The 144,179-nt window shown below is 48.0% G+C and overlaps 6 protein-coding genes and 1 non-coding gene across 7 annotated transcripts in view; 2 read left to right on the top strand and 5 right to left on the bottom strand.

Annotated features, from left to right (window-relative positions):
- The window catches only part of LOC135816575 (uncharacterized), a 20,829-nt gene extending 2,640 nt beyond the window's left edge, over positions 1 to 18,189 (top strand). The window contains exons 2-7 of the mRNA XM_065329767.1: positions 2,587 to 2,640; positions 3,780 to 3,890; positions 7,704 to 7,925; positions 11,544 to 11,813; positions 14,510 to 14,554; positions 17,588 to 18,189. Of these exons, the coding sequence (XP_065185839.1) occupies positions 3,815 to 3,890; positions 7,704 to 7,925; positions 11,544 to 11,813; positions 14,510 to 14,554; positions 17,588 to 17,952 (978 nt within the window). The 5' untranslated portion in view covers positions 2,587 to 2,640; positions 3,780 to 3,814 and the 3' untranslated portion in view covers positions 17,953 to 18,189. The remainder of the gene's footprint in view (positions 1 to 2,586; positions 2,641 to 3,779; positions 3,891 to 7,703; positions 7,926 to 11,543; positions 11,814 to 14,509; positions 14,555 to 17,587) is intronic.
- Positions 18,190 to 20,554: 2,365 nt separating this feature from the next.
- On the bottom strand, positions 20,555 to 22,894 carry LOC135817196 (digestive cysteine proteinase 1-like). Its single transcript, XM_065330325.1, has one exon. The coding sequence runs from the start codon at positions 22,768 to 22,770 to the stop codon at positions 21,106 to 21,108; it is 1,665 nt and encodes a 554-aa protein (XP_065186397.1). The 5' UTR covers positions 22,771 to 22,894; the 3' UTR covers positions 20,555 to 21,105.
- Positions 22,895 to 31,383: 8,489 nt separating this feature from the next.
- LOC135816531 (uncharacterized) lies at positions 31,384 to 51,732 on the top strand. Its single transcript, XM_065329727.1, has 20 exons — positions 31,384 to 31,694; positions 33,088 to 33,171; positions 33,953 to 34,003; positions 34,275 to 34,321; positions 34,942 to 35,014; positions 35,460 to 35,541; positions 36,658 to 36,717; positions 37,235 to 37,354; positions 37,488 to 37,552; positions 38,663 to 38,737; positions 39,412 to 39,437; positions 39,832 to 39,929; positions 40,725 to 40,832; positions 41,604 to 41,650; positions 42,093 to 42,578; positions 44,211 to 44,270; positions 44,916 to 45,018; positions 45,736 to 45,828; positions 47,027 to 47,833; positions 48,641 to 51,732. Exons 1-20 carry the CDS (start codon positions 31,554 to 31,556, stop codon positions 51,730 to 51,732), a joined length of 5,718 nt encoding a protein of 1,905 aa, XP_065185799.1. The 5' UTR covers positions 31,384 to 31,553.
- Positions 51,733 to 52,251: 519 nt separating this feature from the next.
- Positions 52,252 to 77,967, bottom strand: LOC135817195 (splicing factor 3B subunit 3-like). Its single transcript, XM_065330324.1, has 28 exons — positions 77,592 to 77,967; positions 76,213 to 76,289; positions 75,700 to 75,793; positions 73,733 to 73,905; positions 72,563 to 72,610; positions 71,529 to 71,622; positions 70,738 to 71,092; positions 68,425 to 68,590; positions 67,902 to 68,070; positions 66,843 to 66,994; positions 66,256 to 66,360; positions 64,799 to 65,005; positions 63,790 to 63,933; positions 63,386 to 63,450; positions 62,800 to 62,857; positions 62,157 to 62,311; positions 61,613 to 61,787; positions 61,220 to 61,375; positions 60,311 to 60,360; positions 59,901 to 60,057; positions 59,534 to 59,659; positions 58,672 to 58,811; positions 56,228 to 56,300; positions 55,420 to 55,518; positions 54,996 to 55,098; positions 53,978 to 54,123; positions 53,514 to 53,609; positions 52,252 to 52,833 (listed from the first exon to the last, which is right to left on the bottom strand). The coding sequence occupies exons 1-28, from the start codon at positions 77,818 to 77,820 to the stop codon at positions 52,789 to 52,791; spliced, it is 3,657 nt and encodes a 1,218-aa protein (XP_065186396.1). The 5' UTR covers positions 77,821 to 77,967; the 3' UTR covers positions 52,252 to 52,788.
- Positions 77,968 to 78,718: 751 nt separating this feature from the next.
- On the bottom strand, positions 78,719 to 85,027 carry LOC135817193 (uncharacterized). Its single transcript, XM_065330323.1, has 5 exons — positions 84,495 to 85,027; positions 83,785 to 83,840; positions 81,620 to 81,798; positions 80,630 to 80,704; positions 78,719 to 79,452 (listed from the first exon to the last, which is right to left on the bottom strand). Exons 1-5 carry the CDS (start codon positions 84,533 to 84,535, stop codon positions 79,159 to 79,161), a joined length of 645 nt encoding a protein of 214 aa, XP_065186395.1. The 5' UTR covers positions 84,536 to 85,027; the 3' UTR covers positions 78,719 to 79,158.
- An 858-nt stretch (positions 85,028 to 85,885) lies between these two features.
- LOC135817192 (receptor-type tyrosine-protein phosphatase mu-like) lies at positions 85,886 to 139,103 on the bottom strand. Its single transcript, XM_065330322.1, has 25 exons — positions 138,579 to 139,103; positions 130,108 to 130,152; positions 129,374 to 129,403; positions 128,624 to 128,815; positions 127,370 to 127,663; positions 125,569 to 125,967; positions 124,577 to 124,867; positions 123,850 to 124,007; positions 123,173 to 123,250; positions 122,050 to 122,116; positions 109,149 to 109,295; positions 104,405 to 104,523; positions 103,251 to 103,339; positions 102,285 to 102,406; positions 101,287 to 101,416; positions 100,409 to 100,702; positions 96,329 to 96,410; positions 95,159 to 95,249; positions 94,307 to 94,383; positions 93,464 to 93,598; positions 92,916 to 93,074; positions 92,560 to 92,720; positions 89,405 to 89,546; positions 89,101 to 89,176; positions 85,886 to 87,055 (listed from the first exon to the last, which is right to left on the bottom strand). Exons 1-25 carry the CDS (start codon positions 138,673 to 138,675, stop codon positions 86,997 to 86,999), a joined length of 3,534 nt encoding a protein of 1,177 aa, XP_065186394.1. The 5' UTR covers positions 138,676 to 139,103; the 3' UTR covers positions 85,886 to 86,996.
- On the bottom strand, positions 106,597 to 106,679 carry Trnal-uaa (transfer RNA leucine (anticodon UAA)). Its single transcript has one exon. It is a non-coding gene; the product is annotated as a tRNA-Leu (tRNA).
- Positions 139,104 to 144,179: the final 5,076 nt, after the last annotated feature.

Here is a 144,179-nt window from a genome sequence, read left to right as displayed (position 1 = left end):
GGCAGCTTGACACCAGAGGCCGTAGCAGCTAGGGCGACGGTGAACCCTTTTTCTCCGCACGGGTCGTCTTTATCCTCACCGTACGAGCGCCGCGAGCATTATTTGTTTTTGCCCTTGGCATGTCAAACCTGACCATGGTTTGGTCCATGTTGATGATTGACTGTGGTCCCATTCCATCTTGGGTCCGTGCTGACTTAATCTTGCTACAGTGGCAGAAAACACGAGAAAAGAAAATAACCGTTTAATACTGAAGAATTGTTTTGAAAATTTAACATCGCACCACAAACACGTGTGTGTGTGTGCGAGAGAGAGAGAGAGAGAGAGAGAGAGAGAGAGAGAGAGAGAGAGAGAGAGAGAGAGAGAGAGAGAGAGAGAGAGACAAAACCCGCATCACAGTCATAGTCAGTACAGTGGCACATTCTGGATATAGGGAACTAGTATTAAAGGCTACACTAGCCGCTACGCAGCCACACTGTATGTAGAGAAGCCTGAACTGCTGAAGTGATGATGATGGTCATGCACTAAAAATGATGTACTGTACACTATGGTAGACTAGCGCTATAGGATAGTATAGCGGCTGTAGTTTATTGTTAGATAATGATTGACAGCATGAAACAAGGTGGAGGACACTGTGTTCGGAAACAGTGACATTACTACAACCTTCCGCGGTTGGCAGAGCCCCGGTCCCTGCGGACCATTTGAACCATATGGGTGTTGAACCCGGTTCTGACTCTCATTACCCCCACCTTGTTTCATGCTGTCAATCTACCAATATGCGTGAACTATAACAAGGTTTATCTAATACTAGTTTTGAACTGGTATTGGGTTATATAATAGCGGCTGTAGTTCTACCGGCATGTCGTGCAAAAAATAATTACCTAACATACACGATAGCATAGTGAGGTGTCATGTAGGCTAGTGTAGCAAACATGCACAGTGATGCACAGACTCAGTCACGGTATTGTTTTACTCGCAAACACCTAACTACAGCAACAAATTACACCTCACCTGCGGAAGTCCAGGATCTGTTCAGCGTAGTCATCGGGTATGAACTGCGAGCTGTAGGTACCGGAGCGTGTTGTTACACCGTTTCTCTTTTTCCAGCGCCAAATCCAACTGTTACCGGGAGAAAAAGTCATCCCACGCCCACCAGGGAGTTCCTGCGCATGTTCCTTCAGGTCGAGGTTGGAAACAGCATGCCCTGAAGATGCAATGTAGTTGATAGTGTAATTTTAGTTTGAAAGCAACGTAAATCTTTGTATCCAGATAGGCTGCGTACCTTCACTCCTCATCTTGTTGAGGTACTCCAGCAGACCAACTTCTACTTGTGGTGCAGCCAATTTTCTGCCACGGTGAAGTCTCGTTCTCTTCTTCAGTCCAACATTTTCCTGCTTCAGGACAGGGTACTTCTCAATCCACTCTCGGATCCTTTTTCTATCGACGCTGAAGTGCCGCGCCGTCTTTGAAACATTTTCGCTGTGTAGGCGAGGCGGTGCCATTCTACAGCACTGCATTTGAACTCCACGTCGAACTTGTGGCGTCTTGGCATGGCGAAAAAAACAATCGCTTCCAAGAACGACTGCGAAAGGATTGAATGCAGTTGGTCCCTTCTTGGCGAGGTTAGCGCATTTTTGTCCGCGGGAATTTGATGTTGAGTTATAGCGAAAGTTCTTTTGCTTTAGTCTTTGCCATAGGCAGTTCGTAGGCTTTTCATGTCTACTCGTACGAAATCGAACTTTCTGTACACCATTCTTGTCCTCAGGACGACATACCTGCGAAAATAGTACAATCGAGCTGGGGTGGGCGTTTGCAGCGAAGTGGGCGTTTGCTCCGGACTTCACGGTACCACCGAAATCGCTACTTCTATGTTTTGTTCCTCAATCTGCGGACAGCATGCTGTTTCTTCCACTTGCTATGTGGACTCATCAGCTCAGCACCGAGAAAATGAGGCCGAACCTGATAGCATAATGCAAACAGCAAAGGCACTACCCCCACATGAGAGTGCTCAACTACGATAATATAATAATATTATGCAAGAGCAGGAGCGAAATACCAGGCCAAGTTTTTTTTAAATAGAAGGAATCACATGGAAACGAGTTATGAAGCAACAATCCCCGACTGTAACAAGATAATAAGCAGTCAGAAAGTGCGATAACAGGGCACAAAACTGACATGTTACTGAGACATTCAACGACCTGAGACCAAGCTCCCATACACGCTGCGCTCACCTTCCCATCATTGGTCTTACCATAACCTTGAACCTTCCAAGCTGGAAGGCTGTTGGTTTGCGCACTGGAGGTGTGTGGGAGCTAGGTCTCAGGTCATTGAATGTCTCAGTAACATGTCTAGTGCTGCGCCCTGTTATCGCACTTTCTGACTGCTTGTTATCTTGTTACAGTCGTGGATAGTTGCTTCATACCTCGTTTCCATGTGATCTCTTCTATTTTAATTATATTTATTAGTTCAGTATCCGAGTTACGTTTTTTTAATCAATAATGTTCGTTAGTAATAGTGGTCTTACAGCGGTATGGAATAGGCTGTGATACCGGTAGCGCTCTTCACATTTTTTTCCTTTGACCTCTACAGAATATCATCGTCTATGCGATCTTGGACTGCGACATGATTGGCACCATTGCAGGGGTAAGTAGCGGTACATACAGCACAGCCAAATAATCCTTATCCATAAGGTCGGTTTATTATCTCTTCTTGCAATTTCATTTATATCTGTAGCAAAGTTGAAATGGATTTGTTGATGGTGGTGCAAGGGGGGGGGGGGGGGCTCTAAATTTTCCGGTATGTTTCCTTAGGTATACATGTACATTGATCACAATGATATACCCGGGCCAGGGCCAACAGGGTGGCTTTTACTGCCCCCTCTTTGCATAGTGCATGTACCTGAAGATGCAACTTCTCCAGGCCTAAGCGAGTGCATGCCATGCTTCGATTACATGTAGCAAAAATAATAATCGTAAAATGTTCAAAATAATAATGATAATATTATTATCATGTCGTGGTACAACTTACAAGTCACACATGTTTGACACTAGGATATCTAGCCACCGACAAGCATGTGAGTGTCAAAAACAAACAATGCACACGGCAGTACATTGTCAGTACGCAAAAACACTGCAAAATACGGGAAATCAGAAGTCGGAGTACGCAAAACACACCCAGTTGGTTGGCAGCACTGAACTGGACCACCTCATCATTGCACCTGGGAGCTTGGCCTACAAGACCTGTAGCTTATCAGTAGAGAGGCTGTGCTATACGTGAAATGTAGAGAACATGATCACGTAGAGAGCAGGTGTCTGGGTTAGAGTCCACGGCTTGGCGTGTTTGGGGTCCAGATCTCTACGTTGTGGCACACACAGCGAAAATGTATGCGGATCTGCTGGGTATCATTCGAATGCAGGCAGAAAACTACACTCAGTTTTGTAGCCGCTGGTGAGGCTATAACGACTTTACTGCATGGGATCGGAATGTCGCCTCACCTTTTCCTTTATTCGAGTGCATCCGTTCGTCGAGATCTACCTCCCGTTGATCTCTCGTTGCCGTCGTTGCAAGGTGGTGAGGGTGAGAGGGGGGGGGGGGCATTATCCTGGGTGTTGTCGTCATATACTGCAGTGGCCTTGGTCGAGCTGAAATCTTTGGTGCTCATCCCCTCCATGGTTGACTCAACAAGATCCTCCAGTCCTCCTGCATGTCCTCTCCAATCAAGGCCATGTCCACTTGGAACCCACTTTCTTCTTCCTCTGTTTCTTTTGCTTCATTTTGCGTAGATGTCAATGAGTGTCAAGCGCATCCTAACATCTGTATGCCGAGTGTGACACAACATCCGTTTCCATTAGTATGTCAAAACCTTTATGCAAAATACGCGTGTCATCTACCTCGTAAGTAAGGTGCTGGTAGATCACACGATCGTTTTTTTCTTTTTTTTAAATTTCGGCCAGTCGGCTACTATCATTTCGTCTTGGGGGTTAGACATGGGGAAGTAGCCATGTAAACATTGGGGGTTAGACATGGGGAAGTAGCCATGTAAACATTGGGGGTTAGACATGGGGAAGTAGCCATGTAAACATTGGGGGTTAGACATGGGCAAGTAGCCATGTAAACATTGCATTCACTTGCTGATCACAGTCTGAGTTCATGGCGGTTACCGGTATTATTATTATTATTCTTTATTCTCACGATGGCGACTCGCGCCAATAAGAGATGAGGTGACTGTAATGACAAGGGGAGAGGAATAAATGAGAGATGAGAGAACTGTATTGACTAAGGGAGCATCTCATAAGTTCGCATTTATTTTGCAAACGTAACGCATTTCGAATAGACTTTACCCCCCTACCTCCCCCCTCTATTCGAAAGTCTTATCGCACATTTTCTGTGTTTATCTACTGTACACGTCCATGCCCCATGCTATGGTATGCTTATGTACATGATTGTACATGAACATGTACATGGATATGGATATGAATGTTTTGCTAGAGCGGTCGTGAATGGCATACAGTAGTACCGCATTTACTGAGTACAAGTACAATCAATGACATGTACATGCACATAAACATAGTTCCTCCACAACAACAGTACTGCTGTAAACGCTGGCCAGGTACACGGTTTGATCAGGCTGGTGTGACATTTGACACCTCTGAGTAGCCTGCATGCATGCAGTGCAAGGGTTAGCTGATCTGCAAACACAGGTAGATCTCCACCAAAACACACTCATTTGCTGCAGGGATCTAGCACGGTAGTAGATTGTACAGTTCCAGAAAATGTGCGAACAGTCATTTTTCTATTCGAAAAGGGCGCTACCCCCCTACCCCCGTTTCGAAATGCGTTACGTTTAGAAACAAAATGCGAACTTATGAGATGCTCCCTAAGGGAGAAGGACGTTAGAACCTACCGGTAGTGGTTGCATATTGAGAGCAGCTGCAGATAGAATTTACCAGAAGATTAAAATCCCAACTAAGTACTTGGGGAATTGCACGTAAGGTGGTGGGCAATTGATTGTAATGGTCGAGGGCAATGTTGAATGGGGAGCCTTTGTGTCGGTCAGTCCGGATTGTTGGCAGGTGATAGGCGCGAGGGTGCCTGAGGGGGTAGGCTGCGATTACAACAGGGGTAAAACAAGGTTGTTGATGTGTGAGGGTGCATGCTTGTGGTGAATTTTGTGAGCAAGAATTACATGCTTGAGAATGCGGTGGCTGTAAAGAGTGGGGAGGTTGAGTCTGTGCAGGAGAGCAGAATGATGAATTGGGGTGAAAAGGGGGATGCGCAAGCAAAGGCGGGCAGCACGGCGTTGGAATCGTTCGAGCCTGTCTGATCGGGTAACACTGAGGGGAGGGGGGGGGGGGGGGGTAGCGCAATGCAAGCATACTCTAGGATTGGGTCGATGTAGGTGGTGTGAGGGTGCATAGGGTCTAAGAGTGGATGGACGAACGCAGCCAGCAAAGCAGATGTAGGGCTTTGCTGCCTCTGGCAAGCATGGTCTCGAAGTGGCAGTTCCACCTCAGGTCAGCCTGCACAACAATGCCGATATGCCGCTGACTGCGAACTACCTTCAGTGTTTGATTGTGCAGGATAATGGAGGGTTGGAAGGGTGGTTGGCGATTGGAATGGTGAAAGGTCATCACAACGGTTTTATCAGTGTTCACTAACAGCTGCCATGTGGTTAGCCGATTCCCAGCAGCAGTTAGTGAGAGCTGATGTTGGTTGAGCGCAGATTGGTATGACTTGTGGGAGGCGACAAGGGCAGTATTGTCTGCAAATGGTCTTCTTGCCGTGGAGTGATTTTCACAGGATACTGGCAGGTCAATGGTATAGGTGAGAAAGAGTAGAGGCCCCAGTACTGAGCCTTGGGGAACTCCAACAGGGAGAGCCAGCCACTCAGGTGTAGCGGCTTCCACTTGCACTCCCTGCCACCGACCAGTGAGGTATGCAAGGAACCAAGAGAGGGCAGCACCAGTGACACCACAGTGTTCCAGCTGTGCCATTAGCCCAGCATGCCAAACGCGGTCGAATGCCTTGCTGAGGTAGAAAATCAAGTGACGGCTGACTCTCCATTGTCCCTCTTGGCAGAGGTCTCGTCGATGATTCTGGAGAGCTGCAAAACTGTGCCATCACCTCGCCGAAAGCTTGACTGCCGATGAGGAAGATAGGGCTCCAAGTGGTCGTACAGACGCATGTGCACTATCCGTTCGTACACTTTCAAAATCACGCTGAGGGGGCTGATGGGTCAGTAGTTGTTAGGTAAATGAGGATTTCCCTTCTTATAGAGAGGCGATATTGTTGCATCTTTCCATGCTTGTGGGAGGACACCATGCTGAAAGGAGGCATTGAACAGGGCACAGAGAGATGGTCCAGCTAGTTCTACTGCTGCTTCTTTCAGGACACGGGTCTTTATGCCATCATAACCAGGGCTTTTGTTGGTGTGCAGTTGGCGAAGAAGGCGTTCCACCTTAGCAGGTGTGGTGGAGATGTGGGACAGGTTTAGGCCTTTAGGGGTATCAAAGGGCTCTTTGTGGATATCAGGGGTTTGACTAGGGACATCGACAACATATTGCTGGCTTTGGCGGATGAAGAATTCATTGAGGATGGATGCCTTGAGCCGCTTTGCATCTGTGATGGATTGGTCTTCAGCAGTTAGGTACGGTATGGGCTTTGAGGGCGAGTTTTTTAAAATGGACTTAACAAGGGTGTACACTGTATACGTTAGTCCTGCTATGGTTGGGACCAACAGCAGCATCTTGCAGGAAGTCGGATTTTTGCGCGACGAAGCAGATTGGTAACCTTGTTACGCTGCGCAGAATACACGGTCCAGTTGATGTTGGTGCGGGACTTGAGGTATCGTCTGTACAGGGTATGTGGTGGCTGTTGTTAAACAAAGCTGGTGATTAAATATCGCATCACGTTGATGAGAGGCCATTGAAATAATGGAGAGAATTATCCAAAGGGGAACCTAGGCAGCGGTCGGTTGTTGCAGTTGGCAACTTGATGCCATGTGCGAGTGTGCCGAATGCTATAGCCTGTATTGACACGATTTGGGGTTGCGAGCATTAGAATATGAGGCGGGGCGTAATTGTGGTGGATGGAGTGAGCAAGCTTCTTGTTGTTGTTGTTGTTGTTGTTGTTGTTTGAAATCTTTTATTCTCACGATGGCCTGTGGCCAATAAGAGAAAGTTGTTGTTGTTGTTGTTGTTGTTGTTGTTGTTGTTGTTGTTGTTGTTGTTGTTGTTGTTGTTGTTGTTGTTGTTGTTGTTGTTGTTGTTGTTTGAAATCGTTTATTCCCACGATGGCCTGTGGCCAATAAGAGAAGTTGTTGTTGTTGTTGTTGTTGTTGTTGTTGTTGTTGTTGTTGTTGTTGTTTCAAATCTTTATTCTCACGACAGCCAGTGGCCAATAAGAGATGGTGTTGTTGTTGTTGCTGTTTCAAATCTTTATTCTCACGATAGCCAGTGGCCAATAAGAGATGGTGTTGTTGTTGTTGTTGTTGTTGTTGTTGTTGTTGTTGTTGTTGTTGTTGTTGTTGTTGTTGTTGTTGTTGTTGTTGTTGTTGTTGTTGTTGTTGTTGTTGTCAAATCTTGTCATATAATTTATGGAATGAGAATGCCTGAGAATGCGGAGGGCAGTGCACTGACGAGACTGTACTTGAGAAGGGTCTGAGTACACCTGTAGTTTGCATACCTGTGTTGTCTCTGTGATTTCAGATGTTTCGGTACCCGATGATTACGACCGTACTGGTGTGATCCTGATACCTTTTGATCCCATTGGAATATACAAATTCAAGTGCCAGTTTGGGTACTATGCCTACTGCCGCAAAGGCGAAGAATCCTGCAAGACTACGAACGGTGCAGCAGCCCCGTTTCGATCAGTGGGTAACGGGTACACACGTTTTGAATTCTACAACTTGCCACAATGCAGGAAGCTCGGTAAGGTCTATACTTTATAGCTTGTTATAGCCTGGTGGATCCCCTCATGAGTGGTGCTGATTGCCGTCGCTTATCATGCTGTGCGTTGAGGTGTATGAAGCCCACGGCATTCCCATGTTGGACAATAATAATAATAATCTTAAGGATCTCCCAGAGGGGATGGCATGTCAAGGAGATCTGCTGATGCAAATCATGCAATAGAAATAAACAGTGGGGGTAACTATAACAGACAGGCAAGTGTCCATAACGAGTAGGTCTCTCCAACTTCGCTCAAGCATTGCAGGGAGGTTTCCTTTTTTTAAAGCGAGAATCTGGATACAGGTCGTCCCTCGTTAATACATAATCTCTGGGACTTGACAAATGTTATGTATTAACGCGGTTTATGTACTAAACGAAAGTGTACATAACTTGCTTGTATACCAGAATTTTGCACTTTTTTCAACTTTTCTGAGTGTTTCTTGCTGCCATGACTAGGGAGCGAGATATTCTTGATTCCCTCGATATAACATAAAAATTATGTTAAAACGGTCACAGTCAGCGAAGATTCTACAGTTTACATGATACATGCCCAGCCGCGCCTGTACAGTCACTCGAAAAAAACAGAGCTTTGTCGGTTTGTGATGTGCGCTCTGATTTCTGAGATAATTGCGTCCACAAGTAGAAACTAGAACACGACGTGCCTCCACTCGAAGGCCAAAAGACCAACAAACTATGTACTGTTGAGGTAGGTGGCATGCGGGTACGGAGAAATGTTATGTACTAACGGGGTTTATGTACTAACGAATTATGTACTAACCGACAAAATTTGTATGGAAGTGACCACGTTTCGTCCGGGACTTGAGATTTTTTATGTACTAACGGGGTTTATGTACTAACCGGACTCGTATTAACGGGGGACAACCTGTACCTTGCAATTGGCATACCCCCCCCCCCCCTCCCAGAAATGACAAAAGTCTTATCTGATTATGGGTTTGCAAATGATGCTGTCTTCTGGGATTCTGGTGTAGCTAAACGTTGTTGCTCCGAAAAGTCTTCTACAGTGTGGTTACAAGTATTGAGTCTATTGACCTCAAGACATTTTCAAATATTTCAAATCTGGTTTGAGCTTTTTGAGAAATGTCTTCAGGATATTGCTCAGGAAGTTTCCCCATTTTTTCTCATATCGATTTCCAAGTGATTGGACAACAAACGGCCAATGTCGGTTTTTTGGTTGCGCATTGCGGCTTGTGATACAAAAGGTGAAAGTGCCCACGGATATCTTGTCATTGCCTTGGTGATACAGTGATTTGGCACTGGACGTACCTACGGCGTGAGGGTTTTCCTGTGATTCATGTTGACCTGAACTAAAACTTTGCTGCGTATTGGGAATGGTTTTCTCTCACAGAAAGGATGCGCAGTTGCACACTCTGCTTTATATGCTCTAGCTTGTCAGGTTATCCGGGCCGCACTTGCAAACATTTACCCATTTGATACCTACTATTGCAAGGCCAGGGTGTCCAGAATGAGAAAATCAATTCACAGTTGGCACTACTTATTATGTATAATCAAGAGTACATAAACCAGAGTGTGCAACTCGGGATGGTTCCTGTGGGAGCGTAATTCGTGCAGTACGTCATTTCTGACGGCATGGTAAGCCACAGGTACGGTGAAAAGTTGCGTAACCAGTCGCGGTGGTGCAGGACACTGAGTTTGTCCTGATTTCGGTTTTTTGATACGGATAGCCTGGTGACTTTACTCGTCGGTGGATGTACACAGTCACACAAAACACCGAAATCCTGAAACTGGACGTCTAAAATCAAGAAAACTTGGCTGATTTCCGGGCTATGAAACATGAAAATTTGAGCTGTGCGCAAGTCGCGGCTTGGCTGACCTCATCAGGGTGACATAGTGCACGAACTGCGCTGTTTCAGATCTGATATGCACAGTTGCACACTCTGGTTTATGTACTCTTGGTATAATTATGCATAACAAACTCCCATAATTATGACAGCTACACCATAGCTCATGATAGCTCAGTGGTTAGAGCATCGCTGGCCTCAAGCGAAGGTCCCTGGTTTGAGTCCTGGTGGTGGCGGTCAATTTTCTCTTCAGACTTTTCCCTTTCAGTGCATCTTTCCCTCAAACCAATGAATATCCCATAATTGTAGCGATTATTTCGTGACAACCATAGTGAACCATGCATTGTGCATGTTCGAGGCTGCTTGAACACATACAACATTGACCCGTTGTAATGAACAGCTTCCGTTTATAAAAAAACACAGTCGACTCCTGATATAACGAACACCGTTGTGCAGGAAGATTAGTCATTTTTATGCGAAATTCGTTATAACAGAAATTCGTTATAACAGAAATGCGTTATAACAGAAATGCGTTATAACAGAAATGCGTTCGCACCATTCAAGCAGTGAGAAATCACTGGCGTGTTGCCCACGAATGTACAAGTGCGCTTGGTTTACATTTTGCCTTTCAAGATATGATTCGTTATAAACGAAAATGGTTCGCTACAAAGGGTCAATTTCGCATGGGTTCAAACAGGCACTCATGGACAGCGGTTTGCTATATCACAAAATTCGCTTCATGCGAGTACATAAGTAAGTGGAGTTGACTGCATATCTTGAAGGGCCACATGTAAACCAAGTGCACTCACAGTACAGCCATATGGCCACATACCAGGCATGCACACATGCCAGGCATGCATGGCGTGTCACCTGTACATGTACATGTATAGGCGTACAAAGAACGATTAATTTTGGCAAAGTGTCGACAGTGCTCCGATGAATGCGTTATTCCATCATATATTTGGGCACTTTGCAACTTTGGAGGGGCCATGGCCGTTTGAAGCTGCCCAAACATGACGTTCCTTCAGAGAAAGACGGGTCTACATTTCGAGATAGTGGTGGCGACTTTGACGACGTTGATTTCATAGGACAGTTGGTGGCTACCCACACCGGTCCACCTATTGGCAATAAAATCAAATGGCCTCCAGCATTCACCTGTTGCAGAAAGCCTGTGACAAATTTATCGTGTCGCCAATACCTAAATAATAGAAAAGCTGACAGGATCGCTTTCTAAATGTATGGCAGCAGGGCGTAAAACCATTGGAAGAAACCTGGAACATTTCTAGTATGCAGTTGTGAGTTCATAGGAATATCTGGGCCTCACACAAGTTATGGGTATGTAAAACGTGGCCATTGCATCGGACGAGACAACAACGTGATGACTGCAGTACTGTCGGCTAGAATTTCACCAATTTTTAAGAGCGGAACTGTAATGTACGCTATAATGTACACTCAGAAGTATAACCCTGTATAAATGTACATTTATGACTGTATCATCGAATAACGTCGGAACAAACCTGCTGTGTTCGCTAAAAATATGACCGGCTAGGTTAGAATTCTGACCTCCTGTTCTTCGGCGCCCGGCAGTACTGTAGCGCATGGCTGATAGGAATGAATTGGCACATCATGGCCAGTGAGAACACGGCCATGTATGCATGTGCATGGCACGCAGTGTTCCAAGCATGAGGCCGGCGGGACAAGCGTGAGTTCCCACGCAGAGAACAACTAACAACTCCAGGTGCGTGTACTTTGTTTTGGTTTTGTTTTTTTTTCATTTCAGAATCCGTGACTTGCGCAGGAGTTGACTTCTACTACAGTGCCACAAAGCACACGTCTGCTGATGCTCATCGTAACTGCAAAAGCGCTGGCTTGCAGCTTGCGAACCAAGCACTCTCGAAAGTACGATTTAATCACAAAACAATGGAGTGCCTAAAAGCAGCTCCTTCAACATGGATTAGTGACAACTACGTGACGCAGCTCAGCAACAAAGCTTCGCCGTTCTCACGACAAGCAAACACGTATCCATTTGTTTGTATCCCTTTGGACTTTGGTAAGTAGATGCTTGCTTCCCAGGAGAACACGATTCCTTCTTAGACTTTGCCTTTAAGGTAGCTCGAACCACTTTGGCCATGAAAAAACTTTTACAGAAGAAGTGCTGTTTTGTTTAGGAATGGGTTTGCTCCCACACTAGAGCTCGCGCTAAATCATCGCCGAAGTCGCAACCTCTCTTTCGTACTGAAGTGCTGTTTTCTCTGTTCTAAGTTGTTCTCTAGCATGCATAGACTGCGGAAATGATATTCCTATGGGGGATACTTATGCATTTTGTTGTACTTATGGCCACTTGAAAGTACGAAAAACGCAATTTTCGTAACTTCGAGGCCCCATAAGTACAACAAAATACATAAGTATGCCCCATAGGAATATCAATTCGCAGTCCATGCATGCTAGAGAACAATTTGGAACAGAGAAAATAGCACTTCTTCTGTCATCAGGATGCAATATATGCTCATTGCATCCTGATGATGGCAATTTGCCGAAACGTTGAAAATGATTCTGTGAAATGAAATGAGTTGTGAATTTGTAGTGCCCAGGGAATGAGCATGTGTGCTCACCAATTCACTTCGAGTTATAAAGCTGCAGGATGCCTCACCACTACTTCGAAAGTGGTTTGAGCTACCTTAACTACAGGAATCTGTACACATCAACAGGGCCGCCAGAACCGCTCAGGCTGGTCCGGCCATGGCCGGACCCCTTTCCCAGCTGGATGGTCCATGTGATTCGCGCAAAACTGGTGTAAAAATATTCAGAGGTACATGACTGTATACTGTCGTCATTGTTATGTGCTTCGAAGTACATTGTAGCTCAGAAGTCCGTGACGAAGATTGAAGATTGTTCTGCAGCACGACCTCCTGAGCTTACCTGCGCCTTCCACCAGGGTAGCACCAGTCACTCCTATCAAAAATGCATGCACTAGTCAACATTGGAAACGAGCGAAAACATCGCACAACACAGAAAAGACTCGATCCAAAGAGATAAGATCGAGGAAGCCGAAAAATAGAATCATTCGTTCGATAATGAGGCAGTCGATCGGAGAAGTCGGCACGAGATCATAGTTACTAAAATAATAGGTTTAAAAAACGTTCTTTTTTTACCTATTCCTTACAGTGTTCAACTTCTTGAATGCTACCATCACCAGTACTGTGCGACTTATGGATATAAAAAAGTTGTGTTTGTGTTCTTTGACTGTGATTTTGTGTATTTTCTGGAGCCTCGTGAGATGCCCAAAATCGCTCTATTTCACGTAAATTTTCAAAATTTTTCTTCCACGGGAGGTCCCCCGGACGCCCCTCAAAGGTTGGCCGCACCGCTCCAAAACTCCTTCCCGGTCCGGCCCTGAATCAACTGCCAATGCAACGACTTCCTATTTGCCTACTATCCTTGACATAGTGCAGAAATTTGAAATATCTGAACACTCAAATTTGAAATTCCAGTTTCAGAACTGCAAACAAAAGGACGAGCTGAGTCGACATATGTAACGGCTTTATTGCACTTGGAAGAACAAACAAATCATGCAAGTTAACTAAGGCTGTGATGGACAATCAATAACCATTTTGTTCAGACAGCGCTTCAAAAACAAGCGACTGTTTGCGATATTACGGCAGTAGACACGTTTTCTTACACGACGGAATTCAGCCAAACTCAGTTGTGATGTTCGGCGTTGATCGGTGCAAGGCAAGAAGCATAGTGGGTGACAGGTTTGTCAGACCAAAAAAGGTACCCACGTGTTTTGTACCATTCTAAGGACAACGACAGAAAAATGTGAAGAAGAGGTTGGTGCGACATCGGCGATACTTGGGGAATTGTGTGTTGCTCCCTGCACAATCTTCCTCAGCCAACTCAAGCTCAACTGATGAGGGGTGAATTCCCCGAAACACTTGTGTATTGAGCAGGGAGTGGTGCTTTCTTGCAGGTTTGCCGAGTGGACGGTTCGATGGACTTCTCGTGTGCTCTGGATGGCAGTCGTGAGTCAGTCAAGTGAGAATTCATGTCAGCAGGAAAACCGCGAGCTCCCATGTAGGGAGCAACACACAATTTAACAGAAAAAGAGATAGATACCGATGTCAGATTGTCTAACACAGTCTTGGTCTAGCCCAAGCTAAAGCAAATATGCACATGTAAGGAGAAATCTCAGCTTGCTAAGAATCCTAGAATTCTACTCGTCCTGTGAGCTATTCGATACATTATCGAGGAAAGCATTGTTTTGGAAATGTTTTTAAAAATTCACAAAGTTGCCAGTGTGCACTTCCTGCCAAACACCGTCACCTGTTCAAACTTGAAACGGAGCAGTTTTGTAAGCTTCTGCCCCCCCACACACACACACACATACCCTCACTGCAGTAGGAAAGTTTGAACCGATCCGAATCTTCTGTCGCTTCCCGTTTTGTACGGTATTCAGCTGGGCTCTTGCTCATGGAGCTTGCATTTGACGCGTCTTAAAAAGGCCATGTCAGCTGGCTTGCATGTGAAGATTCTTAGCACCACTCCATATTCAAGTCTTTCAAGTTGTTGAGTCTTTCTTCAGATTCTTGGCATTAAGTTGGCGTTTTGATCAATTTTTTTGTACTGAGATATTGTGTCATATGTAAGCACATTTGCTTTGCCCGTACAAGAGGCCTTTCACTCCATATTCAAGCAGATTAGATCACTTTTTCTGACTCTACAATCATTTCTCCCTATCATGTACAGAACGCAAAGTCAATCGGGGGGACCTTGTTCTCGGACACTATGCGGGTGAGTGAGTATTTTGTACCTTTTAGCGGCACGCAACACTTCAATGAAACAACACGGTCTGCCTAAAAAGTAAAAACCCGTTCCGTTCAAAACCTGCCACCTCCATGCATTGCATGCAAGCCCCAGCCCAGGCAGCTGTCTGTTCATCTCAAGTTTTTGCCCAGGGGTAGTTGCATTTATCGCATTCCGTGTTGCTGTTGTCATGCATGTACTTTGAATCAGATCTTGCAGAGTGTGCAGTGGTTGTGAATACTGGACTGGAGTAAAGTGACCTGGCAGACAGAGGGAGCAAGTATAGGTGCATGCTGGGATCACATCACAGCCTATGCATGTAAGCAAGAGTACATAACCCCCTCACAGAGTGTGCAACTCCCACATACCCTACTGTCCCGACAGAATTTCAAGTTGACGTCATTTTCATGATGCAATGCTCCTTGCACCAGTGATTTACGACATTTGTACGGGGTGTCAACACAACACACGTTTTTCTTTGCACTAATTTGTACCGGATCAAATGGGGCTTTGTCTATCACAGGTTCAGGATACGTCTGATAATCCGTGTACAGTGCGCATTGCATCATAAAAAAGACGTCAGCTTGAAATTCTGTCAGGACGGCACCCATAGTTGAGTAAGAGTTGCACACTCTGGGGGGTTGTACTCTTCATGTACATGTAAGTCAGGGCTGATACATGTGAAGCAAGAGGCATACTCTGGATAGTGGTGCATGGCAGGCACCAATCACCTGGTCACTGTTTAATATATTGGACGTGGTGTAGCTCTGATGGTGCAGTAGTATGTACTATGTGCACTGTACTGTGTAATACAGCATGTCAATCAGTCAATGGACAGTCCTTTGTGGACTTGTCAGCACAGCACAGAGCGGAAAATGAGACTGAACCTGCTAGCAATCGGAAACGTACCGTATTTCCCCGAATTTAAGTCGCACCTTTTTACACTAAAATGCAAGGGTAAAAAGAGGGTGCGACTTACAATCGAGCGTGACTTACTACTGAAGTCAATACATCAAATCAATATTGCTCAAACCTGAAAATGGGGGTGCAACTTATAATCAAGTGCGACTTATAATCGGTGAGATACGGTACACTTTCCAAAGGCAGATTTGAACCAGCCTGTCCCAATCAGGTAGTCATACCCAAGCCAGTTTGGGTACGACTACCTGGCCCCAATGTACATGTACCTTGCCAGAGTGCTCAAGCTGACAACTCAATGAGCTCTGCGTAACGCAAACAGCAAGCAGGGGCGGATCCAGGGGGGGGGGGGGGGTGCGAAAGGTGCTCGCGGCACCCCTCAGATTTTCAAAACAAAAAAAAGAGAAAAGGAAAAAAACTGTGGTGGGGTTATTTCTTCTTCTTTCCTGTATCATGGTGACAGGCCCTCATAGAACAATCTACTTATCTTCATGTGCCTGGCTGGGAGTAGACCTTGGCAAATACAGTACTAGCAAGAGTACAATCATGTACATACTTACCAGGTTATGTACTCTTGCTACTAATAATGCCAAAAACTGGCAGATTCTTTTTCAGGACACCAAAAATACTTGAGCAGCTGCATCTGCCGCTAGGGTTTACCAGATTTTAACGGCCGTCGTGAGTTCCCTTTGGGAATGGACACGATAATAATAACTTTGACTAAGAAAGGAAAAGGACAACATGTTACGAGTTATGACAAACTATCCACCAACGTAACCAGATCTTATACAGTCAGCGAGTGCGACAAAATGGCACAAAACTGACAAGGAGTACTGAGACATTCGGCAACCTGACACCTAGCTCCAACACTTCTCCAAGGCGCAAACCAACAACCTTCCAACTTGGAAGGCTCAGGTTCGGAAAGGTCCAAGAGGGGAAGGAAAGCGCAACGAAGAAGAGCACGAGCTACGCATCACGGCAACAAAGAATGCCGAAAGTTACTGGATGATGACGAAACTAGTAAGACTATTGGACAGACCGACCCTACTACAACTCGATGACGCAAAGCAACAGACCACCCAACTTGGGAGGCTCAAGTTCATGTAATAAACATAGAAGGGGAAGCTAAGCGAAAACGAATTGTGACAAACCGAAACGCCAACATCCTACTGAACTCCACTATCATGTATGATGGACTAGTTATGTACAATAACAAGTAGTTCCACACGACGTACGTTTCGCCGTATAGGTCTGGTTACGTTGGTGGACAGTTTGTCATAACTCGTAACATTTTGTCCTTTTCCTTTCTTCATCATAACTATATTGGCTCACCATCCGAGTTCAAATAATAATCATTTACTCTTTTTTTTAAATACTTGACTTGAACATACCAGATCACCATACATACCAGACAAAATGCCGTTTTTCTGCCCGCACTATCCGGTATTGCTAGTCAGGGGCGTTGGAACCTGTAATTCAATGAAAGGGGGGCTATTTGGGCCCAATTTTCCTAAGAACATTCCCGGGAGGACCCCAACCCCTGCCTTTTTCATAGCCACACCAATGACGATGTGCAATACCTTCCGACACCCCGGCCAGTAATACTACTTTGTGTTCATACGAATATCATTTCTGCCGTGGGGTCAATGCATGCTAGAGAACAACTTACAACGGAGAAAACAGCACTTCTCCTGTTAAAGGTGTTCATGGCCAAAGCAGTTCGAGCTACATGTACCTAAAGAAACTTGTCATGGCATTTTCTGCACCCCTCGGGCTATAGCCCTGACAAGGGTACTACCCCACACGAGAGTGCTCAACTAACCGGTACAAGAGCAGAAGCGAAATATAATATTTTATCCATTCAATGATGAATTACACGGTAGTATTTAAATATTCGACGACGAGACAATAATAAGTTAGGGCAATAAAGAGGACGAGCTGAAGTGGCATTTGGATTACTTTATTAAACAATGTAAGCGATGGAGACGATGCGAAAACAATCTAAAAGGTAAGGAAAAATACATGTAAGAAGAAAAAAGCGATGGTAAAAGACGATTTGAACAAGTACGGTAGTAGTAAATCCGATGTGTTGTTTTTGTGCAGATTATGAATGTCACGGAAGCCAGAAGCTCTACTACGTGGCTAATGATCAAGGGGAGACCGGTCGTAATTTGACTCGAGCTCAAGACGCCTGCCAGGAGAGAGCAGCTCACTTGCCAGGTCCGTCCTCCAGGAGCTGCATGTTTGAGATGATAAAATGGCTGTACTCAGGACACCTATGCCTGAAGGAAACCAATTTTGTGAAGATTTTCGAGTGTGTAAGAGCTCTGCGGGTATCATTGCAAGGCGGAGTCGCCTGGATTGGATCATCTCGCGGTAGTGGCCCGCCCGGAACTTCGCGCACCACTCATGGCCATTCATACCCGGTGGGCAGTATGCTTCCCGTGACCATCTGTACCACGCTGTGAGTGGAAGCCACGATTGTTTGCGTGGAATTCCACCGATCCTCTGCGTGTGCTGCTTGAGGTGATTGACGGCCACAGGTCTAAGATTCGTCAAATGATCAATGTTGTGCTTGCATGAGATGCCTTTGCCCATTATTAATTTATTATACATGCATGTAGAATATTTATTTTATTGTTGTTGGTTGCTGATGTTGTACTTGCAGTATTACCTGATCAGCTGACACTGAACAGGCAAGGACAGTAATAGGGACCTTTCGCACCCCGCGTACGGATACGAAACGAATGCTGATTCGTCACCTGGGTTCGAGGATTCGTCAGAGTCCCTGCGGAGAACTCGTTTTCACGAATGGAAGCCTCTTCATTCGTGGCACGCTCCGAATCCGTCAGGTACACATTTATTTGGATAGGTACACATGTTTTGCAAGGTACACATTTTTCCCTTGATTCCATGATCCATGCACGAGTGCGTGTAAAAACCCGTACGCCAAGCTACCGGCGCCCGCGGCCGTATTCGTAGTTGCCATGCACATTTGCATGACGACTTGCGAAACCTGAAATCTGTTTTCAACGAAACGATTACGAGCTGAATCAAACTTTCGTTTCGCATTCGTTTCGTGGCAAATGCGAAAGGTCCCTATTACCTGATCAGCTGACACTGAACAGGCATTCAGGGAGAGAGAGAGAGAGAGAGAGAGAGAGAGAGAGAGAGAGAGAGAGAGAGAGAGAGAGAGAGAGAGAGAGAGAGAGAGAGAGAGAGAGAGAGAGAGAGAGAGAGAGAGAGAGAGAGAGAGAGAGAGAGAGAGAGAGAGAGAGAGAGAGAGAGAGAGAGAGAGAGAGAGAGAGAGAGAGAGGGAGGGAGGGAGAGAGAGAGAGAGGTATTCATGTGTCCTCTAGCTACACGACTAGACTGGGGGGGGGGGGGGGGTACAGTATTCATCACAGTATTCATCACTGCCACTGACTGGTGGCTGCTTCCAAGTCTCACCTAGCTCGATTTGGTCAACATGACTGTGGCCCAGGCGAGCCAGGGAGTAGTACAATACGTGTTGTACTATTCCCTGAGGAGAACTAAGGCCACGAACGTCACCGGCCCAGACACACTGCACCAGTACAGAGCCTCCGTCCCGCTCGTCAGCCGTTACTATGCCTAGACCGCACCAGTTCGGCACTGCAGACCAGTGCAGTGCAGACTAGTGCACTGCAGACTAGTGCACTGCAGAGTAGTGCAGTGCAGACTAGTGCACTGCAGACTAGTGCAGTGCATAGGCTGATCCTTTCTAGCTCACCGCAGAGCGCGGTGTAAAAAAAATAATAATAATTGATACCAACCCGCGTCTTTTCCATCCTTTTTTTTTTTACTATGTATTGTCTTCGGCTTCTTCCTCTTCATAAGTAGCTGTTGACCGAGACTCCTTTGATTTTGGCTACTAGTATGGTCTATACAAACAAATTCAAACCACTCTGAGTCTCTCTCTCTCTCTCCCTCTCCCTCCCTCCCTCCCTCCCTCCCTCCCTCCCTCCCTCTCTCTCTCTCTCTCTCTCTCTCTCTCTCTCTCTCTCTCTCTCTCTCCCTCCCTCCCTCCCTCCATCTGCCGTTCCGAGCCCTGCAGGTAGAACACCGAACCAATGCATGTCAAACGTCATCACCATCTGACGGAGCCAACTCTTCACCAATTAGCGCCCAATCTGGCAATTTCCTGATCCACTCGTTCACATCAGTTTGTCTAATTGACGCACGAATAGTCTGCTTCCACCTCTGCTATCCCACCAGCGACCGAGTCCCAGGGACACCTACACTAGTACAGCAATTCAGGACCAGAGTCTGCTTCTCACTCCGGGTTCGTGCTTTTTCCGCCGACTTGACACTTGACACTTGACTCATAACTGCCTGCATGCAGAGCACACGATAAGTCCACCATCGACTTGGCAAACAGTCGTAAAAAAAACAAAAAACAAAAACGAGGGGTGCTTTCTCCGATCCGATGTGAGGAGCAAACACCTTCCTAATCACGGTGAAATCATCGCCGAAATCGTTACCACTCTCTCGTACTGTTCTGCCCAGCGAGGGCTTGCCACTACAAAAGAAGCTGGTTTGTATTGGAGGTGACAGCGTTGCGAATGACGTCGACGGTGGGTTCTTGATATGACGTCTCTTCCCACCACCATCAATAATGAGCGACTCTCTGTCTCTGATCTGGTGTTCACGAGGTGTTTGTCGCCCTGGAAACGATGGGTGACTGGGCCGCGCAGGAACGTCAATATTTGTTTCTTCACATCACAATCATGAGAACGTGCAGAACTGTAGAACGTCAGTACCGTTGCCCGTTGGTCAGTGTCGTGTAATCTATTATGTTATCGCATGAGCTGATTGTAATGTAACATAAACTGCAGTGGTGTTAGTGGACATTATAGCATAAAGTGTAGCTCCTTGGTCCTCTTTCAAGGTCTTCTTATAAAATAATTAATCCTTGGCTCTCCACCCGGCCGAGTCTAACATCACAATAACAGAATTTTTCATGCAGCGCATGCGCAGATTGTGAATAGGAACTGACTCATATGATAGAGCGGTTGCCCCCCTCCCCCTTTCTTTCATAATGCAGTTGCGTGATGTTCACAACTTTCTTAGCGAACTCCACAGTTTGGGGTAGAAGAAAACTGGAGTGCATCTATACCGAAGCCAGTAGGTGCTACCGAAACCGTTAGATCCATTACCGATGCACCTAAGTTAGTGCCCAACTTAGTGGCATGGCAGACAGTGGCAATCACTGCATTTGAAATGTTTGTTTTGAAAACAAATCACCACATCATGTGTAGCTATGGTGAAGTGAAACTTCATGACAAAACCTAATTTACGCACAGTGGGTCACAAGAATAATGAATAAATACGAAGTCGGCCACAGCATCCCATACACAAAGTAACGTTACAATGCACACTAATACACTATACTACCTTTTGTTGACGATATCGAGATCACAAAAACCTACGACTTGTATATTATAACCCAATGTGGATGTACATGATTGTATTGCATGCTGATCACTACTCAGTAGTCAACCGGCGCTAAGTAAAATAAACCACACCATGCCATATTCCAGCCAAGGTCACAGGGAGCTGGATAGGCTTGTCAGTGCAGGTGCGTCACCAGTGGCTAAACTCTACAGCCTAACGAACTGTGCATCAGTGGCCACTCCGCAGTTATTGTTCTTACGGCTCATCAGAGCGTAGCCGTTGTTGCCCCAGTGCGTCGACCAGGAGTTCTTCACCAACCAATAGTCATCGCCGTTGAGTGTCCCGAACCCTACGGCCAGCACGGCATGGTCAAGACCAGATTTTTTATTGTGGCATTTCGGCTCATAGTAAACACCACTAGCATAGTAGGAAAATGACTCGTGGCCAGCATCAATGTTCACTGCCACCGGTTGTTCCATCAAGGCCAGCAGCAAGTCCGTTTCGTTATGCGGCCTGACGCGGACGTACGCACTGATCGTCGTGCCAATGGTGGCGTTGGCATAGTTACACTTGCCATCCTGCATCAGGTATGGGCCGTAGCTTTCTGACGTGGCGATTCCACCGTGGTTCATGATCCATTGATACGCAGGTACCTCGAGGCCACCTTCGCATCCCAGGTTCTTCACGCCCCACGTGCAGTCGATCAAGCTCTGCTCACTCAGCATGGTGCGGCGGCCATGCTTTATGAAGTAGGCTCCCTCGATGACGCCCGTCACGCCAAACGCCCAGCACGAGCCGCATATTCCTTGATCCTTGACGGACGTCACTGCGCCGTAGATGCGCCAATCGCGGCTCTCTGGTATGGTTTGCGCCGGATTAGCCGCTTCAAACCACAGCGTATCAGCTGGGTACGAGGTTCCGGTACTTGGGAGTAGGCCCCGCAGTCTTCTTTTCTCGGCCGGAAACAAATCAGCCAGGTGATTCAACTCGGAGCGATAGCCAAGGTTGCGTCGATTGGACGACTCGACAAAATGGTGGCTGGCGCGGTATACGCAGCTGCGTTCAAAGTGCTCCCTGGCGTTTGCGTATGCCTTGCTGTGCTTGGCTTTGAAGCTCCTGAACGCGACGTCTATGCTGTCCTCAGGCAGCGGGGCTGCAGTGAGTCGATCAAACGCAGTGCACCGGTGTTGCATCGCAGACCCTGGAGCGGCGGGAAACGCCACGCATTCTTCAATAGGTGGGACAAACGTGTCAGCAGGGAACCCCAGTGTCACTGCATAGAACTTGTCATATGTGAAGATGTACTCGTCGAAGTGTGACGAAAACACCAGGTCCGCTCCCAGGAAGTGAAATCGCACTGGCACGGAAGCGCCGTCATCCCGGACCATCATTGTGAATGTGTAATAATCGATCTTGTCGCCATGCTGCACTTTATACCCGTATACCTCACACACCTCGGCGCTTCCAAAACTGCACTGCTTTGTTTCGGTAAACTCGAACCGCTCCGGGTTGTTGGGCAACAGCGAGTGGTGATGCAGCGGCGCGGATGACGATCCGTTCAAATGGAAGCAGGTCCGCTTGTTCAGGAATTGTTCCGTCGTTTCGTAGACGACTTTCAGCTTCGTGCCGTGCGCGCCCTCGTTTCCGAGGCGGAACACCGATGCCAGGCCGTGGTACGTGTCGATCCTGCTTCTATCATTGTCGCCATCAACGTAAGCCGTGTAGGGCTCAACGATCTCGGCATACGGCAGACTGATGGTCCCTTGCGCCATGTACCTGCTGGGGAATGCCGGAATTTTCTTGTCGGCCCTTGCCGACGCAAACACTGCCCCGCTCAGGCAACAAAGCCATAGTGACGACGCGGCCCACATCGTGGCCACTACCAGCCAGGTGATCTGCTGCAGCCAGTGCAGGTAACAAACTAAACTAAAACTTACGTCGACCGCCAATAAAGGCAATAGCGCGCGGGGGAGACGACAGTCACCTGCCAGTGGAAAAATCAACCCAAGTCAGAGATTAGATGTAATGGGTTTCCTGCCATCACCCTTGGCTTGGAAATGGTCACGGTCATGTAGTCTACACAGTCATCTACACTGACTGTAGATCTACTAGTGCTACACTGCCTAGCCCTACTCGGTACTCCTGACCTGGGCTACAGACTTACAGTCCTGAATCAGGATGTTGCATGAACAGCTGGTATCTTGGTCTCCTTGACAATGACAACGACCATGCATGATGTCTTGATGACCTGGTGAAGTGGAGAGAAATGCGCCGGATCAACTAACTAATATAATTACTTACAACTATTAACTAAAGTAAGTAGTAAAGTTAGTTGAAGCAGCTACTAGCACAGTAGCAGTGCATGCGATGCAAGACATCTTCAAGGCAACCAATCCATGAATCGTTCACTGTTTAATGTTATGTAGACTAGGAGTGCTATTGGGGGATGCCAGTAACACATTCAACAGCAGAAACCGACAGGCAGCTCTGCATAACGTTCAGCGCCTCTGTCCAGCATTATCCACCCGTGATTCTTCGGAACTCCTATCATGTATCAGTGGGAGGCACGTCTGTTTGTCTCTGACGGTGGGGAGATTTTGTCAAAGGAGGGTATAATTATGTACAACCCAGCAGGGAGACCCACTGTCCATGCCGGAATGATGGCATTTTATGCATTGGCCACACTCCCCATCATTCGGCATTTTACAGCAGCAACACAACGATCATATGCCGGGTATGCAGATGGCTCAAGTGGTGCTGGCAAGATGAGAGTGGTTGAGACTGGTGGACAACAGCCCAGGAACATGGCCACCTGTATGGATACTTCACCAATCCGGACAAACCCCTACTTCTCGTGAAGCGCGGATTGGAGGAGGAGGCATCTCAGCTGTTTGAAGGCACAGGCATTGTATTGTGACTGGTAGCACAAAGTATCTGGGCTCATACATAGGGGAGCCTGATGATGCTGCCAGCCAAGTCAGGGAGAGGGTTGATGATTGGTGTTGGGAGCTGCACCGCAATTAGCAATGTTTGCCAACACCGAGCCACAAGCGGCATATGAAGCTCTGACCCATGGCATACGGGGTCGTTGGGTCTACCTGTTTCGTACAGTTCCTATTCAGGAGGACGCAGTATCAGCGTTGAACAAAGTAATCGAAACTGAGTTATTGCCAGCTGCAACTGGACAGCAGCCCAGGTTAATGAAATTCTGCAACAGAACCTCACCTCATGGACCGAGTATGCACCAGAACGTGTTCGACAAGATGCTATGACAACCAAGAAGGATTTTGTCAGTCAACGCGGCACTACAAGCGAGGCTGAGTTCCGTCAGCGGATATGGCACTTGATTGGAGCATTTGTCCTCCCGAGGTGTCTCTAGCTGGCTCAACACACTGCCTATCACAGAACACGGATATCATTTGTCGAAGGGAGATTTCCAGGATGCGGTGGCGTTGCGGTATGACTGGGCACTGGTTGATGTGCCTACTACCTGCTCTTGTGGTCAACCAATTAGTCCGGCCCATGCCATGTGTTGCCCTACTGGTGGTTTCCCCACCATTCGGCACAATGAAGTTCGCGACATTCTTGCCGACTTACTTACTGAGGTTTGCTCGTATGTCGCTGTTGAGCATCAGCTCGCTCCGGTATCGGGGGAGGTGATTTTGGCAGCCGTTACTAACACAGCCAACGACGCTCGCGCTGATATCTGGGCTCGAGGGCTGCGGACTAGGGCACAGAATGCTTTCCTGGATGTCCGGGTTTTTCATCCCGATCCTCCGTCCTATACCACCAGACCTCTTGAGAAATTGTTGGCAGAGCTCAGCATGAGAAGAAGAAGCTGGAGTATGCTGAGCGCATCATCAATGTGGACCGTGGGACCTTTACTCCACTAGTTTCCACCATGGCCGGTTGTTGTGCGCCAGAGCGCTCCAGATTTGTCAAGCACTTGTGTGGTCTCATCTCAAATGGGGACACTAAGTTGTATGCCGAGACAATGACGTATGTCCAGTGTCGACTCGCTTTTGCATTGTTGCGGTCGGCGATCATGTGCATCCGCGGTGCCCAATCATCATACCACTATCCTGTAAATGCTCTGCGAGAGTTTAAAAGTTGGCAATCTCGGAGGGCCGGCTGTGAGTGATTTGGAGAGGATGTTGGACAGGACAGTGGTGACAGTGCCCATGTGTATTCCTGGCACGTTTCAAAGTTTGCTTTTTACATTGATTTTGTGTGTCAAGGATCAAGGCGCAGATGCAGCTCCTAAAAGGGTGAAGGGTGGTGGCGTTCTTACGGATGCGGAAAACTCGGCCTCTAGCTAGCTAGCTAGCCGAGTCTGATGCGAACCGTGATTTTTTTGTATGTCAAAAGAGGATTAGGGATTTTTGACTCTTTCCTCTACCAGAGACGCACTATGCATACACTATGGTCTGCCACTGGAAAGTGTATGTTATCACTGTGTCTGTGGGAAGTTCATGACTACCCACCACGCCCCCATGTGCCCGACCGGCGGTTATCCGTCGGCTCGCCATAACGAGCTTCAGGACCTTCTGGCCCGTGGCCGGTGTACTGCAGGAGGTACTGCCCGATGTCGAGATTGAGCCACTTTTGCTCCCACTACACGGCGAGGAAATCTCTGCCGCCTCGGGTAATCGTCAGCCAGAGGCATGCCTGGACATACGGGCTAGGGGTTTCTGGTCGCGGCAGCAGGACATCTTTTTTATGTAAGGGTCACTGACCTCGGATCGTCCTTGCAGTGTCTCGTCCGGAAATCCTTAGCCACCTGAGAACACACGAGAGAGAGAGAATGAAGAAGGCGGCGTATGGTGCCATAATCAACCAGGTGGAGAGAGCGTCATTCACTCCACTGGTTCTTTCGACCTCGGGTGTGACAGGCAAGGAAACCACCATATTAGAAGTCACTACAAAAAAAACTGCTTTGGTTGTAGACGAAAACAAAGACTTATTCTGCCCGGTGATGTGACGCACATGGGTTTCGTTTTGCCTGCTGCGATGGGCAGTCATGTGCTTTAGGGGCCGCAGGACCTCTTACGTTCGCCGCAAGGTCGGAAGCCCCTTTGCAGCATATCGCCGCCGGCTGTGCTGACACGAGCAGAGGCGTGACTTCGCCTTCGCATGCTGATAGGCAATTTAGGTAACGGTTTCTTGTCAAGCTTTTGTGTTCAATGATTCACTTCAATCTTACATGTATGCCACGTACACTTCAATTGAGCGTTCTCTTTATTTCCGAATTTGGGTTGTCTTTTTGCTTTCGTCAACGACTCCCCGGTTCTTACTTCATGATAGTTTCATGGTGAATAAAGCCGTGCCCCTACGTATACATCAGGCCGGAGGGAGTCGTAAAATACGACGTATAATACGACGTAAAATACGACTCCCTGATGTACAATACGCGCGCCTAGATCTACTGCAGTCTACCGAAGAACCCGCTGGTCCGAGTCACTGCCGAGAGTGACGCTCTGCACAGCCGGTATGCTGCTGATGCTAATGCAGCGGGGAAGATTCCCCACCTCCGAGCCTGGTGGGACATCATCGAGTGGAGGGGTCCACTCCTGAGTTTGGCTATCACCTTAACGCGGCCAAGTCGGTCCTTCTTGTAAAGCCCGACTGCGTTGAAGCTGCACGGGCAATCTTCGCCAACACCGATATCGTCATCAAGACGGATGGCAACCAACACCTTGGAGCCGCCCTTGGATCACCCGAGTGTATGGCCTCCTTTGCTTTGGTGAAGGTGAAGTCATGGCAAGAGGAAATCCGTGAGTCGTCCACCGTGACCTCCACCCACCCACAAGCAACTTATGCAGTGTACACCAACGTTCTCCGGCACAAGTGGTCATTCCGGCATCGCCCGCACAATGCCAGGTGTTGCTCCGCACCTCGAGCAGCTGGAGTCCACCATCTCCGAGTCGTTCATTCCGAGGCTGCTCTTCTTGGTCGTCCTCAGACCGGAGAGACGGAACGCCAAGTTCTCGCGCTCCAATGCCGCTACGGCGGCATGGGGATTGTCTCTCCAGCATCCCTGGTGAACCAGTTTCCTTCCTCCCTTACCATCACCGAGAGCTTGGTTCAGCGCATTCAGTTGAGCCAGGATACGCTGCCACAGCCTACAGGGGGAGGCGGACAACACCAGGGCAGCCAAAGCTAAAGCCAGGGTAGACGCTAGGAAGACGGAGCAGCATCATGCCAAGCAGCTGTACGATGGCGTGGATGGAGACCTGCAGAGGTCCATGGATTTTGCGGGTGAAAAGGGTGCGTTGAACTCAGCTGTTGGCCACTCAAGTGTCCTGGGTTCTCTCTACACAAGGGCACGTTTCGAGATGCTGTCTGCCTCCGCTACGGGTGGACTTCGCCCCACCTCCCGCAGAGCTGTGCCTGTGGAGCTGCTTTCACTGTCCCACACGCTCTGTCTTGCACAGTAGGTGGCTATCCGTCTCTGCTGCACACCGAGCTGCGGGACCTGATCGCTACCATGCTCACATCCGAGCAGCTCATGATATCAGCATTGAGCCACACCTCCAGCCGTTACTGGTGAGAATTTTCATCACCGGATGGCTATCTGTGAGGATGGTGCCAGGTTGGCTGTTGCGGCGAGCGGGGTCAGTATGGTGTGGCCGGTTTGAGCGAGCTTTCTTTGATATTCGGGTGTTCAGCCCTCATGCTTGCTCGAACTCAGTCCACTCTACCCCCGCCGCATACGCAAAACATGAGCGTGAGAAGCGTCGGCATTATGAGGAGCGTGTTCGCGAGGTGGAGCATGCCACCTTCCGACGGTCCCCTCGTGTTCAGTGCCACCGGAGGCCAAAGCAAGGCAAGGCGGTAACTGCTCTCTACCGTTGAAGCAGCTTGCACCGATTACCAGACAGTGAGAAGAAGAACGAGCCTTACTCCATCACTATAAGTGTGGCATGGATTACTACAGAGAGCATCGGATGCAGGTTGGGGTTCGACGGGCCCTTCTCAGTCGCTCGGCTATGTGACATGTCCGAGGACACCGGTCCCGGAGCCTGTGAGTTGGAGTAGCTCCACCCTCATCAACTGAACTGGTGGCTGCTGAATGCTTTTGAAGTTTTGTCGGAACTACTGCATGTACGTAGAATCTACATGACTGTCATTATGTGCGTACCTCGTACTCGAACGAACAGTTACCACTGGTTACATGACTCGACTGTAAAGTTATCAGGGAGGTTCTGCTATACGTGAAACCAAGAGTACATACCCCCCCCCCCCCCCCCGGGGGTTATGTACTCTGGTGAAACGTAGAGAAATCACGTAGAGAGCAGGTGTCTGGGTTAGAGACTACAGCTTCGCGTGTTTTGGGTCCAGATTTCTACGCGTGGATGAGGTTCTCTAGTTGACGTTGTACATGTGCACGTTGTGGCACACGCAAAGAAAATGCGTACGGATCTGCTGGGTATCATTCGAGTGCAGGCAGAAAACTGCCAAATATGGAAAGGGAAATTCCCAGTACACATTCCACGTTACATCTCCACGTGAACGTAGAGCAGAACGGGAACGCGAAGAGAGTTCGCGTGATTCTTTGCATGGCGTTCCCACTGATAACGTAGAGCAGAAAGAACCTCCCTATTACCGTACTGGCAATATAATATGGTCGCAGTGAGGCCATGAAGCGTTACATTGGCACATGTTTACCGCACGCAGGGCGTTACATGCAAAGTCGCACAGGAGCCGTTACTTTACACAGGTTTCTATTGCCGCAGTCCTTTTTTTGCTATTGCAGGACTTCCTGCTGCGTCCAGTTTTGAACTTTTCACCACGCGGTACACGTGCTGTCACAGTTTTCAGCCTTTTTTGCAATGAAAAGATCGCCGCACCCCGCCGGACGCGCGTTACGAACGCAACGAACATTTGTCGCACTAGCCTGGTCGCGCGTTACGCCGCACCCCCCTGCGTTACGCGTTACGCGGCAACATATATTGCCAGTACGGTATTACGGTTACGCACTAGTCTGTGCACTGACTTACTAGTGCCGCACTGTCAGGTCAATTCTGGGACGCTTTCTGCCTACGGTATGGTTGGACCCCATCCAGGCCTGCCAACAGAACGGTCACGGTGCGGCAAAGCGTTTTCACCGGAACACGCCGCGCTGTCTTGCCCGACTGGTGGCTGCCCCGCCGTGCGGCATAATGACCTACGGGATCTCACTGCATCTCTCCTGCGTTAATTAAGTTAAGTCGGGCCCGGCCATGATGTCCAGGTCGAGCCACATCTCCAGCTGCTAACCGGTGAGACCTTCCGTCACCGCTCCGCCATCTCCGAGGATGGTGCCCGCCTGGATGTGGCCGCATCGGGTGTCTGGGGTGGACGTTTCGAACGGGCACTACTGGACATCCGGGTGTTCAACCCGCACGCCCGCTCCAACCGCCAGCAGTCCATCACGGCCACCGTGCTACCGGAAGCATGAGGCCGAGAAAAGGCGCGCGTACAAAGAACGCGTCTGGGAAGTTGAACACGCATCATTTTCTCCCATTGTGCTCAGCGAGGCTTCCGGCGGCTACGGCAAGTCCGCCTCCGCTTTTTTCTAGCGTGCCACCTCTATGCTCGCGAACAAGAGAAAGGAGCCCTTCTCCTCACTTCTTGCCTTTACTGATAAGGTCAAGGGTTTCCTTTCAAAGTTCTCTTGTTCGTGCCTCCCATCATCCGGCCAGCCTCCGTCACGGGTCCGGCACCGCAGGCCACGGTCTCAAGATGCCCGCCAGAGAGTCATTGACTCTGATGCTCAGGCTTCTGTGGCCTTGCTGCGGCAGAGTGCTTTCGGTAACTGGTAACTACTACGTGTAGTATCCGTGGCCCACGGTGAGTTTGGCTACTCACGGTTCTGCTTCACCCCCGCCCCCCCCCTTTTTCCATGATTTTGTGTTATTATTTTCTCGGATTCCGGTTTTCCACTCTGTTGTGTTCGAATCCATAGTCCGTCTGTACATGATCTCTACGCCAGGGAGTCGTCAAATCAGTACCATTTGACGACTCCCTGCTGTACGCCATACGCTACTCTGTGTGTACTGCACATTATTCATGCATGCACTAGCGCACTGTAGCTTCTCATTGTTGTTTTTTTACCAGGCGTGGGCCATCCCCTGATTTCATAGGTGCCAAACAGGGAGTTGTCAAATACGTATTGGACGACTCGCCTTCTCTGCATAAACTGTTTATGTATAATTATAAACCAGAAAAATAATAATATGTAGCGCAAAATAAAGAGAAGGACAATAATAACCGGTCAAGCGCTAAATACAAACAGAAGAAAAAGAAATCATAAGGCCACCTAGAATTAATTCGTTGTTTCGGGTCACTTCACTCATCCGTACCAGGGTCGGTCGGTCGGGTATATTTTTTATTTTATTTTATTTTTTTATTTTGGTTACGTCCATGCACATGTACATCGAATAGCTTTTGTCCATCTAGCCAGTCGATCAAATCTGACTGTAGTGGAAACAATCCAGCGCAGTCATTGTCCCATCAGATCCAGGTCCCCTCCAGGACCAGATATTGGCCTCGCGCTCGCTGGCAAACGAGTCTGACCGGCGAGCAGCTCTCACTTTGAAAACTTCTGTAAATAGCGACAAGGTGGCGGAGCTGATGCTGTTTCAGGACCGATTGCGGATCGGAGATAGAAGACAACGTCGTCACCAAGCGCTGCATCCTGTCATTTGGCTAGCCATGGCTGCTTCTGAGGTGGATATCTGGACCGCTATTATTAGGGTCGCGTGTGTACACAGTCTAGTCTGTACATTTGCATGCACTATAAAAAAAAACATTTTGCGGTCGGGTGAAAAAAGACGGTCGGTCGGGTGACCCGAAACAACGAATTAATTCTGGATGGCCTAAGCCAATACGCGCTAAACTTCGCTTAAATTTCCGCGGATTCCAGTTTTTCTCCCTTCAAATATTATTTGAAGGGAGAAAAACTGGAATCCGCGGAAATTATAACATACAAAATGATACAGAGAAAAAGGGGAAAAACTGGGGAAAACAGACAGGTTGCCTACAGATGACACTCCAACTCGAAGACAGCAAGTGTGGCAGAATATGCATGAGGATCATACCTGCTCGACTTGTGGCGATGCCCACGAAGGCATGCCACGGCCGCCTTCACGAGAGCAAAGGACAGCTGGGCTCTGATCAAAGCCACAGAGAAAGGCTCACCATTCTTTTTCTTCTCACTCAGAGTAAGTTACATGGTTTAAATTAATGGACTCTTGATTTCTGATTTTACGTTTTTCATTCGTTTGATTTAATTATACAACGTGAAAAAAACTGTCTTTTAAAAATAATAATTATGCCGTTTATTTTGCCGCGCGCCGAACTACCGAACCCGTTGCCATGGTATGCCGCGCCAAGAAAATGGCGTCACAGACGCCAAAGCGCGTGTACGCTACATAGCTGATCGTAATGTACTGTACTTGTGCATGTGGCACATTTTCATGACTTGTTTGCATGAATTTGAGGCTTTTTGAGGATTATAATGTTTGTTGGCACATCTTTCTGTTCAGCGTTTTTGTCAGCTCCGAAGTCCTCGCATGTTTGTTGTTCCACTCGTTTCGGAGACTAGGAGCAATGAATATTCGGTGTAGCTGACCTCCAGGAAATCTCTTTCTCTCCCCTGCTAACAGCAGCAATGGGACGTGGAAAGAAGCGAGGGGATCACCCTCCTCGACCTGGGTCCACTCCTATGGATGAATTCTTGCAGTCCACTGGCCGATGGCGGAAATTGATAGCCAAGGATGGATCCTGTCTTTTCCGTGCCGTGTCTGAGCAGGTGCGGACATATGATTAATTTTCCCTAGCTCATAACGCCTGGCGTTCAGTGTAGATGAGTGGTTTGGCTCAGTCACTTGATTACAACCAAATTTTCATTATTTTCTTGTATTTCCCTCGATAAAGTCTTATTTTGGAATGTAATAAGCAGTGCAAAGAGAGCATAGCGTCTAAATTCTAAGCACGATGAAATTAGTTGTGCGCGAACACCCACTTTAGCCTAGTTTAGGGTATGGTGAAAATCGCCACGGGTCTAGGAAAGTCTGAAAACTATCGTTTCTAGTTTGGTGCTTCTTGTAGTTCTAGGAATATAATATGTATTATGTTTTGGGGTTAGGTGGCTGATTTTGGGGCAGGTCACTTCTCTTGAAGATGTGTGAGAGAAGTGGGTGTACAGTGTACACTGGTGCTCAGAATACGACGTTTTGTGTTACGCTCACTGGAGTACCTTTAAAATATATTATTATATTTTTGTAATGAATCTGTCGTTCAGAGCCCTATACCGTAAAATTCCGTTAATAAGCCCCGGGCGTATACTTGGGCATGGGCGTTATTTCGGACGCAATCTGCAGAAGATCAATCTATCAGCAACCCACTAGTTTCAGTGAACCACCATTCACACTGAGCGCGGTACGGGTACATCAAACCACAGCTGGAAATTTGGTCGTAACCAAGAATGTAGCAATAAATTACAGACTTGATAGGTAAACCACTTGTCCACTTTACGCCCTGGGCTTATTTCGGGCATGGGCGCTAAAACGGACTTGAAGTGTACACCGTCTAAAACTGGGCTTATTATCGGACATGGGCATTATTTAGGGTGGGCTTATTTACGAAATTTTACGGTATGTTATAGGAGCGTAACTTTCTGAGCAGTTCTCTGCACAAATCTGTCCGAAGTATGCTATAGGTCCATATCTTCCTTTTCTTAATCACAAGTTCCAGCCTGAGCGGAAGTAGGCCGAGCAAAAAAAATCGAGATCCCTAAGGGGAATTGAGCTCAGATGGAGAGCCAAGGATAAAAATCAAAAAGGAAGGACCAAAGGTTTACATGTTATCCGCAGTTGTCCAACACTGACAATTATAAGCAAGGTACCGTAGTGTCTTGTATAAAAGCTTGTCTCATTTAGAAGCCTGCCTCGAATACAAGCCTGGTTTTTCGAGATACACTGTTGGCACACAAGCCTGGTTTTAGTGCTGACGTGCATAGAAATACATGTCTTGTATAGAAGCCTGTCTCATGTAGAAGCCTGCAAAATTTCCCCCAAAAACTCATATAAGCCGCGTCTTTTCTACGCAACTTTAGGGTATTGGTGAGTTTCACCGTGCAGCAGGTTAGCACAATAATGACTGATGTGGTACTGACATTCTTGTTTCTTGGTCTTTGTGCACAGCTTTTCCACAACCAAGCCCGTCACAGGGCCATCAGGCTTCTTTGCGTAGCATACATGCGGTTGAATGCCGAAACCTTCTCATGTGTACGTACCCGATATCCGTCCATTCGAATATGCATGCGTTTCTTTTTTAACTTATCGCATCGACTCTAGATTTTACATGTAGACGTAGCAATATAAAATCTGTGCCACCATTGCATAAAGCGTGTTCAACACTCAGAACGGAACAATGGCACGCTAGGTCAATTTTGGTGACGACCAAGCAATTTGTGTCTTGTGACTCGGAGTTCCGTGCTTGTTGTGGATATGGCAATGGCTTGCTGACTTGTATATCGAGCTGTGCTGGCTATATACTACCCCAGAGTGCACTGGACACTCAACTTCTCAGTTGTATGGGTGGTAGGGGGAAACAATTATACAGAATACTCGAGTACTCGCTGGTTTTTTTTTTCAAAAATAATCGTACTCGGAATAAATCAGAGTACTCGTTCATACATGGTACATGCATTTACCACAGACATCTGCAGTTTCAGAGCAGCAGTTGGCAGATTTTGATGTGCAGAGTCTGTGGTGAGCATTTGTTCACAAGTAGCGAGAGCCCAAATGACCCACCGACCAGTACCCGAGAAAAATGACTGCCACTCGGTTCAATCAGGATTGTATCATGTGATTTTAAGGCCCTTGGTGTGCAGTTTTTAGGAGATGAAGAATACTCAAATATTCGATCTGAGAAAATCAGAGTACTCGAACTCGGGATCTCAGTGCCAACTTTCACCTCTAATGAGTGGATGATTCCAATACTAGGCTAATCATTTTGGTCATGTTTCTGAATCTGTGCATGCCTTCTCCTTGCTCTCTCGCACAGTTTATTGACGAGGCGTTCGATGATTACATGAAGAAAATGGAGTCACCACAGGTGAGTTGTGTTCATGGGTATCAGGAATTGGCCAATTCATGCCCGGACATATTTTTGTGCTGCTCGTTCGGTGCATGTAAATGCGGCACAGGCGTAATTGTCGTTTCATTCAGTGTTCTGGTGCTATGCTGAACTCCGCGTGGCTGAAGACAATTTTTCCAGTTTCTGCGTTTTAAAGTGGTGGTTGTGTCGTCAGCTTCTTGCAAGCACTTGATGTTGTGATTTGGGTCATGATATGTGTTGTCTTTCTCTTTATACTCTGTTCTTCAAGGCTTGGGCAGGTCAACTAGAGATTGAAGCATTGTCCCGTATCTACAAGTAAGTTATACCTGTAGCACTAATATCTTTGTTTGCTTGCCTGTTCAGATCTAATTCGGCTCTGTTTTGGTCTGTCTGCTTTGCTTTTTGTTTTGGTGTGTATGTATGGTGTGTATGCATGGTGTGTGTGTCTCTCTCGTCTCTCTCTCTCGTCTCTCTCTCTCTCGTCTCTCTCTCTCTCTCTCTCTCTCTCTCTCTCTCTCTCTCTCTCTCTCTCTCTCTCTCTCTCTCTCTCTCTCTCTCTCTCTCTCTCTCTCTCTCTCTCTCTCTCTCTCTCTCTCTCTCTCTCTCTCTCTCTCTCTCTCTCTCTCTCTCTGTCGTTTAGCTTAGGAACTAATCAGATAAGGGCAACTGCTACATAGCCTGCAGGCTCGTATGCATGGCTCTATCAAGGATTAGCCATATTATCATCTGTTCTGGCAACCCGTACCTTCAGCTCAGCAGTCCAAAGGAAATAAACTGACGCGATGCTTCACGTTGTGTCAGTGCTTGTCCTGGCTGCTCTGCTGCATTGTGCAGATAGTATGCTGATGCTGTGCGACGCTGTGTGCACATTTGTACAGCGTATACTAGTATTGGTGTGCGTGTATGCGTGCATTCTTGTCTGCGCTGTGTTTTAGGGTGGACTTTGATGTGTTTCAAGACGTCGGTGCAGCTCCCACCCCGATCACCAGCAATGGCTATCCAAAGAAGGTAGGTTGGATTATTTGTTCCGGGGTCTCGCCTTGGGCCCTGGACCTGATTAAAGTCTTGATCTTTTTTCAAGGTTAGGCGTACATGCAGATGGCTGTAGGACTACATAAAGCAGAATGTGTAAACCTCCTTTGTGCCTTTTGTGTGTGATAGTGCTCCACGTTTTTGTGTTGAGCCCTCTCCGCTGGCAGAAGGAAGTTTTCCTCCTTGTAAAGCAGAGTATGTGTTTGAGATCACATCACACAGATCATGCTATTCTTATGAGATCAGGAAAAGTTTGATCTGTGACCACCGAGTGCTCACGTTGACACCACGTATAACTCACATGACGTACAGCGCAAGCATGCCGTTAGTGATCAACCCGTGGTGTACGGAAAACCGGTCCTTATAGCGGGCGGGTGGACGTTTCTACACACACTGATCTTGTGTGTGCGTGTCTACACAGATCATGCTGTGCTTTTCGGACGGTTCTCACTACGACAACGTGTACCCGATCAGCTTCAGACGGACTTCAGGAATGTGTCAGAGTAAGTAGATAGTGCTCTGCTGCTGCAGTGCACACTGCTATGTGTGTACACTATACAGTCAAACCTCTTTGGGATGAACGCTCTTGGCCCATGGTGTTTGTTCCCTATACAGTGGTTACGCAGTGAATTCGCCGTGAATACAAAGGGATTTGCCCTGTGGAGTCATGGATACCAGTTTTTTTCTAAACTTGAAAGCGAAAGTTGGTCTTCTCTGTGTTCTTCTTAACAAGATTCTGCTGGATTGTTACACACTACTCATCTGTTCATGACCTTGTTGTACCTTTGGGCCTGCCTTACAATGGTCACATTGTGCAATGGCATGTGACCGGGTCTAGTTGCTTACGGCAAGTTAACCTGCGCTTGGCAACTAGGGCGCGGTCATCTGGTACAGGACTAGAACAGGATCATGCGGAACACACATGTCCGGCTGACCTGCACTGGGTCTTGAGGAACACACATGTCCGGCTGACCTGCACTGGGTCTTGAGCGTACAGATCATGTTCTTGCTACTCTAGGCCATGAGGTCGAGCAGGCAGAGCAGTGCCGTTTTTGCCATGAGGTCGAGCAGGCAGAGCAGTGCCGTTTTTGCCGCTGCTTACTTTTTCGTTTGAGATTTTGCAAGCTGCATACGTGCACACACGTATTATTTACAGTACTTGTAAAACCTGTCAATGTGACCACTTAGATGTGGCGACCACCTGTCTCAGAAGGCCACTCTAACCAGGACCAAGGGAATAATCATTTCCAGTCTTATGACCCTGGATAAGGAGACTGCCCTTGCATGAGCGGTCGGCTTAGACAGGTCTCACTGTATTTGATTTTCCCGCACAACTGAAAAAGATGAACTCAGGCACCATGATCCCATGTGAACATCACAGATCTGTGTGCTCCATCGCGTTCACGACAGAACTGACTGCTCGCACTGCTCCACATGCTTGCTCTGCGCTAGATCACCCCAGGTGAACACACCCCTAGTGACTTGGGACAGTCCCCAGTGGAATGCGTATATATACAGTGTCAGGTCCTGTACTTTGGATGCATGCTGCGGATGTTTATGTCTATTCCTTTCATTCAAACTCTAGGACATGTTTGATTTGACCGTGTTCTCACCTGCAGCCATTGTATACGACTTGGTGGATCGATCCTCGCAAAAGTCAAGCTCCTCTACTGCACATGGTAAGCAACCTGGAACGAGCTTTGTCCCCTGCACATGTGTGTGTGTGGGGGGGGGGGGGGGGGTTGCGGCAAATAAGGGTTTGATTATCAACTCGGACATAAATAATCTGGGTTGAGGCAATAGTTTAATTAATTAGAGCTATAAAAAAGTATGAATGTCGCCGACATCACCACGCAACAACTTGTCAGAGGTTAGAATGCTTTGTTGGATTTTTTTCCTTTGTTTGTTCACTTGATCACTTCAGCTTCGTATTTCCACTGATGATCGGAGTTAAAAATCAATTCTGCAAACAAACACATTCTAACCTCTAACAAGTTGTCATGTTGCGTGGTGATGTCTGCGGCGTTCGTACTTTTTATAGCTCTAACTCGGAGATAGGGTGTCAATGTTACCACTCAGCTCTGCAATTGTCTCTGGACTCACAGTGACTGTGGTGGGTCCCCAGAGCCGTATTCAGTCTCATCATTGCCTGATGAGTTATTTCTCGTGTCTGTTGTCACTGCGTAACTTCAACAGGTGAATCCGCATGGGCCAGTGGCCGACTCTCATCAGCATCCACACAGCATGAAGATCAGGCCGGCAGAGATTATCGCTATCGTAATCTGGAATTCGAGCAGTGGAAGGCAGAGCGGCAGCGTAAGTTCTCTTTCCCTGTTTGCAGTTAGTATAGCATTCGGCTTGTATGGTAAGCATGGCAGTGCGTTACCTTGCTGGCTTTGTTTGAGTTCTGTGCTGATTGTTGTCTTTCTCTTGCCCTGTCTGTCTCCAGAGCAAACACAGAGTGACCGGAATCTTGCGTCTTCAATGCAGTTCAACAACGGTGACATGTGCATGGTATGATAGTTGTGTGTGTGGGTGTCAGCTTTTTCATGGTAGCCTGCGTGCCTGTCTGTCTGTCTGTCTGGTGGAAGCTTGACTTCCCACACGATGACATACCAGTACAGGCCCAGCTTGAAGATTCAAGCTGGGCCTGTATTCAAGCTGGGCCTGTATTCAAGCTGCATAACTAAAATAGCAAAACCACACAGGCAGAACAAATCTCGAGACGCATACTGTTAATCATGTCATTGTTTTCGACACACTCCTCTCCCTGGTATAATCCATGTTCCCATTGTTATTTCGCATCATTTCTGAAAAAGAGATTGACTTTTAGAAAAGTTAAATTGTATTAGTATGACCGTATCCATTCCGAGTCTTGTATATTGTCTTGTATCTACATGACAAGCGCAGAAAGGCTTTTCCACTTGACCATTCTTCCACCAGAAGATGGTGAAATAAAAACATCCAATTTGCTCTGTCCGCAGCAGCTCCAGATCGTAGTTGCACGCTCTTGGTCATGTTCTCATGGTGCCGTCAAAGAGTCATCCTGCCCACTGCATCAAGAGTGAATAGCTTAGTGTTGTTACACACGTACACGTACCTCAATGCATTGCACACATCACGAGTACTGTGCAATGCTGTTAGGGGCCATCCGTAGATACCGATATTTATTTAGAAACAAGAACTATTTCTCTTCAACCCCTCCCTGAGAAACGAACACATACAAACGGTACATAGTATCGATATTTTTTCTTTTTTTCTGGACGTGCCCACACATACAAATTGTGCATCGATATTTTTCGAGAAACGAACAGGCGCTCAACCCCCTCCCCTCAAAACGACTAGTTTTCGTTTCTAAATACTGTAAATATCTATTCTTGCGGATGGCCCCTAACATGGTTTGTGCAGCAAGGGGGTACGAGCACTGCATGATGTTTGCAGCTCCACGCACACATCCATTCACCTCTCTCTCTTCTTAACTGAGAGATGGTGCACGCTATGTTGTTGCTGTATACATGTCACATGCGCATGGCTAGGATCCTTACTCACCCACACAACCCGGGGACACTATGTTCTCTCAGCTTGCTCACAGCTCTGTGCATATCACTTGGTTTTGTCCATCAGGCCAAAATCGACGGCCAGTGGATGAAAGCGGAGATCAAGCGTATTCAACCGGAGAACGTTTCGGCCACTATTATGGTGAGTGTCTTGTCTATCAGCAGTCATGGAGTCGCATCACGTTAGTATATGTGTGAAGCTCTTGAAGCTGCTGGTTGGCTATGGTGTAACCTTCTCTGCAATATTTTACTTTTCATGACTGGACTGTACACCATGTACGGGTGTCAGTCGCGAACCCTAATCAGCCAGCGTCCCAGCTACACTGCAGTGTGTCTCTCCTGCACGGCTGCAGTTCTACTTCAGCCCTCTCCGCAGAAAATAGATCACTGCGCCGGGCCCAGCTTGTGGTGCATTCTAACATACGATTCCACCATGCCCCTCTATTCTTAACTGTCCTCCGCACTGACTAGCACTTACAAAATTGCTACTTAATCCGCACTGCCAATGAATGGATGGTGTTGTTGGCAACACACTGCGGGTGTCAGTACTGACGAAATGACAGTACTGTCGCAGCAAGGTATTCCTCGGTACTACATGGACCTCATAGACTACCAACTACAGTTTGCTGAGTCTCCTACGATTGAAAATCCGTCCTGCGTGATTGTCCAGCACTGTAGTAAGGAAGTATATTGTGTACACCTGCCTTGATTGCTGCTACTGGATGCATGTCAAGTGGTGGAGCTTTGTCTCACCGATGCGTTGTGTGTGCATGTGTATGTGTGTGTGTACGTGTGTGTACTTTGCATTTGTTACAGGTGTACGTGTTTCAACTGGGAAAGCGGTAAGTTCCTGTGTATGGGAGAGAGGGAGAGACAGAGAGAGACAGAGAGAGACAGAGAGAGAGAGAGAGAGAGAGAGACAGAGAGGGAGAGAGAGAGGGGGAGACAGAGAGAGAGAGAGAGACAGACAGACAGAGAGGGAGAGGGAGAGAGAGGGGGGGGGGAGACAGACAGACAGACAGAGAGAGACAGAGAGAGAGAGAGAGAGAGAGAGAGAGAGAGAGAGAGAGAGAGAGAGAGAGAGAGGGGGGGGGGGGGGGGAGGATTTGTATAACACTGAACATTTGGATTATTATGATGCCATGATACCATGCTAGTGTGTACTGCCAATATTTTAAGTCTCGGTCTGTACGTTTTTAATTTGTTGATGTTTTTTTTCATTCCGTGTGCATGTAGTGAGTGTGTGCCTATGAGTCGGCTCAAGTCCATCAACGCGCAGGACGCAGCCACCACAGCACCACAACAACAGCAACAGTTCTCCTCAGTGGGCACATGTGAGTCTACAAGCCGGGCCTGGTGCTGGAGCAGCTTGCAAGGAAGCGCATGCATGCAGCGCGCGCGCGAGTGTGTGTGTGTGCATGTCCTATAGTGTGTGTGTGTGTGTGTGTGTGTGTGTACATGAAGTAGCAATCGAAAGTCTACCATGTGCATACAGTGCTGTGCTAGATACAGCAGAGGTGGTAGTGGTTTGGCCTGAGCAAGGGCTCCGATGCAGTTACCGTAAGGTCTTGCGTGAAAGCCGCGGCTTGCATGCGCTATAGTAGGATTTCACAGGCTTCTATCTGAGACCTGCTCCTATAGAAGACGCAGTACTAGACCCGTGTGTGCCAACGGTCCACATTGAAGATCAGCCTTGTACAGTATGGAAAGCAGGGTTCTTTATGAGTCACGCTTTTACACAAGATGGTGCGTTGTGAGAAGCAGAAGTGAAGTGACATTTATGGGTGGAGTGCACATTTATGGGTGGAGTGCACATTTATGGGTGAAGTGACATTTATGGGTGGAGTGACATTTATGGGTGGAGTGACATTTATGGGTGGAGTGCACATTGAAGATCAGCCTTGTTACATGTGTATGGAAAACAGGGTTCTTTATGAGGCGGGCGTTTGCACAAGATGGTGTGTTGTGAGAAAAGGATATGAAGTGATAGTTATGGGCAGTATGAATGCACACGAAATGGGTGGCTTTCTGCCACTGCTATTGCTTGGCTGTGCGTGTGCTGTGTGCGCGTGTTTGTTCATCTGACTGACCGTCTTCTTGTCTGTTCATTTGGTTGGGTATTTGTGCAGTCTACAACCAGCTTTCTGACTTTGGGGGAGATCGTTCTTCATCCACTGGCGCAGCTTCATCAGCATCTACTGATAGCACCGGTGCTCAAAGTCTGTCGCCGACACAGGGTAAGCAGAACGCTCTCCATATGTGTGTGTGTGTGTGTGTGTGTGTGTGTGTGTGTGTGTGTGTGTGTGTGTGTGTGTGTTGGTCTTTGGTCTTTGGTCTTCCTTTATGATGATGTGGTTGGAACTTGTGGAGATTGAAGTCTGTTGCTTTCTCAGGCGCTAGTGTAGCATCAACCTTGGTCCTGATATCCGGTTGTCGTTATTTTGTTTCCGTGTGAGTGCGGGTGTGAGTGCGGGTGTGAGTGCGGGTGTGAGTGCGGGTGTGAGTGCGGGTGTGAGTGCGGGTGTGAGTGCGGGTGTGAGTGCGGGTGTGAGTGCGGGTGTGAGTGCGGGTGGTTACAGTACTACAGCACTACAGTACGGTCTGGTGTGCCGAAGAGCAAGTTCAGAGTCGTAGCCTACAATTTTAGGCCCTTCTTATTTTTCATGTAGAACTCTGTATATGGCTGAGCCACTATGTACGTAAGGGTATCCACTATCCAGTGCATGGTGAAATCCTAGCATGTTCGTTCTTCGGCGCATCGTTCTTCAGCGCCCAACCCAGTATTTATTATTGTAACACAGTACACCTTGCTTCTTTGAACTTAAGAATTGAAACTGGCATCGCTGCATGCGATATGGTCTTGTAGGCGACACCTCATAGTGCTGCATACTGTATTGTAATTGCTGCACACTGTTGAGTGCCTTGCTTGATATCATGTCTTGCTGTATTGTAATTGCTGCACACTGTTGAATGCCTTGCTTGATATCATGTCTTGCTGGTTTGCGTAGATTTTGCGGAGTCTCGGCGTCGCAAGCGAGGTGGACGCAATGGCCAGGTTGGTCTGCTCATCTCAACACCAGCCACTAGCTAGTACTTGTAGCTCTTGAGTCACACATACTCAGTATATTCCGACTACTACTGTAGTAGTAGTTCTCGAGTCACATGTAAATTCAGGTCCAGCCTGCTCTTGAGTTACACGTAAATTCCAATCCAGCCTGCTCTTGCCTCAGCTCCCTGCAATGGCTCTGTTCCTGGCCTTGTATAGTTGTATTTGAGCACTATCTTCTGTTTGAGTGTGATCTATTTTTTTCAGGAGATGTAGGGAATGACACACTGCAGTCCTCCTGATTTATCTACTTTACAGTGTTTAGAGCGGTTCGCGTTGAGTGTCTGCAGTGTACGCGCCTCAACTGGGGTGGGTGTACAGGGACACACGGATACTGGAAGTACTGGAAGTAGAGACTAACAGCTTATGCGCCCGTGTTGTGTGTGTTCAGAGTGCTGATGGAGGCGACGTGTGGCCATCGCTTCCCAGCGGCAATGCCAGCAGCGCGACGGCGGATTTGCATTCGCCGACGACAGCAGCGGCGGCAGCAGTGTCGGCAACCTCTTCTGGTGGCTTCACTCAGGCGGTGATGGGTGGTGGCAAGGCGTCGGGTGCTGCGAGCATGTCAGATTTTGTGAATGATCTGTGCACGCTGGCTATGGACTGTGCGGATGCCGACGTGAAGGGTACAACAACCTCCGCCGGCGGCGGCAGTGCCAACATGAAACCCACTAGCGCTGGCACTGCCGCCGGCGTTGCTGTCGCTATGGCAACTAGTGAAACTGGAGTCGGGGAGAGTGTGGCTGGTGGCGGCTCTGTCTCCGCTGGCAAATCGAAAAGTCGACGGCGACGCGATGCTCGCCGCTCGGCTCAGCAGAATTCTAGCTCGTCTGCCGTAGCAGGAACTCCTGATCAAGAACTGGACGCTAGTGTTCGGGTAAGTGATAGCAAGAGTCCATAATCAATACCGTAAAAGTCCGCAAATAAGTACTTACTTAGTTTCGATTTTAGTGGTCACACCCGTACTAACTTTCGAACCTGACTTGTGTGTAGTGGAGAAGTCATTCTTCATGTAGATGTACATGCTACGCGCTGCATGTGCGAACCATACCGGTACTTATTTCGGGCAGTACGTTTATCGGGCTGAACTTGACTTCAACAGAAAGAGTCAAAAAGGATGAAGGGGGTATTTATTTCGTGCAGGTACAGTCGTCCCTCTCTAATCCGGCACTTTATAATCCAGCACCCTCGATAAACCAGCACAATTTTCAGTAGCCAAATGTCCTCTTCATGCACATTGCAGCAGTAGATCAGATTTTTTAATCCAGCACCCTCCCTAATCCAGCAGATTTCCGTGGCACAAATGGTGCCGGATTATAGAGGGACCACAGTACTTATTTACGGACTTTTACACTAGTGTGCAACTCCACGCTCGCCCCGCTAACGGCAGAATTGTTATGACATCAGTCTTTCGCGACCATTTGACCCACTGATGCCATCAAGTGAAGCCAGATATCAAAGTACAAAGAGCGTGTGCATCACAGCTACGGTAGACGAAGCAGAACAACGGGCGGTAGATTTATGTGTCCTGAACCGGATGAACTGACACTGTATTACAAGATGCGCGGGGAAAGCATACATTCTTGATCATACTTCTGCCAGAGATTTGCTCACTTGCCCTTTCAAGGAGTGCTAGCCTACTAGTAGTCATTTCTTGCTCACAATAAGTTATCCTGGCTACGAGTGTGTGAATGCAATGGGAGCACTGCGCTACATGTTGTGAGTTCTTGCCCTTGGTGCGCGCCCTACAGCGAATCCATGTGGAGTTGCACGCTTTTGCGGGTGTGATGTATTCCTTGGTAGTGTGCATGCGTGCCGGAGTTGTGTCACTCCAAGTTCTGGTACAGCCGAGCCCTGGTGTGATGTGTGAAAGGACTAGCAAGAGATGTGTGAAAGGGACTGGCAGGAGATGTGTCGAATGATTAGCAAGATATGTGTCAACAGACTAGCAGTGCTGGGAAGAGTGTTCGCACGTCGACTACGTGTTATTTTTGCGGCTGTGACAGGTACTTCACCACTGTACACCTATCATCTATTAACTCACTCTGCCACAGGGTGGACTTGTTCACTAGCTCAAAGGATTAAACATTGAACAAGCATGGTGCTTGGCTTTATAGATATGGAGATGTGCAGACGGAGAATAGAGTGCATGCTGGCTGTTCGAGAGCATTGCTTTGGCTGGTCACGTGCTAGTACTCTGCCCTGATTAAGACAATTGAGATTGTTGACAAAACACTGTCAGGTTGAGATTAGACAATGGTCCTACCACAGAATACTAGTATCCCATAGCGGACACCTTTCAAGGACGGATGCCTTCACCTTCTGCAAAAAACCCAATCACAATTGTTCTTGATCGATACGCCAAGGTTATAGTGGCTCGTGTAATCAGGGCAACTCCTTGTACGCTGTGTGGGTGTGTTGGATGTTTGTTTGGGTGTTTATTTGTGTGGGTGTGCACACGTGCATGTATGTGTGGGTGTGTGTATAATGTATGTTGCGTGTGTTCCAGGATCAGATGCACCTGGTACAGCTGCAGCAAGATCGTGACAATCAGTTCCCGGAGCTCCCTGTAAGTGCAGGGGACCAACCACTCTGTTTGTCCCGGCTACGAATTCCTCCTCCTCCTTAGTGGTGGTCCATAAATATCAGTCTTTTGTCACAAAACAAAATAGGAGATAAGGCTGACCAATTTCGTTTTTCAGAAAACGTCAGCTTACTTCAAAGTATGTGTATGGAAGTGCAAGCAGTGACGCCCTTGTGACTTTTGTTGTGTGGCCCCTTATTGTCGTATCTTCGCTAGCATTTGTTATGGTTGTTTTGCATGTTAGGAATCACAGTCTATCCTTCACTGGCCTGCAGATACACCGGTGGCAGCAATCATGCCTGAACACTGTTGTCCTGTGCCTGAGCAACTGTATGGGAACACTTGTAGTGTACTGCTCATTGCTCAGTGGCATCCGATAGCTCTGGTCATGTAGGCACCGGGCCCTGTGCTGCCCCAGACCTGCCAACACCGGGCTTTGTGCACTGGTGCAGCTCGGTTACTTGCACGTACTTGACTAGCGCGATCGTTTTTTCATTGACCAGCAGTGTACTTTTCCTGATATGCATCCACACCGGGGTGTTAAACAGCATCTAGGATAAAGATGAGCTGTTGTCCTATGCAATAGAAAGGCTTTCATCTGCTTTCTTCTTTCTTCTTCTGCACTTGCAGGGTGCTGCTGTTTCTTCTCACTCTCAGCCAGCCACCTCCCTCTGGACTGGAGGGGCCCCGTCCGCATTAGTGTCTGGACGTGAAGAAGGAGACTCGACTGGCCGTACGTCGCTGGCAGCAGCTGGAAAGCATTGTTGGGTTTCGTGTGTGTGTGTGTGTCCGTGTGTTCATGGTGTGTGCATGCATGTGTGTGTGTGTGGGGGGGGGGGGGGGGTGTAACAATGTGTGTGCATGAATACATGCCTGGTGCTTGTGTCATCAGCAGCTAGCCTTTACAAGTCAAAGCTGTGAGAATAGAATGATCTGTTACTTGTAGGTTTTGTGGACCGGTGTTACAAGCCATTTTGGCGTGTTGTACCCGAGCTTGTAAAACATCTGAACATTTCGCTTTGTGCTGCGGTGTGCTTGGCGGAAGTGAGATGCTTTGGCAGTCGGTGTGGTGCGGGAGAGAGGTCTTGCCCGCTTGTTCTCTAGTTCTTGTTGTTTGTCCGTTGGTCCTTTGTGTCGGCAAGTCTCTCTCTCGTGATAACCATGTCCAGGTCTGGCTGTCAACCTGAATCCTTCCAATAGTAATGCTGGGGTATATTCTCTGACTGATTGCCCTAGAGAATCTAGGCAAGCAGTTCGTTCCACCCCCGACAGACAATTTTCCATGCTATGCTTGCTATCATTCAGCTTGTTCCAGGCCAGCTGCAGGCACACAACATGTTGACTTGTAATTTGTTGCTGCCATGTTCATTCCGTCCGGCCGTCCAATTGACTTGTGTCTGTTGTTTCGCCTTTGACCTTTTTTGGGTGCGTGCCGTCCACCTGTATTCAGATGACTCTGGCGCCACAGCGGCTGCTACGCATGATGCTGACTTTGGTGAGGCTGCACAGGACGCTTCTCTGTCGGCTGACGTCTCATCATCGGGTACGTCTTGGTTCTAGGTGACTTAAGAGTGGGTCCTGAGCAGCCTGGTTTTCTATCACATGGCTATTAGTGCCCATTCATTCCTGGGCTTCTGGGTGCATGTAACGAGCTGGTCATATTCCTACTGTAGAACTCCGATTATCCGAACGTCAACTATCCGAACGATCGATTATCCGAAATGCCTGTTTGAACGGAATTAAAGGGAGGAAAATGGGTCTTTGCTGATTTTTCCCACCTGGAGCACCATTTGTATTTCAATGGCAGCAGGTTGTGGTCAACAGATATCCCCGTTTCAAGGAGCTGGAGTCTACCTAATTCATGTGGTCCTCAGACTCCAGGAGTGCTGAAAACCAGTGACAAAAGATCTTCATTGATCAGTCAGTAATAATGAGATAGCAGTGTGTATTGTGTCAACATGTATATGTATTGGATAGTGAGCTGCATGTTGACTGCAGGAGAGATTACGCGATGGCGGTGCAAAAGCATACGCTACCAAATCATTGCAATAGAGTGTGGTATGGCAAGAGTGATGTGGGATGTCCGACACTTGATTTTGACGCAATCAGCACGGCTATCTTAATATGTTCAACCCCTCAAATCGCGATATTTTATCACTTGTTTTTAGCACTCCTTGAGTACTTCAAAGGGCATGCGTGGGAGACAATATCTTTGTTGTCTGAGGATAGTCTTAACATGGAACTCTCAGTTCTGACCAAACTGTTCATCGTCCTCTTGCTGTTTGTACCATGCTCTGTGTCTATCCACATTGAGCACTCTGTGGATGACTGACTCGCCTTGTTTTATTCAAAGCCCCACATTTAAGTGAATAATAGCAAGAAGGTATAAGAGAAGAGCTAGAGAGAAAAGGATGACTGACTGGATTCACCTTGTTGTAATTTCTGTGGTATAATGCCGAGGAGGATGAGAAATGATGAAAGCCTGAGGGAGTGTGCCTGTTTTAGATGGGTGTTCGCCCGCTCCCTCATCCAAACATACTCCCCTTCCGAACCCCCCCCCCCCCCTGAAGACGTCTGCGTGCCGAGAGGGGTGTGGATAGTCACCACTCCACGTTACATGCGAATGTTAAGACTGCAGCTGAGTGTGACGTGATGCATGCGGTTTGATTCTGCTCCCGTGCCGTATCATCGTTGGCGGTAACCAAGCATATGTGCCATGCTGTGTGCTTTTCTGTCTGTAGAGGGTGGCAGTATGCACGTGTCCGCCAGTCAATCCTCCACTTCTATAACTACCTCAGCAGCTGCAGTAGATGGAGGAGATGATGATGATGATGATGACGGCAGTGGCGATGATCATGATGATAGTGATGAAGACGAGCCGGAAGGGGATGGTGCTATTGGTGTGGATGCCAGTGACAGCATGCCTTCCATGGCTGGACCTGGTGAGCAACTGTACTCAGCAGAGCAGCAACAGTTTAGTTCGCTAGCCCTACCAAGCCATGGCGCCACCTCCACGGCCGCCGCTGACATCGTTGCTGCTGCTTCGCATCACATGCAGACTGGTACTACGTCAGGAGATTCAACTGCTAGCGCCACTGCTGCTGGTGTGGTTGGTGCAAAAGGCGCTTTGCTCAGTCCAACAACAGCAGCACCTGCTGCTGCAGCCACTCTAGCACTGTCCTCCACTGCTCCTGTGAGTGGTTCTCATCTCGACCAGCCACAACAGCAGCTTGGCCAAGCAGCTCCACTTCAGGAGCAACACTTGGCTAGCCAGCATGCAGCCGTTGCAGCAGCAGCAGCAGCGGTGGCTGCAACAGCGGCTGCAACGACCAGCACGGTGTCTCCACAGGGTGATGCCATGTTCCGGCAGTACTTCATGACAGCGCCTCCTGATCGCCTGGCCTCGCTGATCTGGAATAGCTCTGCGCTGCAGAGTGTACGTCTTCTCGGCTTTCTCCTGCAGCAGGCCGGTGTTGTTATGCCCGACATCCCGCTGACTACACGCGTGCGTCCCTCCACCAAGCCCGACTTGTCAGATCTCCCCAATGGTGAGTTAGCAGTCATGCTTGGAATGCCCATGAATCCGCATTACCAGCTGCTTCTGCTGTATGTGCTGCTGCTGCTGCTACTTGTCTGTGTATGCCGCCGCCGCTACATGTCTCATCTCCCTTTGTCAGCTTGCTGTAGCTTTTTACAGTGTGAGCGTGTGTGTGTGTGGGGGGGGGGGGGGGATAGATCAAGGCTTTGAAGAGCAGTGCAATGTAAACTGTAAAGCAATGCGAGCGGTCAGATTTGCCGTGCTGAACTGTGCAAAGTTCCACCCACCGCATTACCCGCACTGGCTTGCGGTGTAGTGCAGAAGTGCACGCATTCGCTGAGCACCGTATTTTTCTTGCGTGTACACTGGAGTTGCTTCACAGGTAGAAAATCGACGGGAAGGGGGGGGGGCATTAGAGAGGGAAATCTGAATTTAACTGTATGCTAAACGTCATCTCAAGAATACTGCATTCCCTCCATGTTTACCGATTGGGCGAGGGAAAACCCTGGTTGCTAAATTTTCCTGAGTCTATATATGGCTCCATGCCACTGCCAGCAACGGCCTGGGTGCATGATTTATGAGAACAAGCCGCACAGGCTTGTGCGTGCTGTGGAAGTTTGAAGCTGTGCCGCCCACGATTGTTATGACCTGCTCAGACTCCTGCATTATGGGAAGTCAGCCATTTGCAGAGTGTCAAAGCATCCGTTCAATATCGAGCGTGCTGTAGCCGCAGTAGGTTGTGTTGTGGCAGTAGCACATGCCAATGCTTTGATGTGTATGTGTTCCTGTATTGTTCTATGTGTGTGTGTGTGTGCAGACACTGTCCTTGTACAGCACTTGTACAACTTTGGCGTGCAGTTCCAGCTGTTGATGGCGCGTACTGTGCTTCATCAGCAACAGGTCAACACCCAAAAGCGGCAGCAGCCACCGATGCCTGCGCATGCGGACCACGCTCGTGTACCGCGTAACACGCTCGGGATGCAGCAGCAGCAGCAGGTGCTGCAACACTCTCAAGTTCAGCAGCAATTGCAGCAGCAGCCGCGGCAACCACACCTGCGACAACAGCAGCAGCAGCAACAACCACAACAACAACAACCACAACAACAACAACAACAACAACAACAACAGCAGCAGCAGCAACAACAACAGCAGCAGCAACAACTACAGCAGCGGCAGCAACAACAGCAACAGCAGGCACCGCGCATGCCAGCCGGCGTGCAGTTAGCCCCCGCTGTACGATCTGCACGCCCTCAAATGTCACAGCAACAGCAGCAGCAACAGCAGGCTATGCGGCAAGCTCAGCAGCACGCCACTCAGAATGCTGCTAGATTGTCCGCGCAATCACAGGCAGCAGCAGCAGCAGCAGCAGCGGCGGCTGCACATGCTTCTCTTGTTGTTGACAAGCAGCAGCTCCCTCAGCAGCAGCAGCAGATGCAGCAGCAGCTCTCTCAGCAGCAGCAGCAGCAGCTCCCTCCTGGTGTTGTTCGCGGTGGGCCAGCCGCACCTGGAGCTCACTTCACCTCGGTGGCAGGACGAACAGGGACAACAGCAGCAGCAGCAGCCACCAAACGCAGTCCAGCTGCTCTCATTCAGCAGCAACTGGAGGCAGCAGGAATTGATAATATAGTGCCTACCAGCGTTACTACTACCACTGCAGCAGCAGGTTATGGTTATGGCCATGCTGCTGGTGCTGGAAATGCTGTTATCTCAACAGAGTCTAGCGATGTAGATCTCTCCACCAGCTCCTTGGCCAGCACTGAAGCCGCCAATCACATCGCAGCGGCAGCAATGCTAGCTGCCACGGCCGCCGGTAGAGATCAGGGTGAGGTGAATCGCTTGTACCAGCAGCAGCAGCGTCACAACCAGCCTGGTCGACAACACACCACAGTAATCCAGCAGCAGCAGCAGCAGCAAGCTGAGCATGGTGCTGTATCTGCTCACTCTGTCTCTACTAATCATCAAGACATGGCCCAACGGCCACTGTCTCTTGCGTCTAAACCAGCATTGGACAATGCTGCGCAAATGAGCCATTCTGGCAGTCAGGACCCAGCACTACTAGCATCATCGTCAGTTCTGGCACCGGCCGAAATTGCGCAGTTACGGCTGCAACACGAGCAGCAGCAGAGACAGCAGCAGGCTGCCGCTGGCGGTGCAGGTCATCGCTCAGCCATGGCAACTGCGCCGGCTCATCACCAGCAGCAGCAGCAGAAGCAAGCTGCACTGATAGCGCAGCAACAGCAGCGACTTCTTGCCCAGCAGCAGCAACACCAGCTTGTGGCGCAGCACCGGAAGCAAGCAGCACAGCGACAACAGCAACAACAGCAACAATGGGTCAGGCAGCAGGAGCAGCAGCAGCGACTACAGCAGCAACGCCAGCAGCAGCCAGACTTGTCTAGCTACACAACAGGTGTAGCTGCTGAAAGTCAAGTTAGTAGTTCAACCGCTATCCCTACGACTGAAAACTTTGTTCCTGATCCAGTAAGGGGAGATGAGTGTGTGCCGACACTACCAGCAACAGGTGGCACGTCATCAAGTGCTGTTAATATCACAGCACCGGCATCCCACTCCACTGGGTTGTCCGAGCAGAGCAATATCCACTTGCAGTCGGCCCTCGGCGACTTACCTAACCCGGATTCGCTCATGTCCGACTACCCAGTGGCAGCAGCCGGTGGTGCTGCCAGCTCTGTCACCGCCACAACTGCTCCTGCTGCAGCTGCAGCTACGCCCTCCCGGCGCCTGTCATCATCATCATCAGCAGTAGTATCAGCAACAGCAGCAGCAGCAGCAGGAGATGGCAATGGTACATTTGTGAATGGCAGCATGTCAGCAGCACAGGCAGCAGTGGACAGCAGTGCGCATGACAATGGCCGTTTGGAGCAATATAATGATGATGGCGGCGGTGGCCAGGCGATTGCTCATGCAGAAGAAAGCACAACAGCGCTAGATGGGACAGGCGGCAGTGCGGCTGTTACACCCGACACCAGCAGCGGCAGTGGCAGCGGCGGTGTTGTCGGTGATGGTGATGGTGGTGGTGGTGGTAGCAGCAGTCGTGCCAGCTCCACCATGGCTACTACAACAGCCAGTGGCGGTGCAAGTTCACGCCACACGGATAGCGCTGCCACTGCTGGTCTCGGCAAAGGGACATCACAACCTGCCTCTGGACAAGGTCGACAACAAAGTCACCATGTCCATCAGCATCAGCATCACCAGCAACAGCATCACCAGCAACAACAACAGCATTATCACGGTAGTGGTGGAGCTGCTGCTGGCGGTGGTGGCTCTGAATACAATCAGAATCGTCGGCCATCGGACAATCGAAGAGGAGGTCGACGCCGAGGTGGAGGTGGCAATACAGGTGGTGGTGGTGGTGGTGGCGGCGGTGGTGGTGGAGGCGGGGGTAGCCGTGGTGCCAGTCAACCTGGCACACATGCTACTGGATACCGCCAACAGCAGCAGCCGCAGCAACAAGGTCGCACCGCAGGCTACACGCAACAGCCGGTATCAGGCGGGCCCTCGTCATTATCACCATCGTCATCGTCGTCGTCGCCACGTGACTTCCACAGGAAAGCTGGAGGCTCTGCAGCAGCGGGGCGACGTGATCCTGTAGCTAGTGCTGCTGCCGCTACCTCGTTTGGTCTTGGACCGACAGATCATGCATCACCGTCTTCATCATATCATGGCCAGTATCAGCAACGCAACAGTGGCGGCGGCGGCGGTGGTGGTGGTGGTGGCGGCAGCGGTGGTGATCTGCAAGCAGCAGCAGCAGCAGCAGGACAAGTGCGGCCCACTGGTGGTGGGTCTGCGTTTGGTCTCGACAGCTTGGATAGTTTCAACCCGAATGCGACGGAGTTTGTGCCTGCCGCCTCTGGCCGCCGTAGTCGCACAACTGCTCCAAATGCTCCCAGATAGACTACCTTGTTTGGATTTCTTTGCACGTTGCTAATTCAGCGTTTGCTTGATCCCATCCATCCTCCTCCTGCTTTTGGGGGTGCCTTTGGATTGCTGCATGCTGGGGATTCCTTTGGGTTGCTGCATGCTGTCTCTCGTCACTGTAAGTGCCGCCTCCCAGTTCAACTGTGTTCTCTCTCTCTCCTTGGACTTATTCAGCATGTTCAGCAGATGCTGCATGCGCTCTTGTCGTCACTGTACGTGCCCGCCGCCCAGTTCTCTCCTTGGGCTTATTCAGCATGTTCAGTGGCATGTTTATTATTATTGTGAAGTTTGTACATAGTCTATATGTAGACACACCAGCAGCAGCAAATTTATTTTTCTCTCTCAGCATTTCACCACAAGGTTGATGTTTTTTTGTTGACAGTTTCCGCTTCTCCTTGTGTTTTCTCTTCCCCCTTTTTTTAAACCGTTTACAAATGGCCCCAGGGCCCATGCTGGAAATAGCATACATTTTAACGATGTACAACAGCAACAATATCATGTACAACAGCCGATTGGCGATGGGATTCATTTCGGCAAACGAAACAAACAAACAAAACACTTGTTATAATACTTGGCGGAATGTGTTGCAAGAGTTTTGCATGCTGTAGTAGTATTTTTTCTTATGCAGTTCTAGGTATTGTGTGTGTTGCTGCAAAGCTTTGGGGGGAAAGTTCGTATGAGAGCAAAGGAAGCTAACTGCCACCCACGGGCACAGCAGGAAGCAGGTTTCTTTCGAGGTTAGAAAAGCAGGCAGGTCTAGACAAAAATAACCCATGCACGATATTATTCAATGCCAGCAGTATGTTAGACCTAAACAAACACACTGTTGTGTGCGCGGGGGAGCTGTCCTGGTCAGGGACACAGCGAAAAGTAGTTTGTTTCGGAAGAAGAACAAAAAAAGAGCACTTTACAAAATTCAAAACTTTCTCAATAAACAGTGGGGCACAGAGGGCCTGTCGATTGGGACTTGGCTCCCTAGTCTTCCAAGAGCATCCTCCGTTTCGAGTACGCTGCTCGCGTTCAAGTTCACGCTTAGAAGGCATGGCGAGTGCGCATGTCTTCAAGTTTCTTTGAGACCTACAAACACATGCACACACATGCACACACATGCACACACACACACACACGCACACACACACACAAAACAGTTAGCATCAAGCACCAGTGGAAGGCCATGACTGAACTTCGCACCTGCCAATGTGTCTGCACAGCCCGGATTTCACGAAAGCGTTGCAGGGAATAGGTTTTAAAAGGCTGCACTACCATTGACTATCTACACATATATTGACCTTTGATAAATACCCACACCATCAACAGCATCAAATTCAAATAAATTTGCTTGACTCAATAAATACCACTGTACTTTTCCATGCAGCACTGCACTTTTCCCTAAAAAGGAGTATTTTATAAACAGTATTTAAAATAGTGGTATTTTATAAACAGTATTTATTGGCTTTTGGGCCAATAAATACTGTATATAAAATACCACTAAGGCCAATAAATACTGTTTATAAAATACTCCTTTTAGGGAAAGTGAAGGTCAACATATGTATAATAAATGTAGTAGCCTCAGGATTTATTGCAATTACAAACCAGTTATAAAAACCTCGGGGGACCTCGGTTTTTATACTGGTATGTAATTGCAATAAATCCTGAGGCTCTACATTTATTATATACGTGCATTATGATGGGAATAGTGACGTTGGCATTGGTAAGTCGTGTTTGAAGAGTACGCATTTCACCAAAGTATCACGTACCTCTGACGGCTCTCTGTCCAGGTCCTCTGCAATAGATTTCCGCTTAGAGTGGTCAAGCGAGTTGAACTGCTCACACAGGTCACCATCGATCACATTCTGAACAGCACGGAATAAAATGAAGAAAAAACCCCAGACAGACCGACATACATGTGAGTACGTCGAGTGCAAGTACAGCACATACACACACACGCGCGCGCACTCACACACACACACACACACACACACACACACACACACACACATCATTTGACCATTTGACACACACACACACACACACACACACACACACACACACACACACACACACACACACACACACACACACATACACACATACACACATACACACACACACACAAACACACACACACACACACACAAACACAATAAACCCACATCCTCAGCGGCAAGGGCAATCGCCCCGCAGACAAAAGAATAAAACTGCAGCAGCAGGAGATACTTACCCGCAGCGGGTGATAGTAGGAGCGGTAGTGCAAGTGGTCGCGGCCGCAGAGTGGCGGGTGCTCCTGACGCATGTACATCTCCAGATGCTGGAAGTAATCAATGTCTTCGCGTGACGTGAACGGCATCAGGGTACCGACAGCGCCACCTAGCAGAACAAGACACCGTAGACAAGACACAGGAAAACAAGCAGTGCCATCTCATTACATTGCCCAGCACTGTATTACAGTGTGTGTGTGTATGAAGGGCATACCAGAGCCCTGTGTCAGCACTGTAGGACAGTGTGTACATGAAGGCCATACCAGAGCCCTGTGTCAGCACTGTATTACAGTGTGTGTATGAAGGCCATACCAGAGCCCCATGCCAGCACTCAGCACACTACCATACACCACACCACCACAGACATAGTCAGCAGCTACAAAAACCAGATCATTGGCTTCCCACAGCTAGAGAAACACCTACGCGACTGGATGTTGAAAGTACATGTACTTTAAAAGTAAATCTTCGTAAAGTGAACCAGTGTGGAAGATGGCACACGAGACCCAGGATGATACCTAACGGGCCACAGTGTAGCTGCAAACACTAGCCAGATCTTATTGCAACTAGGGCTGTTGTAGGAATAAAGGCTCTCAGTGCAGTCTAGGGCTGTTGTAGGAATAAAGGCTCTCAGTGCAGTCTAGGGCTGTTGTAGGAATAAAGGCTCTCAGTGCAGTCTAGGGCTGTTGTAGGAATAAAGGCTCTCAGTGCAGTCTAGGGCTGTTGTAGGAATAAAGGCTCTCAGTGCAGTCTAGGGCTGTTGTAGGAATAAAGGCTCTCAGTGCAGTCTAGGGCTGTTGTAGGAATAAAGGCTCTCAGTGCAGTCTAGGGCTGTTGTAGGAATAAAGGCTCTCAGTGCAGTCTAGGGCTGTTGTAGGAATAAAGGCTCTCAGTGCAGTCTAGGGCTGTTGTAGGAATAAAGGCTCTCAGTGCAGTGCATGCTGGTTGCTTGAAATGGTCCTCTTCTTGACTGACTTTACTTACCCAGCGTTGTGTAGGTGATGGCCTCTGCGCCACCAGGGATGAGTGTTGTCTTTTGCATGGACAGCACAGTGTCACCAATGTGATAGCTACAGATTACTTCAACCTAGATGGGAGCAAACACACACACACACACACACACACACACACACACACACACACACGCGCACGCGCAAACACACACACACACACACACACACACACACACGCAAACACACACACACACACGCACACACACACACACACACACGCACACACACACACGCACACGCAGGCACACACACAACGTCACACACGGCAAGTAATGTTCTCCTTCAGTCTCAGATTCACGGTGGCGATATTTCATACAAAGGAATAAGGCTAGGGAGCGGGTTCAGCTTGCCCAAATCACAACTATTACACTATCACCAACATGGCTATCACTTACCTTTTGGCCAGCACCATTGAGCACTCCACGGTCCCATAGAGCACGGTTGCCAGTAGGATCTTCCTCCACATTATCACCAGCATCGGTTGGCAATCGTACCTATACACAACACATGCAATACACACACACACACGCATGCACACGTACGGACACACACGTACACACACGTACGGACACACACGTACGGACACACACGTACACACACACGTACACACACATACACACACATACACACACACACACACACACGCGCGCGCGCATACACACACAGACACACACACGCGTATACACACACACGCGTATACACACACATAACGTTATGACAATATCACATACACACCGCAATCAAGATGTGGTGTCAGCTACTTAGGGCAGCAACACAAATACCTTACTCACACGATTAGTGCCCCCCTTGTTTTTGTCAATGTCGTCGCACTGGTGTTTTCATGATCTAATTCACAGATCTTGCTGACGTATCCGTAGAGTCATTCTTCTCCTTTTTTCTTTTAACTTTATGTTACCGAAATGCTCTCTCTGTGTCTCTGTCTCTGTGTCTCTCTCTGATGAGCTACCTAATGCCCACCAGTACTAGCTACAGGAATAGTGTTCAATGTTGCAGAGACGGAGCGTTACAAAATTTCAAATGGCCGAGTATGTCGCAGCTTCTATGTTACAGGAAATGCTACAAGACTAGCCTATTATTCTTGAATCTACCAAACACATCTTGGCTTGTTGCAAAACATGACCCCAAGCTGGAATTAGCAGACTGTAGTGTAGTGTAGTGCAGTGTAGTGGTAGTAGTACTCACAACGTTGATTGTTCCAAACTTGTCACCCACTGCCACTGTGTTGTAGTCCAGTATACACAGAGAGCTCACCCACCTGTTACAACACACATACACATGCACACACACACAACACACACACACACACACACGCACACACACACACACACCCACACGCACACACACACAAGAAGTACAGCCGTGCACAAGGTGTAAGGATTCATCTCATAATTAGGGATTTCAGGCGGTTTTTTCTGAGCAGCGCTTTGCTCCAACTAACAAGTTTTCCTGAAGCATCTATGTGTAAGGACTGTCCACAGAAAATTTGAACGGAATCCAAGCAGTATTTCCAAAGTTATGAGCATTCAAACATAGCGCACCAACCTTGATGAACACACATACAAATTGGATCTGCAGGATGGCACAAAATGGAATTCCCATACTCCCTGGCAACACCATAGCAACAAATAAACTTCATCCGATCGTGGCCAAACTTGGATCCAGGATGGCCCTGGTTGTGACGGAACGTAAGATAAAAGTTTTTTTTCAAAATTCCAAATGACCGCAGCAATGGCGTCCTTAGCAACGGCCCTAGCAACAGTATATTTCACGCATAATTCAACATGGTAATAGGTGGAATATGACAGAAATACGGCAAACACAACATTTAAGTTATATAGTATGCATGTGGGAAACTAGACGAGTAGACAGCAAGCTCTGATGTCACACAGGGCCCGTTTTCGGCTGCAACGAGTCAGAGACGCACATAAAAATGTCATTAGCCGCACAACGATCATACTAGAGGCTATTGAGTATTGTACACAGAAGCCAGCCAGCGGTGAGTATTTATAAGAGATAAGTTCAGTAAAATACCAGCAGCCTGGAACAACCACGCACTTGTATGACACATGGAAGATCAAGTCTGGTGCCACACACAGGGTCAAGACCTGCTATGCCGGGTGCGGGCTCCAAAGCGCCATCATTTGCTGCGCCGGCATCAACATCAACTGTTGCTTCAGCACTGACATCAACGGCTGGTCCAGCGTGGACATGAACTGTTGCAAATGTCCACACCTCAGCACGTACGACTGCTCAGGTGTGGAAATTTGATAACACTGATATAATTTTCCAAACTTATACAATCCATGCAATTTGCAATCCCTGCAGCCCACAATTGTCCTTGCAGTTCAATGTTTCTTTCTTGGACAAGAATCAGACACAAGATACGATTTTTCGTTCAGTGTGTGGTTATCTGCTTTACAATTTGATTGAGAGGCAGTTCAAAAGGATGACTTAGTAATTCACTGAGGTCGTCACTTGCCTTGTTCTTCAGCAAATTTTTTCTCCACTGTCTGATACGCCCGATTTTGTTCCTGGCAATTTTCACATCGTCTCGAAATCCTTTCCATCCACGGCTGCAACTAGCAAAATCAAATTATGCTAACTTACTTGGTATAATTTTTGCTTCTCGCCCTCAACGAGAGTTCAACTACTGCCCGGGACAACACCATGAACACAGAGGAAGGCGGAAGCCAATCGTCTTTCTTCTCCACCTCCATACTGTGTAATGGCGTTCAACTTCAAAACAATTTCCGCTACCGATCGCGACCCTTCATGCCGTCTGAAGGAACCTACCTTGACTAAATCGATGCCGTAGAATCTGATTCTGACTGATGCTTGAGTGTGGAACCAAGGCAAACACCTCAAAAGCGACTTTGAAATCTACAAGAATCTATCGAGATGCGTAATATCGGCACGAATTCGCCGTGTGAGGCACCAAACGAAAGCTTGAAACCTACTCTTCAACGGTGCGCCAATAAAAATGGCGATAAACTCACTCTCCCTACCTAAAATCTACGCCGAAGACCCCGCTCTGAGCTGTGCCATGCCTGGCATTCAAAATGCATGCATGCCTGTCAAGGTACTTTTGCCCCCGCAGATCACGTGACTGAAATCCCTATCATAATACAATGCAAGCACATACATACGAGTTGTACTCTGTGATGGAATGCTTACAGAACCAAATCATTGATTACCCGCTTGAACTGTTTCAGCTCAAATTAAACCCAGGTGTTACATACCGATTGTGGACTGGATCTCTGCCATAGAGTGTTTATTAGAATAAGTGAAAGTGCATGCGCAGCAATGTGCTCAATTTGATCAATTGAGTTCACACGTGCAGGGATTATCATTTTGTCAAACTCAGTACCACACAGCAAGATGAGCCACAAAATCACGGCTACTGATTACAAAGAAATACCGTAATGTCGCGTATTAAAGCCGGGCTTATTCCTGTAGAAGCCGTACTAGGCTTCTATTCACATCAGGCTCGTATTCAAATCAGGTATTTCTATGTGTGTCAACACTAAACCCAGGTTTGTGTGCCGACAGTGATCTTGAAAATCAGGATTCTATACTTCAATACAAGACACACTACGGTAGCTGCACTCTTCTACCACTATCCTTACTTGGGTAATGTGTCGTCGGCCATGAGCAGTATCTGGTTTTCCTTGCCCTTGTACTTCAGCAGGAACACTGACTCCTGGACATCACCGCAGAAGATCCGGGTGCCGATCGTCTTCAAGCTGACTACAAAGTTGGGCAAGGACTGCAGGCAGTGGAAACAAGAAAAGCAACAGCATCAGAAATCAGCAACAAAAGAAGCATCATAAGCAGCAACAGTGAGAAGAAAAAATCATCTTCGAAGCATTCCGTAGCGTAAAGCACTAAAGTCCTGTATGATATGATTCATATCATACACCAGAACTGAAGACTTCCACAGTTCAACTACACATATCTCACAAGGTGCAGGAAGAGGATGAGAAGCAATCGTGATTATCACTGCTCAACGTGCTTTACAGCATGGTATACAGTACACAGATGAAACACCTCTGTGTGCAGATTGTGAAACTAGGACAATGCAAGACTGCTCAAAGTCCATTGACCATTCCTGCTCTGCATGTGCATGCACATGCTGACACACACACATTCCTATACGCACATGCAGACATACAGACACACGGACAGACAGATAGACAGACAGGCAGACAGACAGACAGACAGGCAGAGAGAGAGAGAGAGAGAGAGAGAGAGAGAGAGAGAGAGAGAGAGAGAGAGAGAGTGAGAGAGAGAGAGAGAGAGAGAGAGAGAGAGAGAGAGAGAGAGAGAGAGAGAGAGAGAGAGAGAGAGCCTGACAGACACACAAACACAGACAGACAGACAGACAGACACAAAGGTATACAATGAAAACCTTGGGGCCAATTCCATTGTGACAGACAGATAGACAGACAGACAGACCCAGATTATGGCGAGGGTGCAATGAAGGCTTACTCTGTTCTCGCATTTCCTCAGCAGCTTCTTCTTTCCCAGATCATAGATACGTATCATATTGTCAATGCCGGCAAGAAGGCGACCTTGGAACGGCATCAGCACCATAGGCACGCCGTCGATAGGAGTCTACCAACACCGCAAAGTCAACATACATACAAGTTGAGTTTGTCACTAGCAAGGATAAGCGAGTGCAGTGCAAGAACTACCTGTCTTTGGCAAGAAAGAACTGTCTCCAACACAAAAAGTGCAGACAAACGCACCCCCCCCCCCCCTCCCCTGCACACAACCACACAACCACACACACACCCCGCGCACATCCCCACTCCCACACACACACCACACACGCACGTGTACATGTATGACTGACCTGATGTAGGAACTCGAGCTTTTGTCCATCCTCAAGCAGTTGGAAGACATGCAGTGCACCGCCTGAACTCTGACGTGGCGTCAGTGTCAAGTCAGTCGCAGTGCCCACCACGATAAATCTCTCATCAGGCCGACAGCCGAACTCCACCAAGGCAATGCTGAGAAAAGAGGAAAACGGGAAGCAGCGAGGGTAAATTGTTAGTTGCGAAACTTTCACCACACAAACAGATGAGATCTCACGACAACTCCTTCCTTGCTGACAATTGATGAAAACACTGCTTGCAAGCAGCACGCATACACAGTGCAGCTTTAATATTTCTGCTAAACAAAACCCGGGCATAAGCAGTACACTGTACTGCACAGGGAAGGGAATGACATGCCATCAGTGCTACAGACCGCTCTAGTACGTACCTGAAAGCACCTTCATTCTGCTTCAGTGGTATCTGCTGCAGGCTTGTTCCCTTCGCACGCAGGTAGAAACAACATCAAGTACAATGTCATGTAGAGCACACACACACACACTTGGGCAGCAGCAGCAGCAGCAGCACATACAGCATATAGACAACACACTGACACCTAGCAATGGACCAGTTTGTTCCCAGCACTCACCCGCAGCATCACAGCAGCAGTACACTTCTGGCGACGAGTGCACAACTCTACACTCAACACTACCCCCCCCCCCCCCCCCCCCCCCTGTCAGCACCATAGCTGAGTGACTGTACATGGCATAATGTACCGTACTACTCAATGAAATCCAGTCACAGCGTCACTCAAGTACACGCCGGGCGTTGCGCAGCCCTAGACCTGTGAACACAGGGCTGTGAAATGATGCAAAGTTGATTGGATTTCATTTAGCAGCACTGTACCGGTACAGTCACTCAGCTATATTTGTTTGATGTTGTAGCCATATAGCACACAGTGCAGCAGCAGCAGCAGCAGTAGCGGCGTAGGCTAGAGCACGGCCCGAACAGCAGTCTCTGCTACACTGCACTGTGTGTCTGTACGGCTAGAACATGACGGCAGCAGTAGCAGCAGCAGAAAGGCAAGAGGAAGTTGCAACCTAGCAGACGACTATCTTCTCTGCTTCTGCTAAGAGTCCAACTTTCTCTTGCCTGTCTGCTGTTACTGGTCTTGATAGTGACGCCACGGCTGAGGAAAGAACAAGTTTACACCAACAGCAAGGGCCACGTCTGACTTCAAAATGATCTCCCTCCAAAACAGGAAACACCGACGCGTACGTGTATTCCTCTTTGGGATGGAGAGCATGCTGGCTATCAACACCAGCCATGTGCACAGACAACTTGGCATGCGCAGTCTCACCTCAATCGGGTTTACTAATCTGACACACGATGACCAGGTGGAAGTACCGGGCTTGGCCGCAGTGAAGTCGGCGTCCGGCAGGTTCTCGGTCAGGAACTCTTCGGCCATGAGCTGCGCAGCTTCTCTCTCGTCCGCGCCAGCTGCTTCCAGCATTTCCTGTTGGGAGTAGAGTGAGTCCAAAGAGACAGTACAGATTACTAACAGTCTGACAATAGAGAGGCATTTAGCATTTAGAAGGCACAGTGAGACACAAGACAATTCATCCAAGTCCACAAACACACTACAGAATCAGCAGTGGGACAGACGCACAGACGGACACACATCCACCCACTCACAAACACACACACACACACCTACACACCCACAAATCATCAATAAAGTACAGGCACGAACCGCAGCCATCTGCTCCTTGCGTTCCTGCTTGGTCTGGTCAGTGAGCGCATTGTGGTCACTCTCAACAACCACTATGTTATTGCTGACCGAGTCGATAACAAACTGCCGCGGTGTGAACTGCAGTGGCACGGATTGCTGGTTGAACACGGCACCGAGCTTTTCTAGAGCCAAAATTCTGAATGAAACAAAAAAAACACAAAAAAACACAGCAATGATAACAACGACAACGACAACAACAACAGCAACAACAACAACAACATAATATTGCCAAAGAGTGCTGTTTCAGAATGAATCGATGCACAGCGGTAGTAACATTTCCAAGTCAAGAAAGAAGCACCACAAAAATGCTATTCATGCAAGGAGCTACACACATAGACACAGACATACACACGCATGTACACACGCATTATTGCACTCTCTCTCTCTCTCTCTCTCTCTCTCTCTCTCTCTCTCTCTCTCTCTCTCTCTCTCTCTCACACACACGAAAAATCCGTGTGTGCTTGTGTGCGGCGTAAGCAAGAACTGAGCATGTTGACATGCCTACCTGAGAGTGTTCTGAGCGATGGCAACGATACCCTCGGGACACTGTTCGGACGAGAAGCTGGACGCGTACTCGAGTACTTCGTATGACAGTGGTGTTAAGTGGAAACGTGTCTGGTACGCATAACTGAGCCAGGACCGGCTAGATACACACAACACCTGCGCAGGGACAAGCAAGAATTGGACAACAACTGCACATTGAGTATCAGAAGGCACCACGGAGTACGGCATTGCTTCCCATACACACCACTCAGACATTGGCATGGTCTGTTGAATGCACTAAATAATCAAAAAATAAATTTAACATACGAGGAGATCGGATGAGGCCAGTGACAATCCTTCGCGAGTTAAAGCCACTATGATCAGTCCGTCCCTAAACCCAATCTTCGACTTGCTAAGAGACGCGGGTGACAGAAACTAGTCGCATATATCCGTAATTGCATGTATATGCAAGGTTGTATACCCAATCCCACTGTAGAATCACAATAATAATTATAATGCCAACCAAAAGGAACAGTTCTCCGGCAACTTCATGCAACACATGTTGCTTGAGCATCCGCAACACAATCATCCCTTAGTTTAAAAAAACGTTGGGTATTAGGTGATGGTGGGAGGAGGTTAAACAACGGCAATGACATAACACTTACAGCATCTTTGCCCTGCATCTTGACATTGAACAGCTTGACAGCACGCGATCCAAGATACCTGTGAGAACACAACAAGACACAACAACAGATTGCCTAAGGTGACAGTATCTACACATCAACACATCAACACATCTACACATCAACACATCAACACATCTACACATCAACACATCAACACTAGCCGTAAAAAACAGATCAAGATCCCGCCATCTACTAGTACAGCGCTGCACATGTGGACAATGGATGTGCATTGTATAGGCGGATAAACCATTCTGGCCAAGCGACCGCGTGATGAGTGTAGGGTTGATTGTCGATGCAGGATTGCTTAGCTATCGGCACTGCTCTACAATGTAGGTGCATTTCAACATGGTAGACTACTCGCTAGGGTGAGGAAACGCAGGGCTGCTGCGGCCCAGTGCTGATAACCTGTCAAATTTTTCGTTGAATGGGAGTTGAGGTGATGAAAGTGTACATCATAATTATGTTGACAGACCAGTATGCTACCTCATAAGACTCAAAGGGAAAGGGGAGGACAGATGGAGAGAGGGAGATAGAGAGAGAGACAGAGAGAGAGCCTGGCACTGACCTTGTCCGGGTATCTGTTAGATCACCGGTTACGGCATCCAGGACCGTGCGAAGAAGTACACCGTTCTGAGGAGGTACACGGCATTTATCAAAACAGACAAAAAAATGACACGGGCCCTATAGCAATACTGATACACTTTATAATCCTCCACCACCAGGGGGCTATGGAAATTCTGCTGGATTAGGGAGGATGCTGGGTTAACAAATCTGATCTACTGCTGCAATGTGCATGAAGAGGACACTTTAGTTACAGAAAGGTCTGTTGGTTTATAAAGGGTGCTGGATTATAGAGGGGCGACTGTATGAAGACTGCAACACCTGGAAAGGAAAAAAACAAACCAGGAGGATGCATGCACTGCATGCTGCCTGCCAATGCAGAGCAAGTGCACTTGAACACACACGTACCTGAAGACCAACATTGAGGAAGAGAGTACCCAGCGGGTTGCCACCGACTGCCTCCTGACCGTCCGCGCTACCGCCAAGCTGAAGAATAGACAGTGACTCGGCGGCCGCTGGTAATGCCTGCATGCTCAGTGGTTGCAGCGTGTCCTAAGAATGTGAAAAACAACACATAAACCAAGTGCAAATTCTAGATTAAGCAAAGGTGTGTAAGGGGTGGCCAGCTAATACCCAGCACGGTGCCCGTCGTTCACAGCCCAACGAAAGCAGCTACCAATCTCATGCATTCCAAAGGTTTCATAGAGATGCTCCCAAGTGAGTATGTCAGGTCATAAATGTCCTGCACTCCTCGGTGTGTGTGTGTGTGTGAGTGTGTGTGTGTGTGTGTGTGTGTGTGTGTGTGTGTGTGTGTGTGTGTGTGTGTGTGTGTGTGTGTGTGTGTGTGTGTGTGTGCATGTACATGTGTGTGTGTGTGTGTGTGTGTGTGTGGGTGTGCATGTGTGTGTGTGTATATGTGTGTGTGTGTATATATGTGTGTGTGTGTGTGTGTGTGTGTGTGTGTGTGTGTGTGTGTGTGTGTGTGTGTGTGTGTGTGTGTGTGTGCATGTGTGTGTGTGTGTGTGCATGTGTGCATGTGTGCATGTGTGTGTGTGTGTGTGTGTGTGTGTGTGTGTGTGTGTGCGTGTGTGTGTGTGTGTGTGTGTGTGTGCATGCACACGTGTGTACACCTCTCTGCACCAGGGTGCACTGAGCATGTTATTCAAGCTACTCTGGCAAACCCTGATCGACAAGTGCCTACTGCACTTCATTGCCAAAGCAAAAGGCTAGCAAGCCAGAAAAGAACAAAATACCGGCAGTTGAAAATACACAACAGAATAAGACTACAAGTAAGTAAACAAGGCACTCTTGACAATCCCAGTTGAAACATTTGGAAATAATGATCACCGCCAAACACAGCAGCTGATATACATCGGCAGCAGCAGCAGCGACAGCTACCCTGACAACGATGACTTACAGACGGGTCCAGTGAGATGATTCGCACGGTGTTGTCGGCCAGGCCGACGGCCAGGAAGCGTGATCGCTGCTCACTGGCTGGTACTGGGCCCAGCGCCATGCAGATGATGTCGGACGTCATCTCCTTGCGCTCAGTATACTCGTTGAGCTGGCCCGACGGATCCATCTCAAAGTAGACCAGCTCGCGGCCAGTCAGTGCAATAACCACCTGACAACAACAGCAACATGATAACACAAAACAGAATACCGGTATTAAAAGTGTAAGGTGGAGATTTATTTTCGGTAACTTCGGTACAGGAAATTTTTATGGTGGTTTAGCGTGTGCGCTAAGCCCTGTTAACGAACGTGGAACATCTACCACTCATACTTAGTCTGATGATCATGCATCTGATTATGATGTCATTGCTATACATGCGCATGCGCAGCGCACGCCACTCTCCCACGCGTGCTTTCCAAATCTTGCTTTAGAGAGAGAGCAAGAGAAAAGAGAGACTCCTTTGTCACATTTGCTTTCCGACGACTTGACTGTTCACTGGTTTGTCCGTCAGTTGTCAATTTCCCCTTCCCTCCCAACCCCATTCGACTGGGGATCACTATCTCTCCGTCACTGTCACCATAATTTCCTCAATAACAGTGTCAGTACAACTCTTGTCAATATACTTATATCGGGTGAGGGCAGTCTATCTCCGCAGCTGGCTCATTTCAATCACTACCGGTCGCAGCTCCTGCCCACGGCAGGCCGACCGTCTCTCGTTCACACTCTGTGTGCTCCAGGTCACAGCTCCTGCGCAGAGCAGGCCGACCTGTCCGTCTCTCTCTCTCACACACACTATGTGTGATCCCGTTCACACTCTGTGTGCTCCAGGTCACAGCTCCTGCGCAGAGCAGGCCGACCTGTCTGTCTCTCTCTCTCACACACACTATGTGTGCACCGGGTCACAGCTCCTGCGCAGAGCAGGCCGACCTGTCTTTCTCATGCACGCCAGCTGCTCCGCCCAATATCCCTGATATGCCAACCAGAAAACAATGTGTTCTGAGCCGGGTGCATGCCTGTATGTGGAGAGTGCGTTAACCTAAAATAAAACGCGACCTAAACATCAACCACGCCATGCCACCCAGTGTGCAGGATGCATTTTCGGATCTGGGAAACTGGTTCACCAAAAATGTTTGCGCTACCGAACAGTTCATTTTGGGAAATGCCAAAAATATTACATCCCCGAAAATTGCCGGTTTTACCGTATGGCCCAATTCGTCACCACCGCAAGGCAAGATGACAATGGAGGTGTATTCATATTGGAAAACAAAGAGCAACAGACAAGTGAGATGTTGCACACTACTGCAGAGACACACCATCATGGTAAACCCCGTCGAATAAACGTGCATGGTGCACATTTTCGTACTCAAAGAAAATGCCACCATTGTTTCCCCAAAATGAGAGAGATATTCAGAGGAGCTGACCTGTCGATCGTTGACTGCGCACTTCTCGATGATTCGCTTGCCAGGCGTTTTCCATTCGTTGACGCGCTTGTCAGCACGTACGTGGCGAATACCCTCTGGGTAGACCTGCAGACCAGAGGGTATAATTCACAACAGCAGAAATTAGAGAGACTAAGCAGGAAAAAGGTGCAAAATGCTAAGAGGGCTCGCAAAGCACGTATTTCTCAGAGGCATGCAACAATTACAGGAATTTACAGAGCTACATTCCACGGCCATGCTCTTCAGCAAAAACTCGCCTCTCAACGGAAAGATCGTGGCCATCGGTTTACTTTTCTTTACAGGCCGTCTGTGTTGGCCAGTTTGGGTATTGTGAACTGAAGTTCCAAAAAGGGAATACTAGTAATCATAGCAAACTATTACTAGTACGTTCAGCCAGGTTCAGAGCAGACAGCGCGAACTGTCTGGAAGACAACAAAGTGATTTTACAACCAAATGGGACTGGGTATTATGCATGCAGGGAGGGGGTCAGCTCAGTGGAGCTGCCCGCAAAAGCAGTGGGTCTGATACGAAGTGAAAGCTTTGCAAGACACAGCGCACAGCAGCCATACCTGAATAAGAGCATCGTCACCGAGCTGTGAGCATGACAGAGTCGGTGTTGTGCCGAGGAATCCAGAATCCGTTACTTCTTCAACAGTCTCGCCGATGGACAGCACAAGCGTGGCGTTGACGAACGACACAACAATGTACGAATCAAACTCATCTGTGTGCGTGTGTGCAAAATTGCCCAGGCCATGCACAACACACACACACACACACACACACACACACACACACACACACACACACACACACACACACACACATGCGCGCACACACACATGCGCGCACACACACATGCGCACACACACACACACACACACACACACACACACACACACACACACACACACACACACACACACACACACACACACACACACACACACACACACACACACACACACACACACACACACACACACACACACACACACACACACACACACACACACACACACACACACACACACACACACACACACACACACACACACACACACACACACACACACACACACACACACACACACACACACACACACACACACACACACACACACACACACACACACACACACACACACACACACACACACACACACAGTATAATACACAATACTGTAAAAGCCATAACGAAGTGCTAACTCTAACGAGTTCACGAGGAGCAATCTGTCGTTAAAATAGAAATCGTTATAACAGAAATCGATACATATACTGTCCTATTGAGCGTTGAGAATGAGACAGAATCGTTACCTTTGGTACACGTAAACCAGTGAATTTGGGGAAATCGTTATATATGCGCCTCGTTAGAATAATGGCTTTTACAGTAGTAAAGAGAAAAAGGATACAAAACTGGTCAGAGCTCAGGCATTACATCCACTATCTATCATAGGGATGGAAACAGAGCGTACAAGAAAGGGCAGAAGAGTGATATACTTGCATCAACAAAAGCATATACTGGTACTGAAGATGAACGGACAAACGGACAAACGGATACACACACACACACACACACACACACACACGCACGCACGCACGCACACACAAGAAACACGCACACAGCTAACCTTGTACGGTGCGCTTGACAGTCCAGACAGCATTGGGGTTACCGGGCAACTCGGACACAGCCATTTCAGACACCTCCAGACCGTGTCTCAGCACCCGTAACGATGAACGTGGACCACGTCCACATGCTACATAAAGCTGCGGTGTATCTTCGTTGGCTAAATCAGCAATCTGGGCATAGATACGGAAAATGGGGTAGGTGACAGAATACAGAGAATGCTTCAATCTCTCGCACAGACAACAAACAATCAACAAAACCAAGTGTGTGTACCTACACCAATGCATATGCAGAAACATGATACGCACTGACAGACAAGCAGTTGACAGACACATAGACAGACACATAGACAGACAGACAGACAGACAGACAGACAGACAGACAGACAGACAGACAGACAGTCATAACACACACACACACACACACACACACACACACACACACCACCACACGCACGCACACACACACCGCACGCACACCACACGCACGCACACACACACCACACGGACACACACACACATACATACCTGGCAGTTGAGCACCGGCGACAGGCTCTCCATCTCGTCAACCTGCACAAGATTGCGAAGCGGACGTGGCGCGTAGAAGAACGTCTCTCCCTCCTCCAACTGCATGGCACTAGAAAACTCTGGCTCATCATCATTGTCACCCAGAAAGGCAATCTGATAAAGGAAACTGAGCACATGACAACCATACACAGGCAGAGTGAAACTTCAGTACAGTCAGACCTCGCTTAACGGCACACATCCGTTTTCCACAAAAAATATCCGGATGTGCGAGGGAACCGGATAATCAAACACACATATTGTATGTATACATGACATATGCTGTAAATCGGTAACCAACAATTTTCTTCCAGATGGCAAGGGATCCGGATAAAAGAGGACTGGATAAGCGAGGTCTGACTGTATTCGTACAAGTACAGTAAAATTCCCCAGGTCCAGGCGTCCCTAATCCGGGCACGTCCGTCTACCCGGCACCTTTCTGACCCGCCTAGAGTCATAAAAATGGGTTTTCAACGAAAAGCAGCCCCAAAACAGTAATATTGATTGGCATAACATCTTTACTTGCATGCAGTAAGTATGAAAGTAGTTCAGAGTTATGGGCAATTCCTAGTTACGGCCAGTGGTCGGTCCCAACCTGCCCGCATCTAGGCAGTTTTACTGTAGAGTAAGACAGTTCAGTATTTTAAACTATATGTACATGCACAGCAGAGTTCTAGCCAACAACAAAAACGTGTAGGGGTTGGGGAGCGCAAAAAATGCAACGCACAGGTGCATAGAGCGTCCCAGAATGAGGGTTTTTCTCCGCATTTTCACTCTGTGAACTGAAGAAAATTTTGAAAAATGAGTAGGGTGCTGCGACCCCTACCCCCTTTTGGCTAGAACCCACCATGTACAATGTATAATATTATCTCCTGTTAGCACAGAGAGAAACAAGAACCTTTCGGAAGACGGTAAGGACAGTATACCAGCTGTTTTTCTACCAGATAAGGGCAGTCGTGATAGTGCACAGCTTTCCTAGACAATGGAAAGATGTGGCGTGTGTGCGGTGTGTGTAAGGGGGGGGGGGGGGGGGCAAGAAGAACGAAAGCTTTTAACCGAGCACGACGCTACCTGAATGCCGCCCCACGTCAACACCTGCAAAAATTGCGTCTTTCCTATGAAAGTAGTAGCTGTTCAAGGATCGATAACTTTAACTTCCCTTGGACGAATTCCACGATCTTGAGCTTCCTGAAAAGGTCTTCAGGCGAGGAACAAAATAGTTCCAAGCTCAGCTCGGAGCGACACCAAAAGCCCATGCTACAGTCTGGCAAAACTTCACGCACGCGCTCGACAGACTTGAGCACGGCCAGGAGATCAAATCCTCAGCTGCCATTTCACTCTCCTTGCTCGTATCGAGCTCAAATGTTTTTGAGGACTCCTCAGATTCGCTGCCATCATTTGAATCTAGTTTCCATGGCAGCAGATAGCACGAACATTAGGGGTGAAACGGTTACCCTTTAAGGTAACAAACGGGTATCTGGCTTAACGGGCGGGTTATCGGGTACCCTTTATCCGCCATACTTTTTCCAAAAACGTTGCATTTGCTTGGGATCGTAAGCGCAACATGTTATTTGCAGGCATTCTGATAGGAGAGCGATTTTCGGGCAACAATTGCTACAGCAGCCTTCCGGATTTCACGCCGGAAGGATATGCGAAGTCATACAAGTACACTACACCGCGACAAGCACAGTGTGCACAATCACTGCGCTACATGCTAACAGTCGAAATTGTCGTAGCTACAATGGATACCGTGATATGTAGCAGGATTGAACGAGGAAAAACACACTCAAAACTGTGCACTGAACTGTACAGCTGTACAAGCAAGCTTCTAATACTGTACCCTACAATCCTACAAGACTAACGGGTACTCGTTTGCTAACGGATCAGCAGCTAAACAGACGGGTACCCGGGTTACCCGGATCACCCCTTTCACCCCTAACGAACATGATCGAAAATGGAAAATAAGCGTTCTGCAGAGTACGCCAAAAAATCGATTTGAATTTGCCGTGTCGAGTCACATATCTCAACAACCCGGGGTCGTATCGCTTCGGCGATTGTTTCTATCGCAAGCTGAGAGTTTTCTCTTGCAGATACATGTTTCGATCGTGAGAATCGGCCAAGAATTGACCGAGTTACAATAGTTTGAACTCACGCGGTTCATGCAAATCGCGTTTGTACGCTATGTACACTCACGACGTAATAATACGTCACGCGTGGGAGCAGTGACACTGTACGTGACGTAATAATACGTCATGCGTGCTCAAAGGGTTAACTTACTGATTGCCAAATTCCGACGCCACAAACAGGAAGCCGGTCTTGAGCACACACATACTGGTGGCGACGGGCACCGTGTCAAAGTACTTAAGACGAATCTCCGTGACCATGTCGTCCTCAACACCCAGCGTGATCTTGAAGAGATCGCCCTGCTCCGTCTGCGCCAGCACAAAGAACATAGACTTGGTCTTGTGCGTGGCGAAGGCCACGAAGATCATGCCACGCTCCGGATCGTCCAGGTCGTGGCGGCGGCGCGGGATGGGACTGCGCACATCCTGCTGCTCGCCAAAGTTCTTATACGTGATGTAGTTCTCTGAGCAGACTAGAACACCGCTGGGCCCATCGTTGCCACCAGGAACTGCACACGAAAGAGGAAGCACACATGACACAAGACATCAAAGCATCGCTCTTCAACAAGTGTAAACAAGCAGTACTGTATCTCAACATGGTGTACTGAGCATGCAGCACGGTTATCATGTTGCTAACATAAAAACTTTTTTTAAAGTGCCTGTAACGTACAGACTCGTACACTCATTATGTCCGTCATTTGAACATGCACACACGTGTGCGTGTGCACGCACACACGCGCTCACTCTCACTCACTCACGCGTACACACACGCACGCACACCCACACGCAAATGCAAACACACACCCACATACACCCCCATACACACACACACACACACACACACCACCACCACCACCACACCACACACACACACAAGCGCCCACACACACTTCGCAAACGGGAAATACCTACAGGGTCTGTATCAATAGTAAAATGTTGACATACCTGCTATGAGTAGATTGGCGGCCTCTTCCAATGGCTCTGTGTACTTGCGGACAACATGGTTCAGACCGAGATCCAGTTCATAAAACGTCAACGTCTGCAAGAAAACCCCAGAGACATCAACACCACATCAATGTGTGTTCTCAAACATCGAAGAAATGGTGGCAAACATATTTAATTGTGCTACCTGGTCAGAGGAGATCCACATGTACAGTGAAACCTGTCTAAGACGACCGCTCAAGGGACCTTCAAAAAAGTGGTCTCTGTTACCAGGTGGTCTCCTTATCCAGGGTCATTTGACTGGAAATAGCATCCCTTGATCCTGGTTTCAGTGGTCTTCTTGGACAGGTGGTCACCTTATCCGAGTGGTCGCCTCGACAGGTTTACTGTACCCTGTGTCCGGGTACAGCTACCCAATATGATATCAACGCACTATGTACTGCAAGACACGTTAAACTAGAGCGAGTTGCAAATTTAACACATTTTTAAATTGACCCAGGAGGAGCTAACAGGCATATCCCACATAACACATACCGGTATCAGGCAATATGGTCCTAATGAAATTTATCCCAGCGACGAAATTTCACTAGTTAAACGTTAGATTAACGTTCTATTTTCATGTCTCACAGTAACTGACGTGATAGTGCACACAGGGGGGATTGTCAAACAGGCTAACATCCAGCGGCTACACGGAAGATAACCATGACGACCAAGGTGACCACTCAATCTAAACTGACCAGCTAAAGGATCAGGACCGGCTGAAGGAGTTCTTGATTGGTCCGGCCATACCCTAGCCAAGTTTCATACAGTTTGTGTATGATATGGAGGGTACATATGACCTCCTCAGCAGTAAAAACACATTGGTGGCCAAAAAGTTGGTCCGACCATGGCCTGAGGATGGCCGCCATACTGATATGATAGTCTACACAGCACCTGCCAGTCTGTCGCATCACACAAACCAGCCCAAACCCATCTTCTTTCTACAGAGATCATGCATGTATAGTGTTCAAGTCCAGCCTAGTCAAATCTTAACCTACCATTTGCGTGGTCTGTGCTGCTTCTCCAGTGGGATCGCCATCTGCCTCCTGTGTGCCAGGCAACAAGCATGTGTACAGACGATAAACAAGCATGTACACAGGGCATAGCAAGCCAGCCAGCCAGGAAGCCAGGACACGTCCACAGACACATACCCAGTTCCATACACGCATGAACACGAACAAACACAGACAGACAGACACACAGACAGACACACACACACACACACACACACACACACACACACACACGCACACACACGGATGAACACAGACACACAAGCACAAATAATCAGCGACACACTAGCCAAGGCAAACAACACGTTATGGACATCTATAGCGACACAGCATAGCATGGAAATGTCGGGGGTGGAACGAACTGCTTGCCTAGATTCTCTAGGGCAATCAGTCAGAGAATATACCCCAGCATTACTATTGGAAGGATTCAGGTTGACAGCCAGACCTGGATATGGTTATCACGAGAGAGAGACTTGCCGACACAAAGGACCAACGGACAAACAACAAGAACTAGAGAACAAGCTGGCAAGACTTCTCTCCCGCACCACACCGACTGCCAAAGCATCTCACTTCCGGCAAAGCACACCGCAGCACAAAGCGAAACGTTCAGATATTTGTCAAGCCCATTTAGGGGGCATACAGCCTAAAGCCTTTAAAACAATTTAAAACACTACAAACCAGCTAAGAACATAGAGCATGTTGTCATGATCATGATGCTAGGCCCTGTCAACATCATGATACTCAGCAAAGAGCCATGCACTACTTGCAGAAGGATCCCAACATGCCATGCACTTGTGCACATAAATATGTTCACATAAAAAATCAATCAGTTTTCAACAACACGGCTGGCTGATTTGCCAGACGGGAGAGAGACCTCAGCCTTAGGTTGTATTGCGGTAGTGAACAGTAAGCGCATGCGTGCGTAGTGTGTGTACAGTTGCGCTCGGTGAAACCCAACCAGGAGTGCATATTTAGCGCCCTCAACTTGCACAGCCCTTGACACCCAGTCCCCTGCGAGTGGCACGAATGCGGCTGGACATACGTACTCATGTACAAATACATGGATGTAATCGGAACTGGTCCTGGGCGCCAGCTTTGAGCTTTGGGTCGGATTTCACGGAGCGCAACTGTAGTACTGGATGCCCATAATCATACCTCGTAGTCCAGCTCCAGACAAGCGAAGATGGGATTCTCAAAACCCACGTCCACGCCAATGGCTGCCAAGACCAGTGTGTGAGACTTGTGAGCCTCCAGTGGTGAGGAGATTGTCAGACGTGCGGCTGCGTCACGGTTAAGGATGTACACAAGCTTCTGCTTCTCAATGGCACCTGTATATAGTATAATGTATACAAATGCAGGCAAGTGCACACACACGCACACATATATACATACCGGTACACGTACACGTGCACATACGCAAGCGCACACCACACACACACACACACACACACACACGTGCACATGCGCACACACACGCGCACACATTCACACGACACGGGAGAGGGAGAGCCAAATAAAATACATAAGACAGTTAGTACTTGGTCCGGCTCATCGCAATTGTCGCTTATCTACCGCCACTAAGAACAGGAGTTTTTTTTACCGCTCTGTGAAATTTCCAGTAGGCATAGTGAGGAAGCATGATACAAAAATACTCTCCGCCACAAGAAAAAAAATTCAGCAATGGAATCAGGTGAAGCGAGTCGAAGAAAGGAAGCAAGGTAAGCAAAATGCACGAAATAAATCCGCGAAGGAGCGCGTTCTTGCACTCACACTCTTACAGGTCCAGAGTTCATTCAACTCTGCATCACTCGAGCTGCCGCGCCGTTACATGTAACATGAGCTGACATTTGCTGGTGTCTAGCTGCTGGCGTAGACGGAGTATCTCTTGCTTTCTCACTCAGGCTGTCGTATGGCAGCAATGGGAAAGGAACAGTTGTGGCTGTCACTTCGGTGCTTCAAGGAACGTGGGCAGTGTGACCTGTGTGTCTCCACAGCGTGTTTCAACAAAGCCTTCGAGGCATACAGGCCTCTCCAGACAGCTGTCATACGCTCCGCTGAATACGCTGACCACGACTCTTGTAACGCTGCTGCTAGGTCCACCAAGCAAGGAACAACAACCGTCGGCCGGGCGCATCGCATCAAAACACCTTTCTTCTTCAGCATGACGCTCATGCGGCTCATACTCCTCTGCCATGCACGCGTGCCTGTCACGCTCTCCAGGATGTCAGTTGCCCCTGCCACAGTTCCGGTCTTCGGGTCGCTGCGCGCTTGGCTTTTGGCAACACAGACAGTGAATGGCCAGATTCCCACTTCCCAAAAAAGTCGAACACATCGCGATTCAAAATGCTAGTCGCGATCATTTTTCTTTGGTGCCTCCTTTGATCTTGCCATCACAACCTCCCAAGCAAAAGTAAGTTAGATATCGTGATCGGACTGGGTTTTACCCGTCAAAAGGTGCGTGGGGGATAAGCGACAATTGCGATGAGCCGGACCAAGTATGAACATGATTTTTATACCAATTGATGAAGTTGAAACAAGTGCCCAACCATCATTGATGTATGGAGTGTGATGTACAGGTACAGTGCATGGATAGGGGGGGGGGGGGGGGGGGGGCAGAAGTGGACGTGTGTGTGTGTGGGGGGGGGGGGGGGGGGGGAGGGGGGATCATCTGGCTCTTGTTGATTACTGTAAGGTTAGTGACAAATACTGTGTACATATGTTCAATGTGTAGATGATCCTCTCCTACCCTACCCTACCCTACCCTACTCTTCCCATACACTGTACAATGTACATGTTGTACTAAACACATCACACATAAACATCCAACCACCAGTAACCAGCTGTTTCATCGAAACAAAATGTTTTCGTTTAGGGCGGGTGGGTTTTAGGAGTTTTTTTTGTTTTGAAAATGATTATTGAATGCATAATATTATGGAGAATATCCAGGTACTACTGGGCGCCGGATATTGAAATCAGGATATTGTTGAAAATCGTGTTACCTGCAGAAAGGGTGGGTGGAAGTCGAAAAATACTAAAAAAAATTGTTTTGAAAACCAATCGGTAACCCCGGGTGTCCATTAAGTAAAGAATAAAGAGAAGTGTTGTGGTCTACAAGTGCCTACCTATCATTACGGCACGGCCCTTGGGGTCCACAGCCAGGTATTGGCCAGGAACGATACGTCGGCACCCGCTCTTGCCAAATGTCTCTTGATGAATCTACACACCCACGCACAGATAGGTGCACACCGATGCGCGCGCGCGCACACACACACACACACACACACACACACACACACACACACACACACACACACACACACACACACACCCACCGACACACGCACACACACGAACGAATGAGCACAGGAAAAAGGTTATGGTTCAAACAGACACAACCAGACATCAAGACATACCTACATTGATCTTCAGGCATGTATCACCCAATTCTACCAACAAACAGTAGTATGCAGAAAGTGGTAATACGCGAGTGACACAAACTGCTGCCTGTGAACAACACTGATACACAGACTAGTGCACGCTGACATGAAAACGTATCTAGAGACTCGTGCAACATAGAAACGACAATCAAACCGTGGTCTACGCAGCCAAACAGGAACAATACACAATACGCATACCTTTTCGAAGACATTCTTGGCAGGTTTGTACTCCAAGATGACAATACGGCCAGAATCCGAACCAACGACAATGAAGTCTAAACCATGCAAACATATCAGCAATAAACAGCACAAGAAGCAGAAACAAAAATAAGCATAGTATCAGCCTCGGGTCAACCAGAGACCAGAAGACAGAGGAGAAAAAGGTAAGGACCAGGATAGATAGACAGATAGAGAGAGAGGCAGAGGAGAGAAGAGAGGGGAGAGAGGGGAAAGAGAGAGAGAGAGAGGGGAAAGGAGAAAGGAAGAGAGAGGGAAAGAGAAAGGAAGAGAGAGGAAAAAAGAAAGGAAGAGAGAGGGAAAGAGAAAAGAAGAGAGAGAGAGAGAGAGAGAGAGAGAGAGAGAGAGAGAGAGAGAGAGAGAGAGAGAGAGAGAGAGAGAGAGAGAGAGAGAGAGAGAGAGAGAGAGAGGGAGGAGAAGAGAGACAAGAGAGACAGGAGAGACAAGAGAGAGACAAGAGAGGAGAAGAGAGACTAGAGAGACAAGAGAGGAGAAGAAATAAGAGAGGGAAAGGGAGGAGGAAAGAGAGAAAGGAAAAGAGAGAGAAATACATGCATTGAGCAAGGAGTTTCTCAGGCAGAAAAACACAACTGATCACAAGGCTGACTGAAACAAACTGGAGGAAAAACAGCTTTCTCAAAAGTGTCACCTGAAGAAGGTGCAATGCGTGGAGGTGAACTTCGAGGTGAAAGTACTAGTTAGCACCAGCTCTGCGCCATGATCATGATGATATCCCATACATGCTCCTCGCACTAAAAACTAGTGAGACTTGCTACTAGTCTTTTCAAAAGGTGTGAGCATAGCAAGAAGCTAGCTATCTGTCAGTACAGCCACCAGTGCTGCTAGCACAAGGACACGTTAACATAACAAACAGTGACCAAGGTCCTATCTTCATAATTCTGTGTTCCATGTTTAGAAACACCAGGACTGCAGGGCAGCTTTTCAAGCTGAACAGCTGAAGCGCAGCGGTGTGACTGCGAGCTTAAGGACATGCTTGCGTAACTACGGCACAGCTAAGCAGCAGCGTGTCAGGACAAAACTCATGCCTCGAAACAGGAAAATGCTAAAGTGACAATGAAAGTACATGACTTGTATATGCATTGTCTTATGTTTGTTTGAATTGTGCTGCATTTAAAAAATTGAATATCACGTCAAAACAATTTGAATACCGGTACAGGTAGGCCACTCTGAGAGCAGTACATAGTAATAAATAATATTGAAATGGTGAATTAAGAATCAACCTAGACTCGTAAAGGTGACGGAATACTATCGAATTTAAATCCAATTCCACTTGGCTTTTTTTTATAAGTTCGCGAGGTGTATGCATGTGAGGCACGTACCTTTAGAAGCTCCTGTCAGGCGAAAGGCCACCAGCGAGCGAATGACACCGAACACTTCAACGGACAGCACGGGAACAATTTTACCAGTGTTGGGATCAGGACGAAGGAGCTCCAAGACTTTCTGTCCTCTCGCCACAACAATTTCTTGCTGTTTAGTGCCCGTGAAATTGCCCTGAATGGCGCAGGTGATGGTAGTTGGGCGTTGCAGAGTGACATTGTAAAGATACATGATTGTTTCTACGTTCCCTCGCCGCCACTATCTACCAGCCATAATCCAAGAGCACAATCACCACTTCATTGCTCATTCACCTCAACTCACTCCGAGTTTTCAACCATGCAAACCTTCAAAGATTCAGCAGATCAGCTCATCTCAATGCAATGTGCTTCAAAAAATGTTTGACCAAGATTTTTTTGCGTTCATGGATCGGGATCATGAGACGCCATTTTTCTTCTGCTTCCTTGGCGCCACCTAGCAACAAAAGGGGACTCCCCTCGAGCCTCGTGAGAAGTGGCCCCTGCAACAAACACTGACAGTCACTGTGCTGCTGAAACAGCAAACTACAAGAGGGTTAGTGTACTGTGAGGTATGCTGTAGGCTGTGACTGTGTGGACGATCTAATCGTGGAGTCGAGGGATCTTCTTCGATGTATGCGTTGCATGCAGCGCAGGGAGTCCATCAAAGTTTTACGCAATCTGTCCAACCTTGCCACCATTCCAAAGCAGGATTTGATACCTATTATACAATGTACATAATTAATTATTTGGTCCAAAGCAAGCAGGGCGGTTGGACAGCCTACTCTTGATACTATACAGACTCCAGTTTACGACTCCCTCGTTATCGCAGTTATGTCACCAATGCAATTCCAGGCCAGCAGTAGGCCAGCCAGGGAGCCGTAAAATTACTACTGTAGTATAAATACTCACTACAATGTAGACTATTTGAGGGAATAGGAAAGGGAAAAAAGTCGGAAGAAAACTTGACTGTCACCACCAGGACTCAAACCTTCGCGTGAGGCCAGCGATGCTCTAACCACTGAGCTATGGCGTAGCCGTCATCCCAGCATAATTAAATACTGCCTTTATATTTTACGACTCCCTGAGGCCAACACAGCACACAGCTAGCTTGGTATGTTCTATGTGCTTTGAATCTTGTCACATGGGCTCAATAAATTCTCATGATATCGATCACCTCCCCCATTCAAAGGACCAATGCATCAGGTGCATCCAGCTCTACACAAAAGTAGTATAGTACCAGGAGTAATATGAGCTTCCGTATATTGTACGCTTGGTGCTACAACAGCTACAGCACTCTATACGGTCCAGTCCATCACAAGGTCGGTTGTGTAGAAGTTCACATTGTCCGCCTGTGAATATATATGAAAAAATCACACTGCAATGTGAGTCATGCACAAGCAAAGTGTGCAAACCGGCCGCACTGAATCGGTGTCTGGCTAGCTTGGCTCTTGCTAGAACATGCCGGTGTAAAAAGACTTAAAGCCTTCTGCACATAGCACAGCCGTACAAAATGATCTTGGTCTCAAGAGTAACTGTGAAGCTGGTCGTCGCCTCATTTGATAATCTGCTGATCTACGTTTCCGAGCTCCGCCAGCTTGTCTTCCTTGAGTCCGCCGCAGTTGCGCAGCGCTTGTAGCTGCAGCAGTGCGCGCAGATGGCGCTGATCATGAATGCGCTTGTTCTTGGCCTCTTTTAAAACATTCTCCTTCCTCGGTAGCAGGCCTTCTTTCTGTGCCTGTCGAATGGCCTTTACAAGCTTACGCTGAGTCAGCATACAGACACCAGTATACATGCGTGGCACTGGATCTCCCCACGGCGACATGAACTGCCGCAGAAGGAGAATATCCTGTCAAGAGTATAGAACACACGCACGCACACACACACACGCACACACACACATACATACACACGTGCACACACACACACGTGCACACACACACACGTGCACACACACACACACACACACATGCACACACACGTGCACACACACATACACACAAACACATGCACACACACACGTGCACACACACACACACACAGAAGCATATGACAGGGCAGACGGAAAGACACACAGACATGGAATGAGAGGGGAGGAAAGATTCACTTGGAGATACACTCAGATTTTGGATAACGATGTTGTAGTCACACAGACGGAGTCTTCCATACAACTCGCAGGAGGCTCGCAGAAGATAACGTTTTTCAACAGCACATTGCACAGCATGGGTGACTAAAATTCTACTGCTGGAACTCTGAGAAGAAGAGATTGCTACGACTTCGGCGATACTGGGGAAATTGACAAATCGTGTGCCGCTCCTTACGAGGGAGCTCGCGCTTTTCCCGCCGACTTGAATTCTCACTTGACTGACTCACGACTGCCATTCTGAGCTTTACGTAAAAACACTCGTCTGCCTGACGACTGATGAATAGTTTCACACAAGACTCGGGGTAACAGAAGTCGAAGTTTGGCCACTGCTGTTGTTTCTCCTTTATGCTAAGCGTTCTGCCTATGGTATGGAACACAGCGTGCTGCAGCGAGGACCACGGCCACTTTGCTGAACACTTTCAACAAGATGTTTCACTACCAATACTTTCCACAAAGAGTTGGTAGACAAGCCATTGGGTAGCCACTCGCATTGTAAAATAAGTGCGCGACTCTCCGAAAAGTTGGACACCTGTTCCTATATCCTCTCTGAATATTCGGGGATCCTCCAAGGCTCTCCAAGCGACAAAGGTGGTTAAAGGGGAAACTTGGAGATTCCCGCGTTCGGGGGTCCGCGCATGCGAACTACTGCTAAAAGCCACGTGTGAATCGTGAGTGTCTTTTTTTGCTACGTTTACACGCAGAGTGCGTAGTACTGCACCCGCGTAACATTTGGCGCTTCGCATGTGCAAAAGATCTCCGAATTCTTTGCTCACTAGCCTGTCGAGATCATATCATTGCGGAAGCCTAAAGCTGTGGACAAACCAGATCTGATCGTAAACAGTTAGATTACGGTCTGTGACAGCATCACACGCAGACTTACAGCGTAGTGGAAGTCTTGTAGATTACGCAAGCATAGCGGGCAGCCCTTGACCGCGTAGCCTTTCTTGGCCTTTTCCTAAAGTTGAGACAGAAAAGTAAATAGCAGCAGCCCATTAGAAACTAAATCACATCAAGTCCACAAGCAAAACAAAACCGAATGGCTAGACAACTGGCTAGCAGAGCGTTGGCGCCACACGGCTGGCCAGGACTACACAGTGATAGCCCCACTTGCATCGTCTCCCGATTAGATTTCACTCCGTCACAGCGATATTGTAGTCACGCACGTTGTGCTAATACTTTCTAATACACTCGGTGATCCAGCACACAGCAGTTTAAAGCTAGTCACCGGGGAAAAAAATGCAGAAATGGTCACTGAAATTCAGAATCGTGCCACAGCACTAACTACGCTACACACCCAATAGATTGCATGTACGGTACTCGACGGTAATTACAAATTCCCTTGACCACTACAGTACGTAAGTGTACGTCACGAAGACGGCGACAAACTGCAGATCAAGCCCTGATACATGTACACATAAATACACTACAGCACTGTAGTGTCGGGTGCTGAAGAACGTAGTGCCCAAGAACGAACAGGCTAGAATGCAGCATACCAATGTACACATGGTGACTCAAGTGTGCACAGTCCACACAGTACATGAAAATAAGAACAGCCTAGGCTATGAATGAGCCCCCCCCCCCCCCCCCCCAGTTCCTCCGCACCTGACAGTACTACCTATACATGCCCCCCCCCCCCCCCCCTGAAACCTGCATACATGCACATGTACCCAATGCTGTAGGCAGCCACCCTTTCGGCCATCTAGGCGTCATCAGTACAGCTACAAGCTTTTTAAAAGTAAGCCAACTACTAGCCATGGCACACGGATAGCACCGCAGAGATTGAGCGCCAGAGCGCTCCTACGAAAAGAACCGGACGATGCACAACGCAGCAGCACTAAAGCAGCCTACCACGACCATGGAGACTACAAACCTTTAGAAATGGTGCCGCCGTTTCCGGAAGCAGTTTCATGTTCTTGTCCACGTATTTGTCCAACGCGACCTGGGAAATGACCACTTGCTTCTGTGTCTTCTTCTCTTTGTAGAACTGCTTTTTCGTCTCGGCCATATCCACCACAACCTCAGTAACGGGCATAGGAGGCGGTCGGTACACTGGATTGAACCAGAAAATGAATACATCCAAACAGCAAACTGTTTCCCTTGTGTGTGTGTGTGTGTGGGGGGGGGGGGGGGTATGTGTGTATGTGACAGTGTGTGTGCACAGTGAAACAGCCGTTCACGTCCCGCCGGACTCGCAGTGCCTCATGCCGCGTCCCGAAGCCAGCACTCCTTCAAGTCGCCCCGTTTGGGGACGCATAGCCAATCGTGGCAGTGGGCGAAGGAAGGAAGGTGCGTGTGTGTGTGTGTGCGCGTGTGTCAATCAGCTATGTGGTGGATACCAGGCTAAAATTAGTGGCGGTCAATTCATCAGCCTTGCACGCTGTTGAATGGTGCAATCCCAGCACAAGTTGCTATGTCTAACATAGCTGTTCGCTATCATCGCTTCCGCGATGGGCAGGTCTGAGGTCTGAGGTGTGTGTGTGTATGTGTGTGTGTGTGTGCACGTGATAACTAGCCACCAACTTTCGACCATATAATTATGTACTTCGAAGTACCTTCAGAAACATGTTATGTGTATACAGGTTGCGGTTCAAAACTGACCCCCAAGATGGAGAGATGCTGCAATCAGCTCAAAACTACAAACTCACTGTACCATTATCATCTCACCACGATACTATAACACAATAACACATAGTTCAAAACAACACTAAGTACATCCTTTTGCGTCCACCACAAACAGAGGTACACCGAGTTAATTCCATTGACGTAATCCTGATGAAGCTGGTACAGTAAGATCGGGCGCCGAAGAACGCAGGGGCTCGAGCGCAGCCTAGGAAAGTTCTTAAATTTTTGATTCTAGCCAGACCGTTCTTATTCACACGCGCGCGGCGAGTCGAGTGACGTCATGACGTTTGTCATGTACATGTATGTACATGTAGTGCAATGATTATGATTGTAGTACTTCTAAACTAGTGGGTGTCGTAAATGGGAATGACTGTACATGTAGCAGTTACTGTTTACACGTGTACATGACATGTACTCACCTCCCAAAAATGTACAATGTAGATCTACGTGTAAATTCGCAACTTCGTGTAAGTACATGTATGAAAATTTTAAAAGTGTTCTTAAATCTGATAATTCTAGCCTGGACTGTTCTTAAATTTTGCCGGTTTTCCAGCCTGGGTGTTCTTCGGCGAGGTGTTCTTCGGCGCCCGATCTTACTGTAGTCATGTACAGTCAACTGCGCTTATAACGACATTCGGCGGGGCATCAGAAAAGTGTCCTTATTCGCGAAGTGGCGTTATACCCGAAGTCCCATTATATGTATTACAGTTGGATGGGACTTTGCTCTGGGCATGGAAATTCTGTCGTTATTCGCGAATTGTCCTTATATCCGCAGTCGTTATCAGCGAAGTTGACTGTAAGCGCTGGCCAGGACCTACTGAAGAGCAAGGTCTAAAGTAAAACTAGAAATTTCCACCGGCGTCATATTGTAGGGTTTCCCCAAACTCGACAAGCAGATGGAGAGATATGCTCTGCGTGAATTAATTTGGGTCCATGATTTAGCACATTTACATACACAGAACTCTTGGGCTGTTAGTTGTAACTTTGGTAGAGTTCTATTGCTTAGTGCTATCCGCCTGTGCTCAAGTTACCGAAAGTGAAACAATGCCAAAATTTCCTGGCTTTACAGCTTCTCTAATCGCAACAGCCATGTTCTCTGTAATAGGCGATTCAGGCTACGGCGAAAATCACGTCTAAATTTCCATGGTGATGCAGTCGTGTTTCAAATAATTACGCACAATCCCTGATCAAACACGTCTGAGTCGTAGAAACGTGGTCACAGTTGGCCGTAGTCCGAATAGCCTATGAGGAAAACCTGGCAGGTTATCAGCAATGCACCGTGGAGTTTCACTGACGACTAGTGCAGCTGACTCAACACTACGATTGGCAAATGATAGAGATATAGAGCATGCCAGTGAAACTGTGAAAGAACTGCTGGTCCACTCAGCCTGGCTTTAGAAGAACAAAACTTACCGGTGGGCAAGTATTTAGTGACCTTGCTCCGCAGTGATCCCACCTCAGACACCACTCTGAGCCATAGAACAGCATGTACATGCACCCACACAAACACACACACGCACACACATACACGCGCACACACATACACGCACACACACACACACACATACACGCGCACACCACACGCGCACACACACACACACACACACACACACACACACACACACACACATGCGCACAAACACATGCGCGCACACACATACATACAGACACGCAGTCGCTATTGCCGTAAAGGTGTTGTTTACTCATGCTATGAACAAACACGATGTAATTTGTAATGTAGTACAGGGACAGATTTACACCACTGAGTCTGTACATTCACATCAGGCCTGTTACACTGCCATTGAATGATATTTGTATTACTATTATTCACATGTTTGAGGGAGTTTATTAAATTTTATAATACATGTATCATTATTGCATATCAGATCGATAGTCGATCCCAATCGATACTACATTGAGGGTGTAAACCGAAAAGGAAATTCAGGCCACCAGTGTGACGAGCTTAATCCCCTGAAGTACGACCACCTCCGCAGAGGAAAGTCCACAACGGATATACACGTAATACGACGCACCTTACTTTGTTGACTACATAAATAAACAAGTTCTCACAAACACAGATCTTTTCAAATTAGAGGTGGAGGAGTTTGTCGGAGACGACTCACCTCAGGAGTGGTGTCCGGAGAGATGAGCCAGCCAAGCTCATTCTGCTCTGTATTTTTTCTTACACTTTAATACAGCATGCTTTCCTTTCCTTTCGCGAAGAAACACTCAAGTAATTCAAAGTGAAGAAACGAAGAAAGAAAAAATTATGAAGAAAAGGAAAGAAAAAAAAGTAGAAAAAAGGAAAGAAGAAAAAAGGAAAGAAGAAAAAAGAAAAAAAGAAGTAGGTCGTGTTATATCGGCCGGGCTGCTGGGTGCCGTCTATTCACAAGCGCTATCCCGCTACTGTTCCATGCGGCAGGTTTTGCCTGCTATGTTTCCATCCTGGGCCAGTACCCTGCTCTTCAAAGACCTGGACACCACTGGCTCACCAGTGTTGCCCATATCCACACCGAACTTAGCGCGGACGCCTGATCGACATAATCCGACAGACAGCAGGATTCCCGACCTCAAACTATCCCAACACTCCCAACCTCGCCAGTCGCAGCGATTACAGGTGAACGCCACTCCACCCGGTGATTATCGAACAGGAAAAACTCGTACTTGAACAAAACTGCATATGAGAGTCATGCATGCATTGAATCAGTACAGTCATGAGTAATGACTGCACTACTGTATGCTGCGCTGTACCTCCATGTACGTGCACAGGATGTACCTGGACCTGGTAGTCCACTTGCTGAGGCTTGATCATGGAGAGAGAGAAACCTTCATTGCTCTTCTCCTGGCACTTGCAAGTTGCAACTGGCTTACAAATCAACTACCAGCAGTCTACCACACTAGCCTGTTTGTTCAAAAGTCGGTGAGTTCAGAGTAGAACCTCTAGTCTAGCTCTTGAAACTGTACTGGGGTCTGGCTCAGTGGTGTGGAGATTGGCCCAAGGCAAGCTACATGACATTGTCATTGTACATGATCATGTACGGATAAAGCTGGTCCTTGCAGCATTCTCCAGTCACAGTGTTTGAATGTTCCTTTTCTGGTTGGATGCAGTGCTCGAGTGATGATACACTTCAACTCGATCCAGCCCCAATCATGGCTTCTTCCTGATAATTATGGAGGCCGGTTGGAGCAGAATCTTTCTCTAGAGTATCGTTCGCCGGGAGGCTCGGCGACTGTGAGTATAAAGTGTTTCCAAGGTGGCTGTCATAGTAGTACATATAGAAGCCTGATAAACAAACATACAGCAAGACTGAGTGTTTTGCTGATGCCGCAGGCAGGCACATACAGGTCACACACGTCCACACACCAGACACATGAACACGCACACACGCAAACGCGCACAGTCGCACACACATGCATGCACGCACACACACACACACACACACACACTCTCTCTCTCTCTCTCTCTCTCTCTCTCTCTCTCTCTCTCTCTCTCTCTCTCGGCATGCGAGTGGCATTGCAACTGAGCTTGGCCGATATTCAAGAAGTTCTGGTTGACAATCAGATGAGTATCTTGTTAGCTGAGCAATGAACACTGACTAGGTGTGAACATTGAGCTAGCAGCTCTTTCAACAGAGTCATCCGGTCACATACCATAATGTACATGCATTTTAAAAGTCAACATACATTACACCGTGATTGAGCTAAGAAAGACAATGATTGTGTGAAGGCACAAGGACAGCAAGGGAAATCTGGTACTAGTGGCTTGTGGACAAATTGAATATGCAGTTCTAGACCGTCTAGAACAAACGCTGGCAAGCTACCACGGGACAAAAAGCCGGAACCATGAATCACTAAAAAGCCGTCTTGTTACTACAACGAGTTACATGGCACAGGTTTGATCTATTCCAATCCAGTACCTCTGTACACAATGTAGTGCCTGGGTCCGAGGCCAGTCAGCATGCAGGTATGGCGACAATAGTATAGAATCTATGATGTCATGGCAATGTAAGCCGATGTCATGATGTGGTTCTGGATGTCTATTACGGTTATACATGAAAGGAAGTTGTGCGGTGTGTGCTGCATGACTATGCACCGTATATCCTTTTCAACTGTTTATTTGGCTGGCGTAGGGAATTTGGTGCAGGAACGCATAGGCTCTCGATACAATGTATGTGTGTGTGTGTGAATATGGTTTTCAGGCAAAGAAGAATGCAAAAGGACGTAAAGAAATTTGGCAATAAATATTATGGCTAAATACAATCATTTTCTGGCATTGGGCATAGGCGTAGCTTCAATCAGAAACATGGGGTGAGTACCTGGCTGGCAACCATTGTAGCATGCAGTCACTGCTATTACTGTCACGTGAGCGAGAAAGAGAGCGAGAAAGAGAGAGAGAGAGAGAGAGAGAGAGAGAGAGAGAGAGAGAGAGAGAGAGAGAGAGAGAGAGAGGGAGAGGGAGGGAGGGAGGAGAGAGGAGAGAGAGAGAGATCAGTAGGTATACAGCTGTGTAGCTGTGCCCCTGCAGCTGCTGTGCTATAGTCGTGATTGGACAGAGCCGAGCTGAATGCTTCCGACAGCCGTACGGTGAAGTGTGAAATCCACGAGAATACGAAATCCAGGCTCGACTAGGACAATTTGTATCGTTCCTCAAGAATTTTTCTGAAGATCTGGCCACGTGAGAGACCTGAACCAACAGCAACAGCAACAGCAACAACAACAAGTGAGAATAAAGATTTGATTTGAAACAAAAGCAACAGCAGCAGCAGGAACAGCAACAGCACTTTAATATCGGTCGTGAGACAGGATCAGCAGAATAACTGGCTACACATGACTTGAATTGCGCTAAAACACACAAGCTGTTACTTCTAGCAGAAGTGTGTGTGTGTGTGTGTGTGTGTGTGTGTGTGTGTGTGTGTGTGTGTGTGCGTTCCTCTGGAGCAGCTTGGTGACATCGTCCAAGATCGACAGGGATGGCGGGTCACCTGCCGTGATGCTGTTGACGCTATTGTCCAGTCCCGCATGGAGCCTGTGGCGAAGCCCCTCATCTGTGGCACTTGTGCGCGCAGTTTTCGTCGGCCGCAGGATATTGCGAGGCACAAGTGTAACGCTGTTCGCGCGGCCCGCGTGCGCTGAGTATGGCGCTCCCCGCCCGGTGGACAACACGTCTCCTGGTCTGCCCCGTATGGGGCCACATAGCCAGTCATGGCAGTGGAAGAAGGAAGGAAGAAGGTGTGTGTGTGTGTGTGTGTGTGTGTGTGTGTGTGTGTGTGTGTGTGTTTGGTGCCAGCTAGTTCGGTTGGTGGGTACACTTATGCCAGATAGTGGTGGGCCTGTTGCCAACGGGCTCGGCTGCTTGAAGGTGTATTGTTGTACCTACCACCTTTGTTGGTTTCAGGGTTCATATACTTTCTATTTGAAGTATACATACCTGTTAACCATGGACTACTTCTTGCTAGATAAACTCTTGTGTAACCAATGGTGCTAGTGAAGCTTTTATCAGATCCACTCTGATTTAGCCACCCACACTAGTACCAAGTATTACCTTCACTGGGGGCAGGGGTACCTGCAGTTGGATCCCGGGACGGATACCCTGATGCCGTCAATCCTTTTTCTGCACCTTGTCCTCGCCCACTTACTGAGATGTGGTGAGCCGATAAGTGGGATCATTTCAAGTCCACCCTAGTTTGAGGATTTCAGGGGGTGTCGGCCGTTGGGTGGTTCAATGGCCAATTGAGTCATCTTTCCAAGATTCCTTTTGAGTCTCTCTCCCCTCTCCCGGGGAGACCCACGTGACCAGTTTTGGCAGTGAGCAAGTACAAGTGTGTGTGTGTGGGCACGTCTTTCTTCTCTTTCTCAGACTCTTCCTGAGTTTTCTTTCATTCTCCTGGGTGGTTACCAACAGCCAGTGCATGCCGGAGTATGTGGTGTGATGTGTGTGCGGGAAAAAATGAAAAGACCAAAAATAGGGATTCGCTGGCCAGAAAAGTCACTTCAAATAGCTGTGTAGACCAGGCTGAATAGTGACGGTCAATTCTTCAGCCTTGCAAGCTGTTGAATGGTGCAATCCCAGCACAAGTTGCTATGGCTTCTGCCGTAGCATTGCTATCATCGCCTCCGGCGATGGGCGTGAAAGGTCAAAGGTGTGTGTGTGTGTGTGTGTGTGTGTGTGTGTGTGTGTGTGTGTGTGTGTGTGTGTGTGTGTGTGTGTGTAAGATGTCATAGTACAGTGCTGCTCAATGAAATCTGATCAAGCGAGTCAAGTACGTGCTGCCGGGCGCTGTGTGGCTCTAGACCTGGCAACACTGGGAGTTCCAGCTGGACGGGGCGCTAAGCATACTCCCTTGATCAGGTTTCATTGAGCAGCACTGTAGTATGGTGTACGGGTGCCGGGTGCATTCATACTGTATAAGTATGCGGTGTGAGGCGCCAGACACAGTGGCAGGCGCATAGCCCGCATGGGGCACGGGTGGGGGGGGGGGGGGGGCATGTGTACCTCCTCTAACAATTTCGACCTAGTTTCAGCACGCACGTAATGACCATGAATGACATGCACCTGCCATCCTACACATGTGCGGCGGTGCACCCCCTGAACGGGTGACGAGCTACGCCCCTGCAGTGGCACCTACCTACAGGACATTGCAGCATTCACGGACACAACCCAAACCGCAACACTACGCCAACACCCCCGTCGCAAAGTGCACAAGTTTACATCATTTTTGCGTTCCTTACCGGGAGACTTCTCTTCCACTTTCGTAATGCAGTCGATGAGGGTTGCGATGCAGTGATGCACGTATATAAACTGACCCTGCAGAGCAAGTAAGAAAAATCGCAACAGGGATGTTCAAAACAACCAGCACACGCTACCGGAAGCACAGGCTGCATGCACATGCAGAAGGCAGAAGAGAAGTAAACTTAGAACCCTCCTGCTGACGTCCATGTTCATGCACCTGACACCGAATCAATTATATTGTTGAATGCTTGCTACAGTAGCCGTGGTGCAGTGATGATGCCTGTACCAGTACGAACTCCCTACCTCCGTCTGAATCATGCTGACGCGCTGCCATCGCATCTGACACGCTATACTCAGCAGGTCAACGAATTGCATGTCCTTGTTGAGCAGTTGCTGGGCGACAGTGTCCACAGCAATGTACGTGCCCGTTCGGCCCACTCCCGCGCTGCACAGTTGATCACAAATCAAGCACAATGAGCAGCACAGTACGCCCTCAGAAGTGTCTACAAGATCTTCTAGTTCTGCAAGCCATGCAGGACTATTCGGAATAGTTCCGCTCGCCTTCTGCCAATGCATTTTGAATACAATTTACTTCCATTTGTCGGGAAGTCACTAATTGCACATTCGCAATTACTTAAGAGAGCATGTCTGAGAATACCAAAGTATGTGTGCAAGTGGATCTCTCCGATTTCGCTCAAAATTTGCAGGTAGGTTCCCTTTGGGGTGTGGATCGATTGTGCAAAGCCCTTGAAAAAGTTTCTGAAGGGAACCTTGAAATTTGCATACCCCTCAAAAATGGCCGAAATATCACATTATTTATGGGTCTAGAAACGAGTCACGCCACAGCGTATACGAACAAGCTATGAACAAAACTCCATCAAGCCAACGTTGCCTCACCTTAGAAGAGTTCCTGGAGCAGTACCGTTTAGCCACGCCAGCATCCCAGAAGACGAGGTCCATCACCCCCTGACGCCACAAATGATCGTCTTGAAAATAGCCAATTTACAAGCGCTGGCAAAACAGCCAGCTACGTCCTCAATTGGCCAGAACTATACACCGGCAGATAGTAGAACACCTCTTCTAGCGCTCAGGACATGTCCCCCATCTTCCTTTTGGGGTTTTCTTGAAATAAACTTTTTTGAATTTTTCCACTCGACCATGCTGAAATACGGCCAAAGTCATACCTGCGCAGGAAAGCTCGCCCCTCCGCGACGTCTCCTCAGCAATTTCTACTCCAACACTACTCCCAAGGCCGCAGAACAAAGTGTAGTGTTGACTCTGACAAGGAAAAGCAGCGGTGATCACTTGTCACTCCAAACAACAAGCTTCTCCTTGCGCCACCAATAATTTTTTGTGCGACTGTTGATGCAAAAGTGACTGAAGGCCTGAGCGCAGCTTTTGAATTTTATTGCAAGATGCACGGTGAAATCACGTGCCTTGTGACGCAAGAATGCCAAGTCGCGTGGCCCACGGCTCACGAGATTTCAGAGTCACCTTTGTCAAGAGCGCTTGTAACTCGCCTTGAACGCCCGTTGGTCTGGAAGTGATCACACTTGTGTTGTTACTGCGCTCAAGAACATGCTGACCGTGTTGTAGGCCTACGAACCGGGACTTTCCCTGACCATTTAGGTCGAAGACCAGTGAAATGATGATGAAATCACATTCTTTATGACGTAAGAAATCTCTCATGCAGTTCACGCGACAAGTGCGTGCAGCCAGTGCTGCTCGCGTGCCAGTCAACACAAAGGGACCGAGCTAGCCGCTTTTGTCGAGCATTGACATGAAAACAAGGGACTTTTACTGTTGGACTATGTTCGGGATTGCAGGAGGTAAGTGTGAAAGACGAATAACTCTCCATGCTGTACAGGACATATTTCAACGGCTTGCTGCCATTGCAACACTCCTAGGACAGTTTGTGGGGGTTCTCAGCAGTTCAAGCAGGAAATGAAGCTCATCTTACCTCTGCCATCATGATCTGTTCCGAGTAGCGTTCCAGGCACATTCGCGATCGAAGGCCGCGTATCGTGATGCAGGAAGCGTCATCCTACGTCACAGAGCACGCGATCTCACCGTGCATCTTGCAATAAAATTCAAAAGCTGCGCTCAGGCCTTCAGTCACTTTTGCATCAACAGTCGCACAAAAAATTATTGGTGGCGCAAGGAGAAGCTTGTTGTTTGGAGTGACAAGTGATCACCGCTGCTTTTCCTTGTCAGAGTCAACACTACACTTTGTTCTGCGGCCTTGGGAGTAGTGTTGGAGTAGAAATTGCTGAGGAGACGTCGCGGAGGGGCGAGCTTTCCTGCGCAGGTATGACTTTGGCCGTATTTCAGCATGGTCGAGTGGAAAAATTCAAAAAAGTTTATTTCAAGAAAACCCCAAAAGGAAGATGGGGGACATGTCCTGAGCGCTAGAAGAGGTGTTCTACTATCTGCCGGTGTATAGTTCTGGCCAATTGAGGACGTAGCTGGCTGTTTTGCCAGCGCTTGTAAATTGGCTATTTTCAAGACGATCATTTGTGGCGTCAGGGGGTGATGGACCTCGTCTTCTGGGATGCTGGCGTGGCTAAACGGTACTGCTCCAGGAACTCTTCTAAGGTGAGGCAACGTTGGCTTGATGGAGTTTTGTTCATAGCTTGTTCGTATACGCTGTGGCGTGACTCGTTTCTAGACCCATAAATAATGTGATATTTCGGCCATTTTTGAGGGGTATGCAAATTTCAAGGTTCCCTTCAGAAACTTTTTCAAGGGCTTTGCACAATCGATCCACACCCCAAAGGGAACCTACCTGCAAATTTTGAGCGAAATCGGAGAGATCCACTTGCACACATACTTTGGTATTCTCAGACATGCTCTCTTAAGAAAAAGTCTCGCTCCTGTTGTGAGACCAAGGAACTACAAGTTATGCTATAATGTCCTGGTGTTATTGGACATTATAACGTAACTTGTAGTTCCTTGATAATTATTTTCTTTACTATAAATTTATCATTGGCTCTCCATCCGAGTCTATCCTGTTGTGGGTTTTTACCTTTCTGCCGTGCTGCATATTACGGATTCGAACCCTTACCATCAAGTCATCATGGCGGCTGTCAATCTCTTGTCAATTACGGCAATGTGTGAGTCCCCTCAGTGAACCTTTACATGGGTATCAGCTGACTACACTCATCAGGGGCGTAGCTGCTCCCCCTTTGGGGGGGGGGGGGGGGGGTGCACGGTCGCACATTTTTAGGATGGCTGGTGTTTGTCATTCATGGTCATTACGTGCATGCTGAACCTAGGTCGAAAATTGGGGGGGGGGGGGGGGGGGTGCACGTGCCCCTTGCCCCATGCGGGCTACCCACCTGCTCATCTTGATTTAACCACTATGAACGTGTCCTGTCTCAGTGACGCCACCACCTGAGTTCCCTTATGGGCATGCCGGAGATGTGCATCAATGTCAAGTGTCATGGTAAAACCCTTACCTGCAGTGCACAACTATTGGTGTTGACATCTCCAAGTCACGCTTCTCGTTGAACAGTCGCACACCAAGCACGAAGCGAAGCAAATCATCAGCAGTCGCTGGTACTCCATGATCCGGCCAGTGTGTGAAGTGATACTGGTTCACCTGCCGTACATTCGCACCCTTCACAACAACAGCGGCAACAGTGACAACAACCACAACAATAACAACAACAACAACAACAACAACAAAAACAACAGCGTCAACAAACACGCAGCAGAGACAGTTGTAGCCCAATAGATAACAAGGCGGACGCACGCACGAACACGAACACACACACACACACATGTGTGTGTAAGTGTCCACGGATGAACATACCTGGCTGACAAAGAACGTCCGAATCGTGGCGAATGACTGTATCTGTTCACTTATCATCTCCACGGTCAGTGGGACGTCCATGCCTTCGGTGAAGCGGAACACATTCTTGCGGTGATCTACAACATCCCCTTCCGTAGGCCAATACTGATGACATTTTACCTACACAGATAACAAGCACATCAACTCATTAGCCGCCGAAAGAGAACAAGTTGCAGCAATTACGATTCCTTTTCCAATTTTAATTGGAAAGGAATTTAAAAATGTGTAGCAGTCGGTTTCAATGAAAGGGAAGAAAACTTCAAAACAAAAACCTCTGAAAGTTGTCAGCGGAATGACCATGGCCCTTCTTCAGTTTAGAGTTCTCAGTCATTCATCATCAAATCATAACGGAATTTCAACGGGATTGCACATAATTCGACGCGGTTGCACAAAATGGCCGACAAAGACAATCACTAGTACCCAGTACACAAGCACGTCACACAGGTGTACAGTGCACCTTGTGCCCACGCGGCACGGCAACACAATAGTACGTTCCACTTTGGTCTTACCCTTCCCTTCTCCTGAAGGTTTGTGACCATGATGACGGTGGAGCTGCCCTGTTCCCATACCATGCGCCAGAAATCCCGAATAGTGGTGCCCAGAGGACCTTGCGTGGCGATGTACGCTCGCTCCTGGTTTGGGTGCTGAAGGGAAGAACGGAAACGAGTAATTAAAATAACAGCTGGCGTTGAAAAGATAAAACTCCGCAAGTTAACTATGAGCTAGCCTAAGGTCAGCCAATCTCTCTACTAGTCAAGCGGCTTTACACACAACCAGAAGTCTTACGGCAATATGACAGAATCATACATTAAAATTGCACGGTTCGTGTGACACTTGGTTAAGCCAAGTTTTCCGTATCCATAGGAACGCCACCAGCCTAAAGGGTCAATGTGCAGATGCAGCTCCTAAAGCGGTGAGAGGTGAGTAGATCAGACCCACCACAAGGTGGTCAAAGACCGCAAATCTCATTCGCTGCATCCATGTTTCCCTCGTGCCAGGCCACAAGTTCCCAAATTGACTTGGGTTTGCAGCACGGCTGAAAAAATCCTTCCGCTTCCAAGCAGGACTTGGACCTGGTACCCTCTGTTTCATGCAGGATCAACTGGAAAGTGGTATCATTGAAGAAGTTCCCAATGCTGTGCCAATTGGGCCGCTGTACTATTTACCTATTCACCACTGGGTACAGCATCAGTCGAGCATAACCACAAAGCACCATACTGCCGTGTATATGATGCTTCTGCCAAAGCGAACAAAGCTGGCAATAGCCTCAACGACTATCTTCATAGTGGCCCGTGTGTGTGTGTATGTGCAGGTTATCTGCTAGCTGCCTTCCTGGGAATGTCGCTACTCACGTGAATATAATTGGCATTGATGTAGCTGGTGCCTGGCTCTCCGTTGAGGACCTTGAGGTGCACTCGGGAGTGCTCATCTAGCGTACAGAATAATGTCACATAATGATGTCACATAATGATGTCACATAATGATGTCACATAATGATGTCACATAATGATGTCACAGAATGATTTCACGGAATGATGGCACACAATGATGTCACAGTGCAACACACAGCAGGAATGATAACAGGTACAGTTACTAGTTCAGTTGCAATGAGGTGAGGTGTTTGTTTCTTTTTCTGGGGGAGGGGGGGGGGGAGGGGGACAAACCAAACTAAGATCAGCTGGAAAAAATCTATCCGCTTTGGAGGTGTTTCGGGGGACTGCGGGGCGATCGTTTCGAGAAGATTGCAAGAAGAGCAACAGCATCCATTGTGCATAGCACCAACAAAAGTATAAGAGCTGTGTCACTGGTCTCTTCTGAACGCTGACAAGAAACCTGTATGATTCCTGTGCATGTCTGTTACTACAGTAGTACTGATCCACACCATCTCTGACCTCACAGTACGTACTACAGTACACTCATATCTCTCTTATCCGGACCTCCAAGTTACGGGCACCTCAGTCTACCGGGCACCCTGTGGACGAGTTTTAGTAGAAATATATTACTACCCATTTGCCAATTTTGTAGATATAGTGATGTCATACGCCAGATCTGGGCACTTTCCCATAAAAATGTACGTGATTCAGAGTTATGGACATTTCCGAGCTATGGGCAATGCCTGGTCCTGGACCACCCCGGATAACAGAGATATGAGTGTAGTACTGACCCCCCCCCCCCTCGATCCCACCTGTGTTCTTAGTCCTTACATGCCACGATATTGCTGTAGCGATTCTTGCCGCGGTTCTCCGGTTGAAGTGACGCGTCGGCCATATGATGCTGCCCTATGGGACCCACCACCTGAACAACGGTAACATCACAGGTACATTGAGGTCATTTCATTACGACCTGTTTATACAATAAAATAATATATCTTTCACTGGCACAAAAAAAAACAGAGAAGTTCCAGGTTGTCCAATACTAGTAGAGTGCTCAATACCGAAAAGCAGAACTAGTTCAAACAATAATAAGAGGAAAAAAGAAGATGTTTTAACTCCGAGTTTCGATGATTGCTTAGTGCGTGAAACTCGAAGTTAAAACACTCTTTTTTTCCTCTTATTATTGTTTTCACTGGCACAAAGATGGATGGATTGGGAGAATGGGTGAGTAGGTGAATGGATGGATGGATGGATAGATGGATTGATGGATAGATGGATGTATGGATGGATGGGTAGATGGATGAACAAACGGACGGATAGATGAATGCAGACGGAGAGGCAAACAGTGATCGTTGGCTGGTGGGGTTGGTGATAAATGGGTGACTTGCTGAAAAGAGAAGTCGGTAGCTAGACGGATGTGCTTGTGGGTGCATGGATGGTTAATATTCAGACCGAGAATGGACGGATAGAAGAAAAACAAAAACACATCAAGGATTGTGCTTGTTCCAGCAGTGTGTTCTACTTTTAACATCACAAACCCTTCACTTCTACACACAATACATTTTGCATGCAACTCCAGTGCTGCTCAATGAAATCCAGTCGCGTCGTTCAGGTACACGACGGCCATTGTGCAGCCCTAGACCTGTGAACACTGGGCTGCGAAATGATGCAAGGCGCAAAGTTGAGTGACGCGACTGGATTTCATTACACATGCAGCCACTACTCTTGCATACAGTAGAGTCGCGCGCCCAAGAACGTTGTTTCCAAGGGGTTAGCCTGGGACGTTCTTATTTTTTCTGCAATCTGGCTGCGTTCTTATAGCACGTTCTTAGAAACAATCCGTACTGGATCATATGTATTCCACAAGCTGCCAGAAAACCAACACCGCCGTTCTTAGCTTTAGGCTGTGGTGTTCTTAGAATTTCAGGCTGGACGTTCTTGGGCTCCGCGTTCTTCAGCGCGCGACTCTACTGTATAATGTCCATACTGTAGTCTACCCACCTCGTAGTGCTTGGCGAATCCAAGGTCGGAATGTGCACCCATGTTGTTGACATAGTTTACAAATCCAGCAACCGCAATTGGACTGGTGCCAGGAAACACGCACACATGCACGCATGCGCGCGCACGCACACACGTACACACACACACGTGCACGCACACACGCGCATGCACACACACACACACACATGTGCACACACCTCAGACCTCAGATATGCCCATCGCGGGAGCGATGATAGCGAACAGCTATGTTAGACATGGCAACTTGTGCTGGGATTGCACCATTCAACAGCTTGCAAGGCTGATGAATTGACCGCCACTATTTTTAGCCTGGTATCCACCACACAGCTGTTTGAAGTGACTTTTTCTGGCCAGTGAATCCCTATTTTTCATTTTTCCATTTTTTTCTTCTTCTTTTTTTTCTTTTTCTACACACACACCACACCACATACTCCGGCATACACTGGCTGTTGGTAACCACCCAGGAGAATGAAAGAAAAGTCAGGAAGAGTCTGAGAAAGAGAAGAAAGACGTGTGTGACCATAATCGTCGGGAATCGAACCCGCAACCTATCGATTGGAAATCGCTGCACATACCACACACACACACACACACACACACCACACACACACACACACACACACACACACACACACACACACACACACACACACACACACACACACACACACACACACACACACACACACACACACACACACACTACTACTACTACTACTACTACTACTAGCAGCATGACTGCCCAGAGGGGCAAGTGTCACCCCTATGGAAAGGGGACCAGAAAACGGGACACGGATCACAAGCAGGACCGCGAATGTCTGGCTAGGTCCTGCTGCCGGCGGAAATTGCGTTTACAATGTGGGCAGCTGAGGGGCAGAGCTGCTCTCTCAGCAGCAGATGGTCTCGCACCACGATTGCAGTTGTGACGCTTGAACCCGGCCGCAGAACGGAAGCATCGCTGACATGTTGGGCAGTGCTGCTGGCAACAAGCTGAAAGTGGCACAGACATACTGACTGTTGGTGTAGGAGAACTCGTGACAGGCTGGCATCGATGAACAGAGTAGCCACCCTTGCTGCGGAACCACCTCTGGCAGTTCTGGCATTGCACTGATCCACGCTGGAGCTGGATGGGAAGCCGTCTCTGAGTGGTGCACTTGTGCCGCGTTCTATCTGAGACCCGTGAGAAGTTCCGGTCACACACTGCGCAATGCACAGACTTGGGCATGGTGGAGCTCGACTGAGGGGCAACCCGTACTTCCCTCCACTGTTGGCGGTCTTGAGCAAGGATGAACCACTGAGATGGCTGTTGCAGTGCAACCTTGAGGTCGGTCATCACCGTGTCTTTCCACCGTCGCCGGGGACCACAAAACGGCCGAGGCACAGGTAGCCACCCAAAGAGGAGTTGGAGGGGGGTGCGATCCTCATCCATACGCGCAACGTGCCCAGTCCATTCCAGACGCCGATTGCGGAGGCGTGTAGACATCAGTACTGGGTCTCCCCAACGGTTCCGCAGGTCTGTGGATGACAGCCGCTCGGACCACGGACGAGGCTTGGTGATGCTGAGGACAGTCCGGATGCATTGATGGTGGAATTTATCCAAACTTCTGATATCCCGTTGGAGTGGGGTCCAACACTCTCCGCCATACAGTAATATTGAGGAAACGCAGGCCATGTACAGGTGGCGTTTACTAGAGAGGGACAGAGATCTGTCAGTGAATACCTTCTGGAGGGCTCCGAAGGCCTTTGAGGCTTCGGCAATACGGCGCTTGATGTCGGATGAAGAACGACTGTCAGGGGTCACTATGGATCCTAGGTAGGTGAACTTCGGCACGGCTTCGATAGTGCCAAGGGGGAGAACGATGTCAGCCGAGTCTTCAGCAGAGACCCCATGGCCCGCCGTCATGATCTTCGTCTTGGCGATGCTCACAGTTAGTCCAAATTCTCGGGCAACACTACAGAAGAGCTCCACACCAAACTCAGCATCACTACGGCATTCAGACACGAGAACGGCATCATCAGCATACTCCAGGTCACTAACAGACAGTGACTCGCCAGCCCTGCGCGATGATGAGCGGGGGTAGAGTTGGCCATCGATGGAAAACTGGATGCTGACAGAGTGACTACGACCTGCATCCTTTAGCCGGGCACGCCATGTCTCAACAACCGCCCCGAAGTACAGGTTAAAGAGAACGGGTGCCATGACACATCCTTGTCGGAGACCATTAACCACAGGGAACTCATCAGAGGTGGAGTTGCCAACTCGGACCGAGGCAGAGGTAGAGGTGTGGAAAGCCTTAATCAGGGCCACTAGCTGTTGCGGGACCCCAAGTCGGCCCAAGGCCACCCAGAGAGCAGCGCGTGGTACAGAATCGTACGCCTTTTTCAAATCCACAAACACACAGAAGAGCTGCTGACGATGTTCGTATGCTTTCTCGATTAGCTGGCGGAGCGAGAAGATGGCATCAACACAGCCCCTGCCTGGCCGAAAGCCGCTCTGGGACTCTGGGAGTTCCGACTCAGCCAACAACTGCAGGCGATCTTGAATCATGCGGCCACACACCTTGCCAACAACATCAAGAAGGGCAATACCCCGCCAATTATCACATTTGGACAGGTCGCCCTTCTTGGGAACAGGAACCAACTCGGCATCGCGCCATTCCTGCGGAACAGTGGCCGTCGTCCAAGCAAGTTGGACGAGATCCAGCAATGCGTCCAGGGAATCATGGCCACCTGCTTTCACAAGCTCGGGGACTATACGCGAGGAACCTCCAGCTTTGCCACACACACACACACACACACACACACACACATGCATGCATGTACACACACGCACACATGCACAAAAGCACAGCATACCAATGCAGGGAACACGATAAGATTTCGAAATTGCTCTGACACAATGTCCTGCCACTTCTGGAAACGGTCGGACATGGCCGGACACTGTGATTTGGCAGATTTTGTGATACATGTACATGTCAGGGACTCTTATTTTTCCACCACTTTCATACACGTACATGTACATACTCCCCCCCCCTCCCCCTGGGGGGGGGGGGGGTACATACTCTTGATGCTATTATTAGTATTACAGTGCGGTGCTACAAAAGTACAAGTCACATCACACAGATCTCGAGTCAAGTAGATGTAACACTGGTTCAAATCTCTGTGCATTGTGCAGCAAACACAGTAACTGGGACTATGTGACTGTGAGCGTGCAGTGTTTCTGCACACATCGGATTTGAGCTGGTTTTTCGACGACAAAGTAATTTTTATGAAGTCAGCAAAAGACAAAATGGGCACTTGTTCGCCCGTTCTTGTTGCCAGCTCCAGGATCGACACCATGTCAATACGAGTACTCGAGTTGGCTGAAGGATCCCATCTTTGCAAACGTGATGTGCTCTTTGAACAGCAGGTAGATTCTACGCGACATTGAATTTATGACTAACTTTAGCTGCTGTTGCTTCATCGACCTTGCACGTCGCTTTTTCGACAGGAGCGTACTTGACTGGATAGCGAGAAGACTGCTCCTTTCGATAGAGGCATATCGCAAGCTGGTACATTTCTGGCGCCTCGTTTCCCCTGGAACACGGACGTTTTCAATTTTTCGGATCGTACAAACGCGCCGCGGAATAGTTCCTAGCTTCACCAGGAAGCGAGAAAAAAAAATCATTTCAAAACTCCTTCTTTATCGTTTGCTAAGCTCAAACTGGAGCTACACTGAAGTGGACAGCTCCCTGCTATGCCGTAAAACCCTCTTGTCACAGGTTGCTGCTCTAACTTCTTGAGACTTCTTCCCAGCCAGAGCGCCACTGTCCTCTGTCGTTCTCTTTCCCATTCAATTATTTCGGTCGGACAGATTGTCCGTTTAAGTAAAAAAGCGCCGGGTTTGAATAGAAAATGGTCGGAAAATGTCCGATGTCCGACCGTTATCGTGTTCCCTGCCAATGTATACACAGTGACTCAACTGTGCATAGACTGCAGTACATGAAAATAAGAATGGTCCAGGGTAGGAGGCTGACCCCCAGTTCTGACCCGACAGTACATAATGACTTCCTGCAGCCTTACCTTGAGTACTGGTCGCCGACAAGCGATGTGCCGTGAATTGGCGGCGGTTTCCGCTCTGGTTTGATTGGCGCCATTCCATCGTCAGCCAACTTACTCAGCTCCAACTCTTCGCGGCTGTGTACTTTGTGAAACTGTCCCGGAATGGACATGGAGGCTGTTGCCAGGTGCAGGCCGGAGGAGACGTCATGCCGTACGGGCCACTTGCCTAATGCCTCCAGCGGCAGCGTGAAGCTATCGCGTGAGTGATGCCGTAGAGTGCCCAGCAAGCCGTCGCGGAATTCCTGACCAGCCTCGCTGCACAGAAGCATGTACATGCACGCGTAGCACAGAGAGAGAGAGAGAGAGATAACACCACAGACAGGTTAGTTGGGGCATGAGTTGGGCGATTATCTGGCTCGCGCTCTCAAATTCCCGACGGTAAACAAAACAAGAAAACTGGCCAATAACTATGGAAGCGTTGATGGACATCCTACACACTGGAAACCTGCCAACACATGATCACCGTACGGGCTCGAATACAAGCCCCTCCCCCCCCCCCCCCGAATACAAGTGGTAGTGGTGGTGGCGGCGGTGGCGATGGTGATGGTGATTGTGATTGGTGTTGCGGTGGCAGTGGCAGTGGCAGCAACAGTGGGGATTGGGGGGGGGGGGGGTATGGGTGTACAGTCAGACCTCGCTTATCCGGAAGAAAATAGTTGGTTACAAATGTACAGCATATGCCATGCTTACATACAGTATGTGTGTTCGATTATCCGGTTCCCTCGCCTATCCGGATATTTTTGTGGAAAACGGATGTGTGCGGTTATGCGAGGTCTGACTGTAGTAGAATACCGTGGCACAGCAGAGTGGTCTAACAATGTGCAGAGATACGGACTCACGTCTTCATGTAGTGAAAGCCACTGGCAAAGAGAACGATGAAGCCCAGTCCTCCGAGAATTCCACCGGCTATAGCAGCACCAGGAACCGTCGCTTGGCTGTCGTCACCACGACCAACTAGTGGTGGAGTAGCTGCAAATGGATATCCAGAAGACAACAAGTTAGTTACCATGAATGCATCATGCAACACATTTGCTGTGAACATCAACCCAAGCGCAATGTAACCCATGCAAGCAGAAACCTAGAAATTCAATAGAAAGGAGGTCAAGCGGTCCAGGGCGCCGGCCATGCAGCTGTGAGTACGCATAAGATCAACACGTGGACTGCATTGGGCCCAGACAGATTCTGCTCCGCTTGCCTCGATATTTTGCCGAGCCTGGCACAAGAAACTCGATATTTTGCTCCATTTTGCTCCGGAAAAACGTGTCTTTTATTCACTTCCCGTACAATCCCGTACAGCATTTCATAAAAATCGCAGGGTCGGTTTCTCAACACGGGTTTCCACACACGTGTCCCTGAGTTCTTCCAAAATCATGTCGATCCACAGTGAATCCCAGTGATATTTCGGTGACATGATCTCGTCCTGGGTAGTGTACCCTGCTGAACGGGTAACAAACAAGGAAATGCAAGTATCAGGCATCGATTTTACCCAACAGCTCGATATTTTGCTCCGATTTTGCCGGCAATTATCGCTCTTTCAATTCTTCGATATTTGCCGAAAGAATTGCCGGCAGGATCTGTCTGGGCCTACACTGCATGCAACGTTCTGTACGCGCTGAGGGCACCGGCCCCGAGTCATTCGATCGGATTTCCATGTCCACAACAATACCATGCTGCTGTTTATACAACATGCTGCCATGCCGCTGTTGTTGTACATGTACATTATTACAACAGTCATGCTATCATGCTATTGAAGTACGTGTTACGTACAGTATTACAACATGCTATCATACTGCTGCAGTGTGTGTACGTTATCACAACATGCAGCTGCCACGCTTACTTGTCATGACCACTCGGCTCGTTTGTGCGTACAAGTTGTTGGAGCTGTCGCTGAAATCTGACAAGCTTGGCTGCGCACTGTCACCCGTTGCTGTGAACGCAGTGTACGCTCTGACTGTGATGCTGCACCAGAATCAATTCCAGGATCACACGGGCAGAGAGACAGTGAGACAGACAGACAGACGGACATACAGACATACTCAACCTACGGACAGAACTGTTTCGTCCTTTGCGGGACCCATCAGTGCAGCACAGAGAATATGAGACCGAAGCTGGTAGCAACGAAAACATATCTTCAAAGAGAAATATACAAATATATGCCACAACACATGTCGCGGCTGGCGCATTATTCAACGTTCACTGTGCGTTTGCGCATGTGCATGCCAGGCGTCTTGAAGGGTAAGCGTGTGATGCACTTGAGTTGTACGCATGGACGCATGTGTCTGTGATGTTTACATGCAGGATCATTATAGTGAACATGGCGGTTTCTCCATACATTTTTCCATGGCGTACCTGTCCTGGTTTTGCAAAACCTGGCCGAATTTCCAACCCCTATCCTTGGTCTGTTCCAGCCCCAAACATGGCAAGGAAGAATTGCAGGTAATACAAAAGTAGAATATACAGTTTGTTCCCACTACTGTATTAAAATAAACAAAATTTCGGCGACGCGAAATTTCGGCATTTCACGATTTTTGACATTTCGGCAGCGATTTATTTTCGGCACGGGGTTAATAGTTAAAACACTAGTAGATCACCAAAGCCAATGTGAAAAATTTCATCAGCGTTTTAATTCCGGCGTTTTGGGTCAGTGCCGAATTTAGCCGAAATGAAATAGCTGCCGAAGTTTTGTATATTTCAATACCAATATCAATGTGTGCGGGACACCAACAAGTTGGAGAGCCAGTTTTACATGAATGGACTGTAGATGGCAGTGTTGGTCTAGTTTATGTTGTCAGAATGAACTTACACGAATGAAGCGTTGTTGCTCAGTGCAGGATTGCAGACAACGTCCGCGCTGAGACAGGTGGTGCTGGAAACACCGACGACGGCATGTGACTGCGGAACACAACACACATGGTGTGAGGCAAAGGTAGGCAGAGATACAGATAGTACAGTATAAAGTATATCAATGAAGTCCAGTCGCGTTTCTCAAGTACCCGCCGGACATGGCGTAGCCCTAGACCTGCGAACACACAGAGCTGCAAAACAGTGCAAGGCGCAAAGTTGAGTAACTCGACTGGATTTCATTGAGCAGGCCCGTACATGGTCAATTCTGACAGCAGAGCAGATATTAGAGATGTCTTGTTTAAAATATTAGCTTGGCATAGCGAGGATGGCGATCATCCCCTCTCCCCCGTCGCCTTTGCCTCCCCAACTCTAGTGAGGTACCCACTCCCAGGTGGGCTGGGGGGGGGGATCTTTGCTGGAACTGGGAATTGAATCCGTAACCTCAGGCTTCGAGGGCCAATGCTCTCAACCAGAACTATTTGTTGGAACTCTGAGTTTCAAGCTTCCCAACTACAACTACCAGACAACATAGAAACAAAGAACTGCTCCTACTGGTCTAGGTTATTTTAATTACTTCTACAGAGATACCGTGGCTCATGGCCGACTGACTGTATAGCATTTTAAAATGGACAGGTAAGGAATGAATGATCTACGGGGAGACAATGATTTAATAAGAGCTATGAAAAGTATGAATGCCGCAGACATCACCAGATTCACCACGCTATATTGTCATGTTGTGTGATGATGTCTGCGGCATTCATGCTTTTCATAGGTATGGGATGTCTTCCTTTTTTTCTCACTTTCCATCTGTCAGGAGAGAGTGCATTGGTGCTGTCGTGCTCCTCTTTTGCTCCGCGTTGCTCCAGCAGACTTGGCTAGGGCCAGGGCACCGGAATGAACTATCAATGATGATCAAGGAGGTGGAATGATGATAACAAATAAGAAACGGAACGGTAATTGCCATCGCAAGTTATTTCCATACTATGACAGTGAGTATCCAAACAAGTGCTGCTGTGAGAGAGCTCCTGGTCATAGTTAAGCAATTTTTTCAGGATTGCTGTTCACAGTTGCTCGATGCTGCACGTGTACGGTATGCGTTTAAAACATCTGTACCTGTCCTCCCGACGCGCCGTATCCGATCTGACTCAGCGTGCCAAAGTGTGAGACGTACGGTGCACACTGGCAGCCCAGCGTGCACGCCTGGAACGTCAGTGCCGTGTCAGGAATAGCACCTGCAGTCATTCACAACAACAACAACAACAACAACAACAACAACGACAGCGACAGCGACAACAACAGCAACAGCAACAACAACAACAACAACACCAACACCACCACCACCACCACCACCACCACCACCACCACCACCACCACCACCACCACCAACAACAACAACAACAACAACAACAACAACAACAACAACAACAACAACAACAACAACAACAACATCCCTTATTGGCGATGGTGCAATCGTGAGAATAAAGAATTCAAACAACAACACCAACAGCAACACATCAGTGAGCAGAGACACACAAAGTAATGTTGTAACTCCCTTTCTCTACCTGCTCCCAGTCCCGTGCCATCTCCACACTTGTACAAATGGACGACGATAACTACATTTAGAAGACTATATTTGTGACAAGACGACGGAACCACAACTATACATGACGAACTGAAGACGAAGACATCATGAACTCAAGACGAAGACAGCTTTTCACACCACAGCAACACGCGCATGCACCAACATGACGTACACAAAATATCGTACTACAACATAACTCCCTCCCAAGAGTAGAATCGTCCTCGATTCTAATAATAAAACAGAGTAAAAAGAGGAAAAGATCACACAAATCACTCAATCATACCACACCAGTCACACCCAGAAATAATAATATTATACCTCTGCCTGCACTGCAGATTATTCAAAAAAACTCTGTCCGCCCACCCAGAACACCAGCCACGATCGCTGTCACACGTGTGGGAACTGATAACCTCAAAAACTCTAAACTAGTGCACTCAACACACCACCTCACGATCACGCAAAAATTCTAAAAATGTGAGAGCACAAATCATAAGAATAACAAAAAGAACAGAATCCACTGGCTCTGTGGGGGCCTCTAGTTATCCTCATAGAAGAGCAAATCAAAAAACAAACAGAACACACGCGCTGTGCGGGCGCCTCTTTACCCTCGAGGAGAGCAAATAATAAAGAACAAAATGTTGGGAGAACAGAAAATACACAACTCACATACTCATCACGTTCACAACAACACACGTACCCTCTCACCAACGAAACTCCTCGCGCCGTCTGCCATGTCGTCCGCCATCTCAAAGCGCTGCTCAGCGTCCACATCCTCACACTGCAGCCTTCACCTTCCATCCTTCTTTTTTTCTGTTTCAGTTTTTCTTCTGGGCACAGTTTTACGTCGTGTCCGGGACCAACTATCCTTCTTTTTCTTTTCCTTTTCTTCTGGGCACAGTTTTACGTCGTGTCCGGGACCACCAGTGACGACGACTGACAAGAGACGGGAGAGACGAATGATGAAGGACGAGGACGACGGGCGAACTTCTTGAAGACGGACGAAACTGTGACGATAGGACGACTGGAGATGACATCGGAAACTGGGAGCGAAGGCCACGCAGGACGAATCCAGAAGTTGAGATTTACAAATTTCCATTACCGCTGCCACCAATGTTGTAACTCCCTTTCTCTACCTGCTCCCAGTCCCGTGCCATCTCCACACTTGTACAAATGGACGACGATAACTACATTTAGAAGACTATATTTGTGACAAGACGACGGAACCACAACTATACATGACGAACTGAAGACGAAGACATCATGAACTCAAGACGAAGACAGCTTTTCACACCACAGCAACACGCGCATGCACCAACATGACGTACACAAAATATCGTACTACAACAGTAACACACAAGAACTGGGCTTTAATACATGCTGGGAAGAACCTGTGCATGCACAACCACACTGGCTATGCCGCGCTCCAAAGGCCTGGCATGGGGATAGGGCATATTATGAATTCTTGCTCGCCCAGCCCAAGGGGTACAACTGGGAACTCACTGCCCAGCCCAAGGGGTACAACTGGGAACTCACTGCCCAGCCCAAGGGGTACAACTGGGAACTCACTGCCCAGCCCAAGGGGTGCTACTGGGTACTCACTGCCCAGTCTAAAATAGAAAAAATGGTGTGTGACGAATGTCGCACTGTCCAGCTATGCACAACTTATCTCACCAATGCTGTCTCCAAAGATGCAAAAAAAGTTGTAAAACTTACAAAAAATATATACCAGGAATGGGGTTCGAACCCATGTGTGCATACGCACATTGGATCTTAAGTCCAACGCCTTAACCACTCGGCCACCCTGGTCCCACAATTTTTGCCTATGGAAAGCGGCGTTATCTCCTCACCATCATTACAAAAGAGAACCTTGCAATGCCATAACACCAAGAGTTCATAACCTCATACCGTATTTCCTCGATTAATGGACCATGCTCGAATAATAGACCATGCTCAAATAGCAGACCCTCCTAGAGGCCTCACGGAAAAATAGTAGACCATGCCCGAATAAGAGACCCGGTCTCTTATTTGAGTTCATCGCTTTGCGCATGCGCACTAAGAAAGCACGTGGTGGATCAAAAAGGACGCGATTTTCGGTTGCGCAACTTAGTGGCTAGTGCTTTCTTTCATTATTGAGCATGGTCCACTATATTTTCATCGGCCCATCGCTGGAAATGGTGGATTTTTAACACGTCATAATATAGAACTTCGTGCTCAAATAATGGACCATGCCCAAATAAGAGACCGGGGGTCCAACCCTCTTCAAAAAACAATAGACCGGGTCTAATAATCGAGGAAATACGGTAACCTGGGGCCGGGGTTATGAACTCTTGGCATCACATTGCGCCAAAACTACATGGGTGCGCCGGAACCAGTCCGGTTTGTCCTGTCATTGCCTGACCAACTGTTTGGCCACCAACACGTGGTTACTGCTAAGGTCACGTGTATCCGCCATACTGTAAACTGCCTAATATTCGCGACGGATTAATGTTCGCTATTTCCGCGAAAAACACTTCAAAAGAGCATAACGCGAATATTAACCATCGTGAAATCCAACTTCAACAGTGGGTGTATGTAAGTGGCCCCAGTGCTTCGCGAACTTTTGCCATCGCAAACTCGCTGGTTCTAAGAAATCGCGAAAACTTAGTCAGGGCCGGCGGAACCGGTCAGGCTGGTCCGGCCATGGCCGGACCACTTTCCCAGCTGGATGGTCCATGTGATTCGTGCAAAACCGGTGTAAAAAATCCAGAGGTACATGACTCGACTGTACTGCTGACGTGTGATGTGCTTCGAAGTAGCTCAGGACTCCGTGACCGGCACTGTATGGCTGATATGGATAAAAAGTTGTGTTTGTGTTCTTTTACTATAATTTTCTGCATTTTCTGGAGCCTTAGAGATGCCCAAATTCGCTCTATTTCACGTAAATTTTAAATATTTCTCCCGGGGGAGGTCCCCCCGACCCCCTCAAAGGTTGGCCGGACCACTCCCGAACTCCTTCCTCCGGCCCTGTTAGTGACGCGAATATTGGGCGGTTTACAGTATCACACGTAAAATATGAATCTCCTAACGTTGTCTGATGATTGGTTTTTGCCATGAAACTCTGAGTAACGAAACAGCCCTATTTTACTTCCTTTTGTGTACCTCTTGCGTACAGTCAGACCTCGCTTAACCGCATACATCTGTTTTCCACAAAAATATCCGGATAGGCGAGGTAACCGGATAACTGAACATACATACTGTATATGCATGTATATGCATGTGGCATGTCAAAAGCAATGACATCGTACATACATGTAGACAGGTCCTATGCAGTACAACTAGCGTGCCCAGTATGTAAAACAAGTGAGGAAAATGACAAGTGCATGCAACTGAGTGCTGTCCGCATACACCCAGCAGGTCAAGGACCTCATTTGCTTGTACAACTCCCTGATACTAGCTTCTGCAAGCGCTAGCCAGCCACATGCAACCGGATACGACGAAGCTTTTTGTACACATTTTAACCTGTTTGTACACAAAATCATGCACCGGTGTGCGGATCGCGAGGTCCGGTTATGTTGTATGCATGACATATGCTGCACATCGGTAACCAGCGATTTTCTTCCGGATGGCGAGGGATCCGGATAAACGAGGACCGGATAAACGAGGTCTGACTGTACTACGCTCTGCCCATTCTAGGCCTTGACGGATTATGCTAGCATAATTTTTCGCATAATTCCTACCAAAATCGAATAATCGCATAATTCGAGGCAAATTGCATACGAATCGCATAAAATTGTAATAATCCGCCTGTTCGCATCAAATTCCATACAGTTGTACATGTTCTACAAGTACAAGTACAAGTAGATGCACTAGGAAGTTGTAGGTTTACGACTCCCTTGGTAACATGTCCAGTCCACTACAATCAGTGATGGTCGTAGCTAGGTCGGACGGTGCGTTGACCCCGTTGAACTTTTGCTATTACAGTACAACGCCCTCTACAAAAAAATTCCCCTGTTATTTTGCACAGAACCATTATGCATTAGCAGCATATGTGAGCATAATGCGGCATAATATGGTAACTTTTAGCATAAAAATAGCATAATTCTGCAATTTTTTCAGCAATGCGAAAAGCATAATTTCACGAAAATATTAGCATAATCCGTCAAGGCCTAGCCCATTCCGGGCATTTGAGCACTATTGCAGGTTAAGGTGCACTGTCTCTGTAAGATATGAAAGGCTATGACAACAATTGTCAGCAGATTACTGTCAGTAGTAACATGTGAACAGTACCACACTCACCGGTCTGTAGGGTGCAGTACGATACCAGAATGGCATAGGTCTGGATTGGGCCGTTCACGCTGCCCGCTGCCGTGATCAAGAGACCGACCGACGTATCGTTGGCACTTTCTGTAGCCGGCACTGCGATTGTCGGCGGTGAAGACGGCACTGTACGAACAACATCACGCATAATAATACAGCATCGGTGTTTGATTGGCCTACCCTAGGCGTTCATACTCTGTGTATGCTACAGCAGGTGCACATGGACTACAGTACTGCTGGGCGCCGAAGAACTGGGGGGTCAGGGTTCTGGCCCAGCCCGTTCTAATCTTTAGCGAACACAGCCGTTTCGTTCTTATTCGATGGTACAGTCTTACATGTACCATAATCTCGCTGTTTTTGGTTCTCACAAGTGCATTTTCGTTCGATTATATGCGAGAGACAAACATCGCATTGACATGTACATGTGCAAGTACGCATACTATTGGTGAATCCCAGTACAGTGGAACCATGATGAACCTCATGTTGTTTTGTGATTTTCATTCACTTATTGGTGCATGTTCTTATAAGCGAGAGTGCTCTTATATTCGAGAATAAGAACATGTCCCTTATACTAAGTGCGCGAGATTACGGTACATTTATGCACAGCTATACGTCTGAGTGTACATTATAGTGTACATTTACATTACGGGTTCCGTTCTTATCTGCAAAAATCCAGCCTAGACCATTCTTAATGATAGCTTGCATGCCGTCCTACCGGTAGGACCACGGGTCCTACCGGTAGGACCCAAGAAATCGCGCTGCAAAAGTGCTTTTGGTTGAGAAATTTCTTGAAACAATTGTTGAGATGAGGTCTTTGTCAGGCAAAGTAATGGCGCAAAATGCAAGACTATGTCCAGTGCATTGCATATGCGCAATTTTATCAATTGTCAAAATGGCCGCACATACTCCTGTCGGAGCGCTAGCACCTCTGTCCAAAGTGAATTTTGACCATGGCACATCAATCGTGGTGAGGTACTAATGTTTTTATCAGTCTGCCAAGGCAGTGGAATGCATAATTCCATACACCGTTTCCATGGTTACCATTTGCTGTTACCATGGAATTTCGTAGTATGCCTTGTGCGATCACGCCTAAAATTTGTGGATTCCTTCATTAGCCCCTGAGCAACAGTTTAGGGTCAAGTTTTGGGTCAATGTTAGAACAGAGGCCTTGCAGCATGTCTGTGTATGATGGTCCTACCGGTAGGACCGAGGTCTATGCAAGCTATCATTAAATATTGGTGAAATTCTAGCCTGGCCGTTCTTAAAAATTGGTGAAATTCTAGCCTGGCCGTTCTTAAAAATTGGTGAAATTCTAGCCTGGCCGTTCTTAAAAATTGGTGAAATTCTAGCCTGGCCGTTCTTAAAAATTGGTGAAATTCTAGCCTGGCCGTTCTTAAAAATTGATGAAATTCTAGCTTGGCCGTTCTTAAAAATTGGTGAAATTCTAGCCTGGCCGTTCTTAAAATTGGTGAAATTCTAGCCTGGCCGTTCTTAAAATTGGTGAAATTCTAGCCTGGCCGTTCTTAAAAATTGGTGAAATTCTAGCCTGGCCGTTCTTAAAATTGGTGAAATTCTAGCCTGGCCGTTCTTAAAATTGGTGAAATTCTAGCCTGGCCGTTCTTAAAAATTGGTGAAATTCTAGCCTGGCCGTTCTTAAAAATTGGTGAAATTCTAGCCTGGCCGTTCTTAAAAATTGGTGAAATTCTAGCCTGGCCGTTCTTAAAATTGGTGAAATTCTAGCCTGGCCGTTCTTAAAATTGGTGAAATTCTAGCCTGGCCGTTCTTAAAATTGGTGAAATTCTAGCCTGGCCGTTCTTCGGCGCCCAACAGTACTGTACTGCTCTAAACATGTGTGCTAGTCGAATTTTGGTCCGGCAATGGTTCGGATCAGTCGAAGCGGCTTTGCCGAGTCGATAATAGCACTGCTTAAAAAAAACGGTTGTGTCTGTCCTCTTTGAAGCACAGCAGCTGTGAAAGGTATACAATGGTGAATACTGAGAAGTAACCATGGCAATGCTACAAACACCATGTCACTGTATGCTCAAAGACAAAACACAATGGCTGCTGTAGAAGGCCTCTCAGAAGCGGCCCTTCCAACTCTTTCCGCATCCATCAGGAAAGCCACGCACTATCCCTCTCAGGCCAAAATGCCTTTTCTTAGTCTAAGTTAGTAGCCATGAAACATACCATTATGTCAAAATTAGTTAACAATTTATCATTTAAACCAGTCAATTTTGGGAAATCGTTATAGTAGATACGTATATCAATTTATCATTTCAAGTCACACCGGGAAAGATGATCATGATGTGAAGGGGATTGAGATAGGAAGTTCCAAAATGTGCTCGTATAAATATTGTGTTTTGACAGCTATATAAGACAGGGGCGCAATGCAGCCTGATCAAACTGTCCCCGGGGAAAATTGCGATTCCGCGGCCGCGTTTTTTTCCGCGTTTTTTGGCGATTTTTTAAAAGACCGCGTTTTCCGCAATTTTCCCGCGTTTTTTGAACTTTTTTGTTGCACTACACGTACGTACACACAGTGCACTGTTCGGTCAGCAACGTCTCATCGTGGCGGCTTTTTACTCAAATATGACGAGTGCTTACACTAGAGACTTGTAACTGATTGATTTCACTACATACTCACCGAAAATTGCCGCACATCAATATTATTCACCGCATATTTACCGCATATTTACCGCAAATTCACCGCAAATTATGCCATATTATGCCGCGTTTTTCCCGCGATTTTTGCGATTTTTTTTTTTTGACAAGACGACGGAACCACAACTATACATGACGAACTGAAGACGAAGACATCATGAACTCAAGACGAAGACAGCTTTTCACACCACAGCAACACGCGCATGCACCAACATGACGTACACAAAATATCGTACTACAACATAACTCCCTCCCAAGAGTAGAATCGTCCTCGATTCTAATAATAAAACAGAGTAAAAAGAGGAAAAGATCACACAAATCACTCAATCATACCACACCAGTCACACCCAGAAATAATAATATTATACCTCTGCCTGCACTGCAGATTATTCAAAAAAACTCTGTCCGCCCACCCAGAACACCAGCCACGATCGCTGTCACACGTGTGGGAACTGATAACCTCAAAAACTCTAAACTAGTGCACTCAACACACCACCTCACGATCACGCAAAAATTCTAAAAATGTGAGAGCACAAATCATAAGAATAACAAAAAGAACAGAATCCACTGGCTCTGTGGGGGCCTCTAGTTATCCTCATAGAAGAGCAAATCAAAAAACAAACAGAACACACGCGCTGTGCGGGCGCCTCTTTACCCTCGAGGAGAGCAAATAATAAAGAACAAAATGTTGGGAGAACAGAAAATACACAACTCACATACTCATCACGTTCACAACAACACACGTACCCTCTCACCAACGAAACTCCTCGCGCCGTCTGCCATGTTGTCCGCCATCTCAAAGCGCTGCTCAGCGTCCACATCCTTTGATTTTTGCGATTTTTTCCCGCAATTTTCCCCGGGGACAGATCAAAAGAAGGAAAGCATATCACGCTGCAAGTCACAGCCAATTGCTTAAAATAACATTTTAATTCCCGTAGCTATGCAGAAAACGTTACTTTAGTAACGTCTGGCGCTAGCCAGGGTCCACACAGCTTTAATTTGGTGTTTGTTTGTGTGTTTGTGTCACGCCTGGCGCTATCCCGTATCTGTCCCGTACCGTACCGTACCATCAAACACAGCTGGTCACATACAGCTGGCCGCAATATTCAAATAGGGCTTTCAAACGCAAGATCATAACGTGAAGCAACTTGGTAGAATGAGTATGAATGCGAAGTGTATGGGGGAATGCATGTAGGGCGATAGTGCGGGTTCGAATCCCAGGTTATGCCTAAAAAAATAGGAGAATTGAAAAATTTATAACATCCCTATGCTTTTTTTGCCTAGGTCATCAAGGCGGTAGACGGTGTCGTATTACCCTCGACCATACCTGTCCCGTACCATACCGTGCCATCAAAGACGGCTGGCCACAATGCATATTCAAATAGGGCTTTCAAATGCAAGATCATAACGTGAAGCAACTTGGAAGAATTAGTATGTATGCGAAGTGTATCGGGGGATGCATGCAGGGCGATAGAGCGGATTCAAATCCGAGGTTATGTCTTTAAAAAAAAAAGGAAAAATTTGTATGAATTTATAACATCCGTATGCTCTTTTTGTCTAGGTCATCAAGGCAAAAAAGCATAGCGTAGGGCCCTGAGCTTCCAAGCTCTCTCGTTAAACGGTAGTCAGTGTAATATTGTGCAGATTTGTCCGCACCTGCACATGAACACGATGGTGCACATGTGCAATGTATACCAGACTCTTACATACCTACACACATGCATACACATGCGGATGTTCATGTGTAAGTACGTAGAGCGAAACCTCCCTAGTATTTGTAGCACTCAGTAGTCCACCAGCACACTATATGTGTTCACTCCTCTATATGTCATCACCTGTTTACTTCGTGCCTACTGTAAACCCGGTAACGACCAAGAAGTTTAAAGTTTTTTGTAATTTTGGCATGATTACGTGCAGAAAGATTAACGATGGCTACCTGGCCACCCATCTGTATGCGCATCTTTACACAGACATCTAGCGATAACGATTTTTCAAATAACAAAAAAAATGGTCGTTAAAACGTTAGACTTTGTGACTCGTTAGTAGACTTTCCGGTTTTACAGTATATGGCTTCACTGTGACTTTCTCTATATAACTCCAGGTCATTCTCTATATAACTCCAGGTCATTCTCTATATAACTCCAGGTCATTCTCTATATAACTCCAGGTCATTCTCTATATAACTCCAGGTCATTCTCTATATAACTCCAGGTCATTCTCTATATAACTCCAGGTCATTCTCTATATAACTCCAGGTCATTCTCTATATAACTCCAGGTCATTCTCTATATAACTCCAGGTCATTCTCTATAACTCCAGGTCATTCTCTATATAACTCCAGATGCGACTTTCCTTACATCTCCACTCAGGTTGAGACTTCCTCTGTATGACTCCAAATGTTGTGGCCACATAGCGAAGTTGCGTACGGAAAAAGCCATATAGAGATAGTGATGACAAATAGAGAAATGATGCCATGCCGAGCGTAGCATATATACGAGAGAGCTTGGAAGCTCAGGGCCCTACGCTATGCTTTTTTGCCTTGATGACCTAGACAAAAAAAGCATAGGGATGTTATAAATTCTTTAAAAAATTCCTTTTTTTTTTAAGACATGACCTGGGATTCGAACCCGCACTATCGCGCCCTGCATGCATCCCCCGATACACTTCGCATACATACTAATTCTTTCAAGTTGCTTCACATTAATGATCTTGCATTTGAAAGCCCTATTTGAATATGCATTGTGGCCTGCCGTCTTTGATGGTACGGTACGGTAGGGATAGGTACGGGACAGGTACGATCGAGGGTAATACGACACCGTCTCCCGTACCGTACCATCAAACACAGCTGGCCACATACAGCTGCCCGCAATATTCAAATAGGGCTTTCAAACGCAAGATCATAACGTGAAGCAACTTGGAAGAATGGGTATGAATGCGAAGTGTATGGGGGAATGCATGTAGGGCGATAGTGCGGGTTCGAATCCCAGGATATGCCTGAAAAAAATAGGAGAATTGAAAAAATTATAACATCCCTATGATTTTTTTGCCGTCAGATACGGGATACCGCCAGGCGTGACACAAACAAACAAACAAACACACAAACAAACACACAAATACCAAACGAGAGAGCTTGGAAGCTCAGGGCCCTACGCTATGCTTTTATGACTTTTTTTGCCTAGCTCATCGTACATGTTATAACAACTGATGGAAATGTCTTTTTCCGTTGATTGGCCACATCGTTATCGTACTTTTGCTAAGGATGTCTACTGTTTTGCAAAAACGTTTCAATCGGTTTGAATATTATGAGTTAGGCAAAAGTATTTGCAGAATTTATTGCGGATTGTTATTTCTCTAATAATCATCTACACTTGGTTTGCTCCTTCTTTTCTTTTTATCTCCTCATACTGTAAATCAACAAATTTTGGCCGATGAGAAATAGAAACCTCTCTATAAGAGAGGTTAAGATGCACGTTATTTCCGACTTGACGCGCAATTTCACGTCAAATTTGAAATCGATCGGTATTTTTGCTCTCACTTGCATCCGTTGCTCAATCATGCATCATTTGCCTACATGAATATGACAAACTTTGGCCTGCGATTTACTTTGGCCGGTTGGTACCAAGCGGCGAAATCAGCGAAATTAAATCGCCAGCGAAAATTAGTTGATTTTAATACAGTAATCGGATTTTCTGGCCTTTTTGTAGTAATACATGTACATTGACCGGTTGACCCAATGACGACGCCGAACGCATGGTTGCCTGTGGAGCACATTACATAACTTTACAGTCTCCTAAAATACGTATCCTGCCCGACGGCAAAAGAGGCTGCAGATTTAGGCTGCGTTTACACGGAGACGAAACGAAACGAAACGGAACGAAACGGAACGAAAACGGGCTGGCCTCGAATCGTTTTCAAACCGTTTACACGAGTACGGCAAATTGTTTTGAACCGTTTACACGAAAACGGAAAACGGGCGATCAGGCTGGAGTTAGCACCTGCTGGCTTGGCGCAATGGCGGGAAGTAACACGTTAGTCGGAGTTTGTACGTGCTGGTGGTCGCAAAGGTCAGGTATTTCCCGCGAAATATAGTCCCGCGCGGAATGGTTTCCGTGACCGCGCTCCGTTTCCAATCGTTTTCACTGTTTTCACCGTTTACACGAGAACGAAAACGTTTTGAAAACGTTTCAAAACACTTTGAAGTGCGTTTCCATTTCGTTCCGTTTAGGTATTGTTTTCGGGGGTTGTCGTGTAAACGATAGTAGAAAACGCAACGATTTCGTTCCGTTTAGGTCCTACTTCGTTGTCGTGTAAACGCAAATCGTTTTCAATCGTTGTCGTGTAAACGCAGCCTTAGTTTTTCTGCGCGTAGACGGGATGTCTGCGACGCGAAAGTTCAGCTCGCGTTATTTGGCTCGCACGTCGAAAAATCAACGCGAGTGACCTGCTGCTCACATCGAAATTTGGACATTACATAACTTTACAGTCTCCTATAATACGTATCCTGTCCGACAGCAAAAGAGGCTGCAGATTCAGTTTTTCTGCGCGTCGACGGGATGTCTGTCCTGACGTTTACTGGGACCGGCGCTGACTCTGCTGATCACGGGCGTTCTGGACTCGACGGGATGTCTGTCCTGACGTTTCCTGGGACCGGCTTAGACTCTGCCGATCACGGGCGTTCTGGACTCAACGGGATGTCTGTCCTGACGTTGCCTGGGACCGGCGGACTCTGCCGATCACGGGCGTTCTGGAGTCGACGGGATCTCTCTTCCGACGTTTCTTGTGACCGGCGCTGAATCGCTCGTTCACGCTTATTTTGGAGCCGACGGGATCTCTCTTCCAAAGTATGTTTATGCTGACGCAACCTATCACCTATTCGGCGTCTATTCTTTAATTTCCTCCTCGTCTCCCTATTTCTTTCCAAATCTCCCTCTACATCAGGGAGTCGTATACATAATACGACGAATATTGGAACGGTACGGGACAGATACAGGAGCCCGCAAATATTGTAGACAGCTGTTATGTACAATCCTGTAGAGCCTTTGTAGTCACAGGTACGGGACAGATACGGGACAGATACGGGATAGCTCCAGCCGTGACACAAACAAACAAACAAACAAACAAACAAACAAACACCAAATTAAAGCTGTGTGGACCCTGGCTAGCGCCAGACGTTACTGAAGTAACGTCTTCTGCATAGCTACGGGAATTAAAGCTGTGTGGACCCTGGCTAGCGCCAGACGTTACTGAAGTAACGTCTTCTGCATGGCTACGGGAATAAAAGTACTCTTGTGTCATCGTCAGAGCTGGACTTGAACTATCAGAGTGACAGGCGAGAGTGCAGGGATTCTCTCACAAAGTTTCCCTTGATACTGTTATAACGTACGCACGCAAGATTCATTCCATGCAACTCGCGTATACCACAGCAGGAAACACCATCTGGTTTGTTCTAGGATAATTTAGAAGTGAACATGTAAAATGGCAATCATGGAGAGATAAGCAGCAGAGACACGTCAGTGCTGTCGTGGCACTAATGGCGCTATGACACGACAGTATAGGCCTCGTCAGCTCGTACCAAAGTAAGACACACGTCAGCCATGCAGACGTAATGCAGAAGAAGACTGATTCATAATGAGGTAAGACATTGTCACTCTTCATCATGCATGCATCAAAGGAGCGTAGAACGACACACGTAGAAACACACGTAGCAGAACGTAGATCGTAGATCGTACGACTAATATTAATAATAGATCAATCTATAACAGATACACTCTCCGATACAGTAGCTACCGGACACTGCAGCTATCGAAACACATAGCTACCGAAAGGTGTTGCTCGGACCGAGTGTGATAACAAAGGGGAAGAAGAAAGAAGAAGGCAAAAAGGCAAAAAAGGTGCCACATACAACGTGTATCAGAGAGTTGAAGGCGGTGGGAATCAGAAACGAATCATGTGTGCGTGCGGGTGCCAATCATGTGTGCGTGTGAGTGTTAAAATCATGTGTACAATATGGTGTCAAACCATGAAGCCCAAACCTAACAATGCACCTAACTTGAAGCAGGAGCAGGTATAGGTATGTACTCTTGGCGTGGCGAGAATGCCACGGAGTTCAGTCTACACATTCATGTCATGTTCAGTTGCGATCTGCTTTCTCTTCCTGATTGCCATTGCGGTCATGCTGTCGGTTCTCTGTGATTTGACCTTTATCTCCTGGCATCTTACTGTCTTCATGTGCTCCCCTTGGGGGCACCTTGATGCCTGATGTAATAATTATCGAATTTGTACAGCGGGCTACCATTTAGGTTCCGCTGCGGTCGGTTTCGCTGAGCCAGCCTTGGCACCGTGTAGCCTTTTTGGTTGTTGTGTTCTTGTGCGTGCGGCATGAGGTTTTTAGCTGTACCTTTGTTTGGCTGCGCTGCCTTTTTTATTTCCTGAGTGTTTTTCTTTGCACATGTAGTTTCTTAGAACGAAATAGTCGGTTCGCGACATGGCGTTCTACTTCTAATCAACCATAAAGTCTTTCGTGTTGTGAGTGACTCCGTCGAGTGTGAGCTTGGTTTACGGCCCATTACGGGACTGCGTGCGGCAGAAGCCTAGCGAAACACCAACTCTACTTTCAGAAATTTTAGGTGCTCAATATTTTCGGTATGAGGGCAAAAGATCAGGTTAGGTGAACAGAAAATTTAAGTACAGAGAAGCAGTTCCCTATTGGATTATCTGTGTCAGTGTTTGTTCGGTGTATTGAAATTTTAGGTATGAAATAGATGCACCGAAACTTCCGAAAGTACTGAAAATAGAAGTACACCGAAAGTATGTGAAATTACAGTATCAGGATTCCACCTGCACTAGATGAAAACCATCACTGTCACGATGGCTATGACTATGAAACAGGTACTGCTCGAGGGGAAGTCCCTTCGAGTTTCCCTCATGCATGATCTGTGCATGACCTGTCAGACTGGATGTTTGTGCATGTACATGGATGTGTGTGTGGGTGTGTGTGTGTGTATGCAGTGCGTGGCTGAGTTGGCATATACCTGGGATGCATGTGAGCCTTGTCAGCTGCAAAACGAACTACATGTACATGCAGCAGTACGAGACTACTGCTAAGTACATGACTGCACTTCTTCGGCTGTACTGTATCACATGATTCACGCTAAGTACATGACTGCACTTCTTCGGCTGTACTGTATCACATGATTCACGCTTCGCATCACCGTCAAGGTGCTGCTGGTACACAGCATTCCCTTTGTATGACTCATGTCAACTGTCATCTTTCACAGGCGAGATTACCAGGCAAGATTACCCGGGACGGCTGACTGCTGCTAGCTCCTGTCACCTAGAACTCTGCCACGTAGAATAGCTGTGCTTTGCAAGTATATAATGAAGTAATTAGTTCCCGCAACTCAGTGTGGGGCAAAACAACCCCTGCAGGTTGTTTCATTATTTTCTAGTAGCAACATCAGCACAGAAGAGTAAGCAAAGGAGCGTCATTCTTAGAGAAGTGGAAACAGGGTTTTGAGAAGATTGCTGGCAGAGAATACCTGTTCTGAGCTCTAGGACATGAAGTGTGCTCTACCGTCATGGAGAGTGTGCTGCCAGGCCATCTCCACTGTCTTCTGGGCCGTACTAGCCTGGTTGGACTGGCTCTGCAACAGCCGCTTCAAACGCTTTTTCTTGCTCAGCCTTGTAGCCGGCGTGACTATGTTTGTTGGAACGTTTGTGGTGGAGGATGTACTGGAGGAGAAGGGGAGAGACACGGTGATCACGGAGAGCATTGTGCCTTACTGGCTGCTGCTATGTGCACTGGTTATTGGCAGTTGTTGGTCACTCTACACCCTCACACACTACATGGAGGCAAGTCTGGAGAACTTGTCGAGCAGCCTTTCGCCAGTGGCCTGGTTCCTCATGGTTTGGTGTGTTGCATCTGCTAGCCATACATTCCCGTTTTCATGCTACTTGGCGCTGATGAGAACATTAGCATGGATTGCCATAGTGGCCGCCATTAATCTCAACTTGTCGGATGAAGCATGGCAGCATATCCCCTATGCAAAGTGGAGTCAGCTGAAGCCGTTGGACAAGCTATCTGCTGGAACCAGTGTGCTCATTTTCCTGCTGTGGGCGGGCGGTATTGACATGTGTAACGTTTCTAGTGCATCAAAACTAAGCAGTAATGCCAATTCCGATCCAGCCGGGCACTGCCTTTCCTTGATGTTCGCCTCCATCGCTCTCACGCTGCTGTTCATCTACATTCAGTGCAGTCACTGGCAGGACGAGGGCGACACGGTGACACCGGTACCGCTTGTCCCCGCAGGCCGCTTCCTGCTCAACGCCCTCGCCAACACAGTGCTGAGTATGATGTGGACGTGGACGGCGTCATCGCAGTACGTGGACGGGTTCCGTGTCCAGGGACTGCTGGCAACTTTCATCATCGTCTGCCAGGTGCTGAAGTCACTACAAACATTTCTTGGCGATTTCCAAGTCACGCTCCCAGATCTACATGACATACACACGGCATTCGAGAACTTGCGCAGCTTCCGCAGCTGGACATGCGACAGGAACAGCATCAAAGACATGGCAGGACGGCGATGGAGCGAGCTCAAGGACTGGTGGGAGAGAAGGAGAAAGTGCACCGCGTACATGTTCATGGTATGGACTGGCAGCGTCTACATGTTCAATGTGACATTGTCCAATGCCGGCTCGTACGGTATAACGTGTTGGTCATCGGCACACCATGGTTATTCGTGGACATGCATCAGTGGCAATGCTCTCCTTGGCTTGTCAATGATGAGCAGCCAGGCTATAGCTGTATGCCCTGCTGTGCTGGCCATTGGAGACAACTGGGATGTACCACATGACGTCCTGGAGACTTGGAAGTATTGGCCGAAAGTGTTTGCTTGCCTCAGCCTTTTGCACACCTATTGGATCATAGTTCTTCCTTTGGCCACTTATCCCGGATGCCAAGCGCCGTCGCGCTCGACAAAAATGATCTTGAATGGGGGAAATGCATCAAATGTGTCTAGTAGCCTTGCAACAAATGCTTCCGGTGTTGCAAAGTCACTGCCCTGGTGTGTCACGAATACCATCGTCACCGTCATTTTACCCATGTTGATCATCGGCCTAATCTTATTTCGACACCTCCACCTCTTCTACAAACATGCGAAGACTCAACGGAAGCTAGCCTGACGCGGTTTGCCGCACAATCATATTCCTCTACGCGTGCCGGGATTTTCGGTACGAGCGGAAATGTGCTTGGAGCACTACGAATAGGACAGAGAACGTACGGTTCTTGGCGGCAAGCCACTGGTGTCAGTCTGGCGTATTGAGGTCACCTTGATGTGCTAGATGACCCGCTCCTTGCCTCTTCCAATGCCACTAACTAGTCTACACTATCGATGGCGATAGTACACCAAGCTGTGGCTATGGTAACTCACCCAATATAAGTCACACCTTTTTGCAACAAATCCCAAGGTTGAGCGAGGAAGTGCGACTTACAATCAAGTGTGACCTACTACTGAAGTGAACATCCTGAAGCCATACGCCCAAGACCTCAACATGGGGTGCGACTTTTAGCTGGATGCGACTTACAGTCGGGGAAATACGGCAATGATGTGACCATGCTATCTCTCCTTCCCTGCCGTTGGCCATCCCTGATAGTGTATATGTGTGAGAGAGTATGTGACAGTGCTGCATGCGCTGGTGAGTGCAAGGGCATCACATTGAGCCTCTGCCACTGTGTATACATAGCCCACCGTCATCCCCTACTACCGTGTTTAGTAATAACTCTGTACATCTGGAGTTACGTTATCCCTCTTTGCATACGACATAGCCATCATGTTATTGAGCTGCATACTGAATGACAGTCACCACTTGTTAGCGGCTCTGTTGTCCTTGTAACCTGGACGTGGTCCGAGCGCCCCTTTTGGCTGTGCTGTGAGCCCGCGGTTCACCTCTGCATGCGCTGCTGTGGGCTGGTTGCGCCACTGCGTGCGGACTTTTGTTCTATAAGTTAACATTCACGCTGTCTTCCTTTCGTTGTCGTCTTTCTGAGCTCTCCTTTCCGACAAGTTAAAGAACTGTTGCTCTGTGTGTATGTGTGTGGGGGGGGGGGGCATGTGTGCATGTGTGCATGTGTGTATGTGTGTGTGTGTGTGTGTGTGTGTGTGTGTGCATAAGTGTGAACAGTGGTTTTGCATGTATTTTAGGTACACACAGCATTGCTCACCTCCGACTGGTGTCCTTCCCATCTTCACCGTGAACGGCCCACGACCGGCTGTCGTGTAGGCTGCCACCTAATCACAGTACAACAGCAGGACATTGGCAGTTGAGCACCAGTACACTTCTTAGGGACCATCACAAAAGTACACAGAAATGTACGAAGCAAGTGTAGGTCTTATCAGTATACTGTAACCGGAAAATCTCGGTGGCGATTTATTTTCGGTAACTTCGGTACAGGTAATTTTTATCTTAAGTAAAACGCGACCTAAAATTCAACATTGCCATGCCACACATGTACAGTGTGCAAGATGCATTTTTGGATCTGGAAAACCGGTTTACCGAAATTTTCGTGCTACCGAACCGTTGGTTTTGGGAAATGCCGAAAATATTACACCACCGAAAATTCCCGGTTTTACATTATCTACTCAGCGAGTCCCACTGTACCTGCCTGGCCAAGGAGTCAATGCACATCACAGTACGCTTGTCTCCACTACCCAGTACAGTCAACTTCGCTTATACCGACACTCGGCGGGGCATCAGAAAAGTGTCGTTATTCACAAAGTGTCGTTATACCCGAAGTCTCATTATATGTATTACAGTTGGATGGGACTTTGCTCTGGGCATGGAAATTCTGTCGTTATTCGCGAATTGTCGTTATATCCGCAGTCGTTATTAGCGAAGTTGACTGTACATAGTCCAATGCACACACCGATATCCTACACTTCATTGATGTCCCTCTAAATGTCTTTCTGCAGCCCAGCACTGCACCACACTAAGTTAACACACAAACAGGACCAGTGTGAATGGGTCAGCCACTGCACATCTAACAAGCCAGGCTGGAAACGGTCGAAGGTTGTCTCAGATCCCTATATACATATCGGTGTGAGTGCTAGCCATAACATCCATTGCATGAAATCACACAGCACTGGCGAGCACTGTTGCAGAACAAACAGGCTAGGATCGCACCAAGCCCAGCATACCGCTACATACGCGGCTACGCAACAGTGCGTAGACCGTAGTGCATAAAGAATAAGACCGGTCTAAGCTATAACACCAATCCTCCTCTCCGTTCTTTGGCGCCCGATAGTGCTGCGGTATTGCCTATGCATCAAGTTCAAATCATACCTTACCTGAAAACTGATGTCTGAGTGAAGACTAAGTCCAGGTATTGATAGGCTCAGAACGGAGGAATTCACCGCAGGCAATGTCTGTACACAACACACGCACGCATGCACACCATTGACCATTGCCGCCCATTGCCAGAGGTGATGCTAGCGATGCTACAGCAGAAGCCATAGCAACTCGTGCTGGGATTGCACTATTCAACAGCTTGCAAGGCTGAAGAATTGACCGCCACTATTCAGCCTGGTCTACACCACACAGCTATGAAGTGGCTTTTTCTGGCCAGTGAATCCCTTCTTTTTGGTCTTTTTCATTTTTTCCCACACACACATCACACCACATACTCTGGCATGCACAGGCTGTTGGTAACCACCCAGGAGAATGAAAGAAAAGTCAGGAGGAGTCTGAGAAAGAGAAGAAAGACTTGTGTGACCATAATCGTCGAGAATCGAACCCTCAACCTATCGATTGGAAATCGCTGCACATACCGCTGCACCATATGGGGGACACACACACACACACACACACACACACACACACACACACACACACACACACACACACACACAAACACACACACAAACGCACACACAGCCACTAAATACTGGGTACCAGCCGCTCAAGATTTTGAAATGCCAAACGTCTCCTTTTGTCCAAGTACTGTATTTTAGCGCTATTGATTTACCGTCACTGAGCTGGAGCCCACGGTCTGATAGCGTGCCTCGTATTGCGTCACGGAGCCGTTTCGCTGATCCGGTGGTGTCCAGCGGAGCTGAGCAATGGCTCGGTCGTTGCTAGGATTTCTCGTGAAGGTGACATTCAGACTGGGCACAGCCCCAGGCACTGCAAGGGAATAGACACAGCAAATACATGTACACACGCGCAGCAACCACTTAAACAAATCTAGCATCCACAGCTGCATGTAGGCAGATGAACAACGGCAAGGCATGCTAAGCAATGTGGCACTTTGAGATAGTAACGCAGAAGACGGCTAGATAGACAGACTGGTGGATGAACGGGTGTTTGGATGTATGGGTGGGCAGACGGATGGCCAACTGAATGGACGGGTGGAGAGCTGGTTGGATTGGTGGCTAGATAGATGGATGATGGGAGAGACAGACAGGTGGATGGGTGGACATACGGACAAGAAGACACAAAAGCCGACTAACAGATAACAGACGGAACATACGCAGGGAGAAAGAGACACAAGCAAGACAGACGGAACATACGCAGGGAGAAAGAGACACAAGCAAGACAGACGGAACATACGCAGGGAGAAAGAGACACAAGCAAGACAGACGGAACATACGCAGGGAGAAAGAGACACAAGCGAGACAGACGGAACATATGCAGGGAGAAAGAGACACAAGCGAGACAAATAGTGCTATGAGCAATTACATGCATGTACATACACAGTGTTGATGTGGTTACAGTCCTGGTCACTACGCTGCTGCTTCCGCCATTGCTGTTGGCAATAACGCTGATGGTGTACACGGTGAAAGGCAACAACGACCCGTAAAACACAGACACTGTTTCATTGGCGTCGCTAAAGCTGATGTTCTGCATGTCAACGTCGGGTCCCAAAGTGAAGTTGACAAAATAGGGCAGAGGATTGCCGTTGAAGGAGCTAGGCGGCTGCCAGGATATGTTCAGGGACTGGGATGTTATATCATGTGCACGGAGCAGTGTGATCGGTGCAGGCGCTGTACAGGACACGGGAGAAGGGAAGCAAACAGGTTTGTTTGGCTGACAGGCGGGAAAAGTAGCAGTGTGCTATTATGCGCCATGCCACATTCTGAGTGGCAATGTTTTGCCGGGAGTGTTTCAGCAAGCAAGTGACCACATAGCATGATCAACGTTGTAGGTACTGGTGTCTGTACCGAGAGACGGACAGTCTGACAGACTGACAAGTGTAGTGGTCAGATTGCAGACGGATCGATCTAAGAAAGGTGGGACGAAAGAAAATTCCAAGGGCAAGCTTCACAGGTGCATGTCGTGGTCATTCCCGACATATAGACGGCTACATTTATATGGCCTCTAACAAAAGGCAAGTGATCTGAAAAAGACTGAAATGAAGATACATGTATTCTACTCGACATAGACCTGACAACATGCATGTCCTGCTTGGGCATTCTATTGCTTGCTGTTTGGATGGCAGTGCACAGTATGGTTTTTGAATGGGACATAAGCATCACACACTGTCTCCCACCATTTGTATCCGCTGCAGTCGACCACCCTGTTATACTAGCCCTGCGCTAAACGGTTTGAACCGTGTATGGTCCTGCCATAAATGAACTGAAACCGGCTGTACCTGGCAGATATGGGACAGCCCCTCTCCCCCACACACACCCTCCTCCAACACGGTGGCTATGTTTGACACAGTCACAGGCCTCCCCCAACTCACCTGATGCCGGTACAGTGATTACAATGGGCGGCGTGTACAGTGACACCATGGGTGTCATTCGGCGACGGCGCCGTCGGCCCACCGGTCCCGTCCTGATCTCGGCGTGCAGCCGTATCTCGTACTCGCCGGGTTGTAGCCGCTCCAGCGAGGCACGGCGCTGGGTCCTGTTCACTTCAAAACTGCTCCACGTGCACACGGCAACGGTGTTTTCAGCACCAGTCGTCTGACAATCGGCTAGGAAAGTCCGATACTCCATCACCCACACGTTGTAGTCGGTGCTGGTTATGTTAGGCAGCACAAACGCAACCTCCGATACACCATCATTGTTGGACACCTCAAACAAGTTCTCCGAGCCTCCAGTGGACATGTTGACCCAGTCAACAATAGCACCAACAATACCTGGAACCAGTCACACACACAAACACACACACACACACACACACACCCGGGGAGAAGAAGGCGACGACAAGAAGGACACGCTAAGGAACACAGTACACGGGATTGCCAAGTGCTCCCTCCAGTGCATATCTCATCTTCGCATATACACTGACAACAGCTATGTGAGTCAAGTCATTTAAAAATGTCAATACTGATTTATAATACACCATACACCCATCATGTCCAAAGGGACGCACACATTGGCAAATACTCCGAGTCCATTCATTCCTATCAACAAACAAACTGCGTGGCATTGATTGCACCAGTAAGATTATTGCTCAGCACACAGGTGGGTTTGTGTACAGGCCGGGTGGGAACATATGTCCGCGTGCATCCTCATTACCGTTTGATCACAGTGGGCAGACATGGCTGTATTTTAACAAAGTCTTGTCGAAGCAAGCTAAGCTGCTACAGTGAACCGTGTTGCTCACAACCGTGCACATGGGCATGGACCTGATGCACATCTTACCAACAGCATATGCAAATAGGAGTGCGCACTGCGAACGGGTTGCTGCCACAGTAAATTTCCCCGGGCATATCATTTAGTGGCACAGTGCGCACACGCAGGATGCAAGGAGTACACCTGCTGCGTAACTGCAGCTCAGTTGTACCTACTATGCCCCTCACCACCGCTATCTGCATCAACTATGATTGTCACGCAACGAGCGGTGGACAAAGTGAAAGGACTTCTTGCATGTGATTTTGTTGTAATTTGTGACAGTTGAATTGTCTCAGTGTTACTAGTTTATCGTTAGCTTACTAGTTTGCTGTTTGAATCTGCGTTTGGTTTATTTATTGTTTATTTGACACGTCTTTTCTGTGTCTTTTGTTTGGTTGACATCATGAGGTCCCATGGCTACGCGGACTGTACTCAGTCGTGGATCCTTCTGCAGAGCTGGCTACTTTTTTGGTTGCTTTTGGATTCCTTATTTGATGCATGTAGATTAGTGTAGATTAGTGTAGTACGTTGGCGTCGTTTGCGCTGCTGTGGGTGCTTTGTAGGCGCACGTGTATGTGCACGTTCTGCTGAGGAGAGCGTTTTGGCTTTCGCTTGCGCTACTTGCTTCTTCAATATTTTCCTTTTCTAGTTAGTTGTTGTTCCTTCCGTGATGGACGGATAGCTTTCTTTCTCTCTTGTTTCACCTGTATCATATTGTTCCTGTATCCTGTAAATATCCCCAAGCTGAGTTGTGTGAGCTTGTTGTCGGTTGGATCAAAATGATTTAAACAAGGAATTTCATCGTGACAGACACCCAGGCAGAACTAATCAGAAGCTGGACACACTCAGTTTCATGCGCAGGCAGGCACTTATTTTCATCTCACCTGTCATGTGCAGCCATGCGCTCTATTTTCAATGTCTTACCTGTCGTCCTGAGCGTGCTAACAATCTCAACACCGTCGCATGTCTGCGTCTGCACGCCATTCGAGTACAGGAAATTCCTACACGTGCGGACGCTGTAGAAGCCGGGTGCTGCCAGCTCGGCAATGCTCTGGTTGGGCAGCAGGTTGACGTACGTGTTCAGCAACGCCCAGGGCTCTCCCGATGACGTGCTGTTGGTGCCGAACACTACCGTTGTCGTGTTCACTCCCACCAGTGTCCCGGTGGTGTTCATCGTAGCAACGTTCTTCATCGTATCGATGACATACTCCTTGGTGCCTGCACAGCCAGGAAGAAAGAACAGAAGCAGGCACGAAACGGCGGGGTTTGAGGGAGGCTTTAGAGAAGATTCAGAAAGTCGTTGGTACATGTAGTGGCCAGCTGACTACCAGGGCCGTGTCACCACTCTTACCACCTTGCCATACTCACCCCTCACCAGTATGTGGCTTATATAGAAGATTCCCCAATGTCACTGGTTTGCTGGCAGGCTGTCGGTAGCTAGAAGCACTGTGCTGTTTTTATTAAGAGAGCACTCTACCACTCATGTATTCCTTACAGGTGTGTAATCACTGACTGTCCAGCTAACGTGCCTCAGCTTGGTTTGTTTACATGTCACATGACCCCCTTCCACACACACACGTACACACTCACTCTCGCGTGCTCACGCACACACGCACACACACGCACGCACACACACACACACACACACACACACACACACACACACACACACACACACACACACACACCGCCCCCTCCATATCACACACCTTGACCTTTGACGCCCATCGCCGGAGGCGATGATAGCAATGCTACGGCAGAAGCCATAGCAACTTGTGCTGGGATTACACCATTCAACAGCTTGCAAGGCTGAAGAATTGACCGTCACTATTCAGCCTGGTCTACACCATACAGCTATTTGGAGACATTTTCTGGCCAGTGAATCCCTATTTTTGGTTTTTTCCTTCTTCTTTTTTTTTCCCCGCACACACATCACACCACATACTCCGGCATGCACTGGCTGTTGGTAACCACCCAGGAGAATGAAAGAAAAGTCAGGAAGAGTCTGAGAAAGAGAAGAAAGACGTGTGTGTCCCATATGGTGCAGTGGTATGTGCAGCGATTTCCAATCGATAGATTGCGGGTTCGATATCACACACACACACACACACACACACACACACACACACACACACACACGTGCGCACAGGAAACAGCTGAACAGCTAGAAACACTTACAGTACATTCCGTTGCCCGTGTGCCCACTGATGCACATACACGTCATGTTAGTTGAGTTGCCGCACACCGACCCAACAGGATCACACTGGGCACACGGTCCTGGCGTTGGGGACGGAGCAGCCGTGGTTGACTCGGCTGTTGCTTCCGCTGCCACCGTTGTCGTGGTGACAGCCACTGTCGGACTGGTGTCAGCTGTAGAGTTGCACAAGACCCCATACATACATGTACACACACACACACACACACACACACACACACACACACACACACACACACACACACACACACATTCACATTGACCAAACTGCCACCAGCCAACCAGCATCATGATGTAGGCATGCACAGTTAGTTGCGCTCGGTGAAATCCGACCCAGAGTGTGTATTTGGCGCCCTCAGCTTGCACGGCCCTCGACGCGTTGGAAGTGGCATGGATTCGGCCGACCGTACACACGTACAAATACAATGATGTAATCGGAGCTGTCCCAGGGAGCCAGCTTTGCACGCTGGGTTGGATTGCAGTGAGCGCAACTGTACATGCACAGTGATCACAGGTGAGTTCCAGTGACCGCTCTAACTGACTTCCTTGGCGAAACTCACCAAGAACCAGAAATACTAGGTGTGCCATGTGGCATGAAGGATAAGTTATGTCTCAACGTTCACTATTCTATGATAGATAAGGCTGCAGTGGAGTCTTTAAAAATTCATACGTATGCAAGACACATTAGGCAAGGAACTCTGACGTTCCCTCACCGCCACTTCCTGATCCATCTCCATCTTGACCTGTGACAAGGGGAGAGAGAGAGAGAGAGAGAGAGAGAGAGAGAGAAGACATGAAAAAAGGGGAACACATCAGCGAATAAATCGTGATTGGAGCAAAGAAGACACAATGATGCACAGCAATTGCGCACACTGATTAGTGCTAATTGCGATCTTGCACACCCTCTACAAAGTCCTTTTCTCATTCATCCCGACCATAGGAAACGTTCACACAGTGCATGACCAAGATCTGTGGACATGGTCACTGTGACACAAACTTTACAGCCTTCAGGATGATCCTTAGAATACCAGGGGCGTGCTCGGCCCCCCCAAATAGGGGGGTGCACGGGAACCGAGGGGAGCCCCCCCCGGCAATTTTCTGCAATTTGTTTGCAACCTTTCTTGAATTTTAGAGCATATTTGCATACATTACAATTGCAATTACCCAGATTGAAAATTTTTGGGGGTGCACGTGCCCCCCGTGCCCATCGCCGAGCACGCGCCCGAATACTTTAAGTTTATTCAGACTGAGAATGATACTAGTCCGCTTCATGCGGATATAACTTTACAGTGGACACACACATTGGATTATTCCAAAATCCGGTAAGCACATTGACAAGTTATAGTTGCGTTAGCCAATGCGTGAAACCATCCAATCGCGGGTACACACAGTGATGGACGGGTTAAACACAGTCTATCAAATCCAGGAAGGCTATGTATGATCTCACCGGTTGCTGTGTAAGCTGATAGGAAGACGACCAGGAGCGACAACCCTGACACACAGATACATGTAAAGCAATAAAACCAAAAAACCCATCTTGTCATACATGTCATCAGGTAGTTTGCCATGGACCAGGATTGCATGCATTATGTCCTGTCAGGGAGTATAGCTGTCATATTGACAGCCACCATCCGAGTACGGACGCTACAGGTCCTTTGGATATGCACACAGTGCGCACACCGCTCGCCATGATAGTGATTTCCGAAGCAATAGTGGTCAACAAACACCACAACAACATTTTATACAAATCTTGCTTGTCTTGCTTGTCAAACCTTATTTTGTGCCAAATATTCCAATTTCACTAGGGATAGTTGATGATTGGATCATTGACGGTCATTCAAAACTCAGATTTTCTGAGGAAATGTATGAAATTGATGGTATGTAGATCCACTGCTGATAGTGCATGTCTACATAGGAGTTGTTCCCAGGCATCCAGGAAGCACCCCTATGTACGAGTACACCCCTGGGTATGTATCCACGTCACCAGTATGCCATCGAAGACACACACACACACACACACACACACACACACACACACACACACACAGAGTCTCATAGTTCACAGTCGAAGTAGCACGGCGGACAATATCCAGGCACAGAGTCTCAGTCTGCTTGACACATGCCAGTGCTACTATGCATTCCCTGGCACTGCATCACGCCAACACGACCTACAGCACTGTCGGGTGCTGAAGAACGGACAGGCTAGGATTCCACCAAGCACAGCATGCCAATGCACACACGGTGACTCAACTGTGCATAGACTGTAGTACATGAAAGTTAAAGGGGAAGTATACCCTAAAATCAAATTTTCACCAGTTGTAGTCTTCTGGGTGCTGAGTCGAATGGTCTTGGAAGCTGCGACGCTCCCTTCCTACTTGAATCCCAATCGAACTCGCGCACTTCCACCGAAACTGGGTGACTGCGCCCTACTAGATGGGGATTTGTATGCAAAATGTCACTAAAAGCGCCATTTCGTTCTTATAAAAGCACGGATGACTGCGATTGGCCCATATGTTGTACTCTTTTGGACGCTGAGTCGACTGGTTTTGGTCCGAAAAGGCTGCGATGCAGCGTTCCTCCTTTATTCCCAATCGAACATGGTTGAACAAGCGGTCACGTGCTCCTGGGTGCCCAAATCACCTGGTCACCACGCCAGCAGGCGACAACTTTCACACCAAGGTTCAACTCGAGTTCAACTCGAGTGACAGGACTGCACCCAAAAAAGGTCAAACAGGCTAGTAAGTTGTACCCTGCAGGCACGGTGACCAGGTGACTGGTGTACGCAGGAGCACGTGACCGCTTCTTCAACCATGTTCGATTGGGAATAAAGGAGGAACGCTGCATCGCAGCCTTTTCGGACCAAAACCAGTCGACTCAGCGTCCAAAAGACTACAACATATGGGCCAATCGCGGTCATCCGTGCTTTTATAAGAACGAAATGGCGCTTTTAGTGACATTTTGCATACAAATCCCCATCTAGTAGGGTGCAGTCACCCAGTTTCGGTGGAAGTGCGCGAGTTCGATTGGGAATAAAGGAGGAAGGGAGCGTCTCAGCTTCCTCGGACCAAGACCATTCGACTCAGCACCCCGAAGACTACAACTGGTGAAAATTTGATTTTAGGGTATACTTCCCCTTTAAAGGGGAAGTTAAGGCAAAAATTAAAATTTCACCAGTTGTAGTCTTCGGGGTGCTGAGTCGAATGGTCTTGGTCCGAGAAAGCTGAGACGCTCCCTTCCTACTTGAATCCCAATCGAACTCGCGCACTTCCACCGAAACTGGGTGACTGCGCCCTACTACTAGATGGGGATTTGTATGCAAAATGTCACTAAAAACGCCATTTCGTTCTTATAAAAGCACGGATGACCGCGATTGGCCCATACAGTAAGATCGGGCGCCGAAGAACACCTCGCCGAAGAACACCCAGGCTGGAAAACCGGCAAAATTTAAGAACAGTCCAGGCTAGAATTATCTGATTTAAGAACACTTTCAAAATTTGGAATTTCCACATGAGTGCAGTATTGAACTGATCATACATTGTACATGTATGGGAGGTGAGTACATGTCATGTACACGTGTAAACAGTAACTGCTACATGTACAGTCATTCCTATTTACGACACCCACTAGTTTAGAAGTACTACATTGCACTACATGTACGTACATAATAATAATAATAATAATTCGCGGGATTCGCGTTGGCATCGCTTGAATGTTCAGAAACACACAAACTAGCCTTCGCTTCCGCAGGCCACCACTATGCCTATGCCTTGCACACCTTAGTGGCGAATGCAGACCTCACAAGTGAGTCAGGGGAGAGTAGGTGAGTCTCTCAACCAATCGGGCGTGTAACGGCATAACCCTGTAAACTGCATCCTTGTTACCCTCACTCCGAGCTGTGAGTACCCAGTTGACCGTGGGTGTCGGCGCAGTTCACCACGCATAAAAAGTCTTTACTCACGTAAAAAGTCTTTCCCGTATGTCACATGACTGTCGCCTTGGAGTCGACCAATAACAGATCAAATTACGCGGGCTGGAAAGCGCGATCCTGCCTGATGAATGGTGATGGAAATAGTTCCACTGCCCGTCGTCAAGTGACGACGGGCAGTGGACGGAATCCACTGCCCGTCGTCACTTGACGACGGGCAGTGGACAGAATCCACTGCCCGTTGTCACTTGACGACGGGCAGTGGACAAAATCCACTCATGAGTCTACCATTTCAATGACAAGCTTCTGTGGTCTGAAAGTACATGCAAAAGTCATGTACTGTAGTCCGTGTACGGTTGTCGAAGTCACTCTCACTCACTGTGACTCAGCTCACACAGAGTCACAGCAGTCATACAGGACTCGAGTCGAGTCACAGAATGGTTCATGTAAACTCAAACGTCAAAGATTGTGAGTGATCTCCTTGGCTTGGGTGCACACGGGAAACACGTTCCAGTCACTCATACTAGGCCTTTCCGGATTATGTGTTTGCATATTTTTGCATTTTGGGGGTCGAAATGCATTTTGTCCATTTTGACCCACTTTGGGCCAGGGAGTCGTAAAATACCGGTATTTTACGACTCCCTGCAAGTACTTCACCATGTTCACGATCACCATGAATGATCACCATGGTGCCAAATGTCACGCGCCTAGCTGTCGCCATTTTGTTACCATGGCAACGGTGGCATTTTTTGTGCTTTTTGGGTAAATTTTTGCATTTTCTTTAGAAAAAAATTTGATTTATAGGGGTTTTTCAAAACACTTTCCATTTCCATTTTAGACCAAGAAAAAACGCATAATCCGGAAACGCCTAACTCATACTCGGTCAGTACCGCTGCTCATCCAACCCTTGCCGCTATCGCGGCGCGGGCTGGATTCCGCGGTACTGCCCTCATACTCGTGCAGGAACCTGTACTTACACGCTCCCTGCTACCAGCGCGGGTCTCGAACTCGGGACCTCATGATTCGCAGGCAGGCCTGCAAACCAATCGGCCATATGCGTTGGTCTACATGTACATGACAAACGTCATGGCGTCACTCGACTCGCCACGCGCGTGTGAATAAGAACGGTCTGGCTAGAATTAAAAATTTAAGAACTTTCCTAGGCTGCGCTCGAGCCCCTGCGTTCTTCGGCGCCCGATCTTACTGTATGTTGTAGTCTTTTGGACGCTGAGTCGACTGGTTTTGGTCCGAAAAGGCTGCGATGCAGCGTTCCTCCTTTATTCCCAATCGAACATGGTTGAAGAAGCGGTCACATGCTCCTGGGTGCCCAAATCACCTGGTCACCACGCCAGCAGGCGACAACTTTCACACCAAGGTTCAACTCGAGTGACAGGACTGCACCCAAAAAAGGTCAAACAGGCTAGTAAGTTGTACCCTGCAGGCACGGTGACCAGGTGACTGGCGTACGCAGCAGCACGTGACCGCTTGTTCAACCATGTTCGATTGGGAATAAAGGAGGAACGCTGCATCGCAGCCTTTTCGGACCAAAACCAGTCGACTCAGCGTCCAAAAGACTACAACATATGGGCCAATCGTGGTCATCCGTGCTTTTATAAGAACGAAATGGCGCTTTTAGTGACATTTTGCATACAAATCCCCATCTAGTAGGGCGCAGTCACCCAGTTTCGGTGGAAGTGCGCGAGTTCGATTGGGATTCAAGTAGGAAGGGAGCGTCTCAGCTTCCTCGGACCACGACCATTCGACTCAGCACCCCGAAGACTACAACTGATGAAATTTTAATTTTTGCCTTAACTTCCCCTTTAAGAGCGGTCTAGTCTAGGAAGTTGACCCCCCCAGCCTTTCTGCGCCCGGCAGAACTGTGGGCATGCACATGACCTCTGTTCAGGCTGACTGCACTCACCACACAACCAATGGCGCAGTACTAGGAACAGATAGAGAAATACATGTACCGCACGTTCCGCCCATTGCCCGTCAGTATAGTCGCAGCAGAGAGCAAGGGCCTAGGCAGTGTCCCTCCAGGAATCCGCGATTCCGCGGCCGCGGTAAAATCCGCGGAATTCCGCGGAATTCATGTTTTTTTAATATCCCGCGGAATTCACAGTTTTCGCCGCAGAATTGTGAAAAATCACGGTTTGGGGGCAATGCGAGCACGCGCTTCATATGCATGCACAGTGCAGTGTCCTGTCGCTATTTTGTTGCATTCAAAGTCGAGGGAGTTTTCTTCGTTACTGTATTGAGCCTATCGTGTGTTTTCGACCACTAAATTTTTTATTGATACTTGGACATAGCATATAGCCATGTCTTTTCACCGGTGCAGCGCTGCAGAAATACCGCAGTATTGCCGCAGAATTCATGCTATCCGCCGCATAATGTAGCGATTTGTGCCGCAGAATTCTGCGCAGAATGTCAACTTTCTGTCCGCGGATTCCTGGAGGGACAGCCTAGGCCAGGATATAAGCAGAGGCTAGGCTACAAGAAGCTGCGATCATTTGACATCATTACACAAAGATCCCGGCTGGCTTGCGGAAGCCTGGCGCTCTCCAGCCCTGGGCCGGTGCTCTCAGAGACGCAGGCTGGGGTGCTCTACCACAGCAATGCTCTCCTGCCGGCTTCCCCCAGGCTGACTTGCTCAGCCACTGCAATGATTCCCATCTCATCTCCTGGTGCGTGAAGCCATCACATGCAAGAGAACACGCAAGTGTTATCTAAACAGTCACAGCGGATTTTGGTCTTTTGTCTCTGTAGCACAGCTGGCCGCCAGATAGTCCCTGTTTAGGCAGACCGATGTGCAGGTGCAGCCTCGGAATCATGGACAACTTCCTGAAAATGCCTGACAGGTTCCAGTCATAGACACGGAGATTCAGTGGTACCGTCCGAAGCAGTGACCACACCGTGGTCCCAGTTTTCATTACGAAACAAGCACACCCGGCCACACCATCGTGGAACGTTCTGCAATACATACGACACGGGAATGAGTTTGTGTATCAGACAGTCTAAGCTATTTTCTTCTAGACATCGGCTTGAGCTCGCGCCAAACCTAGCCTTCCCTCAGCTAGCTTTCCTTGTTGTTGAAAGAAGCTTGCGACTCGGAGAGAGCCCAATGAGCCACTAGCCCACACAGTGCCTCAGTGGCACGAGTGTCTCATGTCACTCGTAGATCAACATGCACCACTCCGGCCTCGGAAGCACCGTGCCCACAATGTCGCACCATGGTATACCTCGGAGCTCGCAGCGCTTGTACGCAGGCGCAATAAACTGCATCGTAAGTGGCTGAGAACCAGACTTGATGTGGACTACCGCAGCTTCCAGCAGAGCAGACGGGAGGTTACCCGCACTAGCCGAGCACTGAAGGAACAGCATTACAATGAAGCATTTGTGAACGCTACAGGGAACCCAAGGCAGACTTGGCGTGTATTGAATCAGCTGAGCGGACGGCAGCCAGTCCACACTCTTCCCAAATGCTCCCCGGATGACATTGGTAATGTGTTTGCAGGCATTGTCAATGATCCTCAACGTCCCCCAGCCTTGACTCTACCTCAAGGCCCCATGTCTCCGAACAGCCTTTCAATCTTTAAGCCTGTTACCATTGCCCGTGTGCGTAAGCTCCTATCGTCAATAGCCATGACAAAAGCTACTGGCAGTGATGGCTTGCCCGGAACGATTCTTAAATCATGCGCTGACCTTCTTGCACCCTCACTGATGCTCATCTTCAACAAATCATTGTCCGAAGGCCAGCTGCCACCGAACATGAAAATCGCCAACATCACTCCCGTCTACAAAGGTGGTGACCCCAGTCAACCCACCAACTATAGACCTGTCTCTTTGCTCCCTATAGTCTCCAAGCTGCTTGAGCGTATCGTCCATGAGCAACTCAGTCAATACCTGGCTGAACATAATCTTTACCCTTCCTGTCAATTTGGCTTCAGACGCCAGCACTCTACAGAGGATGCTCTCACAATGGTTACAGACAAATTCCTAAGAGCCCGAGATGACGGGCTGTCAACTGGCGCTGCTTTCCTGGACATGTCAAAGGCCTTTGACAAGGTCCAGCATCAGACACTTGTCGAAGACCTATTCCAGCTTGGAATCTCCGGCACAGCCCTGAACTGGTTAAGCGACTACCTCTCAAATCGTCAACAACAAGTCGTCATCAGCGGCGATAGTAGCTCATCTTTCACGTGCTCAAGTGGGGTTCCCCAAGGGTCTGTACTGGGACCACTATTGTTTGTCATATATGTCAGGGATGTGGCCAGTGAAGTGGATCAGTTTGCCGTCCAGGTAACCCAATTCGCGGACGACATCATGCTACACGATAGCAGGAAGGACAAGGTAGTGCTGTCACACAACCTGTCTTCAGCCATCACCCATCTCAGCAACTGGCTTGGTGAGCGCAACCTAATCCTGAATAGTCGAAAAACACAAATATTGTTTATTCCTGCCAATCGTCATGACGACAAGACATTGAATGTGCACTGTGCAGCTACACTCCTCCAGCAAGTGACAAGCGCCAAGTACCTGGGCTTGCACATCGATGACGACCTGAAATGGAACACAATGGTTGACCATATAGCCAAGACAGTGTCCTCAAAGATTGCCATTCTCTTCCGCCACAGGCAGTGCCTCCCAATGCCATGCCGCTCAACCTACTTGAGATGTATAATTTTACCCACATTCCAATACGCATGCAACAGCTTTTCCTCTTCCCTTTCCTCTGCACAACGTGATCGTCTTGAGAAACTTCTCAAGCGAGCTGTGCGTGTTGCCTGCTCTGCTCCGTTCCTGTCTCCAACTGCCCCTCTTTTTGAACGCCTCAGCATTCAACCCCTGCAATCAATGTATTGCCGCAAACTCCTCCTGCTAACATTTCGTGTAATTCATAATAACTGTAGTGTGCTTCTTCATGACCTTGTCACACCTCTGTCACACACCCGTCGAACGAGGAGCACAGATGTTCCCCTGCTTCTTTTCCCGAGGATCATATCTGCCGCTGCCACACGCAGCCCTTCATATCAATGTCCCGCTCTCTGGAATAAGTTGCCTGCATCTATACGATCACTGAAGAAACCAGGTCAATTCCGGACCGCTCTCTTACCCCACCTGAAAAATTCACCGACTTACGTTGCTCACTGATCAAATAATTATGCAATCTTTCCTCTGCTAGCTAGCTGCTGTCTTAAATCCTACTCTTTTTTTCTATTTTCTTTTTTTTCTTTTTAATCTTTTCCTTACATTTGTGTGCCTGTTTGTCTTTAGTCGATCTCATGTAATAAGGCAACACTGCCTGTTTGTTATTCGACGTTAAATAAACCAATCCAAATCCAATCCTCTAGGATCGGAACTCATGAATTGCCTCCTTCCTTCGGTGCCCAAACGGACACATCCATAGTTTCGCCCGACCGCATTGTTTCTCTGAGATCTATTCTGGGATCGCCGGCCGTGTATTGGCTGTCTGTCTTGTTTGCAAAGCTATGTGAGGCGCGCTTCGTCCGAAGCACTCTACTGGAGAGCTTGGACTCGCACCTGAGAGAAAAAGAGAACTTCCATTGTCTTTGCTCCGCTCCACGGTTCTATAGCGTAGATCTATCGCTTCGGAAAAGGCAATGCAACCCAACCCCCCGGGGAGATGGTCAAACACATTTGCTGCGAGTTACTGAGAAGGTTCTCACTGCGGCTCATCAGCCACAGGCGCATGGTATCGCTGGATAGCTGTTCCCAGAACAAGGATTGAGAGAGTCACCAGCATTCCGACAAAACACAAACCGGATTTACTAGTACTCTTATACAGTTCTAGTTGGTGGCCAAAAGCAGTGGCATTCCTGGCTCCGTGATAGAAATGTGACACCTTCAACAGATTATCCCAACGCACAAAGGAAAGGAATGGTCAACGATTCGACTCATGTGACATACACTGGTCAGCGAGAAACTATTCTAGGTAGCAGGAAGAATCGGGGAAGAAATAAAACACCACTTACACAAACGTTGTCTTGTGCAAACACACGAGTAGACGGGAAACTTCATCTGGACACTTCGCTGTCGGCGGCGCTTGCTTCCACCGAAGTGGTAACTCATCAGAATAGGGAAGGTGAGTGTGTCTTTCCTGAAGCTCGTTCCTGTATGAGCTGATCAGGTTGATGGCGGACAACGACGACGTTGTGGAATCGGCACGAACTAAACGAACCAAGGTCATCACAGGGTTCAACCCACGACCTTATCGTAGATCGATGTTGCAAGCTAAACCCCTGCGCCGCTTACGCAGGCTACGGCAGTTCGAAGCATGGCCAACTCGGGACTAAACTGTTTGGCAAAGTTCTTGACTCTTCGACAACCTCCTTCGTAAGGATATCTATCCGTATCTACGATCAATAAACCAAGCAATCGACAAACCAGAAGCAAAGCACGATCACCTGAGAGAGAACAGTGTCATCTTGGATCAGGAGTTGGAGATTGGAGTTGAGAAATGAAGCGGTCGGCAAGCAGCAAGGCTCTGTGCAGAAATGCGCGCGAAATGCCGGTCGCAAACAGGCCTGGCCCATGACCATGTCTAGTATATATCCGAGGACCAGGATATGCGCGTCATCGTGGTTCACACACGGTCCACGGAGTCAGTAGACAGTATACATGGTAGACGGTCTACGCCGGCTATGGACCACGCGCACGGCTGCCTAGTAGCTACGGGCTAGGGCTGCCCTCGATCGAGCACGCTTGCACGACGAGCAGTCGAGCAGCCATATCCACCACACATACATGCTGTAAAGCCACTGCAACGCCTGCATGCACTGGACCACACATGCACACGTACACACCGAACCTTTGTCATAATAAAAATAGCCTTTGGCTTTGGGTAGAAGAGGTTGGTGCGACTTCGGCGATACAATCATGTACTTGGGGAATTGTGTGTGTTGCTCCCTACGTGGGCCATGGCATGGGAGCTCCCGCTTTTCCTGCCGCCTTGGCTTGATTCACGACTGTCATCCAGAGCACACGAGAAGTCCCATCGAACCTTCCCGTGACTCGGCAAACCTGCAAGAAAGCACCACTCCCTGCTCAATACACAGTGTTTCGGGAAATTCACCCCTCATCAGTTGAGCTTGAGTAGGCTGAGGAAGATTGTGTCTCACTGTGATGAGCACCATTATAGTGCTCTCCAGACCAAACCGTCACCAGGGATACAAACTTACAGAGACGCTCCGTTTCTAGCGCGACAAACACCTCGTGAACGCCAGATAGCAGCGTGAGTCAGTGTCGCTCATGGAGGTACTGAACAAGCGCTGAGGACCGTTGGCCATTCACAACGTTGTTGCCTCCAAACCATCGAATTCGCAAGCCCGCGCTGGGGACACCAATGTGAAGAAGAGGTTGGTGCAACTTCGGCGATACTTGGGGAGTAATCCTGAAATAAAGAATACAGGCACTGAACAGGTTCCACTGGACAGTGACTTCATGACTGGGACATCATTTTAGAACCCAGACAGTAGTGGAACCTCGCTCTCCGGCCGCCTCCCTAAACCGACCGCTTCTCGCCAGTCCGACCACAATGTCTTTACTGGTCCCGCATTTTCCTTCGAATGCATAATCAATAGCTGACGTGCACATTTCGAACTTCCCTCTCCCGATCACCTCGGCCAATCCCGACTTTATTATTAATTTGTAATACTTATTGGCTACATAGTCATTGCATTCAGTGTGACTTCTCAATCATCACAGAATTACTTACGCTAAGTAATTCTTAGTTACGGGTAGTCCGTCATTGCCGGCATCGTCAGTGAACCATGGTGAACTGTCTCCGAGTCTGACCTAACCATGGCGACCCCAGGCATCTGGTACTACTACTAGTAGTAGTACTTGTATCAAAAATATGAATGTGTGCTGTGCTACAAAAAAATTGTAGTCTGGAGTCTGGACAGCTAGCTGTTCAGAACATTGAAGTCAGAGTGTTCTAACTAAACTGCGAGAAACAGACCTGGAGCTTTGCTGCACAAGGGCAGGTAACTTTGACGCAAACCAGAAAGAGTGCGCAACCAGGGAGAGGGAGCGTAACACAATCATACAATCGGTCACGTACATGATCAGTTTACCGTGTTATTATGTGCAAGTCAATCTGTGAAAGGGTATTATTATTAGGGCTCAAACGGGAATTTTTCAAGTATCAGGTCGTTGCAAAGTATGGCATGTATGCACTTTCGCAGGCTGTCGCACGCGTACGCTGGGCTGTCAACTCGGTCGGTCATATCTGGTCTCTTCGTGTGAGAGTATGTATGAATGAGCATGCAAGAGAATATACATGTGTGCGTTGTACTGAATAGGGTACATTTTTTTGGATAAGCCAAATATACGGTTAAAAAAGAGTCCGCAGGATTGCCGTGGCTTATACTTATAGGTTATAACCGTTAAACCGACCGTTAGCTTAGCAGTTAACCGTTGGGGGTAAAACCGTGGCCGTTTGAGCCCTAATTATTATTGAAGCGATATTGAAATTATTAGTAACTCGGGTAGCGATAAAAGTATCATAAAGCAGTGTAGCATGCATCACCATCAGCATGGCAGGAAATACACAACTGAAGGTGCCTCAGTGGCTGACAAGCCCATAGCAAGAAGCTGTACGTGATAGTTTCCCTAGTAGTAGTACAGACCCTAGCTCCTGGTCGAACAGAACGACGTACCATTGCTTACCTCAGCAACGCAACATAACCTGTGGACCACTGACGAGTGATTGTCAGCGCCAACAGAAGAACCTGCCTCAGCAAACGCACGCTGCTAGTGTAAACACTAAATTACTGTTGTACACAATGTAGTTCCTCCGTCTAATAACGTTGTCTGTATATCACCCAGTCTCACGGGTGTAAGTAACATTGTTGTTACTACATGTAGTATTGTCCACATCACACTCACATGCACTCACCGTCCGTCACACGGCTTACTCACACTACAAGACTACATGATCGGTTAAAAACCGTGAAACTCAGAGTTACAGCAGAAAAGCTTTTGATTCCTCTGAAGTGTGTGTACATGTATACAGTCATGTACCTCTTGTCAGTCTTGGCATCACACAAGAGCTGTTCTGTACACCTATCACATGATCATACAGGGCAGCCATGTTGGTACCAACTCCACTCCGAATCTTCCCCTTTAAAGTCATACATTATATTTCCCGAACACCTAGAACGTTTCCACCTGTCTCTGTCTTCGAGTCTCAGAAGACCGAACAAACGGAACATTCCGTGACGTTTTCCTCTCTGTTTTTCACAAAGCCAGGATGCTATGGAACTGTCTACCGCCCTCTCTCACGTCTATGACCTGTCTCCCCGAGTTCAAACATTCCCTCTTCCAGCATTTTTCGAAGATACGCGCACTACACTGATGGCATACTCGTAACCGACACCTTGACAGTTGCTGTGTCTGTTTCTTTTCTTTCTGACTCTTTATACTCTTTCCCGAATTATGACATTTTTCTGAGTAGGACATCCCCTTTACAGGCCTAGAGCCTTTGAGTAATACTTGAAATACAATACAAGTATAAAATACTAAATCACTGACTAAATACTACCCGCAGCACACGAGGAGCACGTCGCACCTTCCACTCGGCACACTTGCAAGAAAGCACCACTCCCTGCTCAATACACAGTGTCACCGCTGATCAGTTATTTTTATTTTTTATTTTATTATTTGAGGGATTCCCCAAAGGCCGAAGCCTAAATCAAGGGGGTCTCCGAGAACGAGAGAGCTTGGAAGCTCAGGGCCCTACGCTATGCTTTTTTGCTTGCTCATCATGCATGTAACGTGTCAAAGCTGTGTTGACCCTGACTAGCGTTCTGGAGTCGACGGGATGTCTGTCCTGACGTTTCCTGTGACCGGTAGGCATATGCGGATAATTCCGGCAGAAAAATTGGCAGAATTCGGTACTTTTTCTGGTAAGTTTCATGCATGTTTGGTATGTGGATAAAGAAATGGAGCAGAATTCGAGGAATTGCCCGCCATAAGGTTTGTATGGTTCTGCCAATTTCACTGCTTTTCGAGCAGAATCTGCCACCTTTTCGAGCATTATCCGCACACCCCTAGTGACCGGCGCTGACTCTGCCGATCACGGGCGTTCGGGAGTCGACGGGATGTCTGTCCTGCCGTTTCCTGTGACCGGCGCTGACTCTGCCGATCACGGACGTTCTGGAGTCGACGGGATCTCTCTTCCGACGTTTCCTGTGACCGTTGCTGACTCGCCCTTTCAGGATTATTTTGGAGATGACGGGATCTCTCTTCCAAAGTATGTTTTTGGTGACGCATCCTGTCTTATATTCGGCAACTAACGTCCATTCTAATAGCATTTCCTCGTCTCCCTACTTCGTATTTCTTTCCAGAAAATCTCCCTATACAGCAGGGAGTCGTTTAAATACTACTAATCCCTGCTATACATCTATATACGTTATAATTATGATGCTATCGGCCTACATGCGATTCCCGGGCTGGTCGACAGGCGGCCCAGCCAGCCTGCCAGTGGGATCTCGGCCTCGCACAAAAATCCACACAAAATGCTACTGCACTATCGGCCTGAATGCATTCCCCCGATATACTTCGCATATATACTCATCCTCTTGATGGTACCGTACTCTTGATGGTACGGGACAGGTACGGGATAGCGCCGGGCATGCTGATGGCACAAACAAACAAAAATATTGTGGCCAGCTGTCTTTGCTGGTACGGCACGGTACGGGACAGATACGGGATAGCGCCAGGCGTGACACAAACAAACAAACAAACACCAAATTAAAGCTGTGTGGACCCTGGCTAGCGCCAGACGTTACTGAAGTAACGTCTTCTGCATAGCTACGGGAATAAATATACGTGTACAATGCGTGTACAATAGAGTGCATGCAATTCTTAAAAGGAAGAAAATATTAAGATAAAAAAAGATTAAAGGGGAAGTGTTTCAAAATTTTGAAGGACGCTTCACGCAGCTTCATTATACTTGAATTGTTTGCAGGCAACCTGCCTACACTCAAGAGAGCACTGCATTTCACACAAATCCATTGGTATCGTTACAACGTTTCGGTCTTTATGACCATCATCAGGAATGAAGTGGACATGGAAAGAACAGCAGTATAAAAGAAGGAGGCAAGCAAGCAAAGCGCGGTACATAGTGACAGCGCGCGTAGAGAAGTGCAAAGCACGTCATGGCGGGTGTGCATTACTACATATACATGACAACACAAGCACAAACGGCGAGGAAAGTAGATACTGCGCTACAGCAGTGATAACAGCCCAGTTACAGTCTCACACCACCAGTGAGGTGTCTAGAGCCCCGCGCCACTCGCAGTAAGGTGGTGTTATAGCAGATCCCAGCCACTGTTGTTATTAATTTCCGGGGATCGATCCCTGATATTGATGGCCTCCCGGATCCTCCTCCTGGGGCGGTCACGCTCAGAACCGAGAACCCGGATACCTGAGAAAGCCGTTGCTCCCAATGGCAATGGGTCAGATGCATGCTTGGCCGCGAAATGCTCACCCAGCGTGGTGCCGCTCACTGTTTTTTTTTTTTTTTTTTTTTTTTACTAAGTACACAACCTACTCGTCAGAAGGGGAGA

Source organism: Sycon ciliatum, chromosome 5 (assembly GCF_964019385.1).
Source record: "Sycon ciliatum chromosome 5, ocSycCili1.1, whole genome shotgun sequence".
In the NCBI taxonomy this organism is placed as follows: Eukaryota; Metazoa; Porifera; class Calcarea; order Leucosolenida; family Sycettidae; genus Sycon; species Sycon ciliatum.
This window is presented reverse-complemented; position numbering and strand designations above follow the sequence as displayed.

Bases quoted from the DNA above. Each gene is read 5' to 3' on its own strand.
- LOC135817196 (XM_065330325.1), bottom strand. From the start codon at position 22,770: ATGTGGGCCGCGTCGTCACTATGGCTTTGTTGCCTGAGCGGGGCAGTG.
- LOC135816531 (XM_065329727.1), top strand. From the start codon at position 31,554: ATGGGACGTGGAAAGAAGCGAGGGGATCACCCTCCTCGACCTGGGTCC. The intron at 36,718-37,234 runs GTAAGCAACCTG...TAACTTCAACAG, and splicing joins AAGCTCCTCTACTGCACATG to GTGAATCCGCATGGGCCAGT. The intron at 37,553-38,662 runs GTATGATAGTTG...TTTGTCCATCAG, and splicing joins ACAACGGTGACATGTGCATG to GCCAAAATCGACGGCCAGTG.
- LOC135817192 (XM_065330322.1), bottom strand. From the start codon at position 138,675: ATGAGTTACCACTTCGGTGGAAGCAAGCGCCGCCGACAGCGAAGTGTC. The intron at 125,968-127,369 runs GTAAGACATTGA...GACTGGTTCCAG, and splicing joins TAGCACGCTCAGGACGACAG to GTATTGTTGGTGCTATTGTT. The intron at 93,075-93,463 runs GTAAGACCAAAG...TTATCTGTGTAG, and splicing joins ACCTTCAGGAGAAGGGAAGG to GTAAAATGTCATCAGTATTG.
- LOC135817195 (XM_065330324.1), bottom strand. From the start codon at position 77,820: ATGTATCTTTACAATGTCACTCTGCAACGCCCAACTACCATCACCTGC. The intron at 75,794-76,212 runs GTATGCGTATTG...GTGGGTGTGTAG, and splicing joins CCAAGAATGTCTTCGAAAAG to ATTCATCAAGAGACATTTGG. The intron at 71,623-72,562 runs GTAGGTTAAGAT...GTTTTCTTGCAG, and splicing joins CAGCACAGACCACGCAAATG to ACGTTGACGTTTTATGAACT.
- LOC135817193 (XM_065330323.1), bottom strand. From the start codon at position 84,535: ATGAGCTTGGCTGGCTCATCTCTCCGGACACCACTCCTGAG. The intron at 83,841-84,494 runs GTGAGTCGTCTC...TCTATGGCTCAG, and splicing joins CTCCGGACACCACTCCTGAG to AGTGGTGTCTGAGGTGGGAT. The intron at 80,705-81,619 runs GTTTGTAGTCTC...TCTCAACTTTAG, and splicing joins CGGCGGCACCATTTCTAAAG to GAAAAGGCCAAGAAAGGCTA.